A 142,335-nucleotide genomic window follows, 5' to 3' on the forward strand; every position below is an offset into this window, starting at 1 on the left:
TGAAAGAGAGCTCCTCTTCTGATCAGTCCCACAGGCAAATATAATGGAGTAAGTTCTAAAGCTTTGCCCCTTCCTGATTTTGCTGTACTTATTTTAAATAGGAATGCAAAAATGTTAGAATAGCTATGTGGGTCATACTGAAAGTTTCTGATAGTCTACTAACAAAATATGAAGTCTGAATGCCAAGCAAAGACTGTAAGACTAATAAAGGCATGTAGTGGTTACTTTCCTAAAATACTCTTTTATCTCCAATGTTTTTAAGATCACAGTAAAATTGAAAAAATCCTTTATAGTTTTGTCCTACTTTTCTGATCTCACACTGAATCCAGATAAACATTTAATTTATAAATGTTCTTAGAACAGAGACTTCTTGTCCTCCTTTACATCAGCAGAGATGGATTTTACAATTACTTTAAGCTGCCTTTTGCCAAGATAATAAATTGTTTTAACCCTATTACCCAAATCAACTCTTTAGCACATTTTACTGGTTGTGTCAGCATTTTATTCTGTAATGAATTAATATTCTACAGTAAGAAACAAAAATTCCAAAGGAAACTTACCAAGCATTGTCAGGTGGGTGCCCTGTCACTGTACACCCGGTGTACAGTGGTGAGTTTGCACAGTATTTTGAAGAAGTACCAGAATTGTCTGCCACTAGAAACTCTCAACTGCACATAAAACCTGTATGATATCATGCTATATCCTACCTTTCATGATGTCTCAAATGGAGGGGACCTTTATGCTCTCATCTGTGTTAGAAAATACTGTGCTTTTGCAGAAGAATATGCTGAAACAGATGGTATATTGCTCTAAGAGGTACTGTATGTAGTGAATCCAGCCTATCTAGAAAGTAGCTCTTTCCATCTCTGTCCTGTTCTCAGTCTTAGTTTCAGAATTCAATCTCAGACACCTTCTGTAAATAAAAGCAGAAACAGTGAAGCTTTCCCCTTTCTGCCATCAGTAAGCTGTGCTAAAGAAGAGTTGAGTTGCTGAAACTCACCCATCCTGCACCTATTTCTCTGACTTCCTTCTTGCCCAATTTTCATAGAAAAAGATTTGGTTTTGTCTTAAAAAAAATATTCCAGAGTCATGTATTTGTTAAAAGTGTAGGCTTCTTTTCCTTACCTAGCATTGTTACCCGGGGTCCCAGGACCAAACTGCTGAATATGTATCACAGTACTACAGAGACTATCCCAAAATATACCCATCCCTGTAACAAAAATATGAGGGAGCAATATGAACATCCAATGTGAAAAATCCAGGAAGGAGATGTATCATCCTAGGAGACAATCTCAGGAACTGATGCTCACAGGAGACGTTGCAAGAATGCTGATAGTGCTAACAAGTAGGTCACAGAAGCCACTTCCCAAAAAGAACTGGTGTAAATGCTATTGAGAAACGGATAATATGGTAGTGGGAGGGTAGATATAGTAGACCTTCTTGTATCCTCCTTCCTAGAAGTCATTTACCTGACATGGCACTTCTCCTAGCAAGAAGACTGTTTGTAAACATGTTGAAATTACTATTTTTTTCTTATGATGATACTGTACACATTTCTCCTCATCCCTCAACCAGACAGAATCTTCCAAGGCTGCATGTGGGAGAAACAATATCGCTGGCATGTGGCTGCTCATTAATGACAACAAACCTGCTGATTTCTCTTCGGAGGATGACCTGCTTGAGACTGTCCTGTAATGGTGAAAATATATATAGAATGGTGATGGACTGAGCAAAATGTATTTTTACACACACAATCTGCCATGAAGTCTAGGTTAGACATCCTCCCATGTGAAGACAAACAGGAATGCTGCCAGGATTTCGTTACAGGACAAAAAGACTTTTTAATGTGGGTGACTTCTGGGCATCAGGAGGAGAGGATTCTCTATGTTTTGTCCACCTGATCTTGCTGGGCATACTCCTCAGGAGTATGATCTCAGAGTTAATCTTCGGAGTTTATCCCTTCTCAGGGATATAAAGGTCTCCCAAAGAAATGCATCACTGTGTCAGCAGTGTTCCTACAATGGTTGAACTTCATACAAAAACAGTGCTTCCTTCAGCTCCACCACCAGTGGTTGAGGACAAGGTTTTGAAAATGCAAGAGTCTTGCTTATATACAGTCAACTTTAGAAAATAGATGGTCTTGTCTGTGTTGCATGTCTGTATTGCAGAGACATCTGGAAAGATAGAAGGGCTCCTATACCTCTGTATGCAGAGTTGTATTGTGTTATTTGTCTTCTGTGACCCACTATCACTCACTAAGCCAACCTTGTATTTATATCTAATGAGAAACAGAAAGGGGAGATGGCTGTGATAGGCTGAAAACTAGAGACACTGACATGGGTATGAACATATCATACAGATGCTAAATACTAGTAGGAAGCTAAACAGCACAGGTACACTAACAAGGAAGAGGTGAGGGTTGTTGTCACAGGATGATTTAGGGGTGAGGTAGTCACAAGAAGACAAAACACCACTCAGTGACATAGAATCTAAAGTATATTTACTAAGTGGGAGTGGGCTGGGTATAGTGAGTAGATAGCAATTCCTATGATAAGATTTCTGTCATGTGCACACACACACACACTGTACAGCAAACACATCAATCAAACCTTCCAGTGCAGCTGAGGCCAGCACTCTGGACTCAGGTGAACAAGGCACTCACTCCAACCTAAGTCCAGGATGGTCACCTGGATTTTAATGTGGATCTCAGGCTCAGCCTTCTACGGTATTGGACATTCATTAATGTGTTTGTGTAGAGGAGCTCATCTGAAATATTTCTATAACTTAGATTGTTGGCATAAGTCAACATTGGCCTTGCTAGTCATGCCACACCAGGTGGACCGCTTTGACTTTCTCCATATCTGAAGCCAATCAGCATTTTTTACCTGGGTGACAATCATCTTGTAGCCTCTCACTGGGTATGTAACAAGGATGTAAAGTTTTTAACAGTTTTGACAACTGTAGTCCAGAATTCTCAGGTAGGCCTCCCTAATAATAGTGATCTGTGCTTTGTTTCTCAGCACATCTTGGAATCACCTAATGAATGAGAACAGGATGGACGTAGTCAAAGTCTCATTCTATCTGAGTGGTACTTGCAGACAGGCTTCACTCTGTGATACTTTCTGTTAGGGCCTGAGTGTGCCTGTAGGCATTGATGTCCCCAACTACCCTCATCTGGGACTGCCATGGGCCCAGGATCTCTATTTAAGCTTAGACCTGGACCTTCAATTCTTCCCTGATCTATGTTGTAGGTGTACCTGTATCCAGCCCTGTCTCTGATCCTGCCTCCTGAAAGGACTTTGTACCTATGTTGCAGGTAGCTTGTCTTCTGAATGGACCCCTCATATGCACATTGTAGCTTGATTCCAGTCATGTCTTTGGCCCTGTATCTTGGATAGACTCTGAACCATGACTCTATGCAACAGCAGCATGCTATTGTAGCAAGGAAAACTAATGCTATCCTGAGCTGCGTTAGGAGAAGTGTTGCCAGCAGGTCGAGGGAGGTGATTCTTCCCCCCTGCTTAGCTCTAGCTGAGGCCATGCTTGGAGTCCTGTGTCCAGTTCTGGGCTCCCCAGTACAAAATAGACGTGAACATAGTGGAGAGAATCCAGCAAAGGGCCACAAAAATGATTAAGGGACTGAAACATCTGTCATAGGAGGAGAAGCCGGGAGACCTGGCACTGTTCAGCCTGGAGAAGAGAAGGCTTGCAGGAATCTCATCGATGTGCACAAATACTTGAAGTATACAAACAGGGCAGAGACAGGCTCTTTTCAGTGGTACCCAGTGACAGGGCCAGAGGCAGCAGGCACCAGCTGAAACACAGGAGGTTCCTTCTGAAAACAGGGAAACACTTTATTACTGTGAGGGTGACTAAGAACTGGAGCAGGTTATCCAGAGGGATAGTGGAGTCTCCATCCTTGGAGATAATTAAAAGCTGCCTGGGTCCTGGACAACTGGCTCTGGGTGGCTCTGCTTGAGAAGGGTGGGTGGGCAAGATGACCTCCAGAGGTCTCATCCAACCTCAACTATTCTTTGATTCTGTGAAAGGCCTTCTTTTCAGTCCTGTTTATGGGCCACAGTCCAGGCTTCTTTTGCTCCTGATTGCACTTCCTGAATATATCCTGGACCTGGTTCACTGCTTGCTTTGCTTGGGACTGTTGATGAACCCTGCACCCTACTCTGCTTGCTGTGTTCAGATGCTATGGGACTGTGCCCTGATCAGTGAATGCACTGCTTGAGCTGTGGTCACCCTTGGTTCCTGGTTTGCCTTCCCCACTGGACCTTGCTACTTCTTGTCGTGTTTCTCAGCAGTATATACATAACTAATAATGCCTAGACCTGTTCATACAATCTCTCGTAGTAGTTTCCAGGTGAAAGAAGCAGAAGACAAACATACAGAATGATGAGGGGCTTCAGCAGGGAATGAAGTCCCTCAGGAAGACTTAGCAGGCATGCTGGAGAAATGACAGTATGAGCTTCAGGCATGATCTGTAGCAGGAATGATTTGTGAAAGCCTTGGATGCAAAATCAAGAAATAGAGTGTAAGGCAAGGGAGTTTTCTTCTTCCATGCAAGAGCCCAGTAATCTAGCTGGGAAGAACATAACATGAACTAATTTCTGGGAGCTGAAATCATTGAGGTGCTGAAGACTCATTGAGGTGCTGGAGCATGTTCAAAGAAGATCAATTAAGCTGGTGAAGGGTCTAGAGAGCAAGTCTTATGAGGAGCGGCTGAGGGAACTGGGGTTGTTTAGCTTGGAGAAAAGGAGGCTGAGGGAAGACCTCATCACCCTCTACAACTACCTGAAAGGAGGTTGTATCAAGGTGGGAGTTGGTCTCTTCTCCCAAGTAGCAAGCAATAGGTCAAGAGGAAATGACCTCAAGTTGTGACAGGGGAGGTTTAGATGGGAAATTAAGAAAGATTTCTTCACCAAAATGGTTATCAAGAATGGGAACAGGCTGCCCAGGGAAGGGGTTGAGTTACCATCCCTGGAGGTATTTAAAAGACATGTAGATGTGCCACTTAGGGACATGGCTTAGTGGTGGACTTGGCAGTGCTAGGTTTACAGTTGGACTTGATGATCTTGAAGGTCTTTTCCAACCTAAATGATTCTGTGATTCTTTCAAATATCTCCTGACTGAAATAAGGCAGAACTACTCAAGAATGAAGGTTCTCAACTGCTGCAACAAATTAACAAGAAAGGAGGTGATTTCTTCACTTCTTGAAGTCTTTCCATCATTATTTATTATCTCAATGAAAAGTAAAATTAATTATATTAATTTTTTGATGTGCGATATAGAAGATATCAGGATGATAATTTAATGGTCCCTTCTGGCCCTTTGACAGATACATGAGTTCATGAAAATGGCAGCTTTGAAATTAGTTTCCACACTGGTTTTGTTAGACGCCTTGGCTTGTTGATGCCAGCTGCTGTCAGCCTGAGGTCTGCTCACAGTTGACCTTTTCCAAGAAAAGGAGTCGTTTACCCAGTTTATTCTTTTGTAAGACTCCATTTGTTGGAGAGAAAGGAGATATGCACTTTCATACCACCTGTAGCTATTCTGTAATCTGGATGGCTGGGTCATCTTCAACACTGCAAAGACTGACCTAAATTATGTACAGGTCATTCTAAGCAATTAACATATGGTATAGTCAAAGATCACCTGCTCTCTACACATGTTCATCCTTCTTAGGAGTGTTTCTGACATGTCCTAGGGAGTGAAGCAATTCCTTCTGGGCCAGATCCACCAGTCTGGACAACCTTATTGTCACTGTGAAGATATCACAAGATGGGAATGGACAAGACTCTTGACCTTTGGGAACATGAGTACTTCTTCCCTTGTTTTTTGAACTCTGTTCAGCAATAGCTCTGGTCTGTTACTTTCAGTCTTCTTCCCAGGGTTACATTTTGATAGTAGTCAAACTTTAATTTTCACAGCCTTCCTGCATCTTTCACATGATACCATCATCTCATATCCTTATCCAGTGCTGGAGGCAGTAAAACAGTATGTTTGTCCTCTGGCAATATAAAAACACTAGCATCACTCGATCACATATCAGGGTGGATGTGGCCAAAGGTACAGGAGGACATTCTGAAGAGCCGTGTGAGTGTTAAACAGAAGTACACAATAGATGGAATGCTGTTCACACATGTCCTGCCAGTGTTTCTTTTTGTGTAAGAGTTAAAAAATATGTTTGTTATACTCTTTTATTCCCATTCTGAAATATATACATTATTTTTTTGTCCAAATAAGTGTCTAAGCTTCATTTACTTGCATTTACCCATATTTTAGCTTCTGTACTATGAGCAAAAGAGCAACTTGGTCTTCATGTAAGATTTAGTACTTGGCTTCTGTGATGACAACAGCATCAGTGAGGCCCTTCTGTAACAGCAGTGGGGGTTACATTTCATAATAGATGAATAGGGGAGCTGTGCTGGTGTGTAGATGCGTCTGTACTTCCCAACTGGCAACATGCATGACATTGCAGGCAATACCAAAAAAGACTAAAGACTTCTACTTTTTTCCTTCCTCTGCACCCAGTAAATTTATGGTCGTAAAACCACAGGAACACCTTTTCTGCCCCTCACCTGAATTTTTCTTTTCTGCATTTAGTCTAAGATTGGACCCATCTTTGCAGATTCTGAACTGCTGTGGTACAAAAACTATTGACAAGTTTGGGATGAAACATGGAAAAGTCTATTTTTCCTAATGCTGAGAAAATGTACCACTGTCCATCTAAATAGTGCTGTGCAGTAGGCATGGGTTGGTTAATGCCATAAATACTCTAAGATGGCCAGAAGTGAATCGTAAGTTCTAGCTATTTTGTTTGGGGCTACTGAATCCAATAGCCCAATAGTGTCAAGGCTGCTGCAGCTCCCTTTGCCTTGGTCCACCCAGTAGCAAGGCTGAATGTGCATTCCAATAGACATACAACCACATGCACGGTACAAATACATGTATACACACAGCCAGCCGCACAAATCAATACAGACAGAAACACTCATGCAAACACAGATAGCACTAACAGACTTCAACATATGAGCCTCTGAGGCCTGCAGCCCCACTCCACTTCCTGGTAGAGAACCCCTCACTCACAAACACAAACCCTCAGGCACTCCTTCATGCACACGTGCATGTGCACACACACACACAAACACACACGCTGGATCCCAGTAGCAGGCCTTAGACACTCAGTGTACCCAGCAACTGGCCCCAAACTCCCTGGTCCTCCAGTTGCCTCATACACCCACACACACACTGGGACCCACACTTACACACTATAGATCTCCCAGAAACTGGCCTTAGACATGCAGTCTGCTTGCCAGCTGGCCCTCAAAGCTCTCTTTCCCAGTTGCTGGTACTGGAATGTGAAAGCCTCTGAAGCCTGCAGCCCCACTCCAGTTGTTGGTACACACTGTAAGTACTGGATGAGCCTTCTACTGTCCTCATAACAGATAAGATATTGTCAGTGAATATTCTTTAATGAGAGTTCCTTATAATACTACACATCACTGGAAGTTGTGTTGTAGGACATTATTGCTACAAAAGACCAAATTAAATAAACAGCAACTCATGCTTCTTGAAAGGAAAAGAAGCTAAAACTTTATTTGTAATTCAAGGAGCTAGGTTCTCAGTGTCTGAGCATTAAGAAGGTATTAGCTTTAAAGATATGATACTATATGATACGATATGATACAATATGGAAGTACAAGGAAAACCCACCATTGATTACAACAACGTGGAAAGAACAGGAGGGAGACAGAGAATCACCAAGAGATAATATTCAGAAGTTCTTAGACAGAAGCATAGATCCTTTGCTATGGAAAAGTAGAAAGTATAATTTGATGTGTTCCTGCTGATGTGATGAAGAGCACTCTTCATTTATTCTCTATATAACTTGCCACCAGCCTAGTTGAAAACAAAACAGAATAAATAAGTTAAAAAAAAAAACCAAACCCAAAAAGGAACAAATACAATAGTCTAGGAAATAATAGGCCATATTTATCAGTGCCCCAAGTGTTTTGTCTCCTGAGAGCATTAACAGAAACGACTATGTTGTATCTCCATGCTTTCTCCCTTTTTTGTACCAAGGAAGTGTCTTAACCTGTACAAATTATTTACTTATACTGAACTAATATCTTTACACACAACTTTGTGTGTTAGATGACAAATCTGGTGGCCATCTACATTGGTGACTACATTGGTGGGCAAAGGAAGAGCTACGGACATCATCTACCTGGACTTCTGTAACGCATTTGATACGGTCCCACACAACATTCTTGCTGCTAAATTGGAGAGACAGATGGAATGTTACATGGTTAAGGAATTGGCTGGATGACCATGCCCAAACAGTCAGTGGCTCAATGTCCAAGTGGAAACTAGTAACGAGTGGTGTCCTCAAGGGTTTGTACTGGGACTGATACCATTTAATACCCTCATCAAACTGTCATTGATAGTGGGACTGAATACACTGTCAGCAAGTTTGCCAATGACACCAAGCTGGGTGGTGCAGTTGATATGCCTGAGGGAAGGGATGCCATCCAGAGGGACCCAGACAAGCTTGAGGAGTGGGCCCATGTGAACACCATGAAGTTCAACAAGGCCAAGCACAAGGTCCTGCAACTGGGGGTCTGGGCAATCACTAGGATCAGTACAGACTAGGGGATGAATGGCTTGAGAGCAACCCTGTGGAAAAGGACTTGGGGATATGGCGGACAAAAAATTGTATGTCGGTTGGCCATATGCACTTGCAGCCCAGACAGACAAGTGTATCCTGGGATGTATCCAAAGAAGGGTGGCCAGCAGATTGAGGGAGGTGACTCTGCCCCTCTACTCTGCTCTCATGTGACCCCACCTGGAGTACTCCGTCCAGTTCAGGGGGCCCCCAGCACAAGAAAGACATGGGCGTGCTAGAGCGGGTCCAGAAGAGGGCCACAAAAATGTTCAGAGGGCTGGAACACCTCTCCCATGAAGAAAGGCTGAGAGAGTTGGGGTTGTTCAGGCTGGAGAAGAGAAGCCTCTGGGGAGGCCTTCTTGCAGCCTTTCAATATACAAGCAGATTTATAAGAAAGACAGAGACTTTTTAGTAAGGCCTGTAGTGACAGGACTAGGGGCAATGTTTTAAACTGATACCAGGTAGCTTTAGATTAGATATAAGGAAGAAACATGTTATGATGAGGGTGGTGAGACACTGGAACAGGTTACCCAGAGGAGCTGTGGATGCCCCATCATTGGAAATGTTCAAAGTCAAGTTGGATGGGCCTTTGAGCAACTTGATCTAGTGAAAGATGTTCCTGCTTATGGCAGGAGGATTGGACCAGATGATCTTTAGTGGTCCCTTCTGACCCAAACTGTTCTGTGGTTCTATAATTGTGATTCAGTAAAGTACAAACCTACCTCCTCTAGTATCCTTGAAGAAGGACACAAAGTCATAACTGTGACTGTATTCATACTCACCCTCAACTCCACCAGGTCCCTTTTCAAATACATCTCCCAGTCCTGCTTTTAAAGGAACAAGTACGGAGGCTTCCACTACTCTCAGTAGGAATATCTTTCAGCCATATGAGATACTTACTGATAAAAACTATTTCCTGGTAGTTAGTTAAACTTCTCCCATTTTTTCAGATTTATCCCATTGTTCTTTGTAAATTTTTCTAAATATTTGTTCAGATTTATCCCACATATCTCCTCAAAAACCCTGCTTATTACTTTCACTGCAGGCATGAGTCCCTTTCCAATGCTTACAGAAAAGTATGATATATATGATATTTCTCTTCTTTACTTTCTGGAGAAGTTGTCCTTAATTCTCATCTTTTTCCATGTGCTTAAAGAGTATTTTGAGAATGAATTTCTCTGCTAGATAGCATTGATTTTATTTGAGTTCTGGAAACACAATAATAGAAAACTCATTACGTGATTTTTCAACCTAGCCTTCACAAATCCTGGCAGAACACATGGAGAACAACCCCACAGCTGAGAATAGATCTAGTCTGTATCCACTTGTACTAGTGAGTAAGATCAACCTTCAAGTGGCACACTAGCCTACCTTGGCTGTCCACACCAGACTGCTCACCAAAACTGCATAGAGCAAGGCTTTGCCACAGAGAATGAGGTAAGTGAGCTTCAGAGAATTTCCATACCGCAAGTAGGACTCTGCAAATCAAACAGCATTTGTCTATTGAATTATCGTCATCACAAGAGACTAGATCTAATGTAGCTTTAATCAAATAAGAACCCTTGAAAGCTTTAGCTAAGCAACACAAAGGAACTAGAGCCAAATGAATGGCTCTGTTGACACGAGATAGCAAGGGATGGGAAAGAACACTGTGATTCAAAGAACTAAAAGAGAAATCGAGTCTAGGAAAGACAGAGATTGGCTTTATGATAAGAAAGTATGTCCTGACTGGGAATGTTTAACCATTGTGTTGCCACACCTACTGAAAAACTGTTCATGTGAATCCCTCCTAGGAACTCAAATTAAGCTGAACCACAAGATACTTTTTTTTTTTTCACTTGTTATTGTCAGTGGCCTTGTGAATGCTGCAGACTTTTATTCTTGTAGATTTTTCATTCTTAAAGAATTGCAGTAGTATTGAGACACCAGCCTGGTCTTGGTTCAGCCCTAAGATTCCTGAAGCGTTAAAGAAGTTGGTGAAAAAAGATAGTGAGTAAGTATGAGTACATAGAGGAAAGAAACATAATTTTTAATATGGAAATACTCGTAGTTTAGAGGGGAATGTGACTTGTAATGAGAAGTATTCTGAATTTGATACTAAAAAATATTCAGAATTCTGGATTCTGAATCTTGTCATAATAACTTGGCTAAGTATGAATTTATTCTTTCATGGCTGAGCAAGCAGCTTCCTAACAGAAGTCAGTGTTAAGGACTTGGAGATGATAAAAAGAACAAGTGACACTCTATAGGAAGGTTCCACAATTTCTTCTATTATTTCAAAAGGCAATCATAAAGAAGAGCTAAAAAAACCAAAACACAGCTACTTACAGCATGCACGTACAATCCTCCCAAAGTCTGTCTTTTTTTTTTTTTTAATCTAACGTACAAATCACTTAGATTAAGAAGTACAAGTAATTCTTGTAGTAGAAATCTCACACACCTTGCACTTAGTGTCAGTAAAACTGGAATTAAAATACATACAGATATTTGTCTGTGAGAAGACACTCATACCTTCCGTGAGTGCACAACCTGAAAGAAAAATGAACTGAAAGTCATGTTTCTCTTCAACGCAAACATAACACAAATTGTAGACGTTTCAGTCTACAATATACTGCCTGATTCATTTTACTATACTATTTATTTTATTATACTATGCATTTTACTATACTACAGAGATTTCTCAGTGAAAATATGAAGAAACCTTTGAAAAACTGTAGATGTATAATGATAATATAAATACAGGAATGTGAAGAGACATATGCAAATACCTACATATTTACATATATATTTTTGCCATGACAACACCTTGTATAGAAGCTGGATATAGATGCGTTTCACATCATAACCTACACCCTTCTTATTTGTGATTTAATAGTTTGTACAGCATGGTGATACATATTTTTTACTCACCAGCATCACCGTAGATGAATTTGTTTATCGATTCCAGTGTTCCATTCTTAAAAAAAGTGGCAACACACTCAAAACGATTCAAAGGGTTGAACCATTCCTGGGCTGAGATCCTCAGTCGGCTGGTCAGTGAGTAGGTACTCCCATTCTGTGTGGAAAACTCATCTGTCCCCACCCCGTCTGTCCTTTTAGCACCATTCACCTTCCAGAATAATTTCAGGTAGTCAGGGTAGAAACCAGAGGCCAGGCATACCAGTGTGGCCTTGCTCTTCTGTTGGATCTCCTGCTTTGATGGGGAAAAGATGGCCACAGCTGGAGGTATGATTTCATCGTTCTTCCCTGAAATGAAAAGCAGTATCTCCCAGAGCCTTCCATTACAGTCTTCAGTAAGAAACCCCTTAAAATTGTACTGTATGTGTGCTGTGTCACTCCGGATATATCTGGCCTTTTAACAACTTTCTATTAGATGATTAATATCTATTAGATCCATAGACACCAGGAAACTGAAAGCATTTTTCTTCACCTATTTTACAGAAACATAAAAGGTCTGGCTACAGAAATGCATGAGTTTCTAGTATTGTCTCTGTCAGAAGATTATGAAAGCTGAAAAGAAGCTGAAAAACAGGTAGGCAGAAAACTACCCAGTAGTGCTATAAGGCCTGTATTTGTATTATTGTACTAATAGATAAGAGTCTGTGTTATAAGGCACAAGCATCTTCACATTCCTGGAGATGTAGTAAGACATGATACTTATTGCAGTGCTCAGAATTATACTGCCATGTGATACCCTACTTGGGTTCCCCCAACTAAGAGGTGACTTGAAAGGAGGAAGCTAATCTTTCTCAATGTCTGAAGTGAAGGACACTTTAGGTAGGTAACCTGAATCTGCCTGGGACAAGTTTTGCTTTAGGTCTTAACTTGCGATCCTTTTTTAAGACTATGAAATATCTCTTTATGTTATTTGTTATTTAGGATACCCTAGGTATGAGAAGCCCTCGTCCTAGACTACACATCTTCCCCAAATGATGCAAGATTCTATACACTCACAAACCAAAAGTTGTCCCCTGTCCTAAAGGGTTTAATACCTGCATATAAGACTAAAGACAAGACTTCTACAGTCAAAAAGATATACAAGGCAACAAGGAGATGTTACTCAGAAGCTAGGCAGTGACCCTAAAAGTGACCTTTTATTTTTTTTTCCCCATACACTTCATTAGAGTGCCTTTTTAACTCATGATAAGCCCATCAGGTCTGCAGAATGCACATGGAAACAGAAATGCAGAGAACTATGGAGCCAAAGAGAAAACTTTTACTTTTTTTCAGTGTGAAGACACTATATATTGTAGATGTTCTTCCTGGTCACTCCCTCCTTTCTAGAGTGGAGAGAATTAGCAGAATTAGCAGGAACTTGTATCTTGCATAGATCTTGACCCCTAAGCTCTAGTGTTTGCTTTCAGCTGTTAGGCTTAATCATGATTGTGAAAAAACATGAGATTGTACAGACTTCAGAATAGGTAACTAGATAGTAATGGAGATTATTCCCTAGAAGGTTTGCCACTGCTCTGCTTTCCTCCTAGTGGATATGAGGAGAGGTTGATCACTTTTACTGATCCCTTCTAGTACTTGGCTTTATGAATATTTTTCCTATCCTGAAAGTATCTCTGACAGAAGTTCATTGGCTTATAGCCTAAATGGCTAAGGAGTGAAGACATAGAAACAGATAGGGAGAACACAAAAGAAAAATGAGAGAGCTTTAACAGACTAAACCAAAAAAAGACAGAGAGGAAGACAGGTGGAAAAGGCAGACAGAAAGAATGATAAAACTACTGGAAAGACAAACAAAACCAAAGAATAAGCATGCATGAAATAGAATAAGGGGACTTGTACAAGCAAGAGCAGAGACAATGAGAAAAGAGTGTTATCAGCTGCCCATTCTGTTCTGATCTTCCACAGTGTTCGTGGCAGACACTACCACAATGCTCGATCACTTCCATGCATAAACTCATGCATTCCCTGTCACACATTATTCACCCACCTAAGAGAAAAGGTACCACAGTTCTTCCATTTCCATCATGGCAAGGTCAGTTTCATGATTTTTTGTTATCTTTCACTCTTACTCTCATTTTAAAATCATCTGTGTATATGCTACATATTAATGCAAGGGAAATTTTCAAGTCTCCTCCACATTGAGCACTTGGGTTAATCACAGCTACTTATCTGTAACTCTGAGCACAGTGCCAACTCCAAAGGTAAGTAGAGCAGTTAAAAAGCACAGCTGTACACAATCAGGCTATAACCTGCAGTGTCATTATGCTCTTCTTGCCAGCCACTTAGTTCTGTAAAATGGTACTGTTTAAAGGCACCGTCACCAATGTGTATTTCTATAGTTTGCTATCAGACGTGGCAGTAGCAGATGGAGATGATTATTTTGCCCTGTAATTCTAAAATGCCTTGATACAGATGATGTTAAATCCTTTCCTGAGAGGGGAGAAGGCAGAGAAAGCAAAGGGGGGAAAGAAAAAGAATAGAGAAGTCCACTGAGAGAAAAAGAATATAGTCCTTTTTGAGAATTAAAAGCGATTAAAAGGACTGTTAGAGGAATCCTGTGTCCCAAAGCAACTTTAGGCAGCCTGTCCACCATCTAATGGAGAGGGGAGCAAAGTACCAGCAAGACTACTCTTTCCCCACCTGATTCATTCAGCAGACACAAGAATCCAGACTTCTGAAATGTGGCTTTTGATTGTTACATAGATGAACTGCAAAAACTTGCAGACCAAAGAATTTCCTAACTTCTATAATGTTTTCTTGGAGAATGGGAGGAAACAGAAGACAAAGGCAACAGACACAAGGATCTCAAAATTCCTGCCTGCAAATCCTATACTTCCATGCTAGCACACCTCATTTTAATAAGCAACCAATAAAACATTAATCCTCTCCTCATGGCTGTACGAAAAATTATCATTATTCTACTGTTAATTAAGAATGCTCTTGTCCCTAAACCAGTATCACACATATCACAGAGATTTGACTTCTGTCTTACCTAGGACTGTAAGTTTTGTTCCACTGCCAAAGTCCAGTCTTTCATTATTCACACTGTTTTGCAGCTGCAGGAAAACCTCTCCTCTACTCTCAGTCAGCTGAGCCAAAACTGTGGACTAACCCTCCCCTCATGCAGTACCAGCAAAAGAAGCAGCACAAAGTACATTAATTTATTGTCCCTCAAAAAAATAAAGGTCTGTAAGGGAACACCACTACATCTGTGTGTCTAACCAGGTGAGATCAATCTCAGAAATACCTCTTCCAGAGCTCTTTTTATTCAGGCTTAGGTGAATCAGCTACAGCAGCTTTCACCATTTCTTTAGAAGACATTTATCTGTTTATCTAGGTGTACTATTAGAAAATATTTCCCATATGCAGACAGAGTAATTTTATTTGCTTATTTTCAACTAAACAGCCTCATTTCCTTAATTTCCTCATTTCCTTTCAACATCATCAATATTCTTCTCTTGTAAAATAAATGTTTGGGGTTTTTTTGCTTACAAAATAACTTGTAATATATAACACAGGACACTGGTCCACTGTCCCCACTGTAGCAGTTCCTAAACATCCCTCCCTTTCTCCTTCCCTAGAAGGAAGTCTCTGCTTTTATTCTCTCTGTTCTCTTAGCTATGATTATTAAATTTAGCTGCATAATTTATTATGGACAATGAGGGATGAGTGTATTGATTTTCATCAGCTCAGGCACCTCAGATTCACACTGGATTTAAAAATCAGTGCTGATCACTGATTTTTTCCTGTGGGGACTGAATTTTATCACTTGTAATCATTTTATTCTGCAGTAGAACAGCATGGTATATTGATGCCTGAGGCACCAATTCTTATGATTCCAGGAGCAATACAATGAGAAGAAGAGATCACCATCATTTATCAGAGTCTTAGAAGCAGCCTTGATTTCCCCTGAATTTGGAGAGAGAGCAAATTCCGAAATGTGTCCCAGAGAAATATCCCGAGAGATACTTTTATTTGAAATGAACCACATATTCTCTTTCTGTGGTTTTCAATGGCCTTTTAGCATCTATTCTGAAATAGTAAGACCGTTGTCCTAAATGATCTTTTCATCATCATCCTGACAAGCCTGTTTTGTGGAAAGAACCTTGCTGCACTGTGGAGAGCTGTTTTCTATAACAATAAGGAATTAAACAGCTGCAGAGAGCTGTTAGTATTGCTTATCAAGTTGAGTATTTACTTGTGGCTTCTGTTTTGTGAACTAAGAATGCTAAGTACACTTATTTGTCCTTCCATTATCTGAGATAGATAAAAAAATAATTTAAGTTTGTAAAGTCTTGATTTTGTTTTCTAGACCTGTCCAAAGTATAACTGCAACTCAATTCTTTCCAGACAGCGTCTCATTGACTTGTCATTAATCACCTGTAGCCCAAGGAAAACTAGCATTATGGAGAATAGTTATACTTTTGGGGAACAGTGGATTTTGCAGATGTCAATTTATTAAGAAAATATACTTATGATATGCACATATTTTTTAACACGTTCCTCATCATAATTATTTCTATGGACAACTTTTTATTCACTGAAAATGCATTAATTCAGTTCACCAACATCAAATATGCGTCCCTACCTAGAGTACTAAACTTAGTCTATTCTCCAAAGTAGACTGGGTTACTAGCACATCAGGAAACACCAGTTTGATAATGAGAGACAGAATAAGGCTGAAGTGAAGTTCTCTAAAGAGAAGACCTGGGATTTGAAGTGATTTAAAAGAGAAAATAAAAATTTCTTACCCATTACTGTAAGTTTTGTGCCATCGCCGAAAACCATGTTATTTGTAGTCACGGTGACAAAGTGTTGTATCATAAGCTAGGAAAAGGGATGCACTGCAGAAGCTTAAGCAATGTTTACTGTATCTGGAATCCCAGAGATCCCTCAGTCTCTGCCTGAAGGGTTTTGGCAGAAAACCAGCTTGAAATCCAGTTGTATAATCTGTAGCATTTATAAAAGCATTTCCCAGAGTTTTTTGATTCTTATTTTTATTGTCTACATTTCACCTCAAGTTGTTTTACAACCTTTCTCTAATCTTCATCAATATTACCTGCTTTTTTCATTTTGCAGATGTAGAAACCATGCAGATGTACCCAAAGTGGTAGGAGCTGTCATTGTCTAGAAATATAATTCCTCTACAACTAAAGCTTACTTACTCTCAGTACTCTACGCATTGTGAAGCCTTCCTTTCTGTAACTTGTGGAGTTAATAATCAAGTAATACTTGCTTTGTGGTTGTCATTGTCACATGCCTTTTCATATAGGTGGTTTTCCTCTGTGGCACTGAACTATAACAAATCCATTTGTTTTCCCTTCAATGGCAGGCCAGCCATCTTGAATAGTCTTTCAGGATCCTATTCAATTTTCTGATAGGTTAAAAGTAATCCACACAAGGAGAGTCCAGAAGAATCAGTTGACTGGTCTCAGACAAACCCTTGATATCCATTAGGAAGAAATGCAGTGGAGAAGGATTAGACAAAACCTTTGTGCTCGCAGGCATGAGTCAGTCAGTGGACACTGGAGACTCATCTAAGAGAGAAAACCCCAACACATTTTATATAGTGCCTCAGAGAGATACTTGCTACATGTCAGAATTCTTTTTCTAATGTTTTTATCACATTAATAAAGAACTATTTTGTGGTCTGTTGCAAACATTATTGCATCAGAAAAAAACTCTAATTCTCTGGTTCACATACTCTGATAGGTTTTAGGTGCATCTGCAGTCAATCTGGCTTGATGAAAATTATTTCAATATCTCAGAATCTCCTGGCTCGTTTTCCAGAGAGGACAGGCTTGGTTCTCAGATGATGAAAGTAAATACTAGCATACTAGGTCTGTCAAGAAAAAACAAGACAGAACATGCCCACTGTGCTGCAGAATTCTCTGTAACTGTCTTAACACACTCTCCCACAAGGCTTATGCACATATGGGTTTTTGTAAAGGCCTCCTGGGGAATGTATCATCGTGGCCCCCCTGTCCCCACAACGATACAACCTCGTACAAAAACAATCCCACCCATGGCTCCGCCCTCCCGTTTTTGTCACCCAGTCAGCATGAAAGATTGCCATGGGAGCCACTAGGCCACATCCTTCCTCTGCCATTGCTGTTTCGGTGTGATAGTCTGATTACCTCTTAGTGTATCCATTATCCCTGAATTTATAATTCTGACATTTTTTTCCTATAGACAAAAAAGTAATTTTTTTCTTTTATTAGCTGGTTTTAAATGAAGTTATTTTTCACTTGGTAACTTCATGACAGTGTTCATGCTGCTTTCCTTCCTACTCTTTTTTATTTCTGCACCAGGATGATAAACAGACCTCAAGTCCACAGTAACTGGTTTGCATTGAGAGCTATTTGCTTACTACAGAATACTGTTTGTAGCCTGGCCTCATTGTGAATATCCTCTTTGCTCTGTGCCACACTTGTCACAGTTGTTCTGAAAGGGAGGGAAGTAAGATGCTGAGCTCTTAAGTTTGTATTCCTCTGACTGCTCTGCTACTGGAAGAAGTACAAGCTTCTCCCAGGTGCCTGTGACTCTGAGTATGAAAAGATATGGTCTAGGAGTAAGAGCGTGCCTTCATTTTGGAGACTGTCTGAAGGGGGTGGGGACTGGCAGTAGCAGGTAACAAGATATTTTATCTCCCTCCCTTACACATAACTAAATGGAGATACAAAACTGTATTTTTTTTTTCCCCATAGGTTTGTCCAGGTATGACGTAACTCCCAAGAAGGAAAGATCTGTGCCAGTGAGACTGTGTGTCACACTGAGGCAATACAGGGGAAGACAGGCACGTGAACAAACCAGTTTGGGTCATACACAGGCCACCCTGGCCTAGTCTTCTTACATAAAAGCTCAACACATAGTCAGCAACATGACCAAGTACCTGCAGTAAGTATGTTGTTCGTATTGCTCTTTAATAGTTTCACTTCAGTCTGTCTTGATATAAAAAATAGGCTGTAAGTACAGGACACAATCCTTTGAAACAAGGTAATTCTACTAGGAAAATCACAAATTATTTTCTCTTGTTTTCAGAAAAACCCGTAATTTTTGATACAGTCTGTTCATCTGGGAACAGTTGTTAGTGTCCCGGGAAGGGAATGAGAAACATAGACTAAGCTGAAACATTTAGGACCAAGACATAGGACTGCATAAGGCAAGATATTGAACAGGTGATCTTAGGTGCCCCTACAGTATCCTGTCTTCTACAACAGAAAAACTGTGTGCTTAAGTCACTAATTGTGGGAATGACTGCAGACATTTGTCTTTGTTTAGACTGAATTCTCTTTAAATATACATTTAGGATTTTATTTGTCTGACTCTGCCTAAATACTCACACTAATAGTGAGATATTATTTGCCTGCCTTGGTTTTAGTCTGCCTCTGATCACAGCACTGTTTATTCAGGGTCTAAAACCATTCTACTAAAATTCATTTAAGATTATTCTGTCTCCTTCTTCAGTCTACAGCTCCATTAGTGGCCTTACTGTCACTAACTGACTCCCTCCCATATGATGTCTTTCATTTCAAATCACCCCTGTGTTAATTTTGAGTGAGTGTTTCTATGTTGTGCTAACATCTCCTCAGGACATGTTCATAAGGCAATTTCTGAGACATGCCAGTAGAGACCAGTCTTGTCCCACTTTGTTCATCTGTAACCTGTCAAAAGGAAAAGCCTGGTAGGCCATGAATTCACATGAGTGAGAGGGAGAGAAGAAAGACAGTTCCTTGATTTTTGTTTCCATGTCTCTTATAAGAGGCTTCATGGGCCAAGATGTGTAAAACTTCAGACAACAAGAAAAGGTGAGAAGATGCAAGCAAGAAACATTTAGGGTTATATTTTCTAATATTTCATTATCATTTTAGTGGGGGAATCTCACATTTGAAAAGTAGTGATCATATGGTATCACTTACTTCAGTCCTGGATTCTTCTTTAGAGTTTACAGAAGAAGCAGCTGCAAAGAAGCAGGCAGAACTACGAGATACTCTGAGCTTTACAGATTTGTTTTAGGGAAACTAGGAAGTTCTTTTCATAATCATTCAGTACTTCTGAGCATGAACCCCTAAAATTAAGCAACAGCTCCTTTTCAGGGCATATAAGTGTACTGAAAAGATGATGGAAGGACAGGATGTGTAAAATCACATCCTGTGGTGGGTTGATGTTGGCTGGCTGCCAGGTGCCCACCAAGCCTCTTTATAACTCCTCCTCCTCAGCAGGATGGAGGTGGGGGGAGAAAATAAGAAGAAAAAGAACTCCTGGGCTGAGATAAAGGCAGTTTAAAAAACGAAAAAGCAAAGGCTGTGTGAAGAAGCAAAGGAAAACCAGAAGATTTATTCTCTACTTCCCATCAGCAGGTGATGTTCAGCCAATTCCTGGGAAGTAGGGCCTCGGTACATGTAGCATTTTCTCTGGAAGATGAACACCTTAATAACAAATGTCCCATCTTCTCCTCCTTTCTCTTAGCTTTTTATTGCTGAGCATGACATCATATGGTATGGAATATCCCTTAGGTCAGATTGGGTCAGCTGTTCTGGCTATGTCCCCTCCCGACCTCCTGCCTTTGGAGCAGGGACAGGTGGTGGAGGTGTGTTTTGAGACACAGCCTTGATGCTGTGTGAGCACTGCTCAGTCCTCAGATAACACTGGTGTGTTATCAATACCTTTCTAGCTACAAATACAAAGCACAGCACTATGAGGGCTGCCCCATCCCAGCCAGACCCAATACACATCCCTATGCATACAGTGATGCTATGCCATCCTATGTATGTATATTTCATTTATTTCCTTCCCTTTGTTTTCCTTCTCTTCCAGTCTGTGTCTACTCAAGCTTCTTGTTAGATGCCACTGATTAGTGCCCAAGTTGTTCCACTAAAGAACAATATTGTTTCCCAAATGTTCATCTTCTGCTCCCAACCCAATACCTGTGTTGGATGATTAACACAAGGTTATCTGTCCTGTTATTTCTGTTCTGAGTCAGTTCTTGTCTCACAGAGAGCCTGAGAAACAGCAACTGTGCTGGGAGAAAATCTTCCGTTTAACATCTTCATTAATGATCTGGATGATGGGGCAGAGTGTACCCTCAGCAACTTTGCAGACAACGCCAAACTGGGAGGAGTGGCTGGTACACCACAGGGTCATGCTGCCATCCAGAGGGACCTCAACAGGCTGGAAAAATGGGCCAACAATAACCTCATGAAGTTCAACAAGGAGAAGTGCAAGGTCGTACACCTGATGAGGAATAATCCCATGAACCAGTATATGCTGGGGGAGACCCAGCTGGAAAGCAGCTTGGCAGAAAAGGAACTGGGGTTCTTGGTGGACAACAAGTTGAACATGAGCCAGCAATGTGCCCTGGCTTCAAAGAAGGCAAATGGTATCCTGGTATGCATTAGATAAAGTATTGCCAGCAGGTCAAGGGGGTTGATCCTTCCCCTTTATTCAGCATTGTTAAGGCCACACCTGGAGTACTGTGTCCAGTTCTGGGCTCTTCACTATGAGAGACATGGACATACTTGAGAGCTTTCAACAAAGGGCCACAAAGATGATTAAGGAACTGGAGCACCTCACATAGGAGAGACTGAGAGAGCTGGGGCTGTTTAGCCTAGAGAGAGAAGACTCAGGAAGGATCTGATTAATAAGGATAGGGATAAGCACCTGAAGGGAGGGGGCAAAGAAGATAGAGACAGACTCCTTTCAATTGTGCCCAGTGACAGAACCAGAAGCAATGGGCACAAACTGAAACACAGAACCTTCCTTCTGAATACAAGAAAACACATTTTTACTGTGAGGGTGACTGAGCACTGGAATAGGTTGCCTAGAGAGGTTGTGGAGTCTCCATGCTTGGAGATATTCAAAACTGTCTAGACACAGTCCTGGGCCACTGGATTTAGGTGGCCCTGCTTGAGCAGGGGTTTTGGATAAGAGGACCTTCAGAGGCTTCTTCCAACCTCAACCATTCTGTGATTCCATGGTTCTATGATTCTGTGAAACACTCCAAGAAGTTGCAGGATGACCACATCACATGGTATGGCATCATAACCTGCATAAAGATGTGACTTTACACACTCTTTCCTTCCATAATCTTATCTTTTGAGTAGCCAGCATAATCTCTAGACTGCAATTAGACTATTATTGAGAAACTGCTGTTCATTACGAATATACAACTGTTTACACAAATGTGCCCGAGATGTCACCACTGAGCATCTAAAACAAGTACCTTTGACTATGGTTTCTGTAGCTACAGCCCCCCTGCCACCTTCTACAGCAGGAGACAAAGGAGAATAAATACAAGAACAGGGAGTGTGACAAGGAGGAGAGTAACTGCTTCATGGGAAATTTCTTAGAATAGCTACTTTTTGTGCAGTGCCACTTCAAGCTGGCAAAAGAAGTACTGTATAGGAAAAAGTTGTACCTCAGAGTTAGAATAAGGAGCTGTGGCTGCAGAACTTCAAGAGGCAATGAGCGCTAGATATCTCTGTGGTTTTCTACTACTACAAGGAAATTGCACAGCTGTGACCAGTTGATAGCCAGCTCCTTAATCTGCTGAACCTTGAAGACTACTGATAAATTTGTTTTCATAGGGCCTTAAAATTGCATTTGCCACCCTAAACTAAAAATGCTCAAGAGTTGACAAATAGAAAACAATCCTTCCTCTGTTATCTTCCTAGAGCTGATAAAGCTGTTTTTCAGTGTTTATGCAAGAGCTCTGAGCTAGGACTGTAACATGATTTTCAGGAACTGGTAATATATTAAAAAAGAATAAAAAATATCTAAAAAAAAAGTCACCCAAAAGACACTCCCACAGTTACCACCATAGTGTTTACATTCCTTAATGATTCCAGCATAAACTACTTTTCCTAAAACTTTCAAAGGGCATTTGGATCACCAGTAATAATTCCAGACAGCAACAGAGTGAATGTGTTTGGTACCTGTGCAAAGATGATCTCTATATAAGAAGATCAGAGTCTGAAGAGAATAAGGAACTCAGTGTGTCTCTGCTTTGTGAGAGACAATGCTTTCCCAGTGCTTCCCTGCTGTATGTCTGTAGCCTGATATGACCAGTGAGTAGATCATGGGCCTGTGTTCTGAGGAGCAGATGAGCGCTCCATGGGAGCACATCCAGCTTTGCCACATCAGCCAGCAGCATAGTACATTTGCTACCTGTGATAGTTACGTGCTTCATATGCTATGTCTTCTGTATGAGCATATGAGACAATCAGTCTGTGCTCAACAGTATGCAGACTGTTAAAGACATGACTTAACACCACACCAGAAGTGTATAGCCATACTTTCTTAAAGATACCTTTTTCTCTCTTATGTGCTGTTTTCCTTTCTTTGAAGAAAAGGTAAGTCCTAGGTTATGCTATAAAAGACAGGAGCAGAGACAGGCAATGGCAGGTGGGGGAGCCCTAATAATACCCTGCCCTCACTTTTCCCAGGCACATCACAGAAAAACAATTCACAAGGGGAGCACCAGGTGATGGCAGCTTTTTGTGGTTTCCTTTCTCTGCCCATGAGGTTTGGTCATGAAGAGATGTCTTGGTCTGGCTCAGAACTGTGCATTTCTGTGGCAAGGAAGAGAGGGATCCCACAATTAAGCAGTGTGTGAGACAGGTGAATAAAAGTACTGCAGGGCACACTGTTGCTTGTAAAGCCACCAAGGGGCTGTCCCTTCCACAATGGCATATATGCCTGGCCCTTGTGTATGTTTCCTCCCACCTGTACTGGTGCCACCCTCCTATGTCCATAATCAGAGGCTGGGGTCTTCTCACACACCAATCTCACTGGGCTCCTCTGTCTTTGGGTGGATCATCAGTGTGTGAAAGTACCTTGAATTCTCCTTCTGCTTTGTACTCTTTCTGTGGTGCTATGGTGGGATCTGTGGAGAACTCATGGCCCAGAACATGGCTGTGCTTCTGTAGCACCAATCTTAAGAAGTATCTACTGCCTTTCACTAACCACATGAGCAATCCCTCAATTCTTATTTGTATTTCTGAAGGCTTTTTGTCTTTGAAGCTAGGTGCTGCTGCACTGCTTTGTCTGTCCCTCTTCCCTCCAAAACATCCTGGCTGTGTTCCTCCACTTCTTCCTTGTCTTTCTTCTGCTCTTCCTCCACTCTTCTCTCACATTTTTCAGAGACTCTATCTCTCACTCAGGCAAGGCGGGGATTTTATCTTAGTGCTCAACCCCCTCCCTGTACCGTGTGATCACTCGCAGCACAGAAATACGTGGCTGCATCCTTGGATGTCACATTCTTGATTGTCATAACAGAGTGATCATTATTGTCTCTGCTTATCTCAAACTTGGCCTCACTGTAACCTTCTTCATAAGAGTTCTTCATCCATGTACTAATACTTGCTACTAATTTCAGACCATTTCTTGGAGGCTGTTGGTACCAGAATATAAAGGCAAGTGTGGTATAATTCTGGTAGCAGGAGAGGTCCACAGTCTCTCCAGCTCTCTTAAGGGTTTCTTCTGGCCACTGTGTGATGAGGTGTCCAACCCCAGCACCTGCATGAGTGAAAGAGAAAGGGAGGAGGAGAAGTACAGATGATGGCCAAAATGGTCCTTTACCTCACACTAGCCCTGCATGGCCTGGATGAGAGCCATGCTGCAGATGGATCTGTTGTCTCTCACCAGGTAAAAGAGCAAGCAAAACAGTCAGCATGGCCTGTCGGCTGTCCCAGAACAGCATGTTACTGCTCACTGTGAATTAGGAGAGAAGAGACTAGAGAGAGACTGATGCCCCTCCCCTTGTTCTGATTTTTCCATCAAGGTTCAGCAGAGAAGAAAGAAGGGACAGTCCACCTTTGATACCCCCTTTGGTGAGCCATTAAAAAGAAAACTAAGTATTCATGTGGCTCTAAGTTTTGCCTTAGCCTTTCCACAAAACAGGCAGTGTTCTGAGCTCCTGACACAAGTGTGCTTGCAGACCAGTAAGTTGCTGACTGAATATTGTACTGTCTCTCATCATGCATGTCTGGGTATTGGATTTGTCAGCCATGAACCCAGGAATATTGGCCTCACAAAAAATTTTTTGACTTATTTACACCTGTGGATATAACTTGGTCCATCTTTCCAGAAGGGTTTATTCCAGTAAATGTAAACATATATTGTTTCATTCTGGAGAGATGTTCTTAATAACTTAAAGATGATACCTCACAACACAGCACTTATGTTAGACAGAAGCAAAGATGATAGACCAAGAGAGGGGAGGCACAAAAACCATGTTTATTCACATCTTAGTTTCTTCAGTTTTCCAGTCAGGGAAGCATATTCCCTGCAATTTAATCTTCCTGAGAGCTCTAATTCACTTCCTAATTACAAAAACATCTCTGACAGACTTTTTTTCTGAAAGTAAAATCTGTGCTTAAGAAGTTAAAAAGAAATTACCTGAGAAGCTATAACTTCTTCCCAGACAGGAAAGAAGATATATTCTATATGATGTATAAAAGTTTTGTATGATCTCCACTGATATGGACACTGAGCATATGAGAAGTATGTTTTTGACCATGTCTCCGGTTCAGTCCCTGCTAGTTCTTGCCACTGCAGGTCTTCTCAGGAGAAATTATTTCTTACCCATGCTCCAGCGAGGTTGAGCCCTGTGCTGGATGTATTACAGTTTCAGTGACTTGTGAGGAATTGTAGACAATACAGAGTATTTTTTTAATTACCTTCCATATCTTTTACATTTTTCTTTGAATTTTTGTGCTGCTTTCAAAGTCAATAAGGCAGTTAGCAGATGCGTTTGACCAAATTTAATACGACTTTATATTCTTTTATGGTTTTGACACAGATTATCCTTTGATGCATATTTTTAGCATTTACTCCCCACAATTTATTCTTCTTTTTTATCTTTCATGGAAGTCTTGTCTTGGTTTTTCTTGTTCTCCATCTGAATTTATTGACATTTTTCTCTTTCACCTTACTGCTAGGATGGGACATGTTGAGACACTTCCTTGGGCCATGTTGAGACAGTTCCATGAGACACTGCTGCTTTGATGAATGTCCTAAAATGACCCCTATTCATCTTGTGCATGGAGACACTACAGGATTTTTTTTTTTTTTCAATTATTGCCTGTCATGCTGGAGCTGTTAAAAACCTTTTCTTCCAGTGGTAGTCAGACCTCAGGTTCTGGAGGGAGAAACTATTTCAGAGACCTGATGGGAAATGAAACAGACAACGGAGAATGTGGAAATTAATTCTAAGATTATGCTGTGTAAGAACTCTGAGACAAGGTGAAATAATTTCAGTGCAGCTGGGCTGCATATTCTTCTCTAGTCACATGCATTAGAACTTACTACTCATTCCAGGATGAAGATTTTTATTCAAAGTAATTTTTCTGTCTCAGGAAAAAAAAAATGACTGCAGACTCTCTGAAAGAAGGAAGTATCTGGAAGATGTAACTCAGGACCTCTAGTGTGTCTCTCAGGAATTGCCTAACATGTTGCTGCCTTCTGAAGAGTAGCTAGATTTACAGCCCTTTTGTTTTTCAGTTCAAAACCTCTAATTCTTTCAGTCTGTTTTCTCTTAAGATTAAAGAAGAAACAAGTGAAAACAAAAAAGTACCAATACAAAGGCAAGTATGGTCGAGCTTCCCAAACCAGAACCTGAACTACTGGATTTGAGGAAGAATAGACATAGGAAAATAGAGGAATAAAGTTATAAAAGGGGCCAGTCACATGTAAACAGGTTGCTGGTGATTATGGTTGTCTACCTATGCCTTGTATCTGCTTAGCTCAGTGTATCCATGTCTTATTAAATTCCATTTCTAAGTATTTCTCTGATGCCTGTCTATGCTGTGTGCATGTGTTTTTTTATGGAGGTCTAAGTGCTAAGAACTGGAGTCAGACCATAGATACCAGCAACCAGAGAGACCAGAGTGAATGAACTTAAACACCAGAATCTGACGTAGGGCCACAGGTAAGAGTGGCCATGTGTTCGTCATGCCAGCAACTGGGGCAAGGGAGGGTGAGTGAGTGAGTGTGTGTGATCACTAGTGAAAATGAAGCCAGACTAGCTGGCAAGTAAGTAAAGTGACCTGGCTTCCAGATGTGTGATGTGTGTGTGTGTGTGTCTCTAATGCAAGGCCAGTGTGAGGTAGCAACCAGAGGGAGCAGGGAAGTCCCAGACACCTATTGGAGAGGGGAGTGGTGTGTGTTTAGGGAGAGGGGTGTGTGTGTGTGCATGCGTGCATACCAGCAATTGGAGTGGGGCTGCAGAACTTGGGAGCTCATAGGTCCAGGTGCTGACGAATGTGGTGACTGGGATCCAGGGGCAGCTACTGGGCATACTCAGTGTCTAAGCACAGCTATAGAAAAGATGCACATTGTACATATGTATACATATATTTCCCACTATTGAACCTTCATCCAACTCAGCCAGAGAGAGACACAGGATGAGGCCATCGGTGCTGTTTCTGTTTGTGTGAGTGGTGAGTGCATCTGTCTGCATTGATCTGTGTAGTCAGCTGTGTATACATATATATATGCATTGTATACACATGTGTCTACTGGGAAGGCATTCTCAGCCTTGTTACCTGCTGGATCAGGAGCATGTAGCTATGTCAGGCTACCAGATTTAGTCCAGCCTAACAGTGAGCCTCAGGGAAAGCAGTGGGGTCTCTTTCTTGAGGGAAAAAGAGACTGTAGAAGAGATGTGACACTGAGGAAAGAGCTGAGGTACACTGTCTACATGGAAGAGAACCAGAGGAACAAGGAAAGGCTTCATACTGAAGAGTGTTTAACAAAACTTGGAAACAATAAGAACTTGCTTAGCAGAGGTTTGTGCTGGATTTGGACACTAATGTCATGAAACAGAGCATCAAGCAAAAACTGGCTTTCCAGTCCAGAATGATAGAGAAAAATGACTGTTGCAACACAAGGAAGGCACTGGCATCCCATTTTCAGAGCTACATATAGGCTTAGTACTTAAGGCCAGGACTAGGACTGTGTCCAGGTCAATGGTGATTGTATGCAATTACCATCAGATGGGTCTTTAGTCTTAGCAGATTTAAGACATCTCAGGCCAGTTTCTTTCCATGGCCTACACTGGTACAGAAAGTTTCTCTAAGGACACTTGTTTGCAGACAGTTCTTAGAAAAATCCTTCCTCCTCAGGCTTGTCATCCCAGAACCCTTGCCCAGTCAGACCAGTGCTGCTCCTTTCACACCTATCATCCCCAACCAGTCCATTCTAATTCCATTTCTAATCCATCTGTGTCTGCTTGTCTGGTGCAAGTTCACCTTCCTCATCCATTCTATTTCACTGCACCATCCTCACTGACTGCCACCTCTAAATTCCTTCTCCAGCTTTTTCAGATGACCTGACTTTCTACCTCACCACCTTTACACTTTTTCCAGTCCCTCTTTGGCCTCCCTTTTCAGTTCCAAACTCTCCATCCTGTATTCTCACAGCAGAAGGAGTTTCTAGGTTTGGAGATGTTAAAATTGCCCAGTAGTGGACAAGTTTACACAGACTTGGGGTGCACAGACCCTTCAGGGGAGGTTTTTCTGGCTGCTCTCTACAGTTCACGTGCTGGATGAGGTGGATTAAATAGATGCTTTAAAATCTGATGTCCCACATCTGCTATGTCCTTGCAAGGCCTTTCCTTTCCTTTCTGGTCCAGTCATTTCTGAAGATTCCTGGGGGACACAGTCTATTTCCCTCAAGGCTGAGGCCATGTATCCACTTCTGGCTCCATGTGGGACCACTGTTCTTCTCATGAGTTTCCTACCCTTCTTCCCAGTACCATGGTCTCTCCTTACTCTGTTATTCCTCCAGTGCTTCTGGCCCATGGTCCTCCAGGACACCTCCCTAGTTCCTGAGCTCACCCACTCTGAAAGAATGTATAACTTTCCTTCTTCCCAAGAAGAGCACTTAACAAAAATAAGAACAGCAGCAGGATAAACATAAATATTCAGCTAGCCCTGCCCTTCCCATCCCTTCCACTCCCCATCCTTCCTTTCTTAACCAATATTCTTCCATGCTGTGAGGTCACAGGCCTTTTCCCCACCTTCTTGCTATTGTTTTCCTTTCCCTAGCAGCTAGTCTGTGTTAACTGCTAGATGCCGGTAGACCCAGTCCACCCTCCTCAGATGTTCCCAAGGATGTGAAGGGGAAAGCTGATGAGCATTGGTCACAGTTTTTGCTCATGGCCTGATTGCTCTGTGCCTGTGGTCTCTGATTACTGTTTGACTTACCACCATAGCTGAAACGACACCATGAAAACTGTCACAGTACCAGTGAAATGATAACTTCACCATTGGCAAGAGCAAAACAGGACTCCGCTCCACTGCTGTAGGAATCTCCTCCCTAGGAACCTTCTCCCTCTCCTCCCTTTTTCAGTAAGAAGGCCAGGAGTAAAAAAAAGGAGGTGCCTGGCTTAGAAGACTTCCTAGGTGGTTGTGCAGTTCCCTAGTCCCTTGCCTGCTAGCCCAGCAGCTCTAGAGCACTACTCCCAGCACACTCACCTAAACCAAAACAGGAGGGAAGGTTCAGGAGGAGCTGGTGTAAGGCTGCAGGGAACTCCACTAGTGTATGGTGAACGTCAGTTCCCAGAACATATATCTGCAAGGCTCTTTAACTGAGACTTATATTTGTGCTATTATCTTCTTAAGAGGAGTGATGGGGCAGGAGGGTAGTGACCAAGGAGTAAGGCAGTCATCAACATATCACTAGGCTGCAATGATTTATTTGATTCAATCCACATAATTGCAGACCTTGGGGTAGACACTGGGATAACCTTTCAGAGCACACTCATTTTCCCATGACACTATTCCCTGGAGTTTTCCAATGCATACAGCTGGGCCACTTGCATCATCCTGGAGGGAAAAATTTAGAAGCATGAGCTGATGTAACCTGAAAAGGTTTTGACTTGGTACAAAGAATCCAGGGAATTCAAAGTGAGGTGCTGCAAATCCTGGTATGGGAGCACAGAAAGATAGCACCCCTTATTTGCTGACCTCCCCTACCCCCCAACAACTCACTGCTACTGAACTCAGTGCCCAGCAGATGTGGCTGGACCTCCTAGTTCGGGTGAAGTCCACCCTGTATCGAAACCCTGCTGGAAGGATATTGTGTCAGAACAGAAAACCTAGAGATGAGGAAGCCTAAGCATTCTGCCAAGTTCTGAAAAATACTGTGCAGCCTGAGGCACCCTGAAGTGTGTGACCCTGGGCTCTGTGCAGACATCAATGCTTACCTGTCATGAGTCTTTCCCACCATTCAGGAATCCTACACAGATCATATTGCTGGTGATTTGGCCTGGGTAAGCCTCTTGGCACTTTTGGTTACTCAGACCTGGAGTTGCTAGACACTGGAGAACCATAGTGAAATTGGCTGCCGGGACAGCAGTGAAAATTAGGTTTCATCTTAGGACTCAGCATTCAGTGAACAGAAAGACCTGTAGACCTATATGTGAGAGCCATTCAGCAAAGCAGGGTAACCCTTGACCTGCATGAGAAAATGCAAAAGGCATTCTTGATTGAGGTACAATTGCAGGACAGTTGGGGAACTCACAGGCAGAACGTGGAAAGGTTGCAAGGCAGAAGTGAAATGTACATGGACCTCATGAACCTGGCAGTAGAGTGGGAGAAGTGTGACCAGGTATGTGCAACATACACTGATACAGCCACTGCTCAGTGTGTTTCCTGACTTTGAAAAAGGCACTTGGGACCCTCTTTGGCACAGGAGCTGGGCAGAGCTGTTGGTTGAATGTCAGCACTGTAGTCCATGGTGGTTGCCATCCTGATCAACATAATGTCATTATCAAGGCTTCCTGAATTGTATCTAGGATGGTAAATGATTAATGCGGCACTCCTGACTAGTTCACTGTCTTCCTTCACATCAGTGTTCTCTTCCATCCTCATGGCTGCAAAATTACCAGCAGAGAAGAGCAGCAGTTAACCGTGGGTAGAACAACTTGGTGCCACATGGAGACTGGCAGACACTTGGAACAGAGTAAGGGAGTGTTGCCCTAATCAAAGGTGTATGTGTCACAGAGCTCTAGAAGCCTTATCATTTCCTGAAAGAGGGAGTCTGGAGAGTCTTGCTAGTTGGGCATCCTGTCCAGCAGATCCACAGCTGGCAACTGTGGCAATCGTGTGAGCATAGATGGATCATTTCAGAAAACTAGAGCAATGCTTAGGAAGGAAGATTACATTTCCTATTTCAGAGGAGCATGATCCTTGATCTGTGCTCTCTCTGCAGAGGTATGCCTTAAATTCAGAACAAGAAAGATCCATGGAGAAAGTCTGGAGGAATGAAAAGAACAAAATAGTAATGGTAAGCCACAGGGACATGCAAATGTGCATAGAAAGGCATGTTAGGGTGCACAAAATAGGATGCCAAGAATGTAGGCATATTAGAAAGATCATATAATGCAGTGAGACAGAGGGTAGTGTTTCTCCTTTGGTTTCAGATGCACCATGTGTTGCCACCTTGGACTCTATTCTTTTGCTACATACCATACTCCAAATCTGGTGGCTTTGCAAGATTTGACTAGAATCTAGATACACAACCTAATCCATACTTATGATTTCTAGCAGTGATCAGCTGACAGGACCCACTGGTTGCTGATGAGTGAACCACCACAGAAGTGATACCCAACATTCAAAGGACACCAGTAGGGAACTCTGGACAATTGGTAGCCTCCTACAACCTTGTCATCATCAGGGTCCTCAGGAAAAAAAAAAAAAAAAAAAAAAAAAAGGCAGAGAAAGAGGATTGAGTTTCACAGCAGCAGGTCTGAATCCATTTTCTTAGTGTAGCAGCACCCAATGAGCTACAGAGGAATTAGCAAGACCCAAAAGAGGTTGAAACTTTGGAAGACTTGAGAGTAACTCCTGAAATATCCTCCTTCTGAAATATCCTCCTGAGTTCTCCCTGTGCTACTCTGAAACATGAGGCTTCATCTTTACCACCCTGAGTCAGGAAGAGAACAGAAAAGCAGAAGCTTCCAAACAACTTCACAAATTAAATCTGTGCAGCCTTCACACCTTGGCACCTTTGGAACAGGATGCAACAGCTGTGTCATGGTGGAAAGCACATGGTGCATATTTGTGTAGGTTGAGAATTGGAAAATGGCAAATGCAGTTGAGAGTGTCAACAGCGAGAGTATAGAATAGTGGTCTCCAATCATTTTTGATTGCACACACCTATCAGTAAAATATATTTGAGCACGCACCCCCAGTATATGTATATTTAGTAACTGATAATTATATACATATAATACTGAAGTTCTAATGTTTTCTTTCCACACACCAGTGGATGATCTTGCGCAACATCAGGGATGCATGCACCCCACTTTGGAGACCACTAAACTGGAACGTCATAAACAAGAAACCTGTCTCTGATTATCAATTACAGATGCAAAGAGCAGATGATGAAAAACCCTTCCCGAGACACCCTTCTGGCCATGAACAAATGGGGACTTGATGTTCCTAGGTTAGATGCGGTGTCTTTCAACCAGCTCCTCCCAGGCAGGAGAGACTTGGGAAGAGACAATTAATGGTCCCTCCAGCAATGAGCTCTGTGAGATGTACAAGGACCAGCTTCAGAAACTCCTCCACTTCATGCCCCTGGGAAGCTTTATCTCTGTTAGCTCATGGCCTCACCAGGTTTCCCTTTCCCAGGATCTTGCATCAGCTGGGACAAATGTATTTACTTTATCTGAGTCCAGTGATGATACAGCTGACTGAAATACTTGAACTAGGAACATGGATTTGTAGAAATGCAAGCTGCTGTTGCTTGTCCATTGATAATATCTAACACAGCTGCCCTCCATTCACCATTCCTCCTCCTTCCTGTGTCCCTGGAGCCACCAGCATTCTGCTGCAGCATCACTGCATTAAAGGAGAGCCTTGTTTGCAGATGGAGATGTAGCCTCGGAGTGTATTTTTTGAAAGACCCTGAAAAAAACCCTTGCAATGTGTCTGTAGAATGCTCAGCAGCATTGAGCAGAAGAGGGTATTTACATTTCAGGTAGGGATTCATTGTCTTAAAGAGAGGAAGGAGGAGTGGGAGGAGGTGTTCCAATTTCAAGCTGAAAGCAAAGATGTCATCATTCTCATCATTCTGCTCGCTCACTCCCCTCCCTGAGCAAGATGGGGGGAAGAGGATTGGAAGGGCAAAAGTGATAAAACTCATGAGTTGAAATAAAAACAATTTAATGATTGAAATAAAATAATGATAACGATAGCAATAATGATAATGATTTAAAAAGTACTAAGAAAAAGACAGGTATGGTCGAGCTTCTCAATTCAGGCACTGATTAATGGATTTTCCTGAAATTTGGGTGGCTACTAATCCAAATATTAAACCCTGTGAAAAGAAGGAAAAGGATGCTGTCCTTCATAGCTTAGGTGTTGCCTAACAGCTGTATCTCAGGAAAAATATTGTTTTAAAATATCTGATGACAGCCTATCTCCATGCCAATGTATGTTTTGGACAAAGAAATTATAAATCCACAGGGACATCAATTTATACATTATTGTAGATTAGGAATTGTTCTTGCTCTGCTTAGTTATGATGGGATTAGATAGCTTTGGTAAATTTTGCCATGCTTAGACTATTACAGATCTTTCCCTTTTCCACAGGAAGCTTCATTTGTTTCTCAGGATAAAACGTGTTTGTAAGAGAACTGTGCTCTGATACCAGTTTAAAGCCCAAAACAAGTCATTCAGCTCCTTCAGGAGTTCCTGGCCTTGGACTTGTCCTTTACCATGAAGAAAAATTTCCACCTGGACAGTGCCACTGTGTGTACCAGGCCTCCAGGGCTCTCAAAAAATTGATCAAGAAATGGAGTTGAAAGGCTATTCCTATTTAGTCTCTCATTCCATTTCAGCATCTCAAAGCATACAACTTCTCTTTATGGTCACTTGAGGTTGTCTTTCAGGAGCTAACATGATGAAGCTGCTTGGAAAATGATTATTCATCAAACTTAATAAGCTTGAGCAAACTCAGCATCACAACAGAAATTATCACTCTTTCAGGGAAGGACTTCAGAAGATCTCATTAGTTGTGTTCACAGCTTTTTTGTTCATAAGCATGACATCCCTAAACATCAATGTTATCCTATGTCATGGTTTAGCCCCAGGCGGCAACAAAACACCACACAGCAGCTTGCTCGCTCCCCTCCCCGAGCAGGATGAAGGGAAGAGAATGGGAAGGGCAAAAGTGAGAAAATTCATGGGTTGAGAGAAGAACAGTCTAATAATTGAAATAAAATAACAGTACTGGTAATGAGAATGAAGATAATACTTTGTAATGAAATGGAAAATAACAAAGAGAGAGAGAGATAAAACCCAAGAAAGAGAAGTGATGCAAATGAAAACAATTGCTCACCACCAAGCAATTGATGCCCAGCCAGTCCCTGAGCAGCAGCCCCCCAGCCAAACTTCCCCCTAGCCTACTGCTGACCACACTGTCATAGGGTATGGACTATCCCTTTGGTCAGCTGGGGTCAGCTGTCCTGGCTGTCTCCTCCCAGCTATTTGAGCACTCCCAGCCTACTCGCTGGCAGGGTGGTATGAGGAGCAGAAGTCAAGCATGCAGACTTGACTCTGTGCGATCACTGCTCAGCAATAACTAAAACATCCCTGTGTTATCAACAACACTGTTTCCAGCACAAATCCAAAACACAGCCCCATACTAGCTTCTATGAAGAAAATTAACTCTACTGCAGCCAAAACCAGCACATACTGAAATTGTTCTGTGACAAAAATGAGTCTCTATAGATCATTTCAAAGCTAAATAAAAAACACAGATGGGTACTTAGGTCAATATTATCATATGGATTAGGTGAGAGAAATGCTTTCAAAGAAATAACGGTGAGAACTGCCACATTTGAACAATTTAGCTTTGGGAGGTGGGGGATGGGGCACAGAGTAGATAATTTTATTTGGGAAAATAATGTTCTATATGATAACCCCACCCCTCCACATTACTCAAGAAAAGGGATTTGCTAAAATAAACTTAATAACACTGAGAGGCGTTGGGTTTTGGTTTGGTTTGGTTTGGTTTCAAAATAAACACATAGTATCTTACACTCCATTACCTACAATGTTCAGCTTCTGGTAAAAATAGGCATTTTCAGGAGTGACACCATCAGCGCAGGGGGATCTCAAAGGGGTTTGAGGTCTGCTCTCAACAGGTGCTGCATATAAGAATGAGACAGGCAAACAGCTACACATCTTCCAAAGCTCAAGTGCGTTTTTAAATTGAAGTCTGCCCTCCGAAATAATTTAAAATAGCACCCTATCTTAGGAAAGGTTTATGATTAACCGATATGTTATTTGTACTTTCTACCAGTGCCTGCTAATGCCCACATTTGGATCTTCAAATTTTCCACCTGTGTACTTTTTGTCTGGGGAAAACCTTGGACTAGAGATAAGGCCATTTCAGAAAATGTATTTCTAGCGGCTCCTGCTTCCAGTCCACCAGTGTGGGCTTGAGGCTGTGTCAGGATCATGAAATACATACTGTTTGTCACCTTTGTTGGTGTGGCCGGTGAGTATATTTTTTACTTCTATTTTTGTAATTCATAAGTAAGCCGATTTTCTGAGCACCTTTGCAAGGTAGTCTATTGTGGGAAAGTGCAGTCCAGTTTCAACTTTGCAAAAGTTTTAAGGCAGAGCACTGCAACTTCTTTTGACTGCTGTCAGTTCATAATTGCTTGTGTCACAAAATGGGGAATGAATGCCTTCATAGGGGTGCTTGACCCAAGAATACTGAAATGTGTCCATAGCTTCAAAAAAGACTGCCTCTCCCTTAAGGACTGTGAAGTACAAAGGTAACACCTCTGGCTCGGGAAGTTCTAAAGCTGCTGTAAATTTTTGGACTGTGGGCGAGTGCCCCAAGGAAATACTACTGCAGACTTGTTTTGTACGTACACTCAGTCCACTGTTGACCACTACTGCAGACAGATCTTGGGACAGACACACCTTTGATCCGATCCAGCAAGATCATTTCTATGTTCTTATGTTGATTCTGGGACCAGCAGCCAGTGCTTTAGATGCAGATACGTGAGACGCCAGTCAGAGTCTGACCACCTTATTTTAGGGAGCAGCAAATGAATGTCCATTAGTCTTGCCCACCACTGCTACCGTGAGTTTTTATGGAAGTACAGCTACAAGTGAGATGCTTCAGTAAGCCACAAGGGCCCAAGATTCCTTATGCCAGATGCTGACATATGCCACTTCTTATCCCCCAGTTGCCTTCCCCAGCCGTGCTGATGATGACGACGACAAGATTGTGGGAGGCTACACCTGTGCAGCAAATTCTATCCCCTACCAGGTGTCCCTGAATTCTGGGTATCACTTCTGTGGAGGTTCCCTCATCAGCAGCCAGTGGGTTCTGTCAGCTGCTCACTGCTACAAGTCGTGAGTGGAAAAAAGCTATATTCTTCCGTAACCTACTTCTTTCTTCCAGTTCAGTTCTAACAGGAATTCCGAGCTGTGAGATCCAAATATGTAAGTGACTCCGTTCTGACAGGAGGCAACCAAGGAATGGGTGGCTCATTCAGGAAGCTGTGCTGAGGCATCATAAGGGGTATTCCACTTCTGCAAATGTTTCTGTGAATGCAGAGCACTTTCTGGAATGATGATGTGGTAATCTAGCAACGAGTTATGAGCTCTCATTTCTTATAAATTGGATTAATCTTGCTAAAGCTTTGTCACTGGAGAACAGGAAGAGAAATGAGGTCAGAGTGATAGCAGTTTGCCTTTTTCCAGAATGATTGTATAAAGCATTGTTATACATTCAACCCATCCCAGCTCAAAAAAAATAAACCTGCAGAAATTCACCACCTGTCCTGGGAGTGGGTAAGGTCTCAGTGTGGATCCCCAGGGCTTATTGCAGGACAAGAAAGATAACCTGCATGAAAACAGCTACTATGATAGCGATGTTGAAACGAGTGCATACGGTGACGGGGAGCTTCCTCATAACCTGTCGGTAGCAGTAAAGTGTATGCCATTCCTTCTCTTTTCCAGCCGCATCCAAGTGCAGCTCGGGAAACATAACCTGGCACTCACAGAATCGACGGAGCAGTTGATCAGTTCATCTAAAGTCATTCGCCACTCCGGCTACAGCTCTGCAACACTGGACAATGACATTATGCTCATCAAGCTTTCCAAACCAGCCCAGCTCAACCGAGCCGTTCAAACAATTCCTCTGCCTACCAGCTGTGTGGCCACGGGCACCACATGCCTAATCTCTGGCTGGGGCAACACACTCAGCAATGGCAGTGAGTACTCTGTGGGAATGTGCAGCATCATGAGGGTCTGGGAGACACTCTAAGACCCCACAATTAACTCCAAATAGTACCGGGAAGTGCTGTGGGACAGGCCATTTTGAGCGATCTGTCTGTGTAGGACAGTAACCATTTAACTGCTTTAAAGGCAAGCCTTTATAAGGTCCTTCCTCTTGTTCTGTGTTACAAACATGGCGTCACTTAGGTCGTCCATGTGCCATTCACCAGCATGTTCACACTGCCGTAAATCTTGTGGCCTGGCGCTATCAGCTGTGCAGTGCCAAGCACTAGCAATTTAAGTAATGTCAATAGAACTGTGAGTTCTCTGAGAACAAGATGAAAGTCTGTGATTGTGGATCTAAAATTACTACGAGAGAGCTCCATTCTCCTACACCAACGGTCAGAGGCGTGAATGGTGACTGGTGTCTAATCCACTGACAAAAACTAAACCTACACCAGAGGTTTTCCTGAGGCCCAAGTTTCCTCCAGGCTATGTGCTACAAGAGTAGCTCTTAGCTCCACACTTGCCATGGATGATTTTCTAGGTATCAGAAAAATTAACATGGCTGCAGTGTAGAATGGTAGACCCACGGGAGAATCTGTTCCATCTAAACAAATGGAATCCATGCTGTGATTACCGTTCAGAGGAAAAACGATGACTGCTAAAACAGGATGTTCAGAGATTATTTTTCTGTTAAGGAAGATCTTCTCTGGGCTCTGAAATAAACTCAGAGATGTCACCAAACATCTCTCCCTATTTTCTTCTAGATTCGTTTCCAGATACCTTGCAGTGCCTGAAGGCTCCTGTACTCTCCTCAAGCGAGTGCAGCAAAGCCTACCCTGGGCAGATTACCAAGAACATGATATGTGTAGGATTCCTGGAGGGAGGGAAGGACTCCTGCCAGGTAAAACATCTGCCTCGCCTTTCCCATATGTTTCTCTCCTGCCTTTTGCAAGTAGAATGGGCTATCACATTAGAGAATCTGCTCTCCTCACTGCACTGGCGTGTCTGAATGTTGGCTTTTTTTTTGAACAACAGTGGAGACTGAGGGTGAAAGTTGCTTACTGAGTGAGGCTAGGGTTTTCCCCACTCAGTTAGTCATTGTCCCTTCTTTGAGATAGTGAAGTCTCCACAAGCAGGCTATGCCACCTCCTGCACCTTAGGCTATTGAAAATGGAGGAGTGCTGCACCAGGGAGACAATAGTAGTCATGGCGACTTCAGAGCTTAGGATGCAAATGTTAGTTTTCGACTCACCGAAAAGGAAATAGTATGCAAGATCCAGGCAGTCTGGAAAATGAACACACTTGACAATTGCTCTGCACTTTACACGTACCTAGGTCCATGGAAATATTTGGCAGAATAACGTTTAAGACGCACATATGTTAAGCATCTGCCAAGGACTGCATCCGTCAGAAATAGTCTGGCTTACCCTTAGCTGTGGTGCCCTTGCAGCTAACATTCGGCACAGTGGCGTCAGGTGTAGAGTGGTAATCAGAAATGACCTTTGTAAAACTTCTATGTAGCGAGAGCCCAGTGGAGCTCCCTCAAATGTCAGTGATTTCTGGGTTCTCTGGCTCATCACTTACGCTGATACCGTTTGCTGAATATGTATTCTTTACGTGCACAGGGGGATTCCGGCGGTCCAGTAGTCTGCAATGGACAGCTCCAGGGTATTGTTTCCTGGGGTATCGGATGTGCGCAGAGAGGCTATCCCGGGGTTTACACTAAGGTTTGCAATTATGTCTCCTGGATCAAAACAACTATGTCTGCCAACTGAGACACTCTCGCTCTATGTGACCTGCTTTTTCTCCTCCTCATCTTCTTCCATTTTGGGACCGGACATAAAGAAATTATCAAAAAATAAAGACTTTCAGGCACTCCTCCTTTGTGCAACGTTTCTCTGGGTACTTCCATAGGCTATGATATGGAGGACAGAGGCAGGGAGTGTCACTCTGGGGAAAATATTTAATATTTGTAGTGCAACCAGCAGGATCTTGGAACATTTTCCAGACACATCTTCAGGAGTCTTTCGGTCAGTTACATGCAGCCATTTCTGGAGCCGAACATCTTTCTGTTTATCAGCAAGGACTCTGGTGCTACAAAACTGCCTAAAACAGCTGAGAGAGTGTGCTGAATCACACAGGCAGCATCCTCCTAATGTAGAAAACATCAGGCAGCAACAGAAATGCTCCCCATTGCCCCTGATTCCCCCCCCCCCCCCCCCCCAACAATATGACTGAACATTCCCTAGTGGAACCTCCCTGAAAGCTCTACTTTGGGAGTGAAACCACCTCTTGCTAGGGCTTGTTCCCTTCATGTACCAGTGCCACTGAGGCTGCTGTCTATACCTTTTTGCTCGGTTAACTGGCCGTGCTGGGTTTGCTTAGTTTTCCTGGAAGAGTCCAAATACATACGTTCCTGGGTTCTGGTTCTAGCACCTCCTAACCCCAGCTGGCACCGGAACTGAAAGTCCATGAAAAATCTGTCAAAGTTGCCAATGGGCTGTGTAGCTGTCTCCTAAAAAAGAAAACAGAAATAGAGAGTTTGAGTAAAATAAAAGGATAGAAAAAGCAGAGAATAGGTGAAGTGGGAAGAAATTTAAAAGAAATCTGACACTGGAAGAAAGGGAGGGAGAGGAGAAGAAGGAGCAAGTGTCATTTGCCTACAGAGAGGTTTGTGCCCAGCTCCCTCAGATGCTTTGCCACTGAGATGCCTCCTAGGAGAGTAATAGGTGCCTGAGTGATTGAGATAGGCACAACATACAAACAGGATCAGACTGTAGCTTTGTGTCCCATTGCTCTGGAAGCACCTGCTGAATTCCTTCGCAGCATCTGCCCTTTTCCAGAAAAAGCCCTGAGCTGTAGCCTGGATCCTTCCCTTCATCCTCTTTTCACCAGGAGACAGCGTTCTTATCTGGAAGCAGTTGAAAGTCACAGGTTCTCCCTCCCTGACCACTGTGAGTGGAGGGTGGTTGATATCTTTGCTTCATATGTTGGGGGAAAGGAGACAAAGTTGTTGGAGGACAGAGGAGAGGATGTGATGAAAAGATGATGAGGTGAAAATGGGAAGAAAGAAATGCTTCTGTGATCAGGCAGAGTGCGTTCTCAAATATGACAGACAGGGATGTTGAGAAGAGTAGTCTGGAAACATTCCCAGTCTCCTCTGTCACTATCCCCCTGATGTGTCAAGGTAAAGAAGAAATTCCAATTCTCAGATTATAAGCCATTCGTGATTTTCAAATTGCTGGAACAGCCTGACAGGGCCTCCCTTCTTACATGGCTGGAACACCACTAATGCCTGTGTTGGACAGTGCAATGAGAGGTGGCTGAGAATGTTTTTCCCTCCTTTGTGCTATCTAGTGAGAGCAACAGACCTCTGCAGAGCACTGAGATATGAGGACACTAGTTCTCTCTCCCGCTCGCTCTCTCTGCTGACATTTCCACATACTGCTTTTGTCACACAGCTCTGCACAGCAGGAGTGAGAGGATTACAGACGTGTGAGCCCTGATTGAAGCCTGAGGGTCAACAGGACAAAATGCCCTGTACTTTCTCTATTTTTTTCTGAGGAAAAAGTCCAGTGGGATCAAATGCAATGTTTTTGAGTGCACATATGAAGGCATGAAAACCTTGCACCAACATGGCAGGACAGGAAGGGAATTAACCAAGTGGTTACTTAACTAAAATGCTCCAAAGGCAAGACAGAGCTAAAATTCTCAGTCAGTCCAAGTTCTTGAAAGAGGCACAACACTTGAAAGAAGCATTAAGAATAGGACTGGGCAACAAATTATGCTGGTTTGTGTAAAAGTCAACATGTCTCTTGGGGAAGGGTGGAGGGGACGATCTGTGACTCAGAAATGACACTGTTCTAGAATAAGAAGGACTAGCTCTGACAAAATGACGGGGGGAAAAAAAGAAAGAGAGAAAACTTATCAGTTTTCAATAGGCAGGGATTACAACACTTTGTTAGCCTGTGGGTCACAGCTGAGATGTCCACTGTTTGATTTATCTGGAAAAGGAGGTAACAAGATTTCCTAGGACATCTCAACTTATCCTAAATAAATCTAAATGCCACAGCAAAAAAGGGGGAGAATTCCTGAGAGAAAATAAATAGCAGAAAAAAGGAACAAACCATTTTAAGATTTTAAAAAAGTAAAAAAAAAAAAAAAAAAAAAACCAAAACAAAAAAGAAATAGGGAAGGGGAAAAAAAGTGATGCAGAGAGAAAGGTAATATCTGCTAAAGGAGCAATAAGGTGATTAGTGAACAAGCCTGTCCCCAGACAGCTGGTGTGAACTGATCAGTGGAGCCTGAGAGCACCCATGGATCTATTTATTCTGTGGGCATGTCTGTAGCTGGGAGACTTTACCCTGATAAAATAGCTTTGATACAATAGACTCCTGAGACACCTTATTCTTGGGGCCACCTGGAGTTGTTCTTGGATGACTACAGTCTGTGTCACTGGGAAGGGCTTCATGCACAGGCTATTAGCTGCATGCTATAGCTATGCAGGTGTTACATAGCTGCATGATATGGAGAAAGACATCCCTAGCTGAATAGTGTTCTGGTCTCTCTTGATTCTCTTACATGCTTGATGTTGAAGTTTTCCTCCTGCCTGTCTCCAGAAAAGTGGGAATCGTTATCTTCCTGTCAAAGGCTGCTAACAATTTCCTTAATTGTGTGGTGCTAAACAAGAAAAGGAAACAGAGAAACCATCATGATGTACATATGATGTACTGGCAATATCAGCACAAACATAGGCGGCACTGAAATTCTGTGTGTCTCTGCTGAGACACAAAGTGTGTGAACGTGGTTTCTGTCCTCCAGTGAGCAGTTGAAGTGCAGGAAGAAGCTGAGTTCCTCCATGCTCATACAGTTAACAGGCATGGGTTTCTTTCTGCACACTTCCCCTTCCCTTGCACTGAGGAAAGGACCTGATCCCCTGCAGCCTCCAAGGTGTCAGTGCTGCCAAGGAACTGAGGTTTACATCACAGAACTCTGCAATGCCCTTTGCACCAAGTACAAGAGGTGGTTTGGAGCCACATTACCATCTTTCCCTCCAGCATCAGCTCTGTTTCACTGCCTCACACACACCTGTAGGATCTTTCCCTCCACAAAATCTTCTCAGCTTTCCCAATGGTTCTGGATGGTTCCAGCTGGCCTTGGGCATTCTGCAGGTCCTAGCTTCTCCACAGAGACAACACCTGGTTCAGATCCCCGAGAACTAGGCTCTTGTTTGCCTTTGGAAATAACCCCCTCTCATCACTGCCCACTCTGCTCTCTACAGAAAAAGAGAGAAGGCTGCATCTTCTGATGGTGTGAGGAAAATGATAGTTGAACCAGTAGACTCCCAAGCTGATTCTGCAGGGACCCCTGGCCTCAACTCTGTAGGCAATGGCCAGCTGACTGTACCAAGAGAGAGCTGAGGCAGAATCTTCACAGCCATCATATCACTTTCTGCACGAAGAGATTTGTGCTCACCTTCCTCAGCATCTGAATCAATCTGTATTTTAGCACAGCAATACATGCCAGAGTCATTCACTGAGGCAAAATCTATTGAAAAGGACAAGCGATAGCCCATACTCCCACAGCACTTGGAGCGATTCGGAAATTTGTCCTCAAACTCTGCACATAGGGGCATGTGGTTCCCATCTGGAAACAGCTGAGAGTCACAGCTCCTCCCGCTATGATGGCTGCATCTGGAGACTGTTGAAAGGATTGCCCTGTCAGGAGGAAAAAAAAAAAAAAAAAGGAAAAAAGAAGCCGGAGGCTAGGCAGATGGTGAAATGATTTGAGGAGGAAGGGAATGAAAAAAACCTGCAGCATCTAGAAGGCATAAGGGATGGGATGTGTTTAAAACTATAGGCAAGTTTCTCATCTGTCAATGAATAACCAGTAGAAATAGCTGACAGAAAATGTCAATGTATTAGAAACATTTCAAATGGTGAGGAAATCAGAAAAAAAAAAATAAGTCAGCAATGGAAATCTGCCTGTGGTGGCAGTGCAAGCGCAGGCACAAAGGACGTTGAGGAGGAAATGCTTAGGAAGGTAGAGTTGCATAACATTGGGCGTGGGCAGGGCAGTGTGAGAGTGCCTGAAATGTAAGAAAGTAGTTGAGTGGCTGGGATCAGTGGGAGATAACACTCACACACAACACCTGCACAGCTGACTTTATATATGTGTATGTGTGCATGCAATCACAGGAGCATGATGGAGCTGGATGGGAGCCCGAGTTTGAGGCAGGGCAGGGGGGATGCTGTAACAAGCAATAGGACAAGAGGGAATGGCCTCAAGGTGCGCCAAGGTAGGTTTACACTGGATCTCTGGAAGTATTTCTTTCCAGAAGGGGTTGTTGGGCATTGGAATGGGCTGCCCAGGGCAGTGGTGGAGTCCCCATCCTTGGAGGGGTTTAAGAATCAGGTTGACCCAGCACTGAGGTGAGGATCTGGTGGAATTGAGAACGGTCAGAGTGAGGGTAATGGTTGGACTGGATGATTCAAGCTCTTTTCCAACCGAGATGATTCTGTGATGAGGAGGAACTTGAAAGCAGCTGTTAAAAAGCTCTGGCGCTTCTGGGTTCTCACAGGTGAAAATATGCCAGAGAAAGATATGTGTGCTGACAGACTTCCAGCTTGCACAGAAGAATCTCTTGCATGCAAAGAGCCATCTGAGCCAATGCATAAGCTATGTTACTGTGGGTTTTGATGCTCATACTTGCCTGTAGCTCTCTGGATGGCTGAAAGTAAATATGTGAGCCACAGGAAAGAACTTACATCACTGCTCACATTTTATCTCTGCTGGAGGACAGATGACCTGTGGCATTGTATGAATGAGGCAAGGGAGTGTCAGGCACCGGTTGCAACCACAGCACTGGAGTCAGACCCAGGTGGATGTTTATCAGTGACAGTTTATTAAATAGGCAAAAACCCGTACACAAGCTTATTTTAACTATTTCGTGAAACACAATCACATATTTAATAACTAATGCATGCATAGGGCAGGCGATACGACCTGTGACGTTTCTTTTTCTCCACAGGTTTCTGTTACAACACATCAGGGAAGACGTCCAGTGCAGTTGGAGGGTCTCAGGCCAGCTGAGAGGGGCCTTCAAGGAGGCCCTTCAATTTACCCAACTATATATCCATTTTACGCGTGGTGTTTTGGAATACGCGGGGAGCCTCAACTGGTCTCAAGCCAACAAGCATGACTTTACATAAAAGGAAGCAAGACTGGCATTGTCCCTCCAGAGATTTTTCCCCTGTACACACTGGGGCCCTTTCTGCTACCTTGTTTGGATATCTTACCTGTGAGTGTTGCTTTTACTTCATTCTCTGGTTGTTTTAACTTCCCCTTTATGGGTACTTCTGGTGGCTGCTCAGGCTCTTGATGTGAGTGAGTTGCTGAGGAGAGGGGCTCCGAAGAGGAGGACAGTGGCAGGGGACCCTCCTGAAAGCATCAGAAACCCATGGCAAAACCGCAAGACGCGAAGGCAGAAGCCCAGGGAAGAGGGAGAGCCTCAAGTCGTCTCCCCCCCTGAGAGGGAAGAGTGAGCTGCTGCTAACGAGGATGGCGGTGAGTCAGAGTGGGCGGAGACTGGAGTGACAACACCCCACGCCCCTCAAGTACAAGAGCAGCCCCCAGGGAGTGCAAGCGACCAGGAGCACGGCGAACAGGGCAGGCAAACAGGGCGTGGCGCGTCAGAAGGGTGAGGCGCGGCAGTTTGTGCGGCAGTTCGCGCGGGCAGGGTGAGTGGACAGGGCGCAGTCTATCTCCGGGGACTAGAACTTATCTGAGCTAATTTCATCTTATCATCCTCCACGAGTAGTCTGAACCATGGTCTCCACTCGGGTCAAAACCACCATCAGAAAGAACCTGGCGACCCAGACGGAGCTGCCACGCAAACATGCAGCGGTCCAGGTCCCGGGCTGCAGGGAGTGCCTGAGCCTGTCAGTCCTGTCGGAAGGCACCAGTGATAACACCTGTGTGCACTGTGATCAACTGGATGACCTGCTCAGCCTGGTTGCGGAACTCAAAGAAGAGGTCGAGAGATTAAGAAGTATTAGGGAGTGTGAAAGGGAAATCGATTGGTGGAGTAACACCCTAGCACCCCTAAAGCAACAGGTGCAAATGGAGGCTCCAAACGAGGTAGGTAATCCCTCATCCTCTTGCTACCAGGCAGAAGGAGGGGACGTAAGAGATGGGGGAGGCTGGAAACAGGTCCCCGCTCAGGGAGGCAGGAAAATCCTCTCCCGACCTCCCTCACCCTCCATGGTGTCCCTTCACAATAGATTTGGGGCCCTGTAACTTTTGAGTGAAGAAGAGAAGGAGGAAGAAAATGAGACAAACAAGGAGGAAGACCAAGGTCCACCAAGGCCGGATCATTCTAGACCAGGTATTAAAACCAGTTCTAAAAAGAACCCCAGAAGAGTCATTGTAGTGGGTGACTCCATTCTGAGGGGTATCGAAGGCCCCATATGCAGACTGGACTCACTTCATAGGGAAGTCTGCTGCCTCCATGGGACCCGCTTCAAGGACCTCAAGGCAAAACTCCTTACTCTAGTGAGACCCAAGGGCTACTACCCTCTCCTGGTTTTTCAGGTAGGTAGCAACGATATTACCAGGAGAAATCCTAAAGCAATGAAGAGAGATTTCAGGTCCCTGGGGAAAGTGATTAAGGGGTCGGGGGCACAAATTGTGTTCTCCTCCACCCCTTCAGTTGGGGGGATGGATGAAGAAGAATACCGGAGAACTCAACAGATGAATTTGTGGCTCCAAGACTGGTGTTACCATCAGGGTTTTGGATTTTTCAATCATGGGTTGGTATACAGGGCACCAGACCTTTTGGCATTAGATGGAATGCACCTGTCCCAGAGGGGGAAGACGATCTTGGGGCAGGAGTTATCTGGGCTCATTGACAGAGCTTTAAACTAGATTTGAAGGGGGAAGGGGGCAAAACATCAGCTCATCTGAAGTGCATGTATACCAATGCATGCAGCATGGGTAACAAACAGGAGGAGCTTGAAGCCATGATGAAACAGGAAAATTATGATGTTGTGGCTATTACAGAAACATGGTGGGATGTCTCCCATGACTGGAGTGCGCCTGTTGATGGCTACAAGCTCTTTAGGAGGGTGTCACGGTCCACTCGGTGGACTCGTGATGGTTTGTTTGCTACGATCTCGAAAATGCATAATTAAGTTGACCAACACCAAAGGGGATAGCAGTAATCAAACAGTGAAACTTTATTGTGTTGCCTGTGAAGCGGCATGCGATAGTTAGAGATGGGTGAAAGAAAGGAGAAAAGTAAAGTTAAGTTTAGAGAGAGGAGGGAGAGAGGTTATAGCTACCACCGCTGATCTCACGACATCCTAACGGTCCTGGGTCCAGCAGATGCTGCGTCGTTGATCATTGTGGTCCTTGGTGGGGAAAGCTTCCAATTTTCGTTGTCCAGAAGTCATCTTTTATGCTTAGTAACACACCTTGCTCCACCTCTGCCTCAGGGGTCTCCGCCCTTCTCAGAATTCAATTATCATATCTCCGCCCTTCTCGAGCGAGTCCACCACGCGTGCGCAGGGGGGAGTGTCTGAGGTGTGGTCAGTCTTGGAGGTGGGTAACCTTCAACCAGGAGGTGTGTTTTGGTATTATAATGAAGTAAAGTTCATCTAAGGTTCATGATTTCTTCATTGATGTTATGGCAACAGTTGCGATCCATCTTTTTTGACAATGACTATGCAATTATCTCTAACAGCTCCGGCTAGGCCCAGGTACCAAACAATAATACAGCACTCTTTGCACTACACAGCTTAGGCACTGAAGAACAGCACTGCACTGCCTGCACCACACGGTTCAGTACTCAGGAGAACAGCACAGCGCTGGCTGTGCCACACAGTTCTGCATTCAGGAGCCTTTGCACCACATTCCACTCCAGGGATCGGCAACTGCACTCCAAACAGGCCATTGCCGGGTACCTCACTGTCCATGTGCCTGATGACAATGTTGAGACAATGCTGATCTTCTGACTGACTCTTACAGAGGGATAGACAAGAAAAAGAGGTGGTAGCGTGGCGCTGTATGTTAGGGACTGTTATGATTGCTTTGAGCACAAGTGTAGTGAAGACAGGGTAGAATGTCTTTGCGTTAGACTCAGGGGGAAGGCCAACAGGGCAGATGTTGTAGTAGGAGTCTACTATAGGCCACCCACCCAGGACAGAGAGGTGGGTGAAATAGTCTGTAGGCATTTAGGAGAAATCTCACGATTGCTTGCCCTTGTTCTTGTGGGAGACTTTAACTTCCCAGACATCTGCTGGAAATACAGCAGAACAGGACCAGTCCCAGATATTCCTGGAATGTGTGGGAGACAACTTTCTGACACAACTGGTGAGAGAACCAACCAGAGAAGGTGCCCTGCTGGATCTCCTCTTTGTGAACAGAGAAGGACTGGTGGAGGATGTGGAGGTCGGAGGACAACTAGGGCACAGCGATCATGAAATAATAGAGTTCTCTATTCTTAGAGAGACCAGGAGAGGGCTAAGCAGAACTGACATACTGGACTTCAAAAGGGCTGACTTTGTCTTGTTTAGGCACCTGCTTGAAAGGATCCCTAGGGAGACGATCCTGAAGGGTATAGGGGTCCAGGAAGGCTGGGCACTCTTTAAGAAGGAAGTCTTAATGGCTCAGGAACAGGCTGTCCCCAGGTGCTGTAAGAGAAGCCAGCAACAGAGAAGACCACCCTGGCTGAACAGGGAGCTTTGGCTGGAACTCAGGGAGAAAAGGAGAGTTTACGGCCTTTGGAAGAAGGGGCTAGCCAATCACAGTGATTACAAAGAGGCTGTGAGGCTATGCAGGGCAGAAATGAGGAGGTCTAAAGCCCAGCTGGAATTTACCTGGCTTCAGCAATCAAGGATAACAAGAAATGTTTCTGTAAGTATGTCAGTAGCAAAAGAAAGACCAGGGAGAGTCTCCATCCCCTGCTAGAGGCAGGAGGAAACATGGTAACAAGTGATGAGGAGAAGGCTGAGGTGCTTAATGCCTTCTTTGCCTCAGTCTTTAATAACAAGACTAGTTATATTGAGGGAATCCAGCCTTCTCAGCCAGAGGACAGAGACTGGGAGAACGACCCCCCCACAATCCAGGAGACAGTCAGAGACCTACTGCATCACATAGACATACACAACTCTATGGGACCAGATGGGATACACCCGAGGGTGCTGAAGGAGCTAGCTGGGGTGCTTGCCAAACCGCTTTCCATCATTTACCAGCAGTCCTGGCTGACCGGGGAGGTCCCGACAGATTGGAAACTGGCCAATGTGACGCCTATATATAAGAAGGGTCGGAAGGATGATCCAGGAAATTACAGGCCTGTCAGCTTGATGTCGGTACCTGGGAAGCTGATGGAGCAGCTCATCCTGAGTACCATCACACAACACATGCGGGACAACCAGATGATCAGGCCCAGTCAGCATGGGTTTATGAAAGGCCGGTCCTGCTTGACAAACCTGATGTCCTTCTACGACAGGGCGACCTGCTTATCGGATGAGGGAAAGGCTGTGGGTGTTGTCTACCTTGACTTCAGTAGGGCCTTTGACACCGTTTCCCACAGAATTCTCCTGGCAAAACTGCCTGCTTGAGGCTTGGATGATCGCACGCTTCGCTGGGTAAAAAACTGGCTGGATAGCCGGGCCAAAAAGAGTTGTGGTGAATGGAGTTAAATCCGGTTGGCAGCCGGTCACGAGTGGTGTCCCCTAGGGCTCCGTTTTGGGGCCACTCCTGTTTAATATCTTTATTGATGATCTAGAGGAGGGGATCAAGTGCACCTATAAGTTTGCAGATGACACCAAGTTGGGTGGGAGTGTTGATCTGCTCGAGAGTAGGGAGGCTCTGCAGAGAGATCTGGACAGGCTGGAACAATGGGCTAAGGCCAACTGGAGGAGTTTCAATAAGGCCAAATGCCGGGTGCTGCACTTCGGCCACAACAACCCCCAGCAGCGCTACAGGCTTGGGGAGGAGTGGCTGGAGAGCTGCCAGTCAGAGAGGGACCTGGGGGTGTTGATTGACAGTCAGCTGAACAGGAGCCAGCAGTGTGCCCAGGTGGCCAAGAAGGCTAATGGCATCCTGGCTTGTATCAGAAATAGTGTGGCCAGCAGGGACAGGGAAGGGATCTTGCCCCTGTACTCGGTACTGGTGAGGCCGCACCTCGATTACTGTGTTCAGTTTTGGGCCCCTCACTACAAAAAGGACACTGAATCACTCGAGTGTGTCCAAAGAAGGGCAATGAAGCTGGTGAAGGGCCTGGAGCACATGTCGTACGAGGAGCGGCTGAGGGAACTGGGGTTGTTTAGTCTGAAGAAGAGGAGGCTGAGGGGAGACCTCATCGCCCTCCACAGCTACCTGAAAGGAGGCTGCAGAGAGCTGGGGATGAGTCTCTTTAAACAAGTAACAAGCGATAGGACAAGAGGTAATGGCCTCAAATTGCTCCAGGGAAGGTTTAGACTAGATATTAGGAAGCATTTCTTTACAGAACGGGTTGTTAGGCGTTGGAATGGGCTGCCCAGGGAGGTGGTGGAGTCCCCATCCCTGGAGGTGTTCAAGAGTAGGGTCGACATAGCGCTTAGGGATATGGTGTAGTTGGGAACTGTCAGTGTTAGGTCAATGGTTGGACTGGATGATCTTCAAGGTCTTTTCCAACCTAGACGATTCTGTGATTCTGTGACAAGAGGTAATGGCCTCAAGTTGCTCCAGGAAAGGTTTAGACTAGCTATTAGGAAGTATTTCTTCACAGAATGGGTAGTTAGGCGTTGGAATGGGCTGCCCGGGGAGGTGGTGGAGTCCCCATCCCTGGAGGTGTTCAAGAGGCGGGTTGACATAGCACTTAGGGATATGGTGTAGTTGGGATCTGTCAGTGCTAGGTTAATGGTTGGACTAGATGATCTTCAAGGTCTTTTCCAACCTAGATGATTCTGTGATTCTGTGAGTGCTAAACTGTGAAAGCTTTCTGGTAGATAAGGCAAGTGGAGCGACAGAGACATTTATTCTGCACTGCTGGGGCCTTATCACTATCAACCATAGGCTGACCATTGGGCCTCTGCCTGGACCTCTGTCCCACAGTTTAGCAAAAAAATATTTGCCCATCTTCAGCAGCTGTGGTTCTGGGATCATCTCCCTCAAGGGGAAGCGGGAAGGAATGGAAGAAGGGAGACAGCGATGTTTTCCAAGGTGGTCAGAAGGAGACAGGGCATCGAAGCTGAGACTTTGGATCTGCCGTGTAGAAGAGTTGGTCTTTGCCTGGAGACCAAGTGGGACATTGTGTGCTGTGCTTGCAGAGCCACAGAAGGAGGCCTCACTATCCCAAATCCCACCTTCCTAGGGGTGGAGAACCTGCCTGGTCTGTTTCTTTTGCTGATGTGCCTAGTTTTGTTTACAGGGAGAGCTGGTGGCCCCTATTCTCCTCTTCATCATATATCACTGAGCCCAAAGTGATTAAGGAGCCTCCTTAGTGGTTTAGGAGCCTAGGACTCAAGTCAAACATCTTGTGCTCCCAGGAAGTCACCTGGGAGAACAAAGTCAACAACTTGCCTCATAACAGAAGCTTCTGTGCTAGTCAGGGGTTTACCCACTGGGTGTCTGAGAACTGCACCACAGAGGGTGTCTGTTACTGCTTACCCCTGTAGTCCCTGAAGAGGTGATCCAGTGAGCCATCATGCTCAATCCAGGGACACCAAGTCCTAAGGACAGTCAGGTCCTAGCTTCATGTACCCCTGGGGACTGACTTGTGTAATCTGTTTTGTATCACTCAGAGGGTGGATCTGGGAAAAGGTCAAGATCCTCCATGCCCCTAAGCAAGCATGTAAAGCACACCCCCCCACACTCATACCCGTCCACCCCCACACATCACCCTTTCCATTGCATGGCAAGAGCTTCCCTGTGGGAGTCTGAAAGCTTTTAGAACAATGAGTCAGAACCAGAAAGGTGACCATTGGCAGCCAACATGCAGTTGTGGCCCATCTCCTTTCCTTGGGTTGAGGGTGGAAGGTGGTAGCGGGAGACTTGCTTTGCTCCCTGTGTTCCTCTTCAGAGTTTCTGTGTGCTCTGAACTCAGATTTCACATTCTCTTCACACTGTGTAGCAAACTTGTCCCTTTGTCCCACAAGGCTGAGATCTCTAGATAGGGTCATGAAGTGGGGCTAGGGCCTCTCCACCAAGCCCAGGTGAAAACACACACAGCCCAGGGCAGTGGTGGGGCAGCCTGGGGTGAGAGACAGTCTCTGGGGAATGTGCAGCGTAATGAACCTGTGGGGAAGTACAGACTATAGACACAGAAGGGGCAGGGAGGTGGAGAGAGTCGTCTCCTTGAGCATCTTACTCTCCCCTATTCTCAGGGAAGGGCTGGGCCCAAAGTTGAGGACTTGAACTGGGGTAGGAGGAACTTGACACAAAGTGAAGTCCTAACTGGTGTATCCAGACTCCAGAAATATCCAAGAAAGTAAAATAAAAACCCTGTGCTCCAGGTGTCTGAATGTGGGGAGAGGATGATGGGAAGGGGCAAGGGTACTTATCCTGCTTCAAACCCCCTGGGATGCTTTAGTGCTCTTGACTAACTCTCTCCTGAGCCCACTGGGAACCTCTTAGATGAGATCCAAGGCACTAAATTGTCCATCTGGTCTGGGCTGTGGGGCTGGGAGTCTGGATGCTTGGGTTCCCTGAAAAGCAGTCTTGTGTTGCCACTGGGGCCATGTGCAGAAAAATTAACTCTTTATATCTTCTATGCAAAATTGCACAAAAGGTTAAAGTCATCCTGACCACCTCATTTGCAGCCCTGTGATTTTCCTCAGGGAAAAATGTGAATGGTCTCTGTCTCAGGATTATTTCTGGCTTCTCTCTTGGCAGGGATTATGGGATCATTTCCCACTGGGATTCTGAGACAAACAGAATTTCAGGTATGGGTTTAATCACATTGCAGTGACCTGCTTAATGCCCGTGTGTAGTTTGGGAATAATCCCAAATGGGATTTCAGACTTTTTCCTGTTTGGGATTACAGGACTAATCCTCACTGAGTTTATGGGACTGACTGTAGGAGGGTTATGGTATCACTCCTCAATGGCATTACAGAATTATTTTCATTGGGATAATAGGATTAATCCCAAAAGAATTATGGGATTACTTCCCAGGGGGATTATGTGATTAATCGCCAAGTGGATTATGACCTCTCCTTCTCTGGGGAAGCTACCTGTGCCCTATAACCTGGTGACATGAGTGCAGAGCACTCAGTTCCCAGGCTGGACCTGTGTGGGCAGAGGTTTGGGCCAATAGCTGAATATTGGCCCTGGACAGGGATATAGACAGCCTCTGCTTCACACTGGGAAAAAACTGACATCCATTTGTCTTCTGTTTTGATGATCAGGAATATCAATTAAACTCAGACACCGGAGTGAAAAGAGCAGGTGTATTTTACTAGAAATAACTAAATAATATAACAGAATAATACAGAAAACATACAGTAAGAAAAGACAGAACAGTGCACTTAAACAAATAGGAAAATACAGGGTAATGCATCAAATCATTACTACTTGAGAGAGAGAGAGAATAGTGATTAAGAAAGATACATCACCACTTGCATACTTTACCATCATCCAGATCCGCAGTCGCTGGGGAGCCCCGGTTACAGCAAGGATTTGGAGAACCTTTCCCTGCACGTGGGAAATCCTACGCAGTGCGTCCACCCGTAGGTGAGGCTTCCAAAGTCGCTGTGAGCGGGCCCAGCCTTATATACCTAAAAATCAGTAAACCAGAATAGCTGGCACCTTTGTTTTAAGCGGAAATATCTGGTTTTCATCTCACGTTAGGTTCCCCCCAGAGCCTGGCCAAGGCTTAAGGGAGAAGCTAAGGGAGTTTCCCTGCTTATCTAGTTAATTTATGAGCAAGGTCACAAATCCAGACAACTGTTTCTGTGGCCTTGTTATCTTGCTCACACATAAAGAAATATAAGGATACATTCAAAATAGACATGTTTTATGATGTTTAAGCTATATCTTCTATGCATATTTCACTAATGACTACATACAGAGTTAGCAGTTTCAGTTCAGGGCCTGTTGCTCAGGCTTCAATACTCCCACCTTTTACATCAGAATAGTTGGTTTGCTATAACTTAGTATAATACCTATTAGCACAATGGTTATCAGTTATAAAATGTACAGGATTCATCTATAGGTCAACTCTGGCTTGGGCTTATTGTCCAAGCCTTAGCACTTCATCTTCCCAGGGTAAAGGCAGGTTCAGTGGCAGGATCATGATGAACAATGCTTTGAATGGCCAAGATATAAGTGGCGTGTGGGAGAGACCCCAGGCCTTGGTTCCACCTCCTGACCCAATGGGCACAGAGAGGGCACCCATCCCACCCTGACCACAGGACAAAGGAAAGTTGGGATGGGGACAGCCAGGCTGGGTTGGTCTGGTCCAGAGAAGTCCAGGTAGAGTGGAATGCAGCCCCAGTGGCTGAAAGGGAGCTGAGCTTTTCTGGGTGATGGAATAAGGAACACTGGATGCAAATCAAGGCTTGAGGACACTCATATTGGACAAATCCTGGGGCCCTGATCTAAGACAGCAGTCCTGTGTGATTGGACCCCACTAGAACCTCTTTGAAATCAAAGGTGTTTTTTAAGAATCCCAGAACTGGTTTCAGCAAATGTGTTCACCTGTAACACCTGAACCATGAAATGGTCTGCGTACGGGAAAAGGGACAGAGGGCACCTTTCTTCCACAGAGAGTAACTTTCTACCTGCTTCTTCCTTTCACCAGACAGGATTAGAAGACATTTGTCTTTCTTTGCTTGACTTTAATGAAGAACCAGCAGTCTATGTGAGTACCACAAACACACTCATCCAAAAATTCCCCCATTCTTCTTGAAAGCTGACTGCACTGAGGAATACACCAAATGCTCAGAGAGGTACATGGGGGTGTGTGTGGTGGTGGTATCCAAGTCTGCCCTCTGCTCAGGTAAGGGCTAACTCTAGAATTGGTGCAGGTCTCTCAGGGCCTGGACCAAGGCAGTTTGGAAAGTTTCCCCAGATGCAAACCACTCCTTCAAGTACCAGATCCTGTCCCAGGTCTGTCCCGCTCCTCTGGCAAAGGATTTGTCCCTCTGCTTCAGCAGAATTTCCCCATTCTAGCTTGTGCCCATCACCTTTCAGTTCTTTCCTGGGCACATCCAAGAAGAGTCTGTCTCTAACCCGTCCTCAGCTCCCTCTGGGGAATGAAAGGCTGTAACTAATACTCCCCTGCCTTCTCATCTTCTGGCTGGACAGACTCAGAACTCTCAACCTCTCCTCACCTTCCCTGTGTTTTGGTGCTCACCATCTCCAAGACCCCTGAAAGACATCTCCCTTGTCTTGGGGATGCAAGGTGGCACTGGTCCACAGCTGTGGCCTCCCCACTGTGGAGCAGGATGGGGGAATGATCCCCTCCTGGCTGTGACAGCTCCATTCTGGCTATCAGAGCCAAAGGTATGGTGCATTATTGCCACAGAGCACCCTGTGACTTGGAGCTCCTCACCTACAGGACTGTACTCCGTCCCCAGATACCATCAAGACTTGAGCTACATTGTATACATCTGAGTGTTCAAGTCACAGGGTAATGGTGCAACCTGGGGACTGGCACATAGCAGCGTACCCATTCCCTGGAGACTGGTGGGACCAAAGGACCAGCATGCCCATAGAAATGCTCAGTGGCATGGTCCTGCCAGTGCTCTTGAACTCAAAGCCCCTTGCACACAGCAGTGTGCTGAGCCCCAGGTTACCAGCACCTGTAACTCTCAGAAACCACTTTGTGAACAATCCCAGGGGACTCTCGAATCTCGTAGACACATGAGCACACACAGGAGTGCTCAACTCTGGGATCCCTTGCCACATTCAACTCCAGGTTGTCCTTGGCTTTCCAGCTAGTGGAGGAGGAAAGAGCTGTTGCGAACAAGGCTGCTTACACGTGAATTAGTGTAACAGGCTGAAAGGGAGAAGAAATGGAAGAGGATATAAGAAATAGGAGAGGGACAGGTATGAGAGAGGATAGAGAAGAAAGGAGAAGGGGACAGAGAGAAAGAGACTAGAGGAGGAAAGTGAGAGGCACTCTATGGATGGCAGAGAAATGAGGTAAGGTATTGAGTACAAGAAGAAAAAAGGATCAAAAGGTGATTCAGAGATGGGAAAGAATAGGAAAAAAATTAGAGACCAAGCAGAAGACAGACAGACAATACCACCACTTTCCTTAAGTAGACAGAGCTGGAGGGCAAGAGGAGAAAATGCAGTACTGTCAAATACAGGGCTGTGTGTGTGGTGGGGTCAGATCCCTGTTTGCATTGAAAGGTTTGTGCTATGCTGCTCCAGCTTTTGAGTCACTGTGGGTCTTGATTAGCACAGAAATATGTCCCTGAGTCATTGAGTAGGGCATGATCTATCTCCACAGATAAGCGGTTGCTCTTAGTCCCATTACTCTGGAAGTGGTTTCTGAATTCCTTCTCAATCTCTGCCATGCCACCTTCCACAGAGTATACAACTAGCTGAAGAGTGGCATCCTTCCCCATGGGCAACTTGTACCAGTACATGCTTGCGAATGCATTCTCCTTTTCGGAACAGGTCAGAGTCACAGAGTCTCCCACCTGCACAACTGTGTCTGGTGATTGCTGAAGAGCCTGGCCTGGAAAGAGAAGGGAAGAGACATGAGGAGTGAAATGCATTGAAGGGGAAATGAAACGCATCCTTGAAGTATGACATGGGATGGGATGGCATAAGCATGTCAGCAAGCTGTGGGACAGTGTCCCTTTTGTCTGAGAGAGACACATAGGAGAAAAAAATCAAAACAGCTTCAAATACAATAGCAAATTTGTCATGAAAAATACTTCAGTACCCTCAACTGAAGTACTAAAATGGGACAGAAAACCTAAATTTGTAGTTCTGTAGAGATTTATGAGTTGAGAGCCTGAGGGAGAGCTCACCTTGTTCATTGCCCGTCCTCCCCCTGGAAGCCTTGGAGAATGGAGCACTTCCAGTGACTGCGCACACAGCTGATTTTGCAGCAGCAGCTGCAGCGCAACTGTTCAAGCAGAAGGGAAACTCACTTACCCACAGGGACCAGGATGGCCACAGTGAACAAGTGGACAACCATGGAGAAAGGCCACCTCCTTCCAGCAACCTGCCTGTGGTGACAGCACAGGCATAGAGAAGTGTGAAGAGGAAAGGTTAAGAGAGGAAGAGACATGTCTCTTTGCAGCTGGGCAGGGCAGTGAGAGAGAGCCTGAAATGTGAGAAGGCAGTTGGCTGGCTGGGAACAGTGAAGAATGACACCTGCATGCAGGCACGAGGTACATGTACACTGCTCCACTGACTTCCTGCTCTGTGTGTGTGTGTGTGTGTGCATGTGTAGGTGGGAGATAAGTGTTAGCACAAGAGCATGATGGGGCTGTGTGGCAGCCTGAGTGTGTGCACAGAGATGCACAAAGAGGCATCAAATGAAGGGAAGAGAAAGAGAGCACAGGAATGCATGTTTGTGTCTGTGCCCCTCAGCTAAGTCTCCTCTCTAGACACCATCATACTCATAGACTCCCAACTCTGAAGCTGCAATATGGAATCTTCTCTGCTTATCCCAGTGCTGCTCGTCATGTTGCCCAGGTATGGGAAAGGCTGCTGACCTGTCATTCTGGTGTCTGTTGTAGCATGACAGAGAGGAGTTCTGTAACTGTTCTTCTTTTCCTCCAAAGGGAGATCTCAGGGAGAGAATAGGCTGCCTTTGGCTCTGCACTGGGACTGAGTCTAGGGAGACTGCACCACAGATCGATTTCTGAGGAGAAGGGTATTCACCATGAGATAAGCTGGTAGAGACTTACCTTCTTCATGCCAGGGAAGAGCTGATACTCTTCTTTTTGTAGCTTTCTGCAAAGGAGCAGCAGGACGAGGATGGACAGAGCTGGAGAAAATCTTGTCTTCTCTACATGCAGCACAGCCTTGTTCAGCAATCCAAGGCTGTGGAAAATCACTGCAGGCAGTGAGGCTTTCAGTTTGTGTACACTGACACACTCTCTGTGTGTCAGAGGCCTGAGAGAGCCTCTGCACGTCTGTGCCATGCTGTGGGCCCAGCGATGCATGGCAGTGGAAGGCTGGCCCTACAAGAGAGCGAGTGATCCAACTCTTCAAGGCTGTCATGGGCTTTGCAGTGAAGACGTTCCCCTGCACCCTTTTAACAGAAGGGTACAGCAACGCCTCCAGCTCCCAGATCCTCTGTTGCAGTTCCGAGTGTGTCCCATTGCATTAATTTCCACCAACTGCCTACAGGAGGTTCAGGAATGACCCCAGATTCCTCAAAAGAAAAGGGAGAAAAGAACAAAGAGTGTGACCTAAATTGTGCAGGCAACAGGAAATACCCACACAACACCCCCAGCACTCCAGCTGAGAGAAGACTGTGCTTGATGTGTCCATGGGAAGGGTTTCCATTTCCCGTGGGGTTCCCTGGGCTGTGTAGGTGGCCGAGCAGTGCACTGGGAGCCTTGCAGAACACATGGTGTTTGAGGAGTTAGTGACCTCAAACAGGCCATGCCTGCTCTGTTGGGCTTGACGGCTTGAGAAACCTGTATGTTAGCGTGAGAAGCTGCAGTGTGGGAACCTGCTGGAGTACCCCATGCAGGCCTGTGCTGCACACTAGTGTATGTTATGACAGAGATAACACTAACCTGACAGGAAACTTTCTATTAGGTGCACAGCTTGCTAACATAATCTGTAATTTATGTAATACCTTTGGGAATCAGGGGATGGAAGGTAGTGATCCTGACCTGGAGGAGTTAGTGATCTGCATAACAGTTAACCTGAGTAGGCACAGGCTTGTGCTGAGCTGCGTTGTGTGTGCGTGTCCTTCAGGCCTGCACTGTGCTCTGTGTATCTCTTGGCCACCAGATAACCTTGGACAGGTCACTGTCATGGAGGAGCATGTGGGCAGCTCCCACTTGGTACCAGCTAATATGCCACCTGCCTGGCCTTGCCTTTCATCTGAAGCTACACCAAGAACTTCTCACATGAACATCCTTTCTGTTTGACAGCGAGAATGATGAGCAGGGTTGGCTGGAGTTAAATGAGAGGAAGTCTGCGGAGTGCAGGTTGAAGAGAGACAGAAAGAAGGTGGGGAGAGAAAGTGAGTCAGAGAGGGGAAGAAGGGTTGGCAGAAGTGAATATAACATAAATGAGAGTTAAATGAAGAGGGAGGCAGGGACTAGTGGGGTGGCAAGGAGAGAAAGCAGGACAAATAAACTCACAGAGTCTGAGAAGAGGAGGAAGGAAAGGCTAGGAAGCAGAGGACGTAGTGAGTGGAAAGGGATCATCCTGCCTTGTGCAGCACCAACAAGGAGGAAAGCAGGTCCCTTTTGTGCAGGGGGAGGTTTGTGCTCAGCTCCCTCAGCAGCCTAGCCACTGTGTTTCACTCTCAGCGCAGTAATACATGCCAGAGTCATTGAGGAAGGCATGCTCTATCAAGAGGGTAATCTTGTCTCCTTGTATCTCACTGCTCTTGAAATGGCTTCGGAGATCCTCCTCAACGGTTGCTTTACCAGCTTCCAGTGCAGAAGCCACTAGGACCAGTCTGGAGTCCTTCCCCAAAGGCAACCTGTACCAGTGCATTGCTGTGCTGCTGGATTTCTTCTTGGAACAGCTCAGATTTGTGGACTGGCCTTGTCGTATCACTGTGTCTGGGGACTGTTCCAGAGCCAACACTGGAAGGGAAAAGGAGAAACATTGAGAAGGAAAAAATGGAAAAACATGAACTAGGCACCGTGGGTTGGTTGAGAAGAAGGTGAGAAGGAACAGGACAGACCAGGGAGCAGCAGAAGGGATGGGTCAGCTCTTCAGAGCTGCAGGTGAGTTTCCAATCTCTCTCCAATAGGCAAGAAACATTCCGGGCAGTTTGTGTCCAGAAAAGGAACCACTGGGGGGTTGTGCACAGAATTAAAAATAGACAGCCATTGCAGGAGATTCTGGGATTCCTGCCCACCTCATTTGTTGCCCATCCTCAGCATGGGAAGCTTTGGGGAATGGAGCACTGCCAGCAATTGGGTACATAGCTGGGACAGCAGCAGTGGAATCAGTGTAGGTGCTCAGGGGTGAGTTGAGTTCACTTACCCATATGGGCCAGCATGGCCACAAAGAACCAGCGGGGAACCATAGGTAAAAAGCCCCTATCCTTTCAGGGACCTGCTTTTTGTAGCTGCCCAGAGATATGTAAAGAGGAAGTAGTGAGTGAGGATAAGACACACTGGGGTTGGGCAGGACATGAAATGTGAGAAAGGATTGGCTGGCTGAGAACACTGGGGAATGATGCACACAGTCACAGGAAAGTATAAACCCTGCAGAGATTTGTGGGGGCTGGGTAGTGGAGAAGGGGGTTGCATGGACAGATCTATGCTGAGGTTGCATAGCAGTTTGAGTGTTTGCAAGGCAGAGGAATTCTGAGAGTTCCCTTTCTCCTTCTGAAGTCCTTGAGAGCTGGAGGAATGAGGTATGAGGCACACACACAGGTCCCTTGCATCTTCCCTCTCTCCCCCAGCCATGGCTTTTCCCCCCTGGCTGTGTGAGGGCTTTTTCTCTATATGTTACTGTGAGCACAGCAGTTAACATCAGCCAGAGGCAGGACCAGGAAAGACACCACAACAGTCCAAGCATTCTGCCTGCTGAGGGCTCTCATGGGCTTTGCAGTGAAGCTCTTCCCCCATCCCTTTCTCTGAAGAGCTAAACCATGCCTGCAGCTTCCAGCTACTCTCCTGCAAGGAACTGTGAATCCCACCACAGTTACTTTCTCTTACTCTCTGCAGAAGAGTTGAGGATGTTCCTGAACATCACAAAGAAAAGAGTGGGATGGGGGTCTCAGCTGCCCCTACCCATAAGACCTTTCATCCTGGGAACAGGAGGGGTAGGAAACAAAGCAGGCCAGGACACCCTTTCCTGGCTGCTTTCCTCAGGCCTCTTTCCTCCGCTGAGGGACTGCAGGGACAGGAGATGCTCAGCATCCTGAGCCTGCTCCAGCCAGACTGGTCACTCACATGTGTTTTTGGAAGTGCTCCAGGCTGACGCAGTGATCGATATGGTGGGGATGGGAGGTGTATGAGGGGTCAGTGTGTGTGTGTTGTGTGTCTGTGCACATGTCTGCGAGAGTGCACATGTGTGTGTGTGCAAGGCTCCCTCAAGGCCTGGCCCAGCAGAGCTGGTGAGAGGGGTGGGAGAGGCAGGTAAATGTCTGTGAAGAGCCCAGGGACAGTGTGCTGGCATAGAAAGGAAGAAAGAATACAGTGTGGCTCAAAGAGGGAGACATGAGGGAGAAGAGGTGCTGAGGACTGGGGCCAGGGTGGCCTCTCCCTCCACCTTCCTTGCTGACAGGCAGTAGCCCAACTTCCTCCAGAGTTGGTTTCTCCCTGGGACTTGGGGCCTAGCTGGGGAGCCCTGAGTGTCTTAACCTGGTGAGGGCAAGGGCTTCTGGCAGCTCTGCTTCAGGAGCACACTTAGTCTGACAAAGTCAAGGAGTGCTCAGGGACTGAGACCATCTGTGTCATTGCCCACTCTGCCTTGTGAATCAACCTGTCCAAGGTGGATTCCTTTTCTGGCAGAACTGAGCTTGTCCTCCAGAGGGGTGTGGGGGGTGCTGCTGGGATGCAGCCGGTGAGACCACTAGGGTCTTGAAAACAGCTGTACAGTGTAATTTTATTCACTCATGCTCTACCAGTGACACCTCTCTGATGCTCTGCTCAGAGGCTCACAAGGTTCAGGCCACTGGCATCCTCTCCACAGTGCCCTCAGGTGTCTCTGCTCAGAAGGATATCCACATGGCCTCTCTTGAACGGGGCAAACTCGGCATGGGCTAGCTGGGGAACCCGATGAACACAGGGACGAACAGCTCAGAGAGTGGCAGATGGCAGAGGACTTCACCATGCCGAGCCCTGCTGGCAGCACCTTTTCCTCCTCATAGGAACTGCCAGACACTGTGCCTGGAGGGAACCCTGGTGACAGGGAAGGAGAAACAAGTGGGATCCCTGCTGATTGCTTTCACCTTATCATGCCAGGAAGGAGAAGGCTAGTGGGGTGTCATCCAACTCGGTGTTTCTCTGAGGAAGAAAGTTCAGTGAAATTGAAGGAAAACTGTATGCAGGTGCTAAGCAAGAGATGCTGGATCAACAGGTAGAAACTGTGGTGTTGCACAGCTCACTTGCGTGCCAGACAACATCTCCCTCTCTCCACAGTTACTGCATGAGACGGAGCATCCCTGACCTCACCTATGCCTCACACTCCATGAAGGATTTCTCAGTGTCTGCCCTTGGTGGACTGTGAAAATATACCCAAGCACCAGCTTTCCCTGGGGACTTCCCCTCTCTTTTGCTATTCAGCAGCACTGGAGATAAAGAAGAGCAGGCAAGTCAGGACAGCCCTGTCTTGCAGAAAGCAGCAGAGGATGCAGTGGGTGGGCCAGACCAGATGCTAGGAAACAACAGAGGTACCAACAGTCCATTCTGAAACTTCTCAGGGACTTCCTTGTCCCATGTCTCACCTGGGATGTCTCCTGCTGTGGGCAGGGACAACTCACAGTTTAGCTTCTGTTGCCTTCCTCATCCCTTTAAGCCATAGACTCTACTACCTGCCAATACAGAGCAGGTAGGGAGACAGCCCATGCATTTGGCTCCAGCTAATTCTTGGGCTGCCTCCTCCTGGAGGTTTGTGATCTTGATAAGCCCATGTCCTAGATAGCTGGGGTTGTGGTTTGCAAGCTTGTGGCTCTCACAAGGTTCCCAACAAATACAAATGTAGAAATTGCACATCAGCCCTCCTCATCCCCTTCAAGTTGCACTGTTCTCTATGGTAGCCTTGGTTTGCCATCTGTGGTTCTCCACAAACCAGAGCCCCATGGCTCCACGCTGAAGGGAGTGGAGAGCTACCCATGGAGAAGGTAGAGCCCTGAGTTGTCATCTGGACATGAGAAAAGGGGAGGAACTACCATGAATGGGATGCCTCCCTGTTTGAGCCATGGCTGTTTCAGCTATGCACATGAAGATGTGTTGCATCCACCCCTCCTTTCCACTGACCTTGGGAGAACTGCCCTCCAGTACCACCCCCCCCCCCCCCCAACTTATTCATGCTGCAGTGAAGTGGTTGTTTTTCTTCTTTTCTCTGAGGACTTTGGGGATCTGGGAATGGGAAGGACTACCTTGATACTGGTTTTCTCAGCCTACTTCTGGGAAGACAGGTGTGTCTGCAGATTAGAGCCAGGGGTAGCAGCCCAGACACTGTGTTTTCCTTGGAGGGCAGTAGGTTTTGGGAATTAGAGCAGGGCATGCCTGGATGTCAGGTTCCCTAAGGAGAAGGGGGTTTACAGCCAGATGAAGGAAAAGCCTCCCACAGTCACTTTTGGGGAATGGGTTGGCGAGGGGGGTGTTTTTTAATTAACCAACTGTATTGAGGTGGCTCTCTTGGCTGGGGGACCTTATGTTGGGCTAGAGGGGCGAAGAGATTTGGGAATCTTGGGGATAATGGATAACCAGGACAACTGCTGGTGGGGGTGTGTGTCCGCTTTTGGAGCATGTCAGTGGGGTGCCGCATCTCAGTGAGGTGCCGGACGCCTGCTGAGCCGGGGCTGGAAGCCCCTCCGCACACTTCGGAGGAGCTGGGTGCAGATCAGGGGTGTGAGGGGAGTTGTGACATGGACGTGGAGTGGCAGAGAGTCCTCCTCTTTCGTGAGTTACTAGTTCCACCTGGTGGTCAAAATCTTAACTGCACCGGTCCGACCATGCATTCTCTTTCCTGGGGGTTTATTTATGGAACAAATAAGCCACCTGGCACATTAAATGGGATGGCTGCACCGCACTCCACCTCAAATCAGGTGCATGTCCATCAGGAAAGATGTATGGGGCTGGGCATAAACACCAGCTCCAACATCTGGATTCCTTCTGGCTCTGGGCATGGAGGACATAACCATGGTGATACAGAAAGGGAATGAAGTACTGAGAAGCCACACGCCTGGGTCCTTTTCTTGGCTTTCATGTGGAGAAATTTCATTCCTGGCTGTTAATCACTACTGTCCTTGACATGACAGATGCAGGACCAGGGTAATGTACATGACAGGGGGCTCTGCCCCAGGGGACATCTTTGGACGTCAGAAAAACACCCTTCCCACTTATAAGACAGTCATAATTATCACAAAATAAAGACCTTTAATTCCTCACATATGAGGCTTCAATCCCTCTGGTACAGCTTGGTCACCTGGGCTGCTTACCCATTCTCTCACTTCTGTTCCACTAAGTCCTGGAATCTCCCCATAGAAGGGAAAAGGAGCCCAGCATTCAGGTACTCATTCCCCTCCAGCCCCCTCTGCCTGTAGGGTGTGCATCGTGCCCCAGAGGGTGCCAGAAATAAGACACCCCTCCACCCCTCCCCTGGACATCATATTTGGCCATCCAGAGCTAGGCAGGTTCTCCTCCATCCTGTAAGGCTATTCCCAGTGATGATGATTCTCTCCCCCAATCCTTCCACTGCCTGTTACCTGAGGTCTCCAGGGTTCCTGGTTTCCAGATAAATGAATCTTAGTCCCAGGCCCTGGACCTGTTCCCAATCACTCCCTGATACAGCGGGCCAGCGAGAGGAAAACAGTTTCAGGAAAATCATGTTTGGGGGTGGAGGAGACATGGACTAATGGGCACACACACATGTGGATGTGTTTACACACATATCACTGCACATGCACACTGTATGTTACATACCATGATGTGCACACAAACATACTCCTGTGCAGTCACAGAGTTTCATGCACAGTCATTCCATATGTACACCCACAAACAGCCTTGAACACACTTCTTGTACACCCCTCCCACCTCGTTGTGATCACACACCATTATACACACACCATTTCTCACACACATAGATACAGCCACACAATCCCATGGTTGCACATACTGACCTTGTGCACACACACGTACACACACACACACAGAGGCACAAACCTTATGGCTTACATATACAGTGCCTGCTGGGCCTATGTGAAGTGCCTAGCACATTAGGCAAGGGCCCCTCTCAGGTTAGGTTGTTCCCTGTGGGTGGAAAGAAGGGGCCCAGTGCAGCCATCTGGCCAAAGTTCTGGTTCCCATCAGCCCTGCTCAAAGCCAGCCATGGAGGGGAGACTCTTGACCTTGTGTCTCCTCTTCCTCTTCATCTTCCTTCTCCTCCTCCTCCTCCTTCTCCACCTCCTCCTCCTCCTGCTCTGGTCAAAGGTCACATCTCCCCAGTGTGGTAAGGGAACATGGGAACCCCTGTGAATAACAGTGTGAACATGATCAAGTCTCTGTCCCATCCTGTGGACTCATGAGTTGTTGCCCAGCAGATCAAGTCACGGCCCTATGGGCATCTGGCCTCCTAGTCCTTTCCTACTACCTACCTGACACTGAGGAGAGAACACAGGCATCCCAGCTCCCAGTCCTCTCCCAGATCCCTCTTCTGTTCTGCTCTCCTTGGGGGTCACCAATGGCTCTCTTTCACCTGCAGGGAGCCTGAAGGAGGCTGAGAAGCTGTTGGTTCTGCTGATTCTGCTGTGAGAGGCATTGCGGGGACTGCAGGCGCTGCTGTGAAAAGGGGGCTGTTTCCAAAACTTCACTGCAGCCCCCCATCTGACCACTACACGCCACCCCCCCAGTGACTCTGGCTCAGCCATGGCCCCTCCACTGAGAATCAGGGCAGTGGAATTCCTCCACTGGGAAACGGAATCACAAAGGGAATGAAAGATTATTAATCATCACAATAAAGCCAAGGTACTTAGTGTCCTCCCATCAGGGTGAATTTTTGGCTGGCTCTAATCAGTCACTACTGCTGTCAAGGGGAGGGGCAGAATGCCTGTGTTCTCTCTCCACATGGGTTTAGGGACCTGGATACCTCAGTTTTGTCGCAGATGAAAGTATTGACACGGTAATATTTAGTAAGAAATCTAGGTTTATTAATAACTAACAGCAATTTATTATTATAAAATAATTCAGAAATACTAAAAGAAAGAAAAGCGACTTATTCAGATTCTAAAATGACAAGATTCACACTAACTTACTTAACGGTACCTATATATATACATGCACATACACAAAATGGACAAACATACAGAAACAAAGGTGTTTGGATTCAGTAGAATGAACACAGAATGGACATACACACACACAGAAACAAGGGTACATACCCCCCTCCCCCCCCCCATCAGTAAAGAGAAGCTAGCTCAAAGAAAATTTCCCTCTCGAGTTTAGAGCAAATACTCACAATGCCTTGGCATTCCTCAACGGGCGACAATTGAGACTCGAGCGGGGGACTTCGCCCTGGCCTTCCATCTGGAGCAGATGACACCTTAAGGGTTTGGTACCTGAGAGGCATCCCAGCTCAGGGGAGATGCTGGTCACAGGCCCGCTGTGATCCAGGAGAGCTCAAAGGGTCTTCCTGGTGGTCGCCATTTATAGGGTCCAAGATAACTGACATTTGTCAAATACCTTCTGGTGCCTTCCAGCAGTTACACAAGAATTTGATTAATGTGCGACTCTGTTATTGTTCCCATTTGACCACATCCCAGGCACAGGTGTGCCAGGCCCTTAGGAGTTGATGGGCCGTTATAGCTGTTTCCAAGCAATCGGGAGGGGCGGGAGCCAGGCTCGTTAACATTATCAGTCCTTATCTCCACAAATTGGTGTATAGCTCGGGGGATGTGGATGGAATCGCACCTAGCACCAAGCAGCCCAACAAAGAGGGGCGGGGGGGGGTGGGTAAGAATTGCACCACCACATTCTTACCCCAGCTTCAAGAGGAGTGACAGACCTTGTGGCTTAGGAGACGGGACAGGGTAAGAGTCATTGCTCTCACACTTGCCTTGGTCCTATGCCTCACTGCTTGTGGGACTTCAGTTCAGCTCTGGGACCGGGCAGCCACCCCTGTGAAATAGCAAGCCCTCCATGCTCTTACACACTGTTGTTCATGCCTCGCCTGGGGTTGCAGCAGCTCTGTCCATGCCTGGCAGGTATCAAATCATGGTAAACACTACAAGGCCCTACAGCCTGTCCTTTAGGAAGCTCCTACTCTGGTCTCAGTTTCCCCATGTGCACAAGTTGGAACAGTGGAAATCCTGCTAGGCCACAGAGAGAAATCCTTCCCTGAAGGACCCATAGCAGGACACAAGAAGAGCCTCACTTATGAGCTATCAACTGGGGACTGTGGCAATTCATTTTGCCTTGAAGTCTCAGAGCCAAAATCTTGCATCCGTGAGAAACTGGAGAATGTGGACAAAAAGAAAACAAAGTTGAGGCAAAAGGGAATGGTTGACAGAGTGATAAAGTGATAAGCCATGGCAGAGACTAGCAGTACCAGGAAAGCTGGCAGGAATATATCAGGGCTTGGCTCAGGCAGGGCTGAGGTGTCAGGATCTTACTGTTCCTTATAAATCCAGCCTCAGGCTTAGCATCCTGCAGAGCCCACACCTGAGGGTACCGTAGTCTGAGGAAAGAGCAATGGAGGGGCAAATTTGTGTTACAGTTCTGGCTGTCTCCTGGTGCTAGGATGCATCATGGCAGCTCCTCAGGTAAAATGAGCTTTTCCCTAGGTACCACAGTCCCTGTAGTTAGTCACAAAGAGGGAAAGTGAGGTTTAGTCTGGAGGCAAAGGTGTCTGTCTCACACAAATGTCTAAGTAGTGGGGCTTGGGTTTTCAGGAAGACTCAGTCAAGGGGTCAGCCAAACTTCTTCCAGAATGCTGGCAACATCAATAACAACAGCAAAGGTGATGACAACTTCAGCAGCAATGGGGTGAGTAGTGGTGGACTCTGTGTGGACATGACCTCCAATACCCTTGGCTCAAGGGAAGTGAGGTCCCCAAAAAAATGGGAGGCAAAAATTTTCAGGAAGGGGAGGGTATAGGCTTACGATGGGACCGCTGAACGGGACTTTCATAGGTGGAGGCAGATGTCACAGGTCCACAGCAATGAGGGAGTTGAGCAGAAAACATGCCAAGAGATCAGAAACTATTTTAAGAGACTCTGGTATCAGAGGAGAGGTTTATGGGGAGACTGGAGCTTTCTGTGGAAAGGTCAAGATCCTCCCTGCCTTTACCAAGCACTGGGCATGGGGTAAGTCCATCCAGTGCATTGTCATTCCTGGGAGTAGGGGATTGCAGATCTCCCACATCTGGTTATGTCTTTTCTGGAGATTTTAGTTCCCCTCTCCCAACCATATACTCTTTCCCCAGCAGACTGTAAGTAGCTTTGATAGCAACATCAGAGGATCTAGCAGCTTCTACAGCAGCAGTGTAAGTTGAAGGCAAGTTTCTGCTTGGGTTAGTATTAGCCAGGATCAGAGTGTCCCTACAAACCGAATGAAGCCCAGGGGTGTCCAAGCAGTGGGGAAGAATGCAGGATAGCTGAATCAAGTCAGCTCCAAAGTGCCAACCTGCTTGTTGCAAAGCTTAAATGGAATTGTTCCAGAAAATGATTGGAGAACATAGCTGACTCCTCCATACCTCTTTGGAAAAAGAAACCAAAAAAATCCCCTGCAGAAGCTATTCTGTGTGGAAGGTGAGCTTTCAGTGGAAGGGGGCTGAAGACATGGGAGTAGGGAATTGGAAACCTGAAAGACATGATACTTGAGGTTCGGGGACCCCAGCAACACAGGACCTGAGACATGGGCCTTATGAAGAGGGGATGCAGGAACAGATGAATCCTGGGGTCATGGGATCCAGGGATATATTACCTGGGAATGCAGGGTCCATGGAATGTTGGAATGACTGCCATTTCCAACAGAGTGTTCTAATAAAAGGCCCATGGTTTTTCATATAGAGCAATAACACATCTTTCTATTACCCAAAAAGGCTGTGGAGAAGCCCAGATTTCTGTAAATATTGGAGACTACCTGTCCCTCTGTTTAGTTTCAGCCAGCTCCATCACACCTGGAGTGGGTGGGGGACCCCACTTCTGAAACTGGGCAAGAGCTGGGTGGTCAGAGGTGCAGCTGGGAAGGGACTTTTGGCTGGTCCCATTCTTGGAGTGGGTGTCTTTTTATGTTTTTCAACCATACCACCTGACATCTGATTTTTTTTTTGCCTGCTGCCCCTTGCTCAGTCACTCAGATAAACAGCTCTGGTGTCTCTTGAGCTGATCCTGGCTCTTCTTGGACTCTCTGGACTACAATGACCCACCTCAGCTACCCCCACTCTCCCTTGAGAGTGTCTTCAACCACCCCAAAGCCTCTCTCTTTCTCCTTCCCTCTGCCCCTCTCTCTCCCCGTCTCTCTTCTGGTTTCTCAGTCCCTTCTCCACCAAAACTGTATGCTGTATCTTAGATTTCACAGCCTCCCTTGGCCACACTCCTCTTTAGATGCCTGGGTTCAGTGCTTTGGACAAGGAATAAGAGGGGAAAAATATCTATCAAGGCAACTGAAGAACTTCCAGGACTCAGGGAAATTTCACTCAAAGGCTGGAGAAGGAAATGTGCATGACAGTCAGTTGCCCTCTGGATCAGATTTAAAGATTTATTCTAGGATAAATCCAGGAACCAGCTATAGGGGAAGCAAGACAGAGGGGAACTCTGCCTGGGTATCCTTTCTGAGAGATCCTAGTCACTGAACACAAGAGGAGTCATCTGGAAACAGATGCTGTGAGGAGTCCATGTTGTCTAGGAAATCTAGGTATTTTACTGCCCAAGGAAGCCTCTTACAGAACTAGGAACCATTAGGGCAAATGTTCCCATGATTTAAACCCCATCCCCGCTTCCCATCTCAATCTGACAGCAGCTCTGTCAGATGAACCTACTTTCTAACACATATCTTTGTCAGGTGAGTCCTGCCCTGACCCTCCCATCCTGCTCAAAAGGGGCTGAGGTGCTCCCAGGACCCCCTCTATGCTCCAGTAAATAAAGGGATGAGTTTGGGCAAGTCACTAAACTTTCTTGCAGGACTTTAGCAGGCCTGGCTATCCTTCTCTGGGTCATGGAAGACACTCTGGCAGATGTGTGAGAGCCCAGAGGGTTCCGCGCTTCTCTTTGGTCTCTTACTGGGATATAGTAGCAGGGAACTGTCCAACATCAGGCAGTTCCTGGGGACAGAGCAGGTAAGATGGGGTGTCTTTCAACCTCATAGCCCTCAATGGATTTTTCTTCCACAAATATGTCCCCTCATCCACAAAAACCTATGGAAAGGGGTTCACAGCTTTACTAAAAGAGGAGGAATTGTCCTTTGCTTGTTTTGAAACTGACAACCCACCTAGCTTTGCTTGCTACCCACCAATTCTTGTACAGGAAGAGACAGCAAGCAATCCATCCGTCCCCGGTCTCACCAGGCCACTCATAATTTTACAGACCCCTGCCATGTCCTACCTCTTCTGTCTCAGAAGACTGACAGTCCAAGACTCTAACACGAGTCAAAATAGAAGAAAAGCAGAATGCTCTGCCACTGGGAAAAGAGAAATGCAGCAGAGGACAAGGAAAGAGTCTGTGATACAAGGTTTGCTCAGGTGTGGAGATCTAGAAGAGCAGAAACTTTGGAGAATGTACTACCTCCTCCCAGGCAGGAGAGACTTGGGAAGAGACAATTAATGGTCCCTCCAGCAATGAGCTCTGTGAGATGTACAAGGACCAGCTTCAGAAACTCCTCCACTTCATGCCCCTGGGAAGCTTTATCTCTGTTAGCTCATGGCCTCACCAGGTTTCCCTTTCCCAGGATCTTGCATCAGCTGGGACAAATGTATTTACTTTATCTGAGTCCAGTGATGATACAGCTGACTGAAATACTTGAACTAGGAACATGGATTTGTAGAAATGCAAGCTGCTGTTGCTTGTCCATTGATAATATCTAACACAGCTGCCCTCCATTCACCATTCCTCCTCCTTCCTGTGTCCCTGGAGCCACCAGCATTCTGCTGCAGCATCACTGCATTAAAGGAGAGCCTTGTTTGCAGATGGAGATGTAGCCTCGGAGTGTATTTTTTGAAAGACCCTGAAAAAAACCCTTGCAATGTGTCTGTAGAATGCTCAGCAGCATTGAGCAGAAGAGGGTATTTACATTTCAGGTAGGGATTCATTGTCTTAAAGAGAGGAAGGAGGAGTGGGAGGAGGTGTTCCAATTTCAAGCTGAAAGCAAAGATGTCATCATTCTCATCATTCTGCTCGCTCACTCCCCTCCCTGAGCAAGATGGGGGGAAGAGGATTGGAAGGGCAAAAGTGATAAAACTCATGAGTTGAAATAAAAACAATTTAATGATTGAAATAAAATAATGATAACGATAGCAATAATGATAATGATTTAAAAAGTACTAAGAAAAAGACAGGTATGGTCGAGCTTCTCAATTCAGGCACTGATTAATGGATTTTCCTGAAATTTGGGTGGCTACTAATCCAAATATTAAACCCTGTGAAAAGAAGGAAAAGGATGCTGTCCTTCATAGCTTAGGTGTTGCCTAACAGCTGTATCTCAGGAAAAATATTGTTTTAAAATATCTGATGACAGCCTATCTCCATGCCAATGTATGTTTTGGACAAAGAAATTATAAATCCACAGGGACATCAATTTATACATTATTGTAGATTAGGAATTGTTCTTGCTCTGCTTAGTTATGATGGGATTAGATAGCTTTGGTAAATTTTGCCATGCTTAGACTATTACAGATCTTTCCCTTTTCCACAGGAAGCTTCATTTGTTTCTCAGGATAAAACGTGTTTGTAAGAGAACTGTGCTCTGATACCAGTTTAAAGCCCAAAACAAGTCATTCAGCTCCTTCAGGAGTTCCTGGCCTTGGACTTGTCCTTTACCATGAAGAAAAATTTCCACCTGGACAGTGCCACTGTGTGTACCAGGCCTCCAGGGCTCTCAAAAAATTGATCAAGAAATGGAGTTGAAAGGCTATTCCTATTTAGTCTCTCATTCCATTTCAGCATCTCAAAGCATACAACTTCTCTTTATGGTCACTTGAGGTTGTCTTTCAGGAGCTAACATGATGAAGCTGCTTGGAAAATGATTATTCATCAAACTTAATAAGCTTGAGCAAACTCAGCATCACAACAGAAATTATCACTCTTTCAGGGAAGGACTTCAGAAGATCTCATTAGTTGTGTTCACAGCTTTTTTGTTCATAAGCATGACATCCCTAAACATCAATGTTATCCTATGTCATGGTTTAGCCCCAGGCGGCAACAAAACACCACACAGCAGCTTGCTCGCTCCCCTCCCCGAGCAGGATGGAGGGAAGAGAATGGGAAGGGCAAAAGTGAGAAAATTCATGGGTTGAGAGAAGAACAGTCTAATAATTGAAATAAAATAACAGTACTGGTAATGAGAATGAAGATAATACTTTGTAATGAAATGGAAAATAACAAAGAGAGAGAGAGATAAAACCCAAGAAAGAGAAGTGATGCAAATGAAAACAATTGCTCACCACCAAGCAATTGATGCCCAGCCAGTCCCTGAGCAGCAGCCCCCCAGCCAAACTTCCCCCTAGCCTACTGCTGACCACACTGTCATAGGGTATGGACTATCCCTTTGGTCAGCTGGGGTCAGCTGTCCTGGCTGTCTCCTCCCAGCTATTTGAGCACTCCCAGCCTACTCGCTGGCAGGGTGGTATGAGGAGCAGAAGTCAAGCATGCAGACTTGACTCTGTGCGATCACTGCTCAGCAATAACTAAAACATCCCTGTGTTATCAACAACACTGTTTCCAGCACAAATCCAAAACACAGCCCCATACTAGCTTCTATGAAGAAAATTAACTCTACTGCAGCCAAAACCAGCACATACTGAAATTGTTCTGTGACAAAAATGAGTCTCTATAGATCATTTCAAAGCTAAATAAAAAACACAGATGGGTACTTAGGTCAATATTATCATATGGATTAGGTGAGAGAAATGCTTTCAAAGAAATAACGGTGAGAACTGCCACATTTGAACAAATTAGCTTTGGGAGGTGGGGGATGGGGCACAGAGTAGATAATTTTATTTGGGAAAATAATGTTCTATATGATAACCCCACCCCTCCACATTACTCAAGAAAAGGGATTTGCTAAAATAAACTTAATAACACTGAGAGGCGTTGGGTTTTGGTTTGGTTTGGTTTGGTTTCAAAATAAACACATAGTATCTTACACTCCATTACCTACAATGTTCAGCTTCTGGTAAAAATAGGCATTTTCAGGAGTGACACCATCAGCGCAGGGGGATCTCAAAGGGGTTTGAGGTCTGCTCTCAACAGGTGCTGCATATAAGAATGAGACAGGCAAACAGCTACACATCTTCCAAAGCTCAAGTGCGTTTTTAAATTGAAGTCTGCCCTCCGAAATAATTTAAAATAGCACCCTATCTTAGGAAAGGTTTATGATTAACCGATATGTTATTTGTACTTTCTACCAGTGCCTGCTAATGCCCACATTTGGATCTTCAAATTTTCCACCTGTGTACTTTTTGTCTGGGGAAAACCTTGGACTAGAGATAAGGCCATTTCAGAAAATGTATTTCTAGCGGCTCCTGCTTCCAGTCCACCAGTGTGGGCTTGAGGCTGTGTCAGGATCATGAAATACATACTGTTTGTCACCTTTGTTGGTGTGGCCGGTGAGTATATTTTTTACTTCTATTTTTGTAATTCATAAGTAAGCCGATTTTCTGAGCACCTTTGCAAGGTAGTCTATTGTGGGAAAGTGCAGTCCAGTTTCAACTTTGCAAAAGTTTTAAGGCAGAGCACTGCAACTTCTTTTGACTGCTGTCAGTTCATAATTGCTTGTGTCACAAAATGGGGAATGAATGCCTTCATAGGGGTGCTTGACCCAAGAATACTGAAATGTGTCCATAGCTTCAAAAAAGACTGCCTCTCCCTTAAGGACTGTGAAGTACAAAGGTAACACCTCTGGCTCGGGAAGTTCTAAAGCTGCTGTAAATTTTTGGACTGTGGGCGAGTGCCCCAAGGAAATACCACTGCAGACTTGTTTTGTACGTACACTCAGTCCACTGTTGACCACTACTGCAGACAGATCTTGGGACAGACACACCTTTGATCCGATCCAGCAAGATCATTTCTATGTTCTTATGTTGATTCTGGGACCAGCAGCCAGTGCTTTAGATGCAGATACGTGAGACGCCAGTCAGAGTCTGACCACCTTATTTTAGGGAGCAGCAAATGAATGTCCATTAGTCTTGCCCACCACTGCTACCGTGAGTTTTTATGGAAGTACAGCTACAAGTGAGATGCTTCAGTAAGCCACAAGGGCCCAAGATTCCTTATGCCAGATGCTGACATATGCCACTTCTTATCCCCCAGTTGCCTTCCCCAGCCGTGCTGATGATGACGACGACAAGATTGTGGGAGGCTACACCTGTGCAGCAAATTCTATCCCCTACCAGGTGTCCCTGAATTCTGGGTATCACTTCTGTGGAGGTTCCCTCATCAGCAGCCAGTGGGTTCTGTCAGCTGCTCACTGCTACAAGTCGTGAGTGGAAAAAAGCTATATTCTTCCGTAACCTACTTCTTTCTTCCAGTTCAGTTCTAACAGGAATTCCGAGCTGTGAGATCCAAATATGTAAGTGACTCCGTTCTGACAGGAGGCAACCAAGGAATGGGTGGCTCATTCAGGAAGCTGTGCTGAGGCATCATAAGGGGTATTCCACTTCTGCAAATGTTTCTGTGAATGCAGAGCACTTTCTGGAATGATGATGTGGTAATCTAGCAACGAGTTATGAGCTCTCATTTCTTATAAATTGGATTAATCTTGCTAAAGCTTTGTCACTGGAGAACAGGAAGAGAAATGAGGTCAGAGTGATAGCAGTTTGCCTTTTTCCAGAATGATTGTATAAAGCATTGTTATACATTCAACCCATCCCAGCTCAAAAAAAATAAACCTGCAGAAATTCACCACCTGTCCTGGGAGTGGGTAAGGTCTCAGTGTGGATCCCCAGGGCTTATTGCAGGACAAGAAAGATAACCTGCATGAAAACAGCTACTATGATAGCGATGTTGAAACGAGTGCATACGGTGACGGGGAGCTTCCTCATAACCTGTCGGTAGCAGTAAAGTGTATGCCATTCCTTCTCTTTTCCAGCCGCATCCAAGTGCAGCTCGGGAAACATAACCTGGCACTCACAGAATCGACGGAGCAGTTGATCAGTTCATCTAAAGTCATTCGCCACTCCGGCTACAGCTCTGCAACACTGGACAATGACATTATGCTCATCAAGCTTTCCAAACCAGCCCAGCTCAACCGAGCCGTTCAAACAATTCCTCTGCCTACCAGCTGTGTGGCCACGGGCACCACATGCCTAATCTCTGGCTGGGGCAACACACTCAGCAATGGCAGTGAGTACTCTGTGGGAATGTGCAGCATCATGAGGGTCTGGGAGACACTCTAAGACCCCACAATTAACTCCAAATAGTACCGGGAAGTGCTGTGGGACAGGCCATTTTGAGCGATCTGTCTGTGTAGGACAGTAACCATTTAACTGCTTTAAAGGCAAGCCTTTATAAGGTCCTTCCTCTTGTTCTGTGTTACAAACATGGCGTCACTTAGGTCGTCCATGTGCCATTCACCAGCATGTTCACACTGCCGTAAATCTTGTGGCCTGGCGCTATCAGCTGTGCAGTGCCAAGCACTAGCAATTTAAGTAATGTCAATAGAACTGTGAGTTCTCTGAGAACAAGATGAAAGTCTGTGATTGTGGATCTAAAATTACTACGAGAGAGCTCCATTCTCCTACACCAACGGTCAGAGGCGTGAATGGTGACTGGTGTCTAATCCACTGACAAAAACTAAACCTACACCAGAGGTTTTCCTGAGGCCCAAGTTTCCTCCAGGCTATGTGCTACAAGAGTAGCTCTTAGCTCCACACTTGCCATGGATGATTTTCTAGGTATCAGAAAAATTAACATGGCTGCAGTGTAGAATGGTAGACCCACGGGAGAATCTGTTCCATCTAAACAAATGGAATCCATGCTGTGATTACCGTTCAGAGGAAAAACGATGACTGCTAAAACAGGATGTTCAGAGATTATTTTTCTGTTAAGGAAGATCTTCTCTGGGCTCTGAAATAAACTCAGAGATGTCACCAAACATCTCTCCCTATTTTCTTCTAGATTCGTTTCCAGATACCTTGCAGTGCCTGAAGGCTCCTGTACTCTCCTCAAGCGAGTGCAGCAAAGCCTACCCTGGGCAGATTACCAAGAACATGATATGTGTAGGATTCCTGGAGGGAGGGAAGGACTCCTGCCAGGTAAAACATCTGCCTCGCCTTTCCCATATGTTTCTCTCCTGCCTTTTGCAAGTAGAATGGGCTATCACATTAGAGAATCTGCTCTCCTCACTGCACTGGCATGTCTGAATGTTGGCTTTTTTTTTGAACAACAGTGGAGACTGAGGGTGAAAGTTGCTTACTGAGTGAGGCTAGGGTTTTCCCCACTCAGTTAGTCATTGTCCCTTCTTTGAGATAGTGAAGTCTCCACAAGCAGGCTATGCCACCTCCTGCACCTTAGGCTATTGAAAATGGAGGAGTGCTGCACCAGGGAGACAATAGTAGTCATGGCGACTTCAGAGCTTAGGATGCAAATGTTAGTTTTCGACTCACCGAAAAGGAAATAGTATGCAAGATCCAGGCAGTCTGGAAAATGAACACACTTGACAATTGCTCTGCACTTTACACGTACCTAGGTCCATGGAAATATTTGGCAGAATAACGTTTAAGACGCACATATGTTAAGCATCTGCCAAGGACTGCATCCGTCAGAAATAGTCTGGCTTACCCTTAGCTGTGGTGCCCTTGCAGCTAACATTCGGCACAGTGGCGTCAGGTGTAGAGTGGTAATCAGAAATGACCTTTGTAAAACTTCTATGTAGCGAGAGCCCAGTGGAGCTCCCTCAAATGTCAGTGATTTCTGGGTTCTCTGGCTCATCACTTACGCTGATACCGTTTGCTGAATATGTATTCTTTACGTGCACAGGGGGATTCCGGCGGTCCAGTAGTCTGCAATGGACAGCTCCAGGGTATTGTTTCCTGGGGTATCGGATGTGCGCAGAGAGGCTATCCCGGGGTTTACACTAAGGTTTGCAATTATGTCTCCTGGATCAAAACAACTATGTCTGCCAACTGAGACACTCTCGCTCTATGTGACCTGCTTTTTCTCCTCCTCATCTTCTTCCATTTTGGGACCGGACATAAAGAAATTATCAAAAAATAAAGACTTTCAGGCACTCCTCCTTTGTGCAACGTTTCTCTGGGTACTTCCATAGGCTATGATATGGAGGACAGAGGCAGGGAGTGTCACTCTGGGGAAAATATTTAATATTTGTAGTGCAACCAGCAGGATCTTGGAACATTTTCCAGACACATCTTCAGGAGTCTTTCGGTCAGTTACATGCAGCCATTTCTGGAGCCGAACATCTTTCTGTTTATCAGCAAGGACTCTGGTGCTACAAAATTGCCTAAAACAGCTGAGAGAGTGTGCTGAATCACACAGGCAGCATCCTCCTAATGTAGAAAACATCAGGCAGCAACAGAAATGCTCCCCATTGCCCCTGATTCCCCCCCCCCCCCCCCAACAATATGACTGAACATTCCCTAGTGGAACCTCCCTGAAAGCTCTACTTTGGGAGTGAAACCACCTCTTGCTAGGGCTTGTTCCCTTCATGTACCAGTGCCACTGAGGCTGCTGTCTATACCTTTTTGCTCGGTTAACTGGCCGTGCTGGGTTTGCTTAGTTTTCCTGGAAGAGTCCAAATACATACGTTCCTGGGTTCTGGTTCTAGCACCTCCTAACCCCAGCTGGCACCGGAACTGAAAGTCCATGAAAAATCTGTCAAAGTTGCCAATGGGCTGTGTAGCTGTCTCCTAAAAAAGAAAACAGAAATAGAGAGTTTGAGTAAAATAAAAGGATAGAAAAAGCAGAGAATAGGTGAAGTGGGAAGAAATTTAAAAGAAATCTGACACTGGAAGAAAAGGAGGGAGAGGAGAAGAAGGAGCAAGTGTCATTTGCCTACAGAGAGGTTTGTGCCCAGCTCCCTCAGATGCTTTGCCACTGAGATGCCTCCTAGGAGAGTAATAGGTGCCTGAGTGATTGAGATAGGCACAACATACAAACAGGATCAGACTGTAGCTTTGTGTCCCATTGCTCTGGAAGCACCTGCTGAATTCCTTCGCAGCATCTGCCCTTTTCCAGAAAAAGCCCTGAGCTGTAGCCTGGATCCTTCCCTTCATCCTCTTTTCACCAGGAGACAGCGTTCTTATCTGGAAGCAGTTGAAAGTCACAGGTTCTCCCTCCCTGACCACTGTGAGTGGAGGGTGGTTGATATCTTTGCTTCATATGTTGGGGGAAAGGAGACAAAGTTGTTGGAGGACAGAGGAGAGGATGTGATGAAAAGATGATGAGGTGAAAATGGGAAGAAAGAAATGCTTCTGTGATCAGGCAGAGTGCGTTCTCAAATATGACAGACAGGGATGTTGAGAAGAGTAGTCTGGAAACATTCCCAGTCTCCTCTGTCACTATCCCCCTGATGTGTCAAGGTAAAGAAGAAATTCCAATTCTCAGATTATAAGCCATTCGTGATTTTCAAATTGCTGGAACAGCCTGACAGGGCCTCCCTTCTTACATGGCTGGAACACCACTAATGCCTGTGTTGGACAGTGCAATGAGAGGTGGCTGAGAATGTTTTTCCCTCCTTTGTGCTATCTAGTGAGAGCAACAGACCTCTGCAGAGCACTGAGATATGAGGACACTAGTTCTCTCTCCCGCTCGCTCTCTCTGCTGACATTTCCACATACTGCTTTTGTCACACAGCTCTGCACAGCAGGAGTGAGAGGATTACAGACGTGTGAGCCCTGATTGAAGCCTGAGGGTCAACAGGACAAAATGCCCTGTACTTTCTCTATTTTTTTCTGAGGAAAAAGTCCAGTGGGATCAAATGCAATGTTTTTGAGTGCACATATGAAGGCATGAAAACCTTGCACCAACATGGCAGGACAGGAAGGGAATTAACCAAGTGGTTACTTAACTAAAATGCTCCAAAGGCAAGACAGAGCTAAAATTCTCAGTCAGTCCAAGTTCTTGAAAGAGGCACAACACTTGAAAGAAGCATTAAGAATAGGACTGGGCAACAAATTATGCTGGTTTGTGTAAAAGTCAACATGTCTCTTGGGGAAGGGTGGAGGGGACGATCTGTGACTCAGAAATGACACTGTTCTAGAATAAGAAGGACTAGCTCTGACAAAATGACGGGGGGAAAAAAAGAAAGAGAGAAAACTTATCAGTTTTCAATAGGCAGGGATTACAACACTTTGTTAGCCTGTGGGTCACAGCTGAGATGTCCACTGTTTGATTTATCTGGAAAAGGAGGTAACAAGATTTCCTAGGACATCTCAACTTATCCTAAATAAATCTAAATGCCACAGCAAAAAAGGGGGAGAATTCCTGAGAGAAAATAAATAGCAGAAAAAAGGAACAAACCATTTTAAGATTTTAAAAAAGTAAAAAAAAAAAAAAAAAAAAACCAAAACAAAAAAGAAATAGGGAAGGGGAAAAAAAGTGATGCAGAGAGAAAGGTAATATCTGCTAAAGGAGCAATAAGGTGATTAGTGAACAAGCCTGTCCCCAGACAGCTGGTGTGAACTGATCAGTGGAGCCTGAGAGCACCCATGGATCTATTTATTCTGTGGGCATGTCTGTAGCTGGGAGACTTTACCCTGATAAAATAGCTTTGATACAATAGACTCCTGAGACACCTCATTCTTGGGGCCACCTGGAGTTGTTCTTGGATGACTACAGTCTGTGTCACTGGGAAGGGCTTCATGCACAGGCTATTAGCTGCATGCTATAGCTATGCAGGTGTTACATAGCTGCATGATATGGAGAAAGACATCCCTAGCTGAATAGTGTTCTGGTCTCTCTTGATTCTCTTACATGCTTGATGTTGAAGTTTTCCTCCTGCCTGTCTCCAGAAAAGTGGGAATCGTTATCTTCCTGTCAAAGGCTGCTAACAATTTCCTTAATTGTGTGGTGCTAAACAAGAAAAGGAAACAGAGAAACCATCATGATGTACATATGATGTACTGGCAATATCAGCACAAACATAGGCGGCACTGAAATTCTGTGTGTCTCTGCTGAGACACAAAGTGTGTGAACGTGGTTTCTGTCCTCCAGTGAGCAGTTGAAGTGCAGGAAGAAGCTGAGTTCCTCCATGCTCATACAGTTAACAGGCATGGGTTTCTTTCTGCACACTTCCCCTTCCCTTGCACTGAGGAAAGGACCTGATCCCCTGCAGCCTCCAAGGTGTCAGTGCTGCCAAGGAACTGAGGTTTACATCACAGAACTCTGCAATGCCCTTTGCACCAAGTACAAGAGGTGGTTTGGAGCCACATTACCATCTTTCCCTCCAGCATCAGCTCTGTTTCACTGCCTCACACACACCTGTAGGATCTTTCCCTCCACAAAATCTTCTCAGCTTTCCCAATGGTTCTGGATGGTTCCAGCTGGCCTTGGGCATTCTGCAGGTCCTAGCTTCTCCACAGAGACAACACCTGGTTCAGATCCCCGAGAACTAGGCTCTTGTTTGCCTTTGGAAATAACCCCCTCTCATCACTGCCCACTCTGCTCTCTACAGAAAAAGAGAGAAGGCTGCATCTTCTGATGGTGTGAGGAAAATGATAGTTGAACCAGTAGACTCCCAAGCTGATTCTGCAGGGACCCCTGGCCTCAACTCTGTAGGCAATGGCCAGCTGACTGTACCAAGAGAGAGCTGAGGCAGAATCTTCACAGCCATCATATCACTTTCTGCACGAAGAGATTTGTGCTCACCTTCCTCAGCATCTGAATCAATCTGTATTTTAGCACAGCAATACATGCCAGAGTCATTCACTGAGGCAAAATCTATTGAAAAGGACAAGCGATAGCCCATACTCCCACAGCACTTGGAGCGATTCGGAAATTTGTCCTCAAACTCTGCACATAGGGGCATGTGGTTCCCATCTGGAAACAGCTGAGAGTCACAGCTCCTCCCGCTATGATGGCTGCATCTGGAGACTGTTGAAAGGATTGCCCTGTCAGGAGGAAAAAAAAAAAAAAAAAAGGAAAAAAGAAGCCGGAGGCTAGGCAGATGGTGAAATGATTTGAGGAGGAAGGGAATGAAAAAAACCTGCAGCATCTAGAAGGCATAAGGGATGGGATGTGTTTAAAACTATAGGCAAGTTTCTCATCTGTCAATGAATAACCAGTAGAAATAGCTGACAGAAAATGTCAATGTATTAGAAACATTTCAAATGGTGAGGAAATCAGAAAAAAAAAAAAATAAGTCAGCAATGGAAATCTGCCTGTGGTGGCAGTGCAAGCGCAGGCACAAAGGACGTTGAGGAGGAAATGCTTAGGAAGGTAGAGTTGCATAACATTGGGCGTGGGCAGGGCAGTGTGAGAGTGCCTGAAATGTAAGAAAGTAGTTGAGTGGCTGGGATCAGTGGGAGATAACACTCACACACAACACCTGCACAGCTGACTTTATATATGTGTATGTGTGCATGCAATCACAGGAGCATGATGGAGCTGGATGGGAGCCCGAGTTTGAGGCAGGGCAGGGGGGATGCTGTGGGGTTTTCCTTTCTTCCTTCTGTAAATGTGCCTTTCTCCTCCAAAGAGACATCTGAAGGGAGGAAAAACTGCCCTTGGCCTTACACTGGGAGTGTGAATGATTATTGGGGCGTGAGGGTAGTGGTAAGGAGCTGGACAGGAATTCCCCTTTAAGGACACAGAGAGGTTACATGTAACACCTGCCTCCTCCTTGTGGGTTGTTTGCAGTAGAACAGGAGACTTTCTTTCCCTCACATGGGTCGCATCCACTTCAAAATGTCCAGTGCTCTTGATGGTATGTAACATAAAAAACAGCATCCTGGTGGAAAGACCTGCATAGTTTGACATGGTCAACATGACCTTACGAAATTGAAGGGCGGGAACAAGAGGCATGCTTGCTGGGACACACACTCAAAGAACTGAAGCCTTGTTTCATTGAGACATAGCCACATCCATTCATCTGCAACCCTTCGCAGATGAGTCTGTCCTTTGGCTCATGACTCCCTTTTCCCTGGAGGCTCTCTCATTCTTTGTCAGACTCACATTTAACAGTCTGGCTCAGGGCTTTGGAAGCACTGTGATATGCACTTTTAGAAGCATAGTGCTCTGTGGTTCTGTTCATGGGTGAAAGGATGAGGAGGAACTTGAAAGCAGATGTTCAAAAGCTCTGTCACTTCTGGGTTCTCACAGGTGAAAATACGCCAGAGAAAGATATGTGCACAGAAATGTCTGGCTAGAGGGAAGCAGCAGGTGACGGAAATCATTAGATGTCCGAAGAATTGCAGATTCCCCATGTTTATGCAGCTGTGAATGGGCTGCCATGGGAAGGTGAGGGCAGGAACAGCTTTCAGTTCTGGCCACTTCTGTGTAGGAGGCATACCTGGCACTTGTATGTTTTGTTAATGCATACTTGGAGAGAGAGGGTTAGCCAGTGGATCAAACATAGAGCCTCAGTGTTGTGGGGCTTTGAAATGACCTGCCAAGGGAAGGTGAGGGCCAGCAACAGCTTTCAGTCCTGGGCATTTCTGTGTAGACCCCCTTGTTGGTGGCTCTCCATTTGCTTGCTGGGCTCTGACTCTCACCGAAAAGCGGGATAACAAAAACTTATCGGCACCAATTTGATGAAGATAAGCAGACACTTTTTTATTGACGGCCAGGTGCGCGGGTGAGTGCTCTCACCAACAACGTACACCAAGCTCAAAAATCATACAGATTATATAGGATTCAATCATACATATTAAATTAAGTGCTCATACATAAACATAATAATTCCTGGAAATCATTTCCATATTCCCGCCTACTCCTGATTCTGTGCAGTAGAGTCTAGAAATACCTAGAAATGAGTCTGGGGTATACTGTGAGTAGGTGGTCAATGAGTTGGTGGTTGCGATCTCCCCCTGCCAGAATTACCTTTTGCCTAGTTTCACTGCTTCTTGGCAGAGAATTGCAAGTTGTTACAGTTCGTTTTCCCCAGTTCTCATTAATTCTAAATTCTGACATCTCTGGACATTCCTAACAATGTATAATAAATTACTCTTTGTTTAGACATTTCTATAGTAACTTCAAACAAAATCATCTTTAATCATAAATCTAATTATCTAAGCAGTACCTAGATGTACCTAGTAGATGATTACTGACAAATTCTTCAGCCCTGATATGGGGCTGTACAGAGGAGTTCGTAGTAGCATTAATTGCTGTGTAATGTGCAAATACAAGATAAATGTAAACATTTGACTCTACTATTTCTATGAAAACATTATAACTTCTTAAAAAGTTTCATTATACTTTATAATTCTTGATTCATATATCTATTGATTCTAATATTACTAAAATCATCAAATAGAATCAACTCGATTAGGTGGTAAATAACCAACATGACCATTGTGATGACTAGGTTTTAGAGCAAAGACAGAGCCCTAGTTTTGATGAGGATGTAAAATGACCTGCCAGGGAAGGTGAAGGCCAGCAACACTTTTCAGTGCTGACCACTTCTGGGTTGGAGCCTTCTCTGGCTGCTGTCTGTTTCCTTGCTGTTTTCTGATGATGGTGATGCTTAGCTGTTAGAGCAAACACAGAACCCTGGTTTTGCTGGAGCTGTGAATGAGCTGCCAAGGCAAGGTGTGGGCCAGAAACAGGTTTCAGTCCAGGCCACTTCTGTGTGGGAGCCTTACCTGGAAGTTTTCTCTGTTGTTTATTAGGTCTGTGTAAGAGGGAGGCAGTAAGTAACGGAGATCATCAGGTGTCAAAACAATTGCAGATCCTCTGTGTTGATGAGACTGTGAATGGGCAGCCATTGGAAGGTGAGTGCCAGCAACAGCTGTCATTCCTGGACACTTCTGTGTAGAAACACTAGCTGGTTCCTGACCCTTTTCTTGCTGTGCTCTGATGATGGTAAAAATTAGTTGTTAACTAATTAGTTAATTAGGCCTGTGAAAGGATGGCCAAGGGATGGTCATTGCTATCAACAGCTTTTAGCCCAAGCCACATCTGTGTTGAAGACCTAGATGGTGTTTTTACATTTTGTTGCTGATTCTTGCAAGGGTGAGCATTAAGTGGTAGAGCAAGCACAGATCCCCAGTATTGGTGAGGCTATGTAAAGATAACCAAGGGATGGTGAAGGCCAGAAAGAGCTTTCAGTACTGGAACCTTCTGTATGGCAGCAGTTGCTAGATGTTTACAATTTTGGAGCTCAGATCTACCTAGACTGAGAAAGACTGACAAGACGTTTGATTAGCTAAGCAATTGCACAGCCCTGCTGTTGCTGGGCCTGTACAAGGATAGCCAAGGGAAGGTCAGGGCTATCAACAGCTTTCAGCCAAGGCCGCTTCTGTGTTGAAGTCCTAAGTGGTGAGTTTACATTTTGTTGTTGGCTCTTATGAGGGTGAGTGTTAAGTGGTGGAGCAAGCACAGAGCTGCAGCATTGGAGAGGCTGTGACAGGGCTGCCAAAGAGGATTGACAGCTAGAAACATTTTTCAGAAATAGCTACATCTGTGTGAGAGCAGTTGCTGGAGGGTTTTTCATTTGGCTAAGCGCTCTGGCGAGGGTAAGTGTTATGTGGCTAGGGAAGAGCAGAGCCACAAGGAAGTTGCCTGGACTGAAAGCTGTTGCTGGCCTTTACCTTCTGTTGGCTATCCTTTCATAGGTTCACAAACACAGGGGCTCTGCGCTTGCCGCACCACTTAGGGGCAAGAGTTAGTTAGAACAAGTTTAGCATTAAGGTTATAGTTAGGGTTAGTTTTTTAGGGCTACATTTATGATTAGACTTAGAGTTAGGGCCTTACAGTTAGGGTTTAGGCTTAGGGTCACGGTTAGGGTCTGTTAGGTTAGGCTTAGTGTTAGGGCCTTAGATTTAGGGTTAGGTTTAGGGCCTGAGGGTGAGAGTTAGAGTAAGTATTAGGGTTATGGCCTTAGGGTTAGGGCCTTAGGTTTAGGGTTAAGGTTTAGGGTTAAGGTCAGGGTTAGGATTAGGGTTAGTGTCTTAATGTTAGGATTAGAGTTAGGGTCTAAGTGTTAGGTCAAGTTTAGAGTTAGGGCCTTAGGTTTAGTAACACTGAATGTAGTGTTTAGGGCCTTTGAGTGAGGTTTATAGTTAGAGTAAGGGTTAGGGTTATGGCCTTAGGGTTAAGGTTAGGGTTAGTGTTTGAGTTAGGTTTAAGGTTAGGGTCTTAGGGTTATGATTAGGATTAGGGCTTTAGGACTGGGGTTAGGGTTATGGCCTTAAGTTTAGGGTTAGGTTTAGAGACTAAGAATTTGGGTTAGGGTTCGCATTAGTGATTTAAGGTTAGTGTTAGGGTTAGAGTTAGTTACGGTCTGGTTTAGGTCCTTAATAAGGTTAGGGTCTAAGTGTTAGGTTAGATTTAGTGTTAGGGTCTTAGGTTTAGTGTTAGGTTTAGGTCATTAAAGTGAGGGTTAGAGTTAAAATAAGGGTTAGGATTATGTCAGCATTAGGATTAGGTTTAGGGATTTAGAGTTAGTTTTAGGGTTAGAGTTAGAGTTAGGGTTAGTGCCCTAGGATTAAGTTTTGGGTTTTAGAGTTAGGGTTAGGGTTAGGTTTAGGGCTAGGGATAGTGTTAGTGTTAGGTTTAGGGTTAGGATTAGGGTCAGGGTTAGGGATAATTTTAGGGTTAAGTATAGGGTTAAGGCCTTAGGTTTAGGATTAGAGGTAGGTCCTTAAGGTTCAGGTTAGGATGAGGGGTTTAGGGTTCGGGTTAGGATTAGGAGTTTAAGGTTCAGGTAAGTGTTAACCTTAGGGCCTTAGGGTTATCATTAAGACCAGGTTTAGGGTTATGTTTAGGATTAGTTAGGGTTAGGGCCTTAGGTTAAAGTTTAGGGATTTCAGATTATGGTTAGCATTAGGGATAGTGTTAGTTTTAGGTTTAGTGTTATGGTTAGGGTTAGTTTTAAGGCCTTAGTGTTAGGGTTAGAGGCTATTGTTAGGTTTAGGGTTAATTAGGGTTAGTGTTTGGGTTAGGTTTATGGATTCAGGATTATGGTTAGGGTTTGGTTTATGTATAAGGTTAGGGTTAGGGTTTTAGGGTTAGGGTTGAGATTAGGGTTAGGGGTAGGTTTAGCTTTACAGTTAGAGTTAGGTTTAGGGTCTTAATATTAGGGTTAGGGGTTAGTGTTACAGGTTCAGTTAGGGGTTAGGTTTAGGGCTAGGGCTAGGGTTAGGGTTTATGCTAAGTGTTAGGGTTAGGGTTAGGATTAGGACTTTAGGGTTAGGATTATTGTTGGGTTTAGGATTACAGTTAGAGCTTTAGGATTAACCTTTTAGGGCTAGGTTTAGGGTGACGTTTAGGGTTACAGTTAGGATTGGGTTTAAGGCCTTTGGATTAGGGTTAGGTTTAGCGTTAGGGATAGAGTCTTAGTATAAGGATTAGGTGTAGGTTTAGGTTTACTGTTAGGACCTTTGTGTCAGGGCTAATGTTAGGGCTAGGTTTGGGGCCTTAGTGTTAGGGTTAGGGTTAGAGTTACAGCCTAAGTCTAGGGTTATATTTACAGCCTTAGCATTAGTGTCAGTGTTAGTTTTAGGGCCTTACAGTTTGGGTTAGGGTTAGGTTTAGCAGTAGTGTTAGGGTCTTAGGGTTAGGGTTTGGATTAGGGTTAGGGATGTGATTAGGGTTAGGTCTTTAGGGTTGGGATTACGGATAGGGTTTACCTTTAGGGGTAGGTTTGGGGGTTTGTTTAGGGTTAGGTTTAAAGTTAGAGTTAGAGCCTTAAATTTAGTGTTAGAGTTTATGTTATATATAGGATTAGGGTTAGGGCCTTAGGGTTAGGGTAATTATTAGAGTTAGGGTTAGGTTTAGGGGTTTAGGTTAGGTTTAGGGTTAGGGGTTAGGAATAGGGTTAGAATTAGAGTTAGGGTAGGTTTTAGGTGGTAGGGTTAGGCTTACAGTTAGGGTTCAGCATAGATTCAGGTTTAGGGTTAGGGTTAGGCTTAGGTTTAGGTTTAGAATTACTGTTAGGGTCAGTATTAGGTGGTAGGGTTAGAGATAGGGTTAGGTTTAGGTTAGGATTAGAGTTTAGGTTTAGTGCTAGTTTTAGGTTATGATTAGGCTTAGGGTTATGAAACCTCTCAACTTCTTGGGATGATGGCTCAGATTCACCGATTCCCAGGTCAGGGTTAAGGTGAAATGATACCAGGGATTCTTCAATTCACAAAACTTCTTTTTTGTTCACTCTCAGCAGATATTGGCATGAAACTTTTTGAGCAAGTCTTGCAACGTCTGCAACAAACAGTAAACTTCATAACGTACACCAACAAACTGATGCCAACTAGTGGCAAATCTTATAACATACCCTCACAAGCAGCAGACATGCCCCAAGAAGCCGCAAACATGCCCCGACAAGCCTTACCTTATACACAGGGGTACAGAATGAGAGGGAAAAGTAGATAAGAGACAAAAAGAGAGTGCGAGAGGCAGGGGAGGGAGAGAGAAAGACAAAAGAGAAAGATTTCACCAGTCCTCGTTCTGTAAGCCAAAATATCTTGCTAACATTTTTTTTACTGAGAATAGAGTAGGTCAATATAACCTTTGGAATGTGCAGACACAGTTGAAGGTTGGTGTTTTCATAAAGAAGAAAGGGGTTTGAAGATAAGAAAATAATAAAGACAGTTGGGGTCTGTTCTTAAAGATAACAGGAACAAGCATGGGACAAACTAAAACAAACCAGCTCAAGACACAACTGAGCTGCACAATCCTCCCCAAACTACCTTTGTGAGCATGCATGACCACTGAGGTCAACCAGCAGACACAGTGAGGAAGACCACTGATGACCACCAGAGACCTCTCAAGACCACCACCCAGCAAGAAAGTGCATGCATAATTAGGATGCAAATATTATAATTAGTTCCAGGAAATCTAATGTATATGTAACTCACTTCTCAGAAAAAATATGAATATGTATGATCTCACTGTATATTAGCTGCAGCTTATAGATCCGGGGTGTGCTCACTTTTTGTGAAGCTATTTGCATGTGTGTCCAGTGTTGCAATAAAGAATGACTGCTTTCTAAAACTCAAAAATGAGTCTCAGAGAGTTCCTCTGCCGGCTTTTACAGTAACAGTTCCATCATTGGTCCAACCAGCCTAGGGGTCCAGTTCCGGAGGGGTGCAGCCACCTGGGGCTTTGTCTCCTGTCCTCTTATAATTCCTTACCCCTCCTCTGGGCAGGCACTTGGACTCGTTAGGCTAATTAGACATCACATGCAGTCTGCGATTCTCAAATTCTCCTTGCTTTGGTGCATGCGTAGTTTGTACCTTCAGATTCTTCTGGAAATGGTTCGGTGGGCTTGGGGGTCATTGGGGATTTATTCCCCGCTCCCTGCGGGTATGACCATTCTCTGACCTTTCCTTTTGGCACATGCGTCATGAAAACGGCTTCTCTATTGGCTCTTTACAATCACTTATCATGGGGAATTTCAGCCTCCAGAAAGTGTGGTCCCACCTCCATGGGACCCCCTCCTCTTGCCATGTCTTCCTGCCATTGCCTGCACAGCCCTGGTGTGTGCACAGAGACCATCATCTTTACGAAAGTTCTGTATCAGATGTTTGAGACATAACTATGGTTTCATCAAATCATAGTTTGGTTAGTCACAGGTTAGGGTTAGCATTAGAGTTAGGTTTAGGGCCATATGTTAGGGTAAGGGTCATTAGGGTTAGGGTTAGGATTAGGATTAGGTTTAGGGTTAAGACCAATGTTTAGGCTGAGATTTAGGATTAGGGTAAGGGTTAGTGTTAGGGCCTTAGGGTTAGGGTGAGTGTTAAGGCCTTATGGTTAGGCATAGGGTTTGGTTTATGGTTAGGGTTACAGCCTTAAGGAAATGGTTAGGGTTAGGGTTAGTGTTAGAGTTAGGCTTGGGGTTAGGGTCTTAGGGCTAGGGTTAGTCTTAGGCTAGCAGTGGTGTTAGGGCCTCAGGGTTAGGATTTGATTTAGGGTTAGGGTTACAGTTAAGGTTAGGGTTAGGGCCTTATATTTAGGGTTACGACAAGGGTCAGGGCCTTAAGGTTAGAGTTACGTTTAGGTTTAGGGACGCAGGGATACAGTTAGGGTTAGGGGCTAGGGCCTTAGGTTTAGGCTTAAGGGTAGGGTTAGGGCCTTAAGTTTAGGGTTACGGGTAGGGTTACGGTTATAGCCTTAGGGTCAGGATCTGGGTAAGATTTATATTTAGTGTTAGGACCTTAAGAATATGTTTAGGCTTAGGGTTAGGTTTATGGTTAGGTTCAGGATTACAGTTAGGACTAGGGTCTTTGGGTTAGGGGTAGGCTTAGTGTTAAGGCTAGGGTTAGGTTAGTCTGAGGGAATTAAAGTTAGGGTTAGTGTTAGTGCCTTAGGATTAGGGTTAGAGTTAGGATTATATTCAGGTTTAGGGCCTTGGTGTTAGTGTTAGGGTTATGGCCCTAGAGTTATTTTTAGGGATAGGGCTTTAGGATCAGGGTTAGGGTTAGTGTTGGGTTTAGGGTTACGGTTAGGTTTAGTGTTAGTGGTTAGGGACTAAGTTCAGGGTTAAGGTTAGGGCTAAGGCTTAGTGTTAGGGTTATTGTTAGGATTAGTGTTACGATTAGGGCCGTATATAGAGTTAAGGGTATAGGGTTAGGATTAGGTTTAGTGGTTAGGGTCTTAGGGTTAGGTTTATGATTAGAGTTAGGGTTATGGTTAGTGCCTTATGGATAGGGATAGGTTTATTGTTAGGTTTAGTGTTAGAGTTAGTGGTTAGGGTTAGAGTCAAAATTTTTTAGGGTTAGGGCCATTACGGTTAGGGTTTGAGTTTGCTTTAGGGTTAGCGTTAGGGTTAGCAAGTGCAAAGCCACAGATTTGCTCTTGGACTGGACAGCCTGCAAAGCAATCGGGAAATCCAGGCAAAGAATTCCATTCTACTACCTTATCTGTGGCTGGGCAGGAGATGTGTTTGGATTGTTTCTCTGGATGTGCAAGAATGCTTGAATGCCAAAGCAAGAGCGGGGCCCCCGATTTGCTGTTGGGCTGGACAGAATACAAAGCTCTTCAGAAAGCCAGGCAGAGAATTCCCTTCTACGACCTTCTCTGCGGCTGGGCAGGAGATGTGTTTGGATTGTTTCACTGGGTGTGGCAAGAATGCTTATTCAGGGCCAAAGCAAGCGCATTGCCCCAGATTTTCTCTTGGACTGGACAGCCTGTAAAGCACTTGGGAAAGCCAGGCATAGAATTACCTTCTATCACCTTCTCTGTGGCTGGACAGGAGACATGTTTGGGTTGTTTCGCTGGATGTGGAAAGAATGCTTGTTTAGGGCTAAAGCAAGAGCAGAGCACCAGATTTTCTATTGGGCTGAACAAGCTGCAAAACACTCAGAAAAGACAGACAGAGAATTCCCTTCTACCATCTCCTCTGTGGTGGGCAGGAGATGTGTTTGAATTGTTTTGCTGGATGTGGAAAGAATGCTTGTTCAGGGCCAAAGCAAACGCAGAGTCCCAGACTTGGGCTGGACAGTTTGTAAAGCACTTAGGAAAGTCAGCAAGAGAATTCCCTTCTATCTCCCTCTCTGTGGCTGGGCAGGAGATGTGTTTGGATTGTTTCGCTGGATCTGTGTCGCAGATGAAAGTATTGACACGGTAATATTTAGTAAGAAATCTAGGTTTATTAATAACTAACAGCAATTTATTATTATAAAATAATTCAGAAATACTAAAAGAAAGAAAAGTGACTTATTCAGATTCTAAAATGACAAGATTCACACTAACTTACTTAACGGTACCTATATATATACATGCACATACACAAAATGGACAAACATACAGAAACAAAGGTGTTTGGATTCAGTAGAATGAACACAGAATGGACATACACACACACAGAAACAAGGGTACATACCCCCCTCCCCCCCCCCATCAGTAAAGAGAAGCTAGCTCAAAGAAAATTTCCCTCTCGAGTTTAGAGCAAATACTCACAATGCCTTGGCATTCCTCAACGGGTGACAATTGAGACTCGAGCGGGGGACTTCGCCCTGGCCTTCCATCTGGAGCAGATGACACCTTAAGGGTTTGGTACCTGAGAGGCATCCCAGCTCAGGGGAGATGCTGGTCACAGGCCCGCTGTGATCCAGGAGAGCTCAAAGGGTCTTCCTGGTGGTCGCCATTTATAGGGTCCAAGATAACTGACATTTGTCAAATACCTTCTGGTGCCTTCCAGCAGTTACACAAGAATTTGATTAATGTGCGACTCTGTTATTGTTCCCATTTGACCACATCCCAGGCACAGGTGTGCCAGGCCCTTAGGAGTTGATGGGCCGTTATAGCTGTTTCCAAGCAATCGGGAGGGGCGGGAGCCAGGCTCGTTAACATTATCAGTCCTTATCTCCACAAATTGGTGTATAGCTCGGGGGATGTGGATGGAATTGCACCTAGCACCAAGCAGCCCAACAAAGAGGGGCGGGGGGTAAGAATTGCACTACCACAATCTGTCAAGAATGCTTGTTCAGGGCCAAAGCAAGCGTGGAGCCCCAGACTTCCTGTTGGGCTGGACCGGCTGCAAGGCGCTTAGGAAAGCCAGAAAGAGAATTCCCTAACACTACCCTCTCTGTGCCTGGGCAGGAGATGTGTTTGGATTGTTTCATTGTATGTGGCAAGAATGCTTATTCCGGGATAAAGCAAGCACAGATCCCCAAATTTGCTCTTGCGCTGGACAGACTGCAAAGCGCTTAGGAAACCCAGCAAGAGATTTCCCTTCTACCAACTTCTCTGTTCCTGCGAAGGACATGTTTTCGGACTCTTCCGATGGATGTGTAAAGAATGCTTGTTCAGGGCCAAAGGAAGCGCAGAGCCTGAGATTTGTTGTTGGGCTGGACAGGATACAAAGCACTCAGGAAAGCCAGCAAGACAATTCCCTTCTACCACCTTCTCTGTGCCTGGGTTGCACATGTGCCTGTACTCTTCCGATAGATGTTGAAGGAATGCTGGTTCAGGGCCAAAGCAAACATAGAGCCCCAGATTTGCTGTTTGGCTGGATAGGATGCAAAGCACTTGGGAGAGCCAGCAAGAGAATCCCTTCTATCTCCTCCTCTGTGGCTGCGAAGGACGTGTTTGAACTCTTCTGATGGATGTGGCCAGAATGCCTGTTCATGGCCAAAGCAAGAGCAGAGCCACAATTTTTCTATTGGGCTGGACAGGCTGCAAGGCACTCGGGAAACCCAGGCAGAGAATTCCCTTCTACTACCTTCTATGTGTCTGTGCAAAACGTGTGTTTGGATAGTTTCGTGTCAGGGAAGGCATCTGTTCTGCCAGCAACCTGATTGAAGAGGAGTTTGACCTTGACAAGATTCCAGTGCACCCTTGAGATAGGGAAGCTTTGCTTCAAGCAAATAACTTTCAAGGAGCTGCAGACTACACAGCAGGATGAAGTAAACACGGAGAAACCTGATAAAGGTTATCCAATGAGAATGTTAAAAACAGCTTTTTGACCAAGTATATTGCGACACTCTGGCACCTGAAATATATAAAAATGCATGCTTTTAGTAATAAAAAAAACTAGCCGCTTATTCACCCATGTGTGTGTATGTGTGTGTTTGTCTCTTTGTCCGTCTCTACAGCGACATCTGGTGACCCTGACGTGTGACGACGACGTGCAACAAGGCCAAGATCGCAACTTGGCAAGGACGTGATTCGGGATTCGCAACTTAGCAAAAGTGGGCTGCAGGATGACGTGCAGCGGAGACGGAGCCCACTGAGGCTGAGAACAGTGGGAATCTGCTTGGTCCATACCTGAACTTTGACACCTAATAAGGTGAGCCACTGGGAACGGGACTATAGCCATGGAACAGCATTTAACAAAAGAAGAAGGAAAAATATTGTCCACATGGAAAGCATTACTTAAATGTAAGGGTGTTAAGACTAGTGAATATGGGCTAAGGCGAATGCTCCTTTGGAGTAAAATGCACGGATTTGAAGCAACAGCTGCCACGGCGTTTAGTATATCAGTGTGGCAGGCAGTAGGGCAAAAATTATGGGGTGCAATTGCTAAAAGGGTCAAAAGAAGCAGCAGAATTGTTTACTCTCTGAGTGAGACTAAAAGAATGGAAAGCAGAATGGGACAGTAAGGAAAGGGAACTAGAGGCAGCAACTGCTGAAACAAACAAAACATGCTCTGTTAACGAAAATGCTGTGATCAAGACTATGACATAGAAACTGTAACAGAGAAACTGGGAGTGTTACAACTCCCTGCGGAGCCTGATTTGCCTAATTCTTCAACTAAAGGTCTAAATAAGAAACTAAACAAATCCTCTAGTCATCCATCACCTGCTGATCAGATTAAAGTTGTGAACACCTGGAAGTCCTCAAAAGACTAGTCCCATGGGTTTAATTATAAAACCTCCTCTCAGCAGCTAGAAGAATTTGCTAATAAAGGCAAACCTACTGTATCCAGTGCCCCCCCTGTGGGAAAAGAGGAGTTCCGGTTACCTCACTCCTCTTCCATCACTCATATGCATGTTCCTTTGCCAAATGATGAGGACAAATGCTCGACACAGCCCACTCGAGTTAAAGATTGTTCCTCTCTGTGCTCTGTAGCGGGCAAAAAACCCTGTACAGGCTCTGTCAAACGTCGTTCACAACCACCTCCTCCGCCTCCATCTAGTCAATATCAAACCCCTAGTCAGCTGTTACAGATGATGAAACAAAGCTCTAACTTTACAGAACCTACTGCAACCCCCGTGGAGGAAGAGATAGAAACAGAATCAACAATGAATCCCTCTCAGATCCTTTTGTCTTTTTCGGGGTACAGTAGTGATGAGGATGATGAGGAGGAGGGAGGAGCAGGCGCAATAAAAAATGCAACTGCAGCGTCGCAGATTGCAGACCCTGACCATGTCAGCAAATCTGCCCTCCTGTGGACTTTGCCCCCTGCTACTGTGACTGTTCTGCCTCGTCACCCTGCTCAGTTTTGGGCTCAGGTTAGCAAGCAAGAGGCCAAAGTGGGAAACTTGGATCTAGTCGAGAAACTTGACCCTTGTCGTCCGCAAACTTATAATGATACCGGTGCCCCGGGAACATTTCCTGTTTATAAGGCAGTGGCTGGCACTAACCAACATGACTAGCACAACCCCATCCCGTGGAAGGTGGTGCAAGATTTACAAACAAAATCAGCACAGTTCGGTATTAACTCTCCTGAGGTTATGCAGTTAATTAGAATCATCAGTACCAACTTGTTATGTCCTTATGATATTACTCATCTTGCACAAGTGTTATTTCAGCCTATACAGCTTATGGGCTTTCAGTCTACCTGGAGGCAAATGGCTCAAGCTGTTGCGATTAATAATAGGGGCCTGCCGCTGCACGACCCATGGCTTGGTGTTGGTGAAGATGCTTTACTAGGAGTGGGACCGTTTATTAATCCTCAATTACAGGCGACATGGCACCCCCTTATTTTAGAACAATACCAACAATTAGGAATTAATGCCTTAAAAAGAACCATGGAGCTAGTGGCCCCAAAGCAGAAATACGTTGTTATTCAGCAGGGACCCAGAGAACCGTTTTTGCAGTTTGTTGAAAAAATTTCTGCCACTTTAGAAAAACAAGTAGATGATGATGATGGACTGCGACAGATATTGTGTAAGCAATTGTCAAGAGATAATGCTAATGAGGACTACCAAAAAATTATTGAAGCCATGCCTGGAGACCCCTCTGTACCTGATAGAGTTGTTGCATGCTCTAAAGTTGGCACTGTGGAGCATAAAGTGGCTGCACTAGCTAAGACCATGAAGGCTAAACCTGCTCCCAAGTGCTTTGGATGTGAACAGGAGGGACACGTTAAAGCAAATTGCCCTGCCAGCCAAGAAAATCCAAGAAACTCTGCCAGCAATTCCACAGGAGTAACCTGCAGCCGCTGTGGAAAAATAGGGGACTTTGCCAAACAATGTTGGTCCAAATTTCATGCTAGCGGACAGCGTCTCCGGGGAAATGGGAAGGCGAGTGCGAGGGGGCGCACGACAATAAAAAAAATCCCTCCTGCACGTCATGGGCTCGCCACCTCTCTATGAGAGGCTCACAGCCGAAACTGTCGGGTCAGCAGGACTGGATGTATCCACTGCCGACACAGTAACCATTATAACGACAGACATCGTTAAAGTACCGTTAGATGCAAAAGGACCTATAGGGTGTGGTCTAAGTGCTTTATTGATTGGGAGATCTAGCCATACCTTAAGTGGATTAATTGTGCATGTGGGAATTATCGATGCTGATTATAGTCGCCAAATCTGTGCTATGATTTCTACTCCCTATCCGCCTGTAACCATTCCCAAAGGGACTCGAATTGCTCAACTTGTACCATTTTTGAGCTGTGTTCCCAAAACAGAACACCGGGAGCGACATGACGGAGGATTTGGCTCCACAGGACCCCCGCAGGTCTTCTGGTCACGGGCTCTCTCATCACAAAGACCACAGATGGCCTGTATACTATCCAGCAGAGGGCACTCGCCGACATCAGTAAAACTTACAGGACTTCTGGACACAGGAGCTGATGTAACTATTATATCTCAGTACTCATGGCCACCCACCTCGCCAATTGTAAATACGGGAATGGGAGTGGTAGGACTGGGAGGGTCAACAAAAGCAGGAGTAGCAGCTATGCCTATTCTGATCACCAATCCTGAGGGTCAACAGGCAACCGTCAAGCCCTATGTGATGACAGCCCCCCTAAACCTATGGGGGAGGGACTGTTTGTCACAATGGGGAGTGAAGATTACTACGGATTTTTGACGGAGGCCACTGTGCTGCAGGGTGTAAAACAACCCACACTTGCATTGACCTGGTTAACAAATAACCCTGTGTGGGTGGATCAGTGGCCCCTGTCAATTGAGAAATTAAAGGCCCTGCAGGAGCTGGTGATGGAACAGCTAGCTGTTGGACTTATTGAGCCTTCTCACAGCCCATGGAATAATCCAGTGTTTGTAATTAAAAAGAAATCAGGAAAACGGTGATTTTTGCATGATCTATGGCAAATAAATGCTGTTATGACCACAATGGGGGCCCTACAACTGGGCCTACCCTCACCTGCCATGATTCCTATGGATTGGGAAATCATTGTGATAGATTTAAAGGATTGTTTCTTTACTATCCCATTGGCATCCCAAGATAAAGTTGCATTCTCTGTGCCTTCTCTAAATCATGCAGAGCCTTTGAAAAGGTACCATTGGAAAATTTTGCCACGAGGCATGAAAAATTCAACAAAAATTTGTCAATGGTTTGTAGCCCAGACTTTGTCACCTGTGAGAGAAAAGTTCCCTACTAGCTATTGTTACCATTATATGGATGACATCCTGTTAGCAGCAAACATCAAGGAGCAGTTGAACAGCATGGAGCATTTATCCAGCGAGTCCTTGCAACAATATGGATTGGTTATTGCTCCTGAAAAGGTACAAAACGTAGAACCAGGGAAATATCTGGGAATGACAATTACAAGCAAGCAGGTTATGCCCCAACCTGTGAAACGCAACCTTGAAATTAAAACTCTCAATGATGTACAGAAACTGATGGGATCCTTAAATCGGATAAGGCCCTATCTTGGACGTACCAATTCTCAGTTGCAACCATTCCTGGAGTTACTAAAACATTGTAATGATCCAGCAGAACCCAGAATACTAAACAAGGAAGCATTAAGTGTAATTCACATGGTAGAACAATCTATACACGAGAGATTTCTCTCTCAAATAGATCTGTCTCAGTACAATTCTTTGTACTAATTGACAAAACTGTACCATTCGGTGCTCTAGTACAATGGAACCCTGAATGGGATGACCCATTACATATTCTGGAATGGATGTTTCTGTCATTCCGACCATGAAAAACTCCTCCTGGACTGTTTGAGCTTATTGCAGATGTGATCATAAAAGCGAGAAAACGATGTTTAGAACTAACAGGGCATGATCCGGATACGGTCGTTTTACCTGTGCCAAATTGGTATTTTGAATGGTGCCTGGCAAATAATTACAAGCTGCAGGCAGCCATGGCAAGTTTTCAAGGACGGATATCATATCACCTGCCATCACACCCGCTGTTGAAATTTGCTCAGGAAGTACCATTTGGTCAGAAAAATTTAAGCCAACCAGAACCCATGAAAGGCCTCACTGTTTTTACAGATGGCTCAGAAAAAAACAGGTAAGGCAGCAGTAGTATGGTATGAAAACCATGATTGGAAAAAACAAGGTAGTACATCAAAAAGGTTCCCCACAGGTAGTGGAGCTACGTGCCATGGCTGTTGCCTTCTCTATTTTTACTTCTCCTGTGAATATTTTAACTGATTCAGCATATGCAGCTAACTTGGTTGCTCGATTGAGTAAAGTGGTCCTGACTATGTCAGAGAAGCAATTATTATTTGATGTGCTTGTGGAGCTCTGGAAGAGTATTCAACAATGAAAAGAACCTTATTTTGTCATGCATGTCTGTAGTCATGCTACTTTGCCAGGGTTTTACATGGAAGGCAACGCTAGAGCAGATGCTCTTGTTTCTACTATGGCTCTGAGTCCTGTTCCTAACATGAAGCAACAAGATGTAGTATCACATCAATTTTTTCATCAAAAAATGATGAGCTTTTTGAGCTTTACAACAGCAGTTTGGTCTATCTCATACTGAATCTCACTCTATAGTAGCTGCCTGTCCTGATTGTCAAGGAACTCACACTCCAGTGTATTTCGGTACCAACCCCAGAGGTATGCAGGCTCTACAAATTTGGCAAACTGATGTTACTCATATAGATGAATTTGGCCGACAGAAATATGTTCATGTTTCTATTGATACTTATTCTCATGCCTTGGTAGCAACAGCACATAATGGAGAAACATTTGCAGAAGGCCTTTTCTATGCTTGGGGTGCCGCGCCAGATCAAAACAGACAACGGCCCAGCATATGTTTCAAAGAAAGTTCAAACGTTTTTCAATTGGTGGGGTGTTACTCATATTACAGGTATTCCCCATTCTCCAACAGGGCAAGCAATTGCTGAACGTGCGCATGGCACGCTGAAGCGACAACTTCAAAAACAAAAAGGGGAAATGATTGGGGAACTACCCCAGGCACGTTTAGATAAAGCAGTTTATGTTCTTAACTTTCTCCACTATCGGGATAATTCTTCTCTACCTCCTCTTTTTCAACATTTTTACTCTCTTTCTTCAAAACAAAAGGGCGTCAAAGCACATGTTAAAGATTTGGTTACCGGCCAGTGGAGTGGACCATGTGAATTATTAACCTGGGACAGGGGTTATGCTTGTGTCTCTGCAGATGCTGGCCCTCGCTGGGTTCCTGCTTGGTGTGTTTGGCCTGTGCTGGAACCTGGGTGAAGAATGGGTAGTTCCACAATCCGAGCAGAATATCTGGGTAACTCTGGCAAACATGATGTATCAGGAAACTTTGTGTCTCTCTACTGCAAGCCCTGAAAACCCATTCTCCACGTGCTTGGTGCGATTGCCAGTAGACACATGACCGAACCCACTGCGCAATGTAGATCTCTGCAACTCTCCAAAAAGCTGTACGGACAATTGGGATTTAGTGTATGCTCACTTACCTCAAGTGATACAGGAACCACAAGAACTGGAACTACTAGGATCAGTAATCATGGACGCCTGTGTGTTTTTTAATTATACAAGTAGTACAAAACATAAAGGACAGAATGTAAATGCCACTTTACCGATTTATCACAATGCAACAGCTTGGTGTGCCTATACCACTCCGAAGGTATCTCAGTCATTTGGTGTTCCCATTGCTCTACCCCCTGGAATATTCTCGGTATGTGGGGATAGAGCATAGGGAGGACTGCCCTCAAAAATTAATGGTGGCCCATGTACCCTTGGTCATCTTACTTTGCTGACACCTAGTATTACAAAAGATATTGACTAATTTGGGGTGTTGGCTGAGTAAGCAGGACAGGGCTACATCACTGGCACTTAGTGGGTTACTAACTGATGTAGATAGCATTAGACATGCTATTTTGCACAATAGAGCTGCCATAGATTTCTTGCTTTTAGCACAAGGACATGGGTGCGAAGATTTTGAAGGAAAGTGTTGTATGATTTTATTGGATCATTCTGAGTCGATCCATAAAAGCATACAGCAGCTAAAACAAGGAGTAAAACATTTACAGGTGGATGATAATCTAGATTGGTTAACCAAAATGTTCAAAAGCTGGGGACTATCGGGATGGTTAACATCTTTGGTCAAGACTTTGGGACTAATTATCACGATAGTTGTGGTTGAGTTACTGATGTTGCCTTGCTTTGTCAGTTTCTTGCAAAGGGCCCTGCAAAAAACTGTTCATGCAATATTTTCAGCACAAATACAAAAAGGGAGAATTGTCGGGGAAGGCAGCTGGTCTGCCAACAACCTGATTGAAGAGGAGTTTGACCTTGACAAGATTCCAGTGCACTCTTGAGATAGGGAAGCTTTGCTTCAAGCAAATAACTTTCAAGGAGCTGCAGACTACACAGCAGGATGAAGAAAGCAGGGAGAAACCTGATAAAGGTTATCCAATGAGAATGTTAAAACCAACTTTTTTGACCAATCATATTGTGACACTCTGGCACCTGAAATATATAAAAATGTATACTTTTAGTAATAAAAAAAAAAACTAGCCGCTTATTCACCCATGGGAGTGTGTGTGTGTCGCTTTGTCCGCCTCCACAGCAACAGTTTTGCTGTATGTAGTTAGAATGCTTGTTCCATGCCAAAGTAAGTACAGAGCCCCACATTTGCTCTTGGGCTGGAAAAACTGCAAAGCACTAAGGAAACCCAGAAAGAGACTTCCCTTCTAACAACTTACCTGTACCTGCGAAGGACATGTGTTCAGACTCTTCCAATTGATGTCTAAAGAATGGTTGTTCAGGGTCAAAGGAAACACAGAGCCCCACATTTGCTCTTGGGCTGGACAGGATGAAAAGGACTCAAGAAAGCCAGTAAGAGCATACCCTTCTACGACATTCTCTGTGTCCGGGAAGGAAAAGTGTTCGCATTTGCTTCACAGAACCGCTTTTCTGCAGAGAACACTAACACTTGTTCAGGACGAAAGAAAGCACAGAGCCCCAGATTTGCTGTTGCCCTGGAGAGCTTGCAGAGCACTGGGGAAAGGCAGGCAGAGAATTCCCTGCTAGCACCTTCTCTGTGTCCGGGAAGGAAAACTGTTCGCATTTGCTTCACAGAACCGCTTTTCTGCAGGGAACATTAACGCTTGTTCAGGATGAAAGAAAGCACAGAGACCCAGATTTGCTGTTGCCCTGGAGAGCTTGCAGAGCACTGGGGAAAGGCAGGCAGAGAATTCCCTGCTAGCACCTTCTCTGTGTCCAGGAAGGAAAACTGTTCGCATTTGCTTCACAGAACCGCTTTTCTGCAGAGAACACTTACGCTTGTTCAGGACGAAAGAAAGCACAGAGCCCCAGATTTGCTGTTGCCCTGGAGAGCTTGCAGAGCACTGGGGAAAGGCAGGCAGAGAATTCCCTGCTAGCACCTTCTCCGTGTCCGGGAAGGAGAAATGTTCACATTGTTTCACAGAATCGCATTTGCGTCGCTGCAGGGAACATTAACGCTTATTCAGGACGAAAGAAAACACAGAGCCCCAGATTTGCTGTTGCCCTGGAGAGCTTGCAGAGCACTGGGGAAAGGCAGGCAGAGAATTCCCTGCTAGCACCTTCTCTGTGCCTGGGAAGGAAAAGTCTTCACGTTGTTACTCGGAATCGCATTTGCGTCGCTGTAGAGAACACTAACGCTTGTTCAGGACGAAAGAAAGCACAGAGCGCCAGATTTGCTGTTTCCCTGGAGAGCTTGCAGAGCACTGGGGAAAGGCAGGCAGAGAATTCCCTGCTAGCACCTTCTCTGTGTCCGGGAAGGAAAACTGTTCGCATTTGCTTCACAGAACCGCTTTTCTGCAGGGAACATTAACGCTTGTTCAGGACGAAAGAAAGCACAGAGCCCCAGATTTGCTGTTGCCCTGGAGAGCTTGCAGAGCACTGGGGAAAGGCAGGCAGAGAATTCCCTGCTAGCACCTTCTCTGTGTCCGGGAAGGAAAACTGTTCGCATTTGCTTCACAGAACCGCTTTTCTGCAGGGAACATTAACGCTTGTTCAGGACGAAAGAAAGCACAGAGCCCCAGATTGGCTGTTGCCCTGGAGAGCTTGCAGAGCACTGGGGAAAGGCAGGCAGAGAATTCCCTGCTAGCACCTTCTCTGTGTCTGGGAAGGAAAACTGTTCGCATTTGCTTCACAGAACCGCTTTTCTGCAGGGAACACTAACGCTTGTTCAGGACGAAAGAAAGCACAGAGCCCCAGATTTGCTGTTGCCCTGGAGAGCTTGCAGAGCACTGGGGAAAGGCAGGCAGAGAATTCCCTGCTAGCACCTTCTCTGTGTCCGGGAAGGAAAACTGTTCACATTTGCTTCACAGAACCGCTTTTCTGCAGAGAACACTAACGCTTGTTCAGGACGAAAGAAAGCACAGAGCCCCAGATTTGCTGTTGCCCTGGAGAGCTTGCAGAGCACTGGGGAAAGGCAGGCAGAGAATTCCCTGCTAGCACCTTCTCTGTGCCTAGGAAGGAGAAATGTTCACATTGTTTCACAGAATCGCATTTGCGTCGCTGCAGGGAACATTAACGCTTGTTCAGGACGAAAGAAAGCACAGAGCCCCAGATTTGCTGTTGCCCTGGAGAACTTGCAGAGCACTGGGGAAAGGCAGGCAGAGAATTCCCTGCTAGCACCTTCTCTATGTCCGGGAAGGAGAAATGTTCACATTGTTTCACAGAATCGCATTTGCGTCGCTGCAGGGAACATTAACGCTTATTCAGCACGAAAGAAAGCACAGAGCCCCAGATTTGCTGTTGCCCTGGAGAGCTTGCAGAGCACTGGGGAAAGGCAGGCAGAGAATTCCCTGCTAGCACCTTCTCTGTGCCTGGGAATGAGAAGTCTTCACGTTGTTACTCGGAATCGCATTTGCGTCGCTGTAGAGAACACTAACGCTTGTTCAGGACTAAAGAAAGCACAGAGCGCCAGATTTGCTGTTGCCCTGGAGAGCTTGCAGAGCACTGGGGAAAGGCAGGCAGAGAATTCCCTGCTAGCACCTTCTCTGTGTCCGGGAAGGAAAACTGTTCGCATTTGCTTCACAGAACCGCTTTTCTGCAGGGAACATTAACGCTTGTTCAGGACGAAAGAAAGCACAGAGCCCCAGATTTGCTGTTGCCCTGGAGAGCTTGCAGAGCACTGGGGAAAGGCAGGCAGAGAATTCCCTGCTAGCACCTTCTCTGTGTCCGGGAAGGAAAACTGTTCGCATTTGCTTCACAGAACCGCTTTTCTGCAGGGAACATTAACGCTTGTTCAGGACGAAAGAAAGCACAGAGCCCCAGATTGGCTGTTGCCCTGGAGAGCTTGCAGAGCACTGGGGAAAGGCAGGCAGAGAATTCCCTGCTAGCACCTTCTCTGTGTCCGGGAAGGAGAAATGTTCACATTGTTTCACAGAATCGCATTTGCGTCGCTGCAGGGAACATTAACGCTTATTCAGGACGAAAGAAAGCACAGAGCCCCGGATTTGCTGTTGCCCTGGAGAGCTTGCAGAGCACTGGGGAAAGGCAGGCAGAGAATTCCCTGCTAGCACCTTCTCTGTGCCTGGGAAGGAAAAGTCTTCACGTTGTTACTCGGAATCGCATTTGCGTCGCTGTAGAGAACACTAACGCTTGTTCAGGACGAAAGAAAGCACAGAGCGCCAGATTTGCTGTTTCCCTGGAGAGCTTGCAGAGCACTGGGGAAAGGCAGGCAGAGAATTCCCTGCTAGCACCTTCTCTGTGTCCGGGAAGGAAAACTGTTCGCATTTGCTTCACAGAACCGCTTTTCTGCAGGGAACATTAACGCTTGTTCAGGACGAAAGAAAGCACAGAGCCCCAGATTTGCTGTTGCCCTGGAGAGCTTGCAGAGCACTGGGGAAAGGCAGGCAGAGAATTCCCTGCTAGCACCTTCTCTGTGTCCGGGAAGGAAAACTGTTCGCATTTGCTTCACAGAACCGCTTTTCTGCAGGGAACATTAACGCTTGTTCAGGACGAAAGAAAGCACAGAGCCCCAGATTGGCTGTTGCCCTGGAGAGCTTGCAGAGCACTGGGGAAAGGCAGGCAGAGAATTCCCTGCTAGCACCTTCTCTGTGTCTGGGAAGGAAAACTGTTCGCATTTGCTTCACAGAACCGCTTTTCTGCAGGGAACACTAACGCTTGTTCAGGACGAAAGAAAGCACAGAGCCCCAGATTTGCTGTTGCCCTGGAGAGCTTGCAGAGCACTGGGGAAAGGCAGGCAGAGAATTCCCTGCTAGCACCTTCTCTGTGTCCGGGAAGGAAAACTGTTCACATTTGCTTCACAGAACCGCTTTTCTGCAGAGAACACTAACGCTTGTTCAGGACGAAAGAAAGCACAGAGCCCCAGATTTGCTGTTGCCCTGGAGAGCTTGCAGAGCACTGGGGAAAGGCAGGCAGAGAATTCCCTGCTAGCAACTTCTCTGTGCCTAGGAAGGAGAAATGTTCACATTGTTTCACAGAATCGCATTTGCGTCGCTGCAGGGAACATTAACGCTTGTTCAGGACGAAAGAAAGCACAGAGCCCCAGATTTGCTGTTGCCCTGGAGAGCTTGCAGAGCACTGGGGAAAGGCAGGCAGAGAATTCCCTGCTAGCACCTTCTCTATGTCCGGGAAGGAGAAATGTTCACATTGTTTCACAGAATCGCATTTGCGTCGCTGCAGGGAACATTAACGCTTATTCAGCACGAAAGAAAGCACAGAGCCCCAGATTTGCTGTTGCCCTGGAGAGCTTGCAGAGCACTGGGGAAAGGCAGGCAGAGAATTCCCTGCTAGCACCTTCTCTGTGCCTGGGAAGGAGAAGTCTTCACGTTGTTACTCGGAATCGCATTTGCGTCGCTGTAGAGAACACTAACGCTTGTTCAGGACTAAAGAAAGCACAGAGCGCCAGATTTGCTGTTGCCCTGGAGAGCTTGCAGAGCACTGGGGAAAGGCAGGCAGAGAATTCCCTGCTAGCACCTTCTCTGTGTCCGGGAAGGAAAACTGTTCGCATTTGCTTCACAGAACCGCTTTTCTGCAGGGAACATTAACGCTTGTTCAGGACGAAAGAAAGCACAGAGCCCCAGATTTGCTGTTGCCCTGGAGAGCTTGCAGAGCACTGGGGAAAGGCAGGCAGAGAATTCCCTGCTAGCACCTTCTCTGTGTCCGGGAAGGAAAACTGTTCGCATTTGCTTCACAGAACCGCTTTTCTGCAGGGAACATTAACGCTTGTTCAGGACGAAAGAAAGCACAGAGCCCCAGATTGGCTGTTGCCCTGGAGAGCTTGCAGAGCACTGGGGAAAGGCAGGCAGAGAATTCCCTGCTAGCACCTTCTCTGTGTCCGGGAAGGAGAAATGTTCACATTGTTTCACAGAATCGCATTTGCGTCGCTGCAGGGAACATTAACGCTTATTCAGGACGAAAGAAAGCACAGAGCCCCGGATTTGCTGTTGCCCTGGAGAGCTTGCAGAGCACTGGGGAAAGGCAGGCAGAGAATTCCCTGCTAGCACCTTCTCTGTGCCTGGGAAGGAGAAGTCTTCACGTTGTTACTCGGAATCGCATTTGCGTCGCTGTAGAGAACACTAACGCTTGTTCAGGACGAAAGAAAGCACAGAGCGCCAGATTTGCTGTTGCCCTGGAGAGCTTGCAGAGCACTGGGGAAAGGCAGGCAGAGAATTCCCTGCTAGCACCTTCTCTGTGTCCGGGAAGGAAAACTGTTCGCATTTGCTTCACAGAACCGCTTTTCTGCAGGGAACATTAACGCTTGTTCAGGACGAAAGAAAGCACAGAGCCCCAGATTTGCTGTTGCCCTGGAGAGCTTGCAGAGCACTGGGGAAAGGCAGGCAGAGAATTCCCTGCTAGCACCTTCTCTGTGTCCAGGAAGGAAAACTGTTCGCATTTGCTTCACAGAACCGCTTTTCTGCAGAGAACACTAACGCTTGTTCAGGACGAAAGAAAGCACAGAGCGCCAGATTTGCTGTTGCCCTGGAGAGCTTGCAGAGCACTGGGGAAAGGCAGGCAGAGAATTCCCTGCTAGCACCTTCTCTGTGTCCGGGAAGGAAAACTGTTCGCATTTGCTTCACAGAACCGCTTTTCTGCAGGGAACATTAACGCTTGTTCAGGATGAAAGAAAGCACAGAGCCCCAGATTGGCTATTGCCCTGGAGAGCTTGCAGAGCACTGGGGAAAGGCAGGCAGAGAATTCCCTGCTAGCACCTTCTCTGTGTCCGGGAAGGAGAAGTCTTCACGTTGTTACTCGGAATCGCATTTGCGTCGCTGTAGAGAACACTAACGCTTGTTCAGGACGAAAGAAAGCACAGAGCGCCAGATTTGCTGTTGCCCTGGAGAGCTTGCAGAGCACTGGTGAAAGGCAGGCAGAGAATTCCCTGCTAGCACATTCTCTGTGTCCGGGAAGGAAAACTGTTCGCATTTGCTTCACAGAACCGCTTTTCTGCAGGGAACATTAACGCTTGTTCAGGACGAAAGAAAGCACAGAGCCCCAGATTTGCTGTTGCCCTGGAGAGCTTGCAGAGCACTGGGGAAAGGCAGGCAGAGTATTCCCTGCTAGCACCTTCTCTGTGTCCAGGAAGGAAAACTGTTCCCATTTGCTTCACAGAACCGCTTTTCTGCAGAGAACACTAACGCTTGTTCAGGACGAAAGAAAGCACAGAGCCCCAGATTTGCTGTTGCCCTGGAGAGCTTGCAGAGCACTGGGGAAAGGCAGGCAGAGAATTCCCTGCTAGCACCTTCTCTGTGCCTAGGAAGGAGAAATGTTCACATTGTTTCACAGAATCGCATTTGCGTCGCTGCAGGGAACATTAACGCTTGTTCAGGACGAAAGAAAGCACAGAGCGCCAGATTTGCTGTTGCCCTGGAGAGCTTGCAGAGCACTGGGGAAAGGCAGGCAGAGAATTCCCTGCTAGCACCTTCTCTGTGTCCGGGAAGGAAAACTGTTCGCATTTGCTTCACAGAACCGCTTTTCTGCAGGGAACATTAACGCTTGTTCAGGACGAAAGAAAGCACAGAGCGCCAGATTTGCTGTTGCCCTGGAGAGCTTGCAGAGCACTGGGGAAAGGCAGGCAGAGAATTCCCTGCTAGCACCTTCTCTGTGTCCGGGAAGGAAAACTGTTCGCATTTGCTTCACAGAACCGCTTTTCTGCAGGGAACATTAACGCTTGTTCAGGACGAAAGAAAGCACAGAGCCCCAGATTTGCTGTTGCCCTGGAGAGCTTGCAGAGCACTGGGGAAAGGCAGGCAGAGAATTCCCTGCTAGCACCTTCTCTGTGTCCGGGAAGGAAAACTGTTCGCATTTGCTTCACAGAACCGCTTTTCTGCAGGGAACATTAACGCTTGTTCAGGACGAAAGAAAGCACAGAGCCCCAGATTTGCTGTTGCCCTGGAGAGCTTGCAGAGCACTGGGGAAAGGCAGGCAGAGAATTCCCTGCTAGCATCTTCTCTGTGCCTAGGAAGGAGAAATGTTCACATTGTTTCACAGAATCGCATTTGCGTCGCTGCAGGGAACATTAACGCTTGTTCAGGACGAAAGAAAGCACAGAGCGCCAGATTTGCTGTTGCCCTGGAGAGCTTGCAGAGCACTGGGGAAAGGCAGGCAGAGAATTCCCTGCTAGCATCTTCTCTGTGCCTAGGAAGGAGAAATGTTCACATTGTTTCACAGAATCGCATTTGCGTCGCTGCAGGGAACATTAACGCTTGTTCAGGACGAAAGAAAGCACAGAGCGCCAGATTTGCTGTTGCCCTGGAGAGCTTGCAGAGCACTGGGGAAAGGCAGGCAGAGAATTCCCCGCTAGCACCTTCTCTGTGTCCGGGAAGGAAAACTGTTCGCATTTGCTTCACAGAACCGCTTTTCTGCAGAGAACATTAACGCTTATTCAGGACGAAAGAAAGCACAGAGCCCCAGATTTGCTGTTGCCCTGGAGAGCTTGCAGAGCACTGGGGAAAGGCAGGCAGAGAATTCCCTGCTAGCACCTTCTCTGTGTCCGGGAAGGAGAAATGTTCACATTGTTTCACAGAATCGCATTTGCGTCGCTGCAGGGAACATTAACGCTTGTTCAGGACGAAAGACAGCACAGAGCCCCGGATTTGCTGTTGCCCTGGAGAGCTTGCAGAGCACTGGGGAAAGGCAGGCAGAGAATTCCCTGCTAGCACCTTCTCTGTGCCTGGGAAGGAGAAGTCTTCACGTTGTTACTCGGAATCGCATTTGCGTCGCTGTAGAGAACACTAACGCTTGTTCAGGACGAAAGAAAGCACAGAGCGCCAGATTTGCTTTTTCCCTGGAGAGCTTGCAGAGCACTGGGGAAAGGCAGGCAGAGAATTCCCTGCTAGCACCTTCTCTGTGTCCGGGAAGGAAAACTGTTCGCATTTGCTTCACAGAACCGCTTTTCTGCAGGGAACATTAACGCTTGTTCAGGACGAAAGAAAGCACAGAGCCCCAGATTTGCTGTTGCCCTGGAGAGCTTGCAGAGCACTGGGGAAAGGCAGGCAGAGAATTCCCTGCTAGCACCTTCTCTGTGTCCGGGAAGGAAACTGTTCGCATTTGCTTCACAGAATCGCTTTTCTGCAGGGAACATTAACGCTTGTTCAGGACGAAAGAAAGCACAGAGCCCCAGATTGGCTGTTGCCCTGGAGAGCTTGCAGAGCACTGGGGAAAGGCAGGCAGAGAATTCCCTGCTAGCACCTTCTCTGTGTCCAGGAAGGAAAACTGTTCGCATTTGCTTCACAGAACCGCTTTTCTGCAGAGAACACTAACGCTTGTTCAGGACGAAAGAAAGCACAGAGCCCCAGATTGGCTGTTGCCCTGGAGAGCTTGCAGAGCACTGGGGAAAGGCAGGCAGAGAATTCCCTGCTAGCACCTTCTCTGTGTCCGGGAAGGAAAACTGTTCGCATTTGCTTCACAGAACCGCTTTTCTGCAGAGAACACTAACGCTTGTTCAGGACGAAAGAAAGCACAGAGCCCCAGATTTGCTGTTGCCCTGGAGAGCTTGCAGAGCACTGGGGAAAGGCAGGCAGAGAATTCCCTGCTAGCATCTTCTCTGTGCCTAGAAAGGAGAAATGTTCACATTGTTTCACAGAATCGCATATGCGTCGCTGCAGGGAACATTAACGCTTGTTCAGGACGAAAGAAAGCACAGAGCCCCAGATTTGCTGTTGCCCTGGAGAGCTTGCAGAGCACTGGGGAAAGGCAGGCAGAGAATTCCCCGCTAGCACCTTCTCTGTGTCCGGGAAGGAAAACTGTTCGCATTTGCTTCACAGAACCGCTTTTCTGCAGAGAACATTAACGCTTATTCAGGACGAAAGAAAGCACAGAGCCCCAGATTTGCTGTTGCCCTGGAGAGCTTGCAGAGCACTGGGGAAAGGCAGGCAGAGAATTCCCTGCTAGCACCTTCTCTGTGTCCGGGAAGGAAAACTGTTCGCATTTGCTTCACAGAACCGCTTTTCTGCAGGGAACATTAACGCTTGTTCAGGACGAAAGAAAGCACAGAGCCCCAGATTGGCTGTTGCCCTGGAGAGCTTGCAGAGCACTGGGGAAAGGCAGGCAGAGAATTCCCTGCTAGCATCTTCTCTGTGCCTAGGAAGGAGAAATGTTCACATTGTTTCACAGAATCGCATTTGCGTCGCTGCAGGGAACATTAACGCTTGTTCAGGACGAAAGAAAGCACAGAGCGCCAGATTTGCTGTTGCCCTGGAGAGCTTGCAGAGCACTGGGGAAAGGCAGGCAGAGAATTCCCCGCTAGCACCTTCTCTGTGTCCGGGAAGGAAAACTGTTCGCATTTGCTTCACAGAACCGCTTTTCTGCAGAGAACATTAACGCTTATTCAGGACGAAAGAAAGCACAGAGCCCCAGATTTGCTGTTGCCCTGGAGAGCTTGCAGAGCACTGGGGAAAGGCAGGCAGAGAATTCCCTGCTAGCACCTTCTCTGTGTCCGGGAAGGAGAAATGTTCACATTGTTTCACAGAATCGCATTTGCGTCGCTGCAGGGAACATTAACCCTTATTCAGGACGAAAGAAAGCACAGAGCCCCAGATTTGCTGTTGCCCTGGAGAGCTTGCAGAGCACTGGGGAAAGGCAGGCAGAGAATTCCCTGCTAGCACCTTCTCTGTGTCCGGGAAGGAAAACTGTTCGCATTTGCTTCACAGAACCGCTTTTCTGCAGGGAACATTAACGCTTGTTCAGGACGAAAGAAAGCACAGAGCCCCAGATTTGCTGTTGCCCTGGAGAGCTTGCAGAGCACTGGGGAAAGGCAGGCAGAGAATTCCCTGCTAGCACCTTCTCTGTGTCCAGGAAGGAAAACTGTTCGCATTTGCTTCACAGAACCGCTTTTCTGCAGGAAACATTAACGCTTGTTCAGGACGAAAGAAAGCACAGAGCCCCAGATTTGCTGTTGCCCTGGAGATCTTGCAGAGGACTGGGGAAAGGCAGGCAGAGAATTCCCTGCTAGCACCTTCTCTGTGCCTGGGAAGGAGAAGTCTTCACGTTGTTACTCGGAATCGCATTTGCGTCGCTGTAGAGAACACTAACGCTTGTTCAGGACGAAAGAAAGCACAGAGCGCCAGATTTGCTGTTGCCCTGGAGAGCTTGCAGAGCACTGGTGAAAGGCAGGCAGAGAATTCCCTGCTAGCACATTCTCTGTGTCCGGGAAGGAAAACTGTTCGCATTTGCTTCACAGAACCGCTTTTCTGCAGGGAACATTAACGCTTGTTCAGGACGAAAGAAAGCACAGAGCCCCAGATTTGCTGTTGCCCTGGAGAGCTTGCAGAGCACTGGGGAAAGGCAGGCAGAGAATTCCCTGCTAGCACCTTCTCTGTGTCCAGGAAGGAAAACTGTTCACATTTGCTTCACAGAACCGCTTTTCTGCAGAGAACACTAACGCTTGTTCAGGACGAAAGAAAGCACAGAGCCCCAGATTGGCTGTTGCCCTGGAGAGCTTGCAGAGCACTGGGGAAAGGCAGGCAGAGAATTCCCTGCTAGCACCTTCTCTGTGCCTAGGAAGGAGAAATGTTCACATTGTTTCACAGAATCGCATTTGCGTCGCTGCAGGGAACATTAACGCTTGTTCAGGACGAAAGAAAGCACAGAGCGCCAGATTTGCTGTTGCCCTGGAGAGCTTGCAGAGCACTGGGGAAAGGCAGGCAGAGAATTCCCTGCTAGCACCTTCTCTGTGTCCGGGAAGGAAAACTGTTCGCATTTGCTTCACAGAACCGCTTTTCTGCAGGGAACATTAACGCTTGTTCAGGACGAAAGAAAGCACAGAGCCCCAGATTTGCTGTTGCCCTGGAGAGCTTGCAGAGCACTGGGGAAAGGCAGGCAGAGAATTCCCTGCTAGCACCTTCTCTGTGTCCGGGAAGGAAAACTGTTCGCATTTGCTTCACAGAACCGCTTTTCTGCAGGGAACATTAACGCTTGTTCAGGACGAAAGAAAGCACAGAGCGCCAGATTTGCTGTTGCCCTGGAGAGCTTGCAGAGCACTGGGGAAAGGCAGGCAGAGAATTCCCTGCTAGCATCTTCTCTGTGCCTAGGAAGGAGAAATGTTCACATTGTTTCACAGAATCGCATTTGCGTCGCTGCAGGGAACATTAACGCTTGTTCAGGACGAAAGAAAGCACAGAGCGCCAGATTTGCTGTTGCCCTGGAGAGCTTGCAGAGCACTGGGGAAAGGCAGGCAGAGAATTCCCTGCTAGCATCTTCTCTGTGCCTAGGAAGGAGAAATGTTCACATTGTTTCACAGAATCGCATTTGCGTCGCTGCAGGGAACATTAACGCTTGTTCAGGACGAAAGAAAGCACAGAGCGCCAGATTTGCTGTTGCCCTGGAGAGCTTGCAGAGCACTGGGGAAAGGCAGGCAGAGAATTCCCCGCTAGCACCTTCTCTGTGTCCGGGAAGGAAAACTGTTCGCATTTGCTTCACAGAACCGCTTTTCTGCAGAGAACATTAACGCTTATTCAGGACGAAAGAAAGCACAGAGCCCCAGATTTGCTGTTGCCCTGGAGAGCTTGCAGAGCACTGGGGAAAGGCAGGCAGAGAATTCCCTGCTAGCACCTTCTCTGTGTCCGGGAAGGAGAAATGTTCACATTGTTTCACAGAATCGCATTTGCGTCGCTGCAGGGAACATTAACGCTTGTTCAGGACGAAAGAAAGCACAGAGCGCCAGATTTGCTGTTGCCCTGGAGAGCTTGCAGAGCACTGGGGAAAGGCAGGCAGAGAATTCCCTGCTAGCACCTTCTCTGTGTCCGGGAAGGAAAACTGTTCGCATTTGCTTCACAGAACCGCTTTTCTGCAGGAAACATTAACGCTTGTTCAGGACGAAAGAAAGCACAGAGCCCCAGATTTGCTGTTGCCCTGGAGATCTTGCACAGGACTGGGGAAAGGCAGGCAGAGAATTCCCTGCTAGCACCTTCTCTGTGCCTGGGAAGCAGAAGTCTTCACGTTGTTACTCGGAATCGCATTTGCGTCGCTGTAGATAACACTAACGCTTGTTCAGGACGAAAGAAAGCACAGAGCGCCAGATTTGCTGTTTCCCTGGAGAGCTTGCAGAGCACTGGGGAAAGGCAGGCAGAGAATTCCCTGCTAGCACCTTCTCTGTGTCCGGGAAGGAAAACTGTTCGCATTTGCTTCACAGAACCGCTTTTCTGCAGGAAACATTAACGCTTGTTCAGGACGAAAGAAAGCACAGAGCCCCAGATTTGCTGTTGCCCTGGAGATCTTGCAGAGCACTGGGGAAAGGCAGGCAGAGAATTCCCTGCTAGCACCTTCTCTGTGTCCGGGAAGGAAAACTGTTCGCATTTGCTTCACAGAACCGCTTTTCTGCAGGAAACATTAACGCTTGTTCAGGACGAAAGAAAGCACAGAGCCCCAGATTTGCTGTTGCCCTGGAGATCTTGCAGAGCACTGGGGAAAGGCAGGCAGAGAATTCCCTGCTAGCACCTTCTCTGTGTCCGGGAAGGAAAACTGTTCGCATTTGCTTCACAGAACCGCTTTTCTGCAGGGAACATTAACGCTTGTTCAGGACGAAAGAAAGCACAGAGCCCCAGATTTGCTGTTGCCCTGGAGAGCTTGCAGAGCACTGGGGAAAGGCAGGCAGAGAATTCCCTGCTAGCACCTTCTCTGTGTCCGGGAAGGAAAACTGTTCGCATTTGCTTCACAGAACCGCTTTTCTGCAGGGAACATTAACGCTTGTTCAGGACGAAAGAAAGCACAGAGCCCCAGATTTGCTGTTGCCCTGGAGAGCTTGCAGAGCACTGGGGAAAGGCAGGCAGAGTATTCCCTGCTAGCATCTTCTCTGTGCCTAGGAAGGAGAAATGTTCACATTGTTTCACAGAATCGCATTTGCGTCGCTGCAGGGAACATTAACGCTTGTTCAGGACGAAAGAAAGCACAGAGCGCCAGATTTGCTGTTGCCCTGGAGAGCTTGCACAGCACTGGGGAAAGGCAGGCAGAGAATTCCCTGCTAGCATCTTCTCTGTGCCTAGGAAGGAGAAATGTTCACATTGTTTCACAGAATCGCATTTGCGTCGCTGCAGGGAACATTAACGCTTGTTCAGGACGAAAGAAAGCACAGAGCGCCAGATTTGCTGTTGCCCTGGAGAGCTTGCAGAGCACTGGGGAAAGGCAGGCAGAGAATTCCCCGCTAGCACCTTCTCTGTGTCCGGGAAGGAAAACTGTTCGCATTTGCTTCACAGAACCGCTTTTCTGCAGAGAACATTAACGCTTATTCAGGACGAAAGAAAGCACAGAGCCCCAGATTTGCTGTTGCCCTGGAGAGCTTGCAGAGCACTGGGGAAAGGCAGGCAGAGAATTCCCTGCTAGCACCTTCTCTGTGTCCGGGAAGGAGAAATGTTCACATTGTTTCACAGAATCGCATTTGCGTCGCTGCAGGGAACATTAACGCTTGTTCAGGACGAAAGAAAGCACAGAGCCCCAGATTTGCTGTTGCCCTGGAGAGCTTGCAGAGCACTGGGGAAAGGCAGGCAGAGAATTCCCTGCTAGCACCTTCTCTGTGTCCGGGAAGGAAAACTGTTCGCATTTGCTTCACAGAACCGCTTTTCTGCAGGGAACATTAACGCTTGTTCAGGACGAAAGAAAGCACAGAGCCCCAGATTTGCTGTTGCCCTGGAGAGCTTGCAGAGCACTGGGGAAAGGCAGGCAGAGAATTCCCTGCTAGCACCTTCTCTGTGTCCAGGAAGGAAAACTGTTCGCATTTGCTTCACAGAACCGCTTTTCTGCAGGAAACATTAACGCTTGTTCAGGACGAAAGAAAGCACAGAGCCCCAGATTTGCTGTTGCCCTGGAGATCTTGCACAGGACTGGGGAAAGGCAGGCAGAGAATTCCCTGCTAGCACCTTCTCTGTGCCTGGGAAGCAGAAGTCTTCACGTTGTTACTCGGAATCGCATTTGCGTCGCTGTAGAGAACACTAACGCTTGTTCAGGACGAAAGAAAGCACAGAGCGCCAGATTTGCTGTTTCCCTGGAGAGCTTGCAGAGCACTGGTGAAAGGCAGGCAGAGAATTCCCTGCTAGCACATTCTCTGTGTCCGGGAAGGAAAACTGTTCGCATTTGCTTCACAGAACCGCTTTTCTGCAGGGAACATTAACGCTTGTTCAGGACGAAAGAAAGCACAGAGCGCCAGATTTGCTGTTGCCCTGGAGAGCTTGCAGAGCACTGGGGAAAGGCAGGCAGAGAATTCCCTGCTAGCACCTTCTCTGTGTCCGGGAAGGAAAACTGTTCACATTTGCTTCACAGAACCGCTTTTCTGCAGAGAACACTAACGCTTGTTCAGGACGAAAGAAAGCACAGAGCCCCAGATTTGCTGTTGCCCTGGAGAGCTTGCAGAGCACTGGGGAAAGGCAGGCAGAGAATTCCCTGCTAGCACCTTCTCTGTGCCTAGGAAGGAGAAATGTTCGCATTTGCTTCACAGAACCGCTTTTCTGCAGGGAACATTAACGCTTGTTCAGGACGAAAGAAAGCACAGAGCCCCAGATTTGCTGTTGCCCTGGAGAGCTTGCAGAGCACTGGGGAAAGGCAGGCAGAGAATTCCCTGCTAGCACCTTCTCTGTGCCTAGGAAGGAGAAATGTTCACATTGTTTCACAGAATCGCATTTGCGTCGCTGCAGGGAACATTAACGCTTGTTCAGGACGAAAGAAAGCACAGAGCGCCAGATTTGCTGTTGCCCTGGAGAGCTTGCAGAGCACTGGGGAAAGGCAGGCAGAGAATTCCCCGCTAGCACCTTCTCTGTGTCCGGGAAGGAAAACTGTTCGCATTTGCTTCACAGAACCGCTTTTCTGCAGAGAACATTAACGCTTGTTCAGGACGAAAGAAAGCACAGAGCCCCAGATTTGCTGTTTCCCTGGAGAGCTTGCAGAGCACTGGGGAAAGGCAGGCAGAGAATTCCCTGCTAGCACCTTCTCTGTGTCCGGGAAGGAAAACTGTTCGCATTTGCTTCACAGAACCGCTTTTCTGCAGGGAACATTAACGCTTGTTCAGGACGAAAGAAAGCACAGAGCCCCAGATTTGCTGTTGCCCTGGAGAGCTTGCAGAGCACTGGGGAAAGGCAGGCAGAGAATTCCCTGCTAGCACCTTCTCTGTGTCCGGGAAGGAGAAATGTTCACATTGTTTCACAGAATCGCATTTGCGTCGCTGCAGGGAACATTAACGCTTATTCAGGACGAAAGAAAGCACAGAGCCCCAGATTTGCTGTTGCCCTGGAGAGCTTGCAGAGCACTGGGGAAAGGCAGGCAGAGAATTCCCTGCTAGCACATTCTCTGTGTCCGGGAAGGAAAACTGTTCGCTTTTGCTTCACAGAACCGCTTTTCTGCAGGGAACATTAACGCTTGTTCAGGACGAAAGAAAGCACAGAGCCCCAGATTGGCTGTTGCCCTGGAGAGCTTGCAGAGCACTGGGGAAAGGCAGGCAGAGAATTCCCTGCTAGCACCTTCTCTGTGTCCGGGAAGGAGAAATGTTCACATTGTTTCACAGAATCGCATTTGCGTCGCTGCAGGGAACATTAACGCTTATTCAGGACGAAAGAAAGCACAGAGCCCCGGATTTGCTGTTGCCCTGGAGAGCTTGCAGAGCACTGGGGAAAGGCAGGCAGAGAATTCCCTGCTAGCACCTTCTCTGTGCCTGGGAAGGAGAAGTCTTCACGTTGTTACTCGGAATCGCATTTGCGTCGCTGTAGAGAACACTAACGCTTGTTCAGGACGAAAGAAAGCACAGAGCGCCAGATTTGCTGTTTCCCTGGAGAGCTTGCAGAGCACTGGGGAAAGGCAGGCAGAGAATTCCCTGCTAGCACCTTCTCTGTGTCCGGGAAGGAAAACTGTTCGCATTTGCTTCACAGAACCGCTTTTCTGCAGGGAACATTAACGCTTGTTCAGGACGAAAGAAAGCACAGAGCCCCAGATTTGCTGTTGCCCTGGAGAGCTTGCAGAGCACTGGGGAAAGGCAGGCAGAGAATTCCCTGCTAGCACCTTCTCTGTGTCCGGGAAGGAAACTGTTCGCATTTGCTTCACAGAATCGCTTTTCTGCAGGGAACATTAACGCTTGTTCAGGACGAAAGAAAGCACAGAGCCCCAGATTGGCTGTTGCCCTGGAGAGCTTGCAGAGCACTGGGGAAAGGCAGGCAGAGAATTCCCTGCTAGCACCTTCTCTGTGTCCGGGAAGGAAAACTGTTCGCATTTGCTTCACAGAACCGCTTTTCTGCAGAGAACACTAACGCTTGTTCAGGACGAAAGAAAGCACAGAGCCCCAGATTTGCTGTTGCCCTGGAGAGCTTGCAGAGCACTGGGGAAAGGCAGGCAGAGAATTCCCTGCTAGCATCTTCTCTGTGCCTAGAAAGGAGAAATGTTCACATTGTTTCACAGAATCGCATATGCGTCGCTGCAGGGAACATTAACGCTTGTTCAGGACGAAAGAAAGCACAGAGCGCCAGATTTGCTGTTGCCCTGGAGAGCTTGCAGAGCACTGGGGAAAGGCAGGCAGAGAATTCCCCGCTAGCACCTTCTCTGTGTCCGGGAAGGAAAACTGTTCGCATTTGCTTCACAGAACCGCTTTTCTGCAGGGAACATTAACGCTTGTTCAGGACGAAAGAAAGCACAGAGCCCCAGATTTGCTGTTGCCCTGGAGAGCTTGCAGAGCACTGGGGAAAGGCAGGCAGAGAATTCCCTGCTAGCATCTTCTCTGTGCCTAGGAAGGAGAAATGTTCACATTGTTTCACAGAATCGCATTTGCGTCGCTGCAGGGAACATTAACGCTTGTTCAGGACGAAAGAAAGCACAGAGCGCCAGATTTGCTGTTGCCCTGGAGAGCTTGCAGAGCACTGGGGAAAGGCAGGCAGAGAATTCCCCGCTAGCACCTTCTCTGTGTCCGGGAAGGAAAACTGTTCGCATTTGCTTCACAGAACCGCTTTTCTGCAGAGAACATTAACGCTTATTCAGGACGAAAGAAAGCACAGAGCCCCAGATTTGCTGTTGCCCTGGAGAGCTTGCAGAGCACTGGGGAAAGGCAGGCAGAGAATTCCCTGCTAGCACCTTCTCTGTGTCCGGGAAGGAGAAATGTTCACATTGTTTCACAGAATCGCATTTGCGTCGCTGCAGGGAACATTAACGCTTGTTCAGGACGAAAGAAAGCACAGAGCCCCAGATTTGCTGTTGCCCTGGAGAGCTTGCAGAGCACTGGGGAAAGGCAGGCAGAGAATTCCCTGCTAGCACCTTCTCTGTGTCCGGGAAGGAAAACTGTTCGCATTTGCTTCACAGAACCGCTTTTCTGCAGGGAACATTAACGCTTGTTCAGGACGAAAGAAAGCACTGAGCCCCAGATTTGCTGTTGCCCTGGAGAGCTTGCAGAGCACTGGGGAAAGGCAGGCAGAGAATTCCCTGCTAGCACCTTCTCTGTGTCCAGGAAGGAAAAATGTTCGCATTTGCTTCACAGAACCGCTTTTCTGCAGGGAACATTAACGCTTGTTCAGGACGAAAGAAAGCACAGAGCGCCAGATTTGCTGTTGCCCTGGAGAGCTTGCAGAGCACTGGGGAAAGGCAGGCAGAGAATTCCCTGCTAGCACCTTCTCTGTGTCCGGGAAGGAAAACTGTTCACATTTGCTTCACAGAACCGCTTTTCTGCAGAGAACACTAACGCTTGTTCAGGACGAAAGAAAGCACAGAGCCCCAGATTTGCTGTTGCCCTGGAGAGCTTGCAGAGCACTGGGGAAAGGCAGGCAGAGAATTCCCTGCTAGCACCTTCTCTGTGCCTAGGAAGGAGAAATGTTCGCATTTGCTTCACAGAACCGCTTTTCTGCAGGGAACATTAACGCTTGTTCAGGACGAAAGAAAGCACAGAGCCCCAGATTTGCTGTTGCCCTGGAGAGCTTGCAGAGCACTGGGGAAAGGCAGGCAGAGAATTCCCTGCTAGCACCTTCTCTGTGCCTAGGAAGGAGAAATGTTCACATTGTTTCACAGAATCGCATTTGCGTCGCTGCAGGGAACATTAACGCTTGTTCAGGACGAAAGAAAGCACAGAGCGCCAGATTTGCTGTTGCCCTGGAGAGCTTGCAGAGCACTGGGGAAAGGCAGGCAGAGAATTCCCCGCTAGCACCTTCTCTGTGTCCGGGAAGGAAAACTGTTCGCATTTGCTTCACAGAACCGCTTTTCTGCAGAGAACATTAACGCTTGTTCAGGACGAAAGAAAGCACAGAGCCCCAGATTTGCTGTTTCCCTGGAGAGCTTGCAGAGCACTGGGGAAAGGCAGGCAGAGAATTCCCTGCTAGCACCTTCTCTGTGTCCGGGAAGGAAAACTGTTCGCATTTGCTTCACAGAACCGCTTTTCTGCAGGGAACATTAACGCTTGTTCAGGACGAAAGAAAGCACAGAGCCCCAGATTTGCTGTTGCCCTGGAGAGCTTGCAGAGCACTGGGGAAAGGCAGGCAGAGAATTCCCTGCTAGCACCTTCTCTGTGTCCGGGAAGGAGAAATGTTCACATTGTTTCACAGAATCGCATTTGCGTCGCTGCAGGGAACATTAACGCTTATTCAGGACGAAAGAAAGCACAGAGCCCCAGATTTGCTGTTGCCCTGGAGAGCTTGCAGAGCACTGGGGAAAGGCAGGCAGAGAATTCCCTGCTAGCACATTCTCTGTGTCCGGGAAGGAAAACTGTTCGCTTTTGCTTCACAGAACCGCTTTTCTGCAGGGAACATTAACGCTTGTTCAGGACGAAAGAAAGCACAGAGCCCCAGATTGGCTGTTGCCCTGGAGAGCTTGCAGAGCACTGGGGAAAGGCAGGCAGAGAATTCCCTGCTAGCACCTTCTCTGTGTCCGGGAAGGAGAAATGTTCACATTGTTTCACAGAATCGCATTTGCGTCGCTGCAGGGAACATTAACGCTTATTCAGGACGAAAGAAAGCACAGAGCCCCGGATTTGCTGTTGCCCTGGAGAGCTTGCAGAGCACTGGGGAAAGGCAGGCAGAGAATTCCCTGCTAGCACCTTCTCTGTGCCTGGGAAGGAGAAGTCTTCACGTTGTTACTCGGAATCGCATTTGCGTCGCTGTAGAGAACACTAACGCTTGTTCAGGACGAAAGAAAGCACAGAGCGCCAGATTTGCTGTTTCCCTGGAGAGCTTGCAGAGCACTGGGGAAAGGCAGGCAGAGAATTCCCTGCTAGCACCTTCTCTGTGTCCGGGAAGGAAAACTGTTCGCATTTGCTTCACAGAACCGCTTTTCTGCAGGGAACATTAACGCTTGTTCAGGACGAAAGAAAGCACAGAGCCCCAGATTTGCTGTTGCCCTGGAGAGCTTGCAGAGCACTGGGGAAAGGCAGGCAGAGAATTCCCTGCTAGCACCTTCTCTGTGTCCGGGAAGGAAACTGTTCGCATTTGCTTCACATAATCGCTTTTCTGCAGGGAACATTAACGCTTGTTCAGGACGAAAGAAAGCACAGAGCCCCAGATTGGCTGTTGCCCTGGAGAGCTTGCAGAGCACTGGGGAAAGGCAGGCAGAGAATTCCCTGCTAGCACCTTCTCTGTGTCCGGGAAGGAAAACTGTTCGCATTTGCTTCACAGAACCGCTTTTCTGCAGAGAACACTAACGCTTGTTCAGGACGAAAGAAAGCACAGAGCCCCAGATTTGCTGTTGCCCTGGAGAGCTTGCAGAGCACTGGGGAAAGGCAGGCAGAGAATTCCCTGCTAGCATCTTCTCTGTGCCTAGAAAGGAGAAATGTTCACATTGTTTCACAGAATCGCATATGCGTCGCTGCAGGGAACATTAACGCTTGTTCAGGACGAAAGAAAGCACAGAGCGCCAGATTTGCTGTTGCCCTGGAGAGCTTGCAGAGCACTGGGGAAAGGCAGGCAGAGAATTCCCCGCTAGCACCTTCTCTGTGTCCGGGAAGGAAAACTGTTCGCATTTGCTTCACAGAACCGCTTTTCTGCAGGGAACATTAACGCTTGTTCAGGACGAAAGAAAGCACAGAGCCCCAGATTTGCTGTTGCCCTGGAGAGCTTGCAGAGCACTGGGGAAAGGCAGGCAGAGAATTCCCTGCTAGCATCTTCTCTGTGCCTAGGAAGGAGAAATGTTCACATTGTTTCACAGAATCGCATTTGCGTCGCTGCAGGGAACATTAACGCTTGTTCAGGACGAAAGAAAGCACAGAGCGCCAGATTTGCTGTTGCCCTGGAGAGCTTGCAGAGCACTGGGGAAAGGCAGGCAGAGAATTCCCCGCTAGCACCTTCTCTGTGTCCGGGAAGGAAAACTGTTCGCATTTGCTTCACAGAACCGCTTTTCTGCAGAGAACATTAACGCTTATTCAGGACGAAAGAAAGCACAGAGCCCCAGATTTGCTGTTGCCCTGGAGAGCTTGCAGAGCACTGGGGAAAGGCAGGCAGAGAATTCCCTGCTAGCACCTTCTCTGTGTCCGGGAAGGAGAAATGTTCACATTGTTTCACAGAATCGCATTTGCGTCGCTGCAGGGAACATTAACGCTTGTTCAGGACGAAAGAAAGCACAGAGCCCCAGATTTGCTGTTGCCCTGGAGAGCTTGCAGAGCACTGGGGAAAGGCAGGCAGAGAATTCCCTGCTAGCACCTTCTCTGTGTCCGGGAAGGAAAACTGTTCGCATTTGCTTCACAGAACCGCTTTTCTGCAGGGAACATTAACGCTTGTTCAGGACGAAAGAAAGCACTGAGCCCCAGATTTGCTGTTGCCCTGGAGAGCTTGCAGAGCACTGGGGAAAGGCAGGCAGAGAATTCCCTGCTAGCACCTTCTCTGTGTCCAGGAAGGAAAAATGTTCGCATTTGCTTCACAGAACCGCTTTTCTGCAGGAAACATTAACGCTTGTTCAGGACGAAAGAAAGCACAGAGCCCCAGATTTGCTGTTGCCCTGGAGAGCTTGCAGAGCACTGGGGAAAGGCAGGCAGAGAATTCCCTGCTAGCACCTTCTCTGTGCCTAGGAAGGAGAAATGTTCACATTGTTTCACAGAATCGCATTTGCGTCGCTGCAGGGAACATTAACGCTTGTTCAGGACGAAAGAAAGCACAGAGCGCCAGATTTGCTGTTGCCCTGGAGAGCTTGCAGAGCACTGGGGAAAGGCAGGCAGAGAATTCCCCGCTAGCACCTTCTCTGTGTCCGGGAAGGAAAACTGTTCGCATTTGCTTCACAGAACCGCTTTTCTGCAGAGAACATTAACGCTTGTTCAGGACGAAAGAAAGCACAGAGCCCCAGATTTGCTGTTTCCCTGGACAGCTTGCAGAGCACTGGGGAAAGGCAGGCAGAGAATTCCCTGCTAGCACCTTCTCTGTGTCCGGGAAGGAAAACTGTTCGCGTTTGCTTCACAGAACCGCTTTTCTGCAGGGAACATTAACGCTTGTTCAGGACGAAAGAAAGCACAGAGCCCCAGATTTGCTGTTGCCCTGGAGAGCTTGCAGAGCACTGGGGAAAGGCAGGCAGAGAATTCCCTGCTAGCACCTTCTCTGTGTCCGGGAAGGAGAAATGTTCACATTGTTTCACAGAATCGCATTTGCGTCGCTGCAGGGAACATTAACGCTTATTCAGGACGAAAGAAAGCACAGAGCCCCAGATTTGCTGTTGCCCTGGAGAGCTTGCAGAGCACTGGGGAAAGGCAGGCAGAGAATTCCCTGCTAGCACATTCTCTGTGTCCGGGAAGGAAAACTGTTCGCTTTTGCTTCACAGAACCGCTTTTCTGCAGGGAACATTAACGCTTGTTCAGGACGAAAGAAAGCACAGAGCCCCAGATTGGCTGTTGCCCTGGAGAGCTTGCAGAGCACTGGGGAAAGGCAGGCAGAGAATTCCCTGCTAGCACCTTCTCTGTGTCCGGGAAGGAGAAATGTTCACATTGTTTCACAGAATCGCATTTGCGTCGCTGCAGGGAACATTAACGCTTGTTCAGGACGAAAGAAAGCACAGAGCGCCAGATTTGCTGTTGCCCTGGAGAGCTTGCAGAGCACTGGGGAAAGGCAGGCAGAGAATTCCCCGCTAGCACCTTCTCTGTGTCCGGGAAGGAAAACTGTTCGCATTTGCTTCACAGAACCGCTTTTCTGCAGAGAACATTAACGCTTGTTCAGGACGAAAGAAAGCACAGAGCCCCAGATTTGCTGTTTCCCTGGAGAGCTTGCAGAGCACTGGGGAAAGGCAGGCAGAGAATTCCCTGCTAGCACCTTCTCTGTGTCCGGGAAGGAAAACTGTTCGCGTTTGCTTCACAGAACCGCTTTTCTGCAGGGAACATTAACGCTTGTTCAGGACGAAAGAAAGCACAGAGCCCCAGATTTGCTGTTGCCCTGGAGAGCTTGCAGAGCACTGGGGAAAGGCAGGCAGAGAATTCCCTGCTAGCACCTTCTCTGTGTCCGGGAAGGAGAAATGTTCACATTGTTTCACAGAATCGCATTTGCGTCGCTGCAGGGAACATTAACGCTTATTCAGGACGAAAGAAAGCACAGAGCCCCAGATTTGCTGTTGCCCTGGAGAGCTTGCAGAGCACTGGGGAAAGGCAGGCAGAGAATTCCCTGCTAGCACATTCTCTGTGTCCGGGAAGGAAAACTGTTCGCTTTTGCTTCACAGAACCGCTTTTCTGCAGGGAACATTAACGCTTGTTCAGGACGAAAGAAAGCACAGAGCCCCAGATTGGCTGTTGCCCTGGAGAGCTTGCAGAGCACTGGGGAAAGGCAGGCAGAGAATTCCCTGCTAGCACCTTCTCTGTGTCCGGGAAGGAGAAATGTTCACATTGTTTCACAGAATCGCATTTGCGTCGCTGCAGGGAACATTAACGCTTGTTCAGGACGAAAGAAAGCACAGAGCCCCAGATTTGCTGTTGCCCTGGAGAGCTTGCAGAGCACTGGGGAAAGGCAGGCAGAGAATTCCCTGCTAGCACCTTCTCTGTGTCCGGGAAGGAAAACTGTTCGCATTTGCTTCACAGAACCGCTTTTCTGCAGGGAACATTAACGCTTGTTCAGGACGAAAGAAAACACAGAGCCCCAGATTTGCTGTTGCCCTGGAGAGCTTGCAGAGCACTGGGGAAAGGCAGGCAGAGAATTCCCTGCTAGCACCTTCTCTGTGTCCAGGAAGGAAAACTGTTCGCATTTGCTTCACAGAACCGCTTTTCTGCAGGAAACATTAACGCTTGTTCAGGACGAAAGAAAGCACAGAGCCCCAGATTTGCTGTTGCCCTGGAGATCTTGCACAGGACTGGGGAAAGGCAGGCAGAGAATTCCCTGCTAGCACCTTCTCTGTGCCTGGGAAGCAGAAGTCTTCACGTTGTTACTCGGAATCGCATTTGCGTCGCTGTAGAGAACACTAACGCTTGTTCAGGACGAAAGAAAGCACAGAGCGCCAGATTTGCTGTTTCCCTGGAGAGCTTGCAGAGCACTGGTGAAAGGCAGGCAGAGAATTCCCTGCTAGCACATTCTCTGTGTCCGGGAAGGAAAACTGTTCGCATTTGCTTCACAGAGCCGCTTTTCTGCAGGGAACATTAACGCTTGTTCAGGACGAAAGAAAGCACAGAGCGCCAGATTTGCTGTTGCCCTGGAGAGCTTGCAGAGCACTGGGGAAAGTCAGGCAGAGAATTCCCTGCTAGCACCTTCTCTGTGTCCGGGAAGGAAAACTGTTCACATTTGCTTCACAGAACCGCTTTTCTGCAGAGAACACTAACGCTTGTTCAGGACGAAAGAAAGCACAGAGCCCCAGATTTGCTGTTGCCCTGGAGAGCTTGCAGAGCACTGGGGAAAGGCAGGCAGAGAATTCCCTGCTAGCACCTTCTCTGTGCCTAGGAAGGAGAAATGTTCGCATTTGCTTCACAGAACCGCTTTTCTGCAGGGAACATTAACACTTGTTCAGGACGAAAGAAAGCACAGAGCCCCAGATTTGCTGTTGCCCTGGAGAGCTTGCAGAGCACTGGGGAAAGGCAGGCAGAGAATTCCCTGCTAGCACCTTCTCTGTGCCTAGGAAGGAGAAATGTTCACATTGTTTCACAGAATCGCATTTGCGTCGCTGCAGGGAACATTAACGCTTGTTCAGGACGAAAGAAAGCACAGAGCGCCAGATTTGCTGTTGCCCTGGAGAGCTTGCAGAGCACTGGGGAAAGGCAGGCAGAGAATTCCCCGCTAGCACCTTCTCTGTGTCCGGGAAGGAAAACTGTTCGCATTTGCTTCACAGAACCGCTTTTCTGCAGAGAACATTAACGCTTGTTCAGGACGAAAGAAAGCACAGAGCCCCAGATTTGCTGTTTCCCTGGAGAGCTTGCAGAGCACTGGGGAAAGGCAGGCAGAGAATTCCCTGCTAGCACCTTCTCTGTGTCCGGGAAGGAAAACTGTTCGCGTTTGCTTCACAGAACCGCTTTTCTGCAGGGAACATTAACGCTTGTTCAGGACGAAAGAAAGCACAGAGCCCCAGATTTGCTGTTGCCCTGGAGAGCTTGCAGAGCACTGGGGAAAGGCAGGCAGAGAATTCCCTGCTAGCACCTTCTCTGTGTCCGGGAAGGAGAAATGTTCACATTGTTTCACAGAATCGCATTTGCGTCGCTGCAGGGAACATTAACGCTTATTCAGGACGAAAGAAAGCACAGAGCCCCAGATTTGCTGTTGCCCTGGAGAGCTTGCAGAGCACTGGGGAAAGGCAGGCAGAGAATTCCCTGCTAGCACATTCTCTGTGTCCGGGAAGGAAAACTGTTCGCTTTTGCTTCACAGAACCGCTTTTCTGCAGGGAACATTAACGCTTGTTCAGGACGAAAGAAAGCACAGAGCCCCAGATTGGCTGTTGCCCTGGAGAGCTTGCAGAGCACTGGGGAAAGGCAGGCAGAGAATTCCCTGCTAGCACCTTCTCTGTGTCCGGGAAGGAGAAATGTTCACATTGTTTCACAGAATCGCATTTGCGTCGCTGCAGGGAACATTAACGCTTATTCAGGACGAAAGAAAGCACAGAGCCCCGGATTTGCTGTTGCCCTGGAGAGCTTGCAGAGCACTGGGGAAAGGCAGGCAGAGAATTCCCTGCTAGCACCTTCTCTGTGCCTGGGAAGGAGAAGTCTTCACGTTGTTACTCGGAATCGCATTTGCGTCGCTGTAGAGAACACTAACGCTTGTTCAGGACGAAAGAAAGCACAGAGCGCCAGATTTGCTGTTTCCCTGGAGAGCTTGCAGAGCACTGGGGAAAGGCAGGCAGAGAATTCCCTGCTAGCACCTTCTCTGTGTCCGGGAAGGAAAACTGTTCGCATTTGCTTCACAGAACCGCTTTTCTGCAGGGAACATTAACGCTTGTTCAGGACGAAAGAAAGCACAGAGCCCCAGATTTGCTGTTGCCCTGGAGAGCTTGCAGAGCACTGGGGAAAGGCAGGCAGAGAATTCCCTGCTAGCACCTTCTCTGTGTCCGGGAAGGAAACTGTTCGCATTTGCTTCACAGAATCGCTTTTCTGCAGGGAACATTAACGCTTGTTCAGGACGAAAGAAAGCACAGAGCCCCAGATTGGCTGTTGCCCTGGAGAGCTTGCAGAGCACTGGGGAAAGGCAGGCAGAGAATTCCCTGCTAGCACCTTCTCTGTGTCCGGGAAGGAAAACTGTTCGCATTTGCTTCACAGAACCGCTTTTCTGCAGAGAACACTAACGCTTGTTCAGGACGAAAGAAAGCACAGAGCCCCAGATTTGCTGTTGCCCTGGAGAGCTTGCAGAGCACTGGGGAAAGGCAGGCAGAGAATTCCCTGCTAGCATCTTCTCTGTGCCTAGAAAGGAGAAATGTTCACATTGTTTCACAGAATCGCATATGCGTCGCTGCAGGGAACATTAACGCTTGTTCAGGACGAAAGAAAGCACAGAGCGCCAGATTTGCTGTTGCCCTGGAGAGCTTGCAGAGCACTGGGGAAAGGCAGGCAGAGAATTCCCCGCTAGCACCTTCTCTGTGTCCGGGAAGGAAAACTGTTCGCATTTGCTTCACAGAACCGCTTTTCTGCAGAGAACACTAACGCTTGTTCAGGACGAAAGAAAGCACAGAGCCCCAGATTTGCTGTTGCCCTGGAGAGCTTGCAGAGCACTGGGGAAAGGCAGGCAGAGAATTCCCTGCTAGCATCTTCTCTGTGCCTAGAAAGGAGAAATGTTCACATTGTTTCACAGAATCGCATATGCGTCGCTGCAGGGAACATTAACGCTTGTTCAGGACGAAAGAAAGCACAGAGCGCCAGATTTGCTGTTGCCCTGGAGAGCTTGCAGAGCACTGGGGAAAGGCAGGCAGAGAATTCCCCGCTAGCACCTTCTCTGTGTCCGGGAAGGAGAAATGTTCACATTGTTTCACAGAATCGCATTTGCGTCGCTGCAGGGAACATTAACGCTTGTTCAGGACGAAAGAAAGCACAGAGCCCCAGATTTGCTGTTGCCCTGGAGAGCTTGCAGAGCACTGGGGAAAGGCAGGCAGAGAATTCCCTGCTAGCACCTTCTCTGTGTCCGGGAAGGAAAACTGTTCGCATTTGCTTCACAGAACCGCTTTTCTGCAGGGAACATTAACGCTTGTTCAGGACGAAAGAAAGCACTGAGCCCCAGATTTGCTGTTGCCCTGGAGAGCTTGCAGAGCACTGGGGAAAGGCAGGCAGAGAATTCCCTGCTAGCACCTTCTCTGTGTCCAGGAAGGAAAAATGTTCGCATTTGCTTCACAGAACCGCTTTTCTGCAGGAAACATTAACGCTTGTTCAGGACGAAAGAAAGCACAGAGCCCCAGATTTGCTGTTGCCCTGGAGAGCTTGCAGAGCACTGGGGAAAGGCAGGCAGAGAATTCCCTGCTAGCACCTTCTCTGTGCCTAGGAAGGAGAAATGTTCACATTGTTTCACAGAATCGCATTTGCGTCGCTGCAGGGAACATTAACGCTTGTTCAGGACGAAAGAAAGCACAGAGCGCCAGATTTGCTGTTGCCCTGGAGAGCTTGCAGAGCACTGGGGAAAGGCAGGCAGAGAATTCCCCGCTAGCACCTTCTCTGTGTCCGGGAAGGAAAACTGTTCGCATTTGCTTCACAGAACCGCTTTTCTGCAGAGAACATTAACGCTTGTTCAGGACGAAAGAAAGCACAGAGCCCCAGATTTGCTGTTTCCCTGGAGAGCTTGCAGAGCACTGGGGAAAGGCAGGCAGAGAATTCCCTGCTAGCACCTTCTCTGTGTCCGGGAAGGAAAACTGTTCGCGTTTGCTTCACAGAACCGCTTTTCTGCAGGGAACATTAACGCTTGTTCAGGACGAAAGAAAGCACAGAGCCCCAGATTTGCTGTTGCCCTGGAGAGCTTGCAGAGCACTGGGGAAAGGCAGGCAGAGAATTCCCTGCTAGCACCTTCTCTGTGTCCGGGAAGGAGAAATGTTCACATTGTTTCACAGAATCGCATTTGCGTCGCTGCAGGGAACATTAACGCTTATTCAGGACGAAAGAAAGCACAGAGCCCCAGATTTGCTGTTGCCCTGGAGAGCTTGCAGAGCACTGGGGAAAGGCAGGCAGAGAATTCCCTGCTAGCACATTCTCTGTGTCCGGGAAGGAAAACTGTTCGCTTTTGCTTCACAGAACCGCTTTTCTGCAGGGAACATTAACGCTTGTTCAGGACGAAAGAAAGCACAGAGCCCCAGATTGGCTGTTGCCCTGGAGAGCTTGCAGAGCACTGGGGAAAGGCAGGCAGAGAATTCCCTGCTAGCACCTTCTCTGTGTCCGGGAAGGAGAAATGTTCACATTGTTTCACAGAATCGCATTTGCGTCGCTGCAGGGAACATTAACGCTTATTCAGGACGAAAGAAAGCACAGAGCCCCGGATTTGCTGTTGCCCTGGAGAGCTTGCAGAGCACTGGGGAAAGGCAGGCAGAGAATTCCCTGCTAGCACCTTCTCTGTGCCTGGGAAGGAGAAGTCTTCACGTTGTTACTCGGAATCGCATTTGCGTCGCTGTAGAGAACACTAACGCTTGTTCAGGACGAAAGAAAGCACAGAGCGCCAGATTTGCTGTTTCCCTGGAGAGCTTGCAGAGCACTGGGGAAAGGCAGGCAGAGAATTCCCTGCTAGCACCTTCTCTGTGTCCGGGAAGGAAAACTGTTCGCATTTGCTTCACAGAACCGCTTTTCTGCAGGGAACATTAACGCTTGTTCAGGACGAAAGAAAGCACAGAGCCCCAGATTTGCTGTTGCCCTGGAGAGCTTGCAGAGCACTGGGGAAAGGCAGGCAGAGAATTCCCTGCTAGCACCTTCTCTGTGTCCGGGAAGGAAACTGTTCGCATTTGCTTCACAGAATCGCTTTTCTGCAGGGAACATTAACGCTTGTTCAGGACGAAAGAAAGCACAGAGCCCCAGATTGGCTGTTGCCCTGGAGAGCTTGCAGAGCACTGGGGAAAGGCAGGCAGAGAATTCCCTGCTAGCACCTTCTCTGTGTCCGGGAAGGAAAACTGTTCGCATTTGCTTCACAGAACCGCTTTTCTGCAGAGAACACTAACGCTTGTTCAGGACGAAAGAAAGCACAGAGCCCCAGATTTGCTGTTGCCCTGGAGAGCTTGCAGAGCACTGGGGAAAGGCAGGCAGAGAATTCCCTGCTAGCATCTTCTCTGTGCCTAGAAAGGAGAAATGTTCACATTGTTTCACAGAATCGCATATGCGTCGCTGCAGGGAACATTAACGCTTGTTCAGGACGAAAGAAAGCACAGAGCGCCAGATTTGCTGTTGCCCTGGAGAGCTTGCAGAGCACTGGGGAAAGGCAGGCAGAGAATTCCCCGCTAGCACCTTCTCTGTGTCCGGGAAGGAAAACTGTTCGCATTTGCTTCACAGAACCGCTTTTCTGCAGGGAACATTAACGCTTGTTCAGGACGAAAGAAAGCACAGAGCCCCAGATTTGCTGTTGCCCTGGAGAGCTTGCAGAGCACTGGGGAAAGGCAGGCAGAGAATTCCCTGCTAGCATCTTCTCTGTGCCTAGGAAGGAGAAATGTTCACATTGTTTCACAGAATCGCATTTGCGTCGCTGCAGGGAACATTAACGCTTGTTCAGGACGAAAGAAAGCACAGAGCGCCAGATTTGCTGTTGCCCTGGAGAGCTTGCAGAGCACTGGGGAAAGGCAGGCAGAGAATTCCCCGCTAGCACCTTCTCTGTGTCCGGGAAGGAAAACTGTTCGCATTTGCTTCACAGAACCGCTTTTCTGCAGAGAACATTAACGCTTATTCAGGACGAAAGAAAGCACAGAGCCCCAGATTTGCTGTTGCCCTGGAGAGCTTGCAGAGCACTGGGGAAAGGCAGGCAGAGAATTCCCTGCTAGCACCTTCTCTGTGTCCGGGAAGGAGAAATGTTCACATTGTTTCACAGAATCGCATTTGCGTCGCTGCAGGGAACATTAACGCTTGTTCAGGACGAAAGAAAGCACAGAGCCCCAGATTTGCTGTTGCCCTGGAGAGCTTGCAGAGCACTGGGGAAAGGCAGGCAGAGAATTCCCTGCTAGCACCTTCTCTGTGTCCGGGAAGGAAAACTGTTCGCATTTGCTTCACAGAACCGCTTTTCTGCAGGGAACATTAACGCTTGTTCAGGACGAAAGAAAGCACTGAGCCCCAGATTTGCTGTTGCCCTGGAGAGCTTGCAGAGCACTGGGGAAAGGCAGGCAGAGAATTCCCTGCTAGCACCTTCTCTGTGTCCAGGAAGGAAAACTGTTCGCATTTGCTTCACAGAACCGCTTTTCTGCAGGAAACATTAACGCTTGTTCAGGACGAAAGAAAGCACAGAGCCCCAGATTTGCTGTTGCCCTGGAGATCTTGCAGAGGACTGGGGAAAGGCAGGCAGAGAATTCCCTGCTAGCACCTTCTCTGTGCCTGGGAAGGAGAAGTCTTCACGTTGTTACTCGGAATCGCATTTGCGTCGCTGTAGAGAACACTAACGCTTGTTCAGGACGAAAGAAAGCACAGAGCGCCAGATTTGCTGTTTCCCTGGAGAGCTTGCAGAGCACTGGTGAAAGGCAGGCAGAGAATTCCCTGCTAGCACCTTCTCTGTGTCCGGGAAGGAAAACTGTTCGCATTTGCTTCACAGAACCGCTTTTCTGCAGGGAACATTAACGCTTGTTCAGGACGAAAGAAAGCACAGAGCCCCAGATTTGCTGTTGCCCTGGAGAGCTTGCAGAGCACTGGGGAAAGGCAGGCAGAGAATTCCCTGCTAGCACCTTCTCTGTGTCCGGGAAGGAAAACTGTTCACATTTGCTTCACAGAACCGCTTTTCTGCAGAGAACACTAACGCTTGTTCAGGACGAAAGAAAGCACAGAGCCCCAGATTTGCTGTTGCCCTGGAGAGCTTGCAGAGCACTGGGGAAAGGCAGGCAGAGAATTCCCTGCTAGCACCTTCTCTGTGTCCGGGAAGGAAACTGTTCGCATTTGCTTCACAGAATCGCTTTTCTGCAGGGAACATTAACGCTTGTTCAGGACGAAAGAAAGCACAGAGCCCCAGATTGGCTGTTGCCCTGGAGAGCTTGCAGAGCACTGGGGAAAGGCAGGCAGAGAATTCCCTGCTAGCACCTTCTCTGTGTCCAGGAAGGAAAACTGTTCGCATTTGCTTCACAGAACCGCTTTTCTGCAGAGAACACTAACGCTTGTTCAGGACGAAAGAAAGCACAGAGCCCCAGATTGGCTGTTGCCCTGGAGAGCTTGCAGAGCACTGGGGAAAGGCAGGCAGAGAATTCCCTGCTAGCACCTTCTCTGTGTCCGGGAAGGAAAACTGTTCGCATTTGCTTCACAGAACCGCTTTTCTGCAGAGAACACTAACGCTTGTTCAGGACGAAAGAAAGCACAGAGCCCCAGATTTGCTGTTGCCCTGGAGAGCTTGCAGAGCACTGGGGAAAGGCAGGCAGAGAATTCCCTGCTAGCATCTTCTCTGTGCCTAGAAAGGTGAAATGTTCACATTGTTTCACAGAATCGCATATGCGTCGCTGCAGGGAACATTAACGCTTGTTCAGGACGAAAGAAAGCACAGAGCGCCAGATTTGCTGTTGCCCTGGAGAGCTTGCAGAGCACTGGGGAAAGGCAGGCAGAGAATTCCCCGCTAGCACCTTCTCTGTGTCCGGAAAGGAAAACTGTTCGTATTTGCTTCACAGAACCGCTTTTCTGCAGAGAACATTAACGCTTATTCAGGACGAAAGAAAGCACAGAGCCCCAGATTTGCTGTTGCCCTGGAGAGCTTGCAGAGCACTGGGGAAAGGCAGGCAGAGAATTCCCTGCTAGCACCTTCTCTGTGTCCGGGAAGGAAAACTGTTCGCATTTGCTTCACAGAACCGCTTTTCTGCAGAGAACACTAACGCTTGTTCAGGACGAAAGAAAGCACAGAGCCCCAGATTGGCTGTTGCCCTGGAGAGCTTGCAGAGCACTGGGGAAAGGCAGGCAGAGAATTCCCTGCTAGCATCTTCTCTGTGCCTAGGAAGGAGAAATGTTCACATTGTTTCACAGAATCGCATTTGCGTCGCTGCAGGGAACATTAACGCTTGTTCAGGACGAAAGAAAGCACAGAGCGCCAGATTTGCTGTTGCCCTGGAGAGCTTGCAGAGCACTGGGGAAAGGCAGGCAGAGAATTCCCTGCTAGCACCTTCTCTGTGTCCGGGAAGGAAAACTGTTCGCATTTGCTTCACAGAACCGCTTTTCTGCAGAGAACATTAACGCTTATTCAGGACGAAAGAAAGCACAGAGCCCCAGATTTGCTGTTGCCCTGGAGAGCTTGCAGAGCACTGGGGAAAGGCAGGCAGAGAATTCCCTGCTAGCACCTTCTCTGTGTCCGGGAAGGAGAAATGTTCACATTGTTTCACAGAATCGCATTTGCGTCGCTGCAGGGAACATTAACGCTTATTCAGGACGAAAGAAAGCACAGAGCCCCAGATTTGCTGTTGCCCTGGAGAGCTTGCAGAGCACTGGGGAAAGGCAGGCAGAGAATTCCCTGCTAGCACCTTCTCTGTGTCCGGGAAGGAAAACTGTTCGCATTTGCTTCACAGAACCGCTTTTCTGCAGGGAACATTAACGCTTGTTCAGGACGAAAGAAAGCACAGAGCCCCAGATTTGCTGTTGCCCTGGAGAGCTTGCAGAGCACTGGGGAAAGGCAGGCAGAGAATTCCCTGCTAGCACCTTCTCTGTGTCCGGGAAGGAAAACTGTTCGCATTTGCTTCACAGAACCGCTTTTCTGCAGGGAACATTAACGCTTGTTCAGGACGAAAGAAAGCACTGAGCCCCAGATTTGCTGTTGCCCTGGAGATCTTGCAGAGGACTGGGGAAAGGCAGGCAGAGAATTCCCTGCTAGCACCTTCTCTGTGCCTGGGAAGGAGAAGTCTTCACGTTGTTACTCGGAATCGCATTTGCGTCGCTGTAGAGAACACTAACGCTTGTTCAGGACGAAAGAAAGCACAGAGCGCCAGATTTGCTGTTGCCCTGGAGAGCTTGCAGAGCACTGGGGAAAGGCAGGCAGAGAATTCCCTGCTAGCACCTTCTCTGTGTCCGGGAAGGAAAACTGTTCGCATTTGCTTCACAGAACCGCTTTTCTGCAGGGAACATTAACGCTTGTTCAGGACGAAAGAAAGCACAGAGCCCCAGATTTGCTGTTGCCCTGGAGAGCTTGCAGAGCACTGGGGAAAGGCAGGCAGAGAATTCCCTGCTAGCACCTTCTCTGTGTCCGGGAAGGAAACTGTTCGCATTTGCTTCACAGAATCGCTTTTCTGCAGGGAACATTAACGCTTGTTCAGGACGAAAGAAAGCACAGAGCCCCAGATTGGCTGTTGCCCTGGAGAGCTTGCAGAGCACTGGGGAAAGGCAGGCAGAGAATTCCCTGCTAGCACCTTCTCTGTGTCCAGGAAGGAAAACTGTTCGCATTTGCTTCACAGAACCGCTTTTCTGCAGAGAACACTAACGCTTGTTCAGGACGAAAGAAAGCACAGAGCCCCAGATTGGCTGTTGCCCTGGAGAGCTTGCAGAGCACTGGGGAAAGGCAGGCAGAGAATTCCCTGCTAGCACCTTCTCTGTGTCCGGGAAGGAAAACTGTTCGCATTTGCTTCACAGAACCGCTTTTCTGCAGAGAACACTAACGCTTGTTCAGGACGAAAGAAAGCACAGAGCCCCAGATTTGCTGTTGCCCTGGAGAGCTTGCAGAGCACTGGGGAAAGGCAGGCAGAGAATTCCCTGCTAGCATCTTCTCTGTGCCTAGAAAGGAGAAATGTTCACATTGTTTCACAGAATCGCATATGCGTCGCTGCAGGGAACATTAACGCTTGTTCAGGACGAAAGAAAGCACAGAGCGCCAGATTTGCTGTTGCCCTGGAGAGCTTGCAGAGCACTGGGGAAAGGCAGGCAGAGAATTCCCCGCTAGCACCTTCTCTGTGTCCGGAAAGGAAAACTGTTCGCATTTGCTTCACAGAACCGCTTTTCTGCAGAGAACATTAACGCTTATTCAGGACGAAAGAAAGCACAGAGCCCCAGATTTGCTGTTGCCCTGGAGAGCTTGCAGAGCACTGGGGAAAGGCAGGCAGAGAATTCCCTGCTAGCACCTTCTCTGTGTCCGGGAAGGAAAACTGTTCGCATTTGCTTCACAGAACCGCTTTTCTGCAGAGAACACTAACGCTTGTTCAGGACGAAAGAAAGCACAGAGCCCCAGATTGGCTGTTGCCCTGGAGAGCTTGCAGAGCACTGGGGAAAGGCAGGCAGAGAATTCCCTGCTAGCATCTTCTCTGTGCCTAGGAAGGAGAAATGTTCACATTGTTTCACAGAATCGCATTTGCGTCGCTGCAGGGAACATTAACGCTTGTTCAGGACGAAAGAAAGCACAGAGCGCCAGATTTGCTGTTGCCCTGGAGAGCTTGCAGAGCACTGGGGAAAGGCAGGCAGAGAATTCCCCGCTAGCACCTTCTCTGTGTCCGGGAAGGAAAACTGTTCGCATTTGCTTCACAGAACCGCTTTTCTGCAGAGAACATTAACGCTTATTCAGGACGAAAGAAAGCACAGAGCCCCAGATTTGCTGTTGCCCTGGAGAGCTTGCAGAGCACTGGGGAAAGGCAGGCAGAGAATTCCCTGCTAGCACCTTCTCTGTGTCCGGGAAGGAGAAATGTTCACATTTGCTTCACAGAATCGCATTTGCGTCGCTGCAGGGAACATTAACGCTTATTCAGGACGAAAGAAAGCACAGAGCCCCAGATTTGCTGTTGCCCTGGAGAGCTTGCAGAGCACTGGGGAAAGGCAGGCAGAGAATTCCCTGCTAGCACCTTCTCTGTGTCCGGGAAGGAAAACTGTTCGCATTTGCTTCACAGAACCGCTTTTCTGCAGGGAACATTAACGCTTGTTCAGGACGAAAGAAAGCACAGAGCCCCAGATTTGCTGTTGCCCTGGAGAGCTTGCAGAGCACTGGGGAAAGGCAGGCAGAGAATTCCCTGCTAGCACCTTCTCTGTGTCCGGGAAGGAAAACTGTTCGCATTTGCTTCACAGAACCGCTTTTCTGCAGGGAACATTAACGCTTGTTCAGGACGAAAGAAAGCACTGAGCCCCAGATTTGCTGTTGCCCTGGAGATCTTGCAGAGGACTGGGGAAAGGCAGGCAGAGAATTCCCTGCTAGCACCTTCTCTGTGCCTGGGAAGGAGAAGTCTTCACGTTGTTACTCGGAATCGCATTTGCGTCGCTGTAGAGAACACTAACGCTTGTTCAGGACGAAAGAAAGCACAGAGCGCCAGATTTGCTGTTGCCCTGGAGAGCTTGCAGAGCACTGGTGAAAGGCAGGCAGAGAATTCCCTGCTAGCACCTTCTCTGTGTCCGGGAAGGAAAACTGTTCACATTTGCTTCACAGAACCGCTTTTCTGCAGAGAACACTAACGCTTGTTCAGGACGAAAGAAAGCACAGAGCCCCAGATTTGCTGTTGCCCTGGAGAGCTTGCAGAGCACTGGGGAAAGGCAGGCAGAGAATTCCCTGCTAGCACCTTCTCTGTGCCTAGGAAGGAGAAATGTTCACATTGTTTCACAGAATCGCATTTGCGTCGCTGCAGGGAACATTAACGCTTGTTCAGGACGAAAGAAAGCACAGAGCGCCAGATTTGCTGTTGCCCTGGAGAGCTTGCAGAGCACTGGGGAAAGGCAGGCAGAGAATTCCCTGCTAGCACCTTCTCTGTGTCCGGGAAGGAAAACTGTTCGCATTTGCTTCACAGAACCGCTTTTCTGCAGGGAACATTAACGCTTGTTCAGGACGAAAGAAAGCACAGAGCCCCAGATTTGCTGTTGCCCTGGAGAGCTTGCAGAGCACTGGGGAAAGGCAGGCAGAGAATTCCCTGCTAGCACCTTCTCTGTGTCCGGGAAGGAAAACTGTTCGCATTTGCTTCACAGAACCGCTTTTCTGCAGGGAACATTAACGCTTGTTCAGGACGAAAGAAAGCACAGAGCCCCAGATTTGCTGTTGCCCTGGAGAGCTTGCAGAGCACTGGGGAAAGGCAGGCAGAGAATTCCCTGCTAGCACCTTCTCTGTGTCCGGGAAGGAAAACTGTTCGCATTTGCTTCACAGAACCGCTTTTCTGCAGGGAACATTAACGCTTGTTCAGGACGAAAGAAAGCACAGAGCCCCAGATTTGCTGTTGCCCTGGAGAGCTTGCAGAGCACTGGGGAAAGGCAGGCAGAGAATTCCCTGCTAGCACCTTCTCTGTGTCCGGGAAGGAAAACTGTTCGCATTTGCTTCACAGAACCGCTTTTCTGCAGAGAACACTAACGCTTGTTCAGGACGAAAGAAAGCACAGAGCCCCAGATTGGCTGTTGCCCTGGAGAGCTTGCAGAGCACTGGGGAAAGGCAGGCAGAGAATTCCCTGCTAGCATCTTCTCTGTGCCTAGGAAGGAGAAATGTTCACATTGTTTCACAGAATCGCATTTGCGTCGCTGCAGGGAACATTAACGCTTGTTCAGGACGAAAGAAAGCACAGAGCGCCAGATTTGCTGTTGCCCTGGAGAGCTTGCAGAGCACTGGGGAAAGGCAGGCAGAGAATTCCCCGCTAGCACCTTCTCTGTGTCCGGGAAGGAAAACTGTTCGCATTTGCTTCACAGAACCGCTTTTCTGCAGAGAACATTAACGCTTATTCAGGACGAAAGAAAGCACAGAGCCCCAGATTTGCTGTTGCCCTGGAGAGCTTGCAGAGCACTGGGGAAAGGCAGGCAGAGAATTCCCTGCTAGCACCTTCTCTGTGTCCGGGAAGGAGAAATGTTCACATTGTTTCACAGAATCGCATTTGCGTCGCTGCAGGGAACATTAACGCTTATTCAGGACGAAAGAAAGCACAGAGCCCCAGATTTGCTGTTGCCCTGGAGAGCTTGCAGAGCACTGGGGAAAGGCAGGCAGAGAATTCCCTGCTAGCACCTTCTCTGTGTCCGGGAAGGAAAACTGTTCGCATTTGCTTCACAGAACCGCTTTTCTGCAGGGAACATTAACGCTTGTTCAGGACGAAAGAAAGCACAGAGCCCCAGATTTGCTGTTGCCCTGGAGAGCTTGCAGAGCACTGGGGAAAGGCAGGCAGAGAATTCCCCGCTAGCACCTTCTCTGTGTCCGGGAAGGAAAACTGTTCGCATTTGCTTCACAGAACCGCTTTTCTGCAGGGAACATTAACGCTTGTTCAGGACGAAAAAAAGCACTGAGCCCCAGATTTGCTGTTGCCCTGGAGATCTTGCAGAGGACTGGGGAAAGGCAGGCAGAGAATTCCCTGCTAGCACCTTCTCTGTGCCTGGGAAGGAGAAGTCTTCACGTTGTTACTCGGAATCGCATTTGCGTCGCTGTAGAGAACACTAACGCTTGTTCAGGACGAAAGAAAGCACAGAGCGCCAGATTTGCTGTTGCCCTGGAGAGCTTGCAGAGCACTGGTGAAAGGCAGGCAGAGAATTCCCTGCTAGCACATTCTCTGTGTCCGGGAAGGAAAACTGTTCGCATTTGCTTCACAGAACCGCTTTTCTGCAGAGAACACTAACGCTTGTTCAGGACGAAAGAAAGCACAGAGCCCCAGATTTGCTGTTGCCCTGGAGAGCTTGCAGAGCACTGGGGAAAGGCAGGCAGAGAATTCCCTGCTAGCACCTTCTCTGTGTCCGGGAAGGAAACTGTTAGCATTTGCTTCACAGAATCGCTTTTCTGCAGGGAACATTAACGCTTGTTCAGGACGAAAGAAAGCACAGAGCCCCAGATTGGCTGTTGCCCTGGAGAGCTTGCAGAGCACTGGGGAAAGGCAGGCAGAGAATTCCCTGCTAGCACCTTCTCTGTGTCCAGGAAGGAAAACTGTTCGCATTTGCTTCACAGAACCGCTTTTCTGCAGAGAACACTAACGCTTGTTCAGGACGAAAGAAAGCACAGAGCCCCAGATTGGCTGTTGCCCTGGAGAGCTTGCAGAGCACTGGGGAAAGGCAGGCAGAGAATTCCCTGCTAGCACCTTCTCTGTGTCCGGGAAGGAAAACTGTTCGCATTTGCTTCACAGAACCGCTTTTCTGCAGAGAACACTAACGCTTGTTCAGGACGAAAGAAAGCACAGAGCCCCAGATTTGCTGTTGCCCTGGAGAGCTTGCAGAGCACTGGGGAAAGGCAGGCAGAGAATTCCCTGCTAGCATCTTCTCTGTGCCTAGAAAGGAGAAATGTTCACATTGTTTCACAGAATCGCATATGCGTCGCTGCAGGGAACATTAACGCTTGTTCAGGACGAAAGAAAGCACAGAGCGCCAGATTTGCTGTTGCCCTGGAGAGCTTGCAGAGCACTGGGGAAAGGCAGGCAGAGAATTCCCCGCTAGCACCTTCTCTGTGTCCGGGAAGGAAAACTGTTCGCATTTGCTTCACAGAACCGCTTTTCTGCAGAGAACATTAACGCTTATTCAGGACGAAAGAAAGCACAGAGCCCCAGATTTGCTGTTGCCCTGGAGAGCTTGCAGAGCACTGGGGAAAGGCAGGCAGAGAATTCCCTGCTAGCACCTTCTCTGTGTCCGGGAAGGAAAACTGTTCGCATTTGCTTCACAGAACCGCTTTTCTGCAGGGAACATTAACGCTTGTTCAGGACGAAAGAAAGCACAGAGCCCCAGATTTGCTGTTGCCCTGGAGAGCTTGCAGAGCACTGGGGAAAGGCAGGCAGAGAATTCCCTGCTAGCACCTTCTCTGTGCCTAGGAAGGAGAAATGTTCACATTGTTTCACAGAATCGCATTTGCGTCGCTGCAGGGAACATTAACGCTTGTTCAGGACGAAAGAAAGCACAGAGCGCCAGATTTGCTGTTGCCCTGGAGAGCTTGCAGAGCACTGGGGAAAGGCAGGCAGAGAATTCCCTGCTAGCACCTTCTCTGTGTCCGGGAAGGAAAACTGTTCGCATTTGCTTCACAGAACCGCTTTTCTGCAGGGAACATTAACGCTTGTTCAGGACGAAAGAAAGCACAGAGCCCCAGATTTGCTGTTGCCCTGGAGAGCTTGCAGAGCACTGGGGAAAGGCAGGCAGAGAATTCCCTGCTAGCACCTTCTCTGTGTCCGGGAAGGAAAACTGTTCGCATTTGCTTCACAGAACCGCTTTTCTGCAGGGAACATTAACGCTTGTTCAGGACGAAAGAAAGCACAGAGCCCCAGATTTGCTGTTGCCCTGGAGAGCTTGCAGAGCACTGGGGAAAGGCAGGCAGAGAATTCCCTGCTAGCACCTTCTCTGTGTCCGGGAAGGAAAACTGTTCGCGTTTGCTTCACAGAACCGCTTTTCTGCAGGGAACATTAACGCTTGTTCAGGACGAAAGAAAGCACAGAGCCCCAGATTTGCTGTTGCCCTGGAGAGCTTGCAGAGCACTGGGGAAAGGCAGGCAGAGAATTCCCTGCTAGCATCTTCTCTGTGCCTAGGAAGGAGAAATGTTCACATTGTTTCACAGAATCGCATTTGCGTCGCTGCAGGGAACATTAACGCTTGTTCAGGACGAAAGAAAGCACAGAGCGCCAGATTTGCTGTTGCCCTGGAGAGCTTGCAGAGCACTGGGGAAAGGCAGGCAGAGAATTCCCCGCTAGCACCTTCTCTGTGTCCGGGAAGGAAAACTGTTCGCATTTGCTTCACAGAACCGCTTTTCTGCAGAGAACATTAACGCTTATTCAGGACGAAAGAAAGCACAGAGCCCCAGATTTGCTGTTGCCCTGGAGAGCTTGCAGAGCACTGGGGAAAGGCAGGCAGAGAATTCCCTGCTAGCACCTTCTCTGTGTCCGGGAAGGAGAAATGTTCACATTGTTTCACAGAATCGCATTTGCGTCGCTGCAGGGAACATTAACGCTTGTTCAGGACGAAAGAAAGCACAGAGCGCCAGATTTGCTGTTGCCCTGGAGAGCTTGCAGAGCACTGGGGAAAGGCAGGCAGAGAATTCCCTGCTAGCACCTTCTCTGTGTCCGGGAAGGAAAACTGTTCGCATTTGCTTCACAGAACCGCTTTTCTGCAGGGAACACTAACGCTTGTTCAGGACGAAAGAAAGCACAGAGCCCCAGATTTGCTGTTGCCCTGGAGAGCTTGCAGAGCACTGGGGAAAGGCAGGCAGAGAATTCCCTGCTAGCACCTTCTCTGTGTCCAGGAAGGAAAACTGTTCGCATTTGCTTCACAGAACCGCTTTTCTGCAGGAAACATTAACGCTTGTTCAGGACGAAAGAAAGCACAGAGCCCCAGATTTGCTGTTGCCCTGGAGATCTTGCAGAGGACTGGGGAAAGGCAGGCAGAGAATTCCCTGCTAGCACCTTCTCTGTGCCTGGGAAGGAGAAGTCTTCACGTTGTTACTCGGAATCGCATTTGCGTCGCTGTAGAGAACACTAACGCTTGTTCAGGACGAAAGAAAGCACAGAGCGCCAGATTTGCTGTTGCCCTGGAGAGCTTGCAGAGCACTGGGGAAAGGCAGGCAGAGAATTCCCTGCTAGCACCTTCTCTGTGTCCGGGAAGGAAAACTGTTCGCATTTGCTTCACAGAACCGCTTTTCTGCAGGGAACATTAACGCTTGTTCAGGACGAAAGAAAGCACAGAGCCCCAGATTTGCTGTTGCCCTGGAGAGCTTGCAGAGCACTGGGGAAAGGCAGGCAGAGAATTCCCTGCTAGCACCTTCTCTGTGTCCGGGAAGGAAAACTGTTCGCATTTGCTTCACAGAACCGCTTTTCTGCAGGGAACATTAACGCTTGTTCAGGACGAAAGAAAGCACAGAGCCCCAGATTTGCTGTTGCCCTGGAGAGCTTGCAGAGCACTGGGGAAAGGCAGGCAGAGAATTCCCTGCTAGCACCTTCTCTGTGTCCGGGAAGGAAAACTGTTCGCATTTGCTTCACAGAACCGCTTTTCTGCAGGGAACATTAACGCTTGTTCAGGACGAAAGAAAGCACAGAGCCCCAGATTTGCTGTTGCCCTGGAGAGCTTGCAGAGCACTGGGGAAAGGCAGGCAGAGAATTCCCTGCTAGCACCTTCTCTGTGCCTAGGAAGGAGAAATGTTCACATTGTTTCACAGAATCGCATTTGCGTCGCTGCAGGGAACATTAACGCTTGTTCAGGACGAAAGAAAGCACAGAGCGCCAGATTTGCTGTTGCCCTGGAGAGCTTGCAGAGCACTGGGGAAAGGCAGGCAGAGAATTCCCTGCTAGCACCTTCTCTGTGTCCGGGAAGGAAAACTGTTCGCATTTGCTTCACAGAACCGCTTTTCTGCAGGGAACATTAACGCTTGTTCAGGACGAAAGAAAGCACAGAGCCCCAGATTTGCTGTTGCCCTGGAGAGCTTGCAGAGCACTGGGGAAAGGCAGGCAGAGAATTCCCTGCTAGCACCTTCTCTGTGTCCGGGAAGGAAAACTGTTCGCATTTGCTTCACAGAACCGCTTTTCTGCAGGGAACATTAACGCTTGTTCAGGACGAAAGAAAGCACAGAGCCCCAGATTTGCTGTTGCCCTGGAGAGCTTGCAGAGCACTGGGGAAAGGCAGGCAGAGAATTCCCTGCTAGCACCTTCTCTGTGTCCGGGAAGGAAAACTGTTCGCATTTGCTTCACAGAACCGCTTTTCTGCAGGGAACATTAACGCTTGTTCAGGACGAAAGAAAGCACAGAGCCCCAGATTTGCTGTTGCCCTGGAGAGCTTGCAGAGCACTGGGGAAAGGCAGGCAGAGAATTCCCTGCTAGCACCTTCTCTGTGCCTAGGAAGGAGAAATGTTCACATTGTTTCACAGAATCGCATTTGCGTCGCTGCAGGGAACATTAACGCTTGTTCAGGACGAAAGAAAGCACAGAGCGCCAGATTTGCTGTTTCCCTGGAGAGCTTGCAGAGCACTGGGGAAAGGCAGGCAGAGAATTCCCTGCTAGCACCTTCTCTGTGTCCGGGAAGGAAAACTGTTCGCGTTTGCTTCACAGAACCGCTTTTCTGCAGGGAACATTAACGCTTGTTCAGGACGAAAGAAAGCACAGAGCCCCAGATTTGCTGTTGCCCTGGAGAGCTTGCAGAGCACTGGGGAAAGGCAGGCAGAGAATTCCCTGCTAGCACCTTCTCTGTGCCTAGGAAGGAGAAATGTTCACATTGTTTCACAGAATCGCATTTGCGTCGCTGCAGGGAACATTAACGCTTGTTCAGGACGAAAGAAAGCACAGAGCGCCAGATTTGCTGTTGCCCTGGAGAGCTTGCAGAGCACTGGGGAAAGGCAGGCAGAGAATTCCCTGCTAGCACCTTCTCTGTGTCCGGGAAGGAAAACTGTTCGCATTTGCTTCACAGAACCGCTTTTCTGCAGGGAACATTAACGCTTGTTCAGGACGAAAGAAAGCACAGAGCCCCAGATTTGCTGTTGCCCTGGAGAGCTTGCAGAGCACTGGGGAAAGGCAGGCAGAGAATTCCCTGCTAGCACCTTCTCTGTGTCCGGGAAGGAAAACTGTTCGCATTTGCTTCACAGAACCGCTTTTCTGCAGGGAACATTAACGCTTGTTCAGGACGAAAGAAAGCACAGAGCCCCAGATTTGCTGTTGCCCTGGAGAGCTTGCAGAGCACTGGGGAAAGGCAGGCAGAGAATTCCCTGCTAGCACCTTCTCTGTGTCCGGGAAGGAAAACTGTTCGCATTTGCTTCACAGAACCGCTTTTCTGCAGGGAACATTAACGCTTGTTCAGGACGAAAGAAAGCACAGAGCCCCAGATTTGCTGTTGCCCTGGAGAGCTTGCAGAGCACTGGGGAAAGGCAGGCAGAGAATTCCCTGCTAGCACCTTCTCTGTGCCTAGGAAGGAGAAATGTTCACATTGTTTCACAGAATCGCATTTGCGTCGCTGCAGGGAACATTAACGCTTGTTCAGGACGAAAGAAAGCACAGAGCGCCAGATTTGCTGTTTCCCTGGAGAGCTTGCAGAGCACTGGGGAAAGGCAGGCAGAGAATTCCCTGCTAGCACCTTCTCTGTGTCCGGGAAGGAAAACTGTTCGCGTTTGCTTCACAGAACCGCTTTTCTGCAGGGAACATTAACGCTTGTTCAGGACGAAAGAAAGCACAGAGCCCCAGATTTGCTGTTGCCCTGGAGAGCTTGCAGAGCACTGGGGAAAGGCAGGCAGAGAATTCCCTGCTAGCATCTTCTCTGTGCCTAGGAAGGAGAAATGTTCACATTGTTTCACAGAATCGCATTTGCGTCGCTGCAGGGAACATTAACGCTTGTTCAGGACGAAAGAAAGCACAGAGCGCCAGATTTGCTGTTGCCCTGGAGAGCTTGCAGAGCACTGGGGAAAGGCAGGCAGAGAATTCCCTGCTAGCACCTTCTCTGTGTCCGGGAAGGAAAACTGTTCACATTTGCTTCACAGAACCGCTTTTCTGCAGAGAACACTAACGCTTGTTCAGGACGAAAGAAAGCACAGATCCCCAGATTTGCTGTTGCCCTGGAGAGCTTGCAGAGCACTGGGGAAAGGCAGGCAGAGAATTCCCTGCTAGCACCTTCTCTGTGCCTAGGAAGGAGAAATGTTCACATTGTTTCACAGAATCGCATTTGCGTCGCTGCAGGGAACATTAACGCTTGTTCAGGACGAAAGAAAGCACAGAGCGCCAGATTTGCTGTTGCCCTGGAGAGCTTGCAGAGCACTGGGGAAAGGCAGGCAGAGAATTCCCTGCTAGCACCTTCTCTGTGTCCGGGAAGGAAAACTGTTCGCATTTGCTTCACAGAACCGCTTTTCTGCAGGGAACATTAACGCTTGTTCAGGACGAAAGAAAGCACAGAGCGCCAGATTTGCTGTTGCCCTGGAGAGCTTGCAGAGCACTGGGGAAAGGCAGGCAGAGAATTCCCTGCTAGCACCTTCTCTGTGTCCGGGAAGGAAAACTGTTCGCATTTGCTTCACAGAACCGCTTTTCTGCAGAGAACACTAACGCTTGTTCAGGACGAAAGAAAGCACAGAGCCCCAGATTTGCTGTTGCCCTGGAGAGCTTGCAGAGCACTGGGGAAAGGCAGGCAGAGAATTCCCTGCTAGCACCTTCTCTGTGTCCGGGAAGGAAAACTGTTCGCATTTGCTTCACAGAACCGCTTTTCTGCAGGGAACATTAACGCTTGTTCAGGACGAAAGAAAGCACAGAGCCCCAGATTTGCTGTTGCCCTGGAGAGCTTGCAGAGCACTGGGGAAAGGCAGGCAGAGAATTCCCTGCTAGCACCTTCTCTGTGTCCGGGAAGGAAAACTGTTCGCATTTGCTTCACAGAACCGCTTTTCTGCAGGGAACATTAACGCTTGTTCAGGACGAAAGAAAGCACAGAGCCCCAGATTTGCTGTTGCCCTGGAGAGCTTGCAGAGCACTGGGGAAAGGCAGGCAGAGAATTCCCTGCTAGCACCTTCTCTGTGTCCGGGAAGGAGAAATGTTCGCGTTTGCTTCACAGAACCGCTTTTCTGCAGGGAACATTAACGCTTGTTCAGGACGAAAGAAAGCACAGAGCCCCAGATTTGCTGTTGCCCTGGAGAGCTTGCAGAGC

The 142,335-nt window shown here is 47.0% G+C and overlaps 2 protein-coding genes, 1 pseudogene and 1 gene segment (V, D, J or C); 2 read left to right on the plus strand and 2 right to left on the minus strand.

The window, feature by feature from the left end:
- Positions 1 to 7,579: 7,579 nt before the first annotated feature.
- Positions 7,580 to 59,135, minus strand: LOC141917673 (T cell receptor beta constant 2-like). The segment is given in 7 exon segments: positions 7,580 to 7,911; positions 10,049 to 10,155; positions 11,189 to 11,206; positions 11,588 to 11,923; positions 14,625 to 14,677; positions 58,324 to 58,621; positions 59,028 to 59,135. Coding segments are annotated over 7 exon segments (882 nt in total).
- On the minus strand, positions 29,314 to 30,507 carry LOC141919996 (trypsin II-P29-like; annotated as a pseudogene).
- On the plus strand, positions 35,576 to 38,771 carry LOC141917706 (trypsin I-P1-like). The gene is made up of 4 exons (XM_074811104.1): positions 35,576 to 36,018; positions 36,628 to 36,881; positions 37,656 to 37,792; positions 38,517 to 38,771. Exons 1-4 carry the CDS (start codon positions 35,819 to 35,821, stop codon positions 38,664 to 38,666), a joined length of 741 nt encoding a protein of 246 aa, XP_074667205.1. The 5' UTR covers positions 35,576 to 35,818; the 3' UTR covers positions 38,667 to 38,771.
- Positions 58,635 to 76,101, plus strand: LOC141917690 (trypsin I-P1-like). Of its 2 annotated transcripts, XM_074811094.1 has the most exons (5): positions 58,635 to 58,765; positions 73,180 to 73,348; positions 73,958 to 74,211; positions 74,986 to 75,122; positions 75,847 to 76,101. In XM_074811094.1, exons 1-5 carry the CDS (start codon positions 58,741 to 58,743, stop codon positions 75,994 to 75,996), a joined length of 735 nt encoding a protein of 244 aa, XP_074667195.1. In that variant the 5' UTR covers positions 58,635 to 58,740; the 3' UTR covers positions 75,997 to 76,101. The 2 variants fall into 2 exon arrangements, with proteins under 2 accessions (XP_074667195.1, XP_074667191.1); XM_074811090.1 differs by lacking the exon at positions 58,635 to 58,765 and having other exon boundaries at positions 72,896 to 73,348.
- Positions 76,102 to 142,335: the final 66,234 nt, after the last annotated feature.

This window comes from Strix aluco, chromosome 2 (assembly GCF_031877795.1).
Source record: "Strix aluco isolate bStrAlu1 chromosome 2, bStrAlu1.hap1, whole genome shotgun sequence".
NCBI lineage: Eukaryota > Metazoa > Chordata > Aves > Strigiformes > Strigidae > Strix > Strix aluco.

What these genes read in the sequence shown, in the direction of transcription:
- LOC141917706 (XM_074811104.1), top strand. Translation starts at nt 35,819, where the DNA reads ATGCTGACATATGCCACTTCTTATCCCCCAGTTGCCTTCCCCAGCCGT. An exon ending in GCTGCTCACTGCTACAAGTC is followed by an intron (nt 36,019 to 36,627) that starts GTGAGTGGAAAA and finishes TCTCTTTTCCAG; the next exon opens with CCGCATCCAAGTGCAGCTCG. An exon ending in GAGGGAAGGACTCCTGCCAG is followed by an intron (nt 37,793 to 38,516) that starts GTAAAACATCTG and finishes TTACGTGCACAG; the next exon opens with GGGGATTCCGGCGGTCCAGT.
- LOC141917690 (XM_074811090.1), top strand. Translation starts at nt 73,149, where the DNA reads ATGCTGACATATGCCACTTCTTATCCCCCAGTTGCCTTCCCCAGCCGT. An exon ending in GCTGCTCACTGCTACAAGTC is followed by an intron (nt 73,349 to 73,957) that starts GTGAGTGGAAAA and finishes TCTCTTTTCCAG; the next exon opens with CCGCATCCAAGTGCAGCTCG. An exon ending in GAGGGAAGGACTCCTGCCAG is followed by an intron (nt 75,123 to 75,846) that starts GTAAAACATCTG and finishes TTACGTGCACAG; the next exon opens with GGGGATTCCGGCGGTCCAGT.